Raw genomic sequence first — 103,759 nt, forward strand, 5'->3', positions numbered from 1 at the left:
AGTATTTTCTGGGATGTTATCATTAATGTAATTGAGTGTGTTTTTGTGCTGGTGTCTTGGCCCGTTCTGGACTGATGACTCAAAGCTTTTCATATTCTCTGCCAGAAATCTACTTTTCCATTAAGGAACGACATTTGCCCTCTGTAACTGATCTCCAGGGCATTTCACTTTTATAATGTTTTCTAATCCTGTTAGATATATGCATCATCTTTTATCACACATTCTTACATTTAATCAATACATTCAATTAGAATAAGAAGACACTGTAGGCTGTTACCAATCCAATTAGATCTGTCAGTAAAATAGTTTTGCACCACAGACAAAGTTACACTGTAATTACAATACAATTATTACAAAAAATAAATAATGCAAAATGAGATTAATGCATCATCTGAAAGCTGAATAAATCATCTCTCATTGATGTGTGGTTTGTTAGGAAGATATTTGTCTGAGATACAACTATTTGAGAATCTGGAATCTGAGGGAGCAAAAAAAAGTAAATATTGAGAAAATCAAGTTCTTAGCAATGCATATTACTAATCAAACATTAAGTTTTGATTCATTTATGGTAGGAAATGTACAAAATATCTTCACGTAACATGATCTTTACTTAATATCCTAATGATTTTTGTCCTAAAAGAGAAATGTATAATTGTGACTCATACAATGTATTGTTGTCTATTTCTACAAATATACGTCTGTGACACTGATGCTGCTTCTGTGCTGCAGGACACTGATATGAAATGTGACTAAAAGTCTTAATTAATGAGTGAGTCATTTACACAAATGATTCATTTAAATGGCTGATTCATTCAGCAAAAACGCAGATTAATTTCTTTCAATGAATCGTTAACAGCATGTGATATTGATTATATTATGTAGAAATGTAAGAAAAATCATACAGGCATTTTCTAACTGCATTCTACTAGGACAGTGTGAACAATCAAAATGTGTTCTGGTTTTGATTTTTGTAAAGTGAGTGACAGTGTCGGCTTCTGCATAGTTAAAACAACAATTACGTCATTATTGCAGGCGATGCTCCTGCTCACAGAGGATCAGTGGGGCCCCTGGGGACCCCTAGCATTGTGTGCTGCTTTATCCCTCTGTTTACCGCGGTAGAGAGCAGCAGAGCGTGATGTCACATCTTTGTCTGTCTTTTGAGGGGTCTGGCCGGAGTTCAGCAAGGGGCCACATTCTTGTGCAAATCAGACCACTGTGTGTGTGTGTGTGTGTGCGTGTGTGTGTCATTAACCCATTTAATCCCAAATTTTTCCCATACATGAAAATATCCAAATGATGTGTCATTAATAACCCTTTAAATGTATCAATAATAATAATTATTTTTATTTTTACATTTTTTTATGATTGGTCAAAATTGTGACCGGTGGGATAATGTGTCTATTGAATTAATATATTTATGCAGAAATAAAAAAATATTTTATATCTTAGCCCAGCTATTTTAAATAGTTCGATTAGATTCTAGGGTTATTATTATGCATAAAACTCTTATACAACACTGACAGGAATACAGAGATAAAAGACAAAAAATACAACCATTGGCATATTTCAAAATTGGTACTGTTTTTTAACATATATCATAACATTTTTATATTAGTGCTACTAGTATTACAACTTTTAATTTAGTGCAATATTTTGTCATTCCAACATTTTATGCAGCTTTCACTAACAACAGCATCTGGTTTTATATGTAAAGTTAGATTCACTGTTATCCCAGCGGTCAGTCTAGTGACCATCAACATGTTTACTCACTCTATGACCAGACTCAACAAACTGTCTCGGATGCATATGTACCCCTCGTTCCCTAAAGGAGGGAACAGAGACATTACGTCGACTGACATTATCACCTCTGAGCTTTAAAAGAAAAGGCCAATGGCAAGTGGAATTAGCATGCCAAGCCAATCCTTCGTACATACGGTATATAAGATAGCGGCGTGCATCCACTTATTCAGGTTTGTGCTGAGGAGCCGAGACGCATCCCAGCATTCAGTGCAGTTTGAGGTTGTGGCATGAGGGACTTAACGTACCCACAGTCCTACAACAACACCAAGCAACACCCAGGAGGAGGCAACACTCCGAGTGGAATGAGCCCTCACTCCCAGGGGACACAGCTCACCCTGGGACTGGTACGCCGATGTGGTGGCATCCACCAACCAATGAGCCAACCTCTGTTTGGAGACACCCGACACCTTCTGCTGTCCTCCAAAGCAGACAAAGAGCATGATTCATTAGCTGAAAATGCCTGCGTGAGGTCTGGGTGGACCAGAACAGACCGAGCAACCGCTCCACTCCTCATCCTCCATGATCAGGAGGAGATGGCGGGTGAGTTGGGACAGGAGCATGCACCGCCCTGGTGGTTAATATACTCCACTGTTGCTGTGTTGTCCGTCCAGACGAGTACATGCTTGCAATGGTCGAAAAAAAGTGGACCTAAAGAGTGCCACGGCAGCATGCCCATTATTTTAGGATCCAACCATGCAACCAATAATGAAGTGGCCTCATATGTAACAGGCCGAGTGTGCGTAACTAAAGTTTGCAGCTGCCTTATGGCCCAGGAGCCTCTGAAATAGGACCACTGTCTTGCCCCTGAACAAATTCAGGCAAATCATCACTGACGGTGCACGCTCGTTTATGAGAAGTGTTGCCATGTTGACCGAATCCAGCTCCATATGGAGAAAAGAGATTCTCTGCACAAGGGAGAGCTTGCTCTTCCCAGACAGCTTAGGTGCTGAAGTACCACATCCCTGTACTCGCACAACAGAACTAATATAATTCATCAAGAAGAAGTAAAGGATCTGGATGCCCTTCTCCCATAGTGAAGAGTACTGAAACGCTCACTTTGTACTTATACACTCGACCCTTGAAGGCAAACCAAAGAAACGGTCTGTGTCGAGGCAGAATCCAGGCATAAAAGTTTGCATCCTTCAGGTCAATAGCTGCAGACAAATCCTGATGTCAAACAAAAAAAGAATGCTCTTCTATGTCAATGTCTTGAGTGGAAACCTGTGTAGGGACCGGTTCAAGACTTACAGATCTTGGATTGGCTGTAACTCACCGCTCTTCATGGGTAGGATGAAATGGGGACCATAGAAACTAGAATTCATCTCAGCTGCAGGGACAGGCAATTTGCTGTCCTTCGCAAAGAGGACTGCAGTGGTTGATTGGGACCGATTTGGGGCGAACTGGTGTCATCTTCCGGGAGCTCAATGGTGCTACACTGAAAGGGACCGGACTTCCCTGGGGCTGGCCTGACGGAGCAAAAAAAAAAAAAAAAAAAAAAAAATTGATGGGATTTCAAAGGACCCTTTCCCTAGACGGGGCCCTGGGTAGTCAGGTCCACTTTTCCCCCCACTACCTCGCCCATGCCCGTATGTACGGGTGAGTGGCTTGGCAAGCAAATTCCATTCACCAGTTCTCATTGGCCTTTTCTTCTAAAACTCAGAGGTGATTTAGGCTCCTGAGTGAGACCCCTAATGTCAGTCGACCTAATGTTGAACATGACTGACTGAAAGGGAACTGAATATATGTGAATTCAAATATTAATACCAGACACCTTAAAGATAACATGTACCAAAATATCTTTGTCATATCTTTATGTTAACATACTTGACAAGCCTTTTGTTTTAGAAAATGTCATCATCTTCTCAAGGTGCAAACAGGAATTAAAGCTGCGGTAGGGAACTTTTGACGCTCTAGCGGTTAATAAACAGAACTGCTTGCGTCTTGCGGAAGAACATCGTAGCCGGAACTACTTCTCTCTGTTTATGTCTATGAAGAATCACAAAGGTACTGGGTTACTCCGCCGCGGTTCCCCCGAAGCAATCTAAAATAGTCAGAATTTAAACACTTATTATAGGTGTACCCTAGTGATTCAGGACAAGCCAAAAACACGGTTTGGAAAATGGATTCATGGTGTACTCGCTTATTATATACATTTTTCTACATTTTGAACACAAACAAAGTTACAGACCGCAGCTCTGATTGGTTGATTTCTTACCGGGAGCGATGGAGTTTCTGCAAATGGCAATAGGACACTGGGAGGAGCCAGAGGAGCTTGATTTTTACACAGATTATCTGTCTCATATTCTACTGTCAGGACATAATGACAGGTTTAACAAATATGTAAAAAATATTTTTTTTTACAAAAGTTCCCTACAGCACATTTGAACTGCTCTGGTCATGTGACAATTTGCACTAATCATGTGACACTGCACATATTTAATTAATCCCCTTTATTTTTTTCCATATTTGCAGAAAATGCACTAAAACACCAGTTCATATGGTTTTTGGAGCTTTATCAATGAAAAACTTGTATTTGGTCACTATTGTGACTGGTGGTGTAACCGGTACAGAAAGTGTTTTGTTAAAACATATGTATTGATCGTTATAATTCTCACAAAATTGTTTTACACATGAACCTGATATGATTGCCTAAGTGTGTTGAGTATGCTTCCCCTTTATTGTGGTGATGTCATCATGAGCCTACATAATTTCCTGTTATGTCCCCTCCTCTTCCTCTTGGCATTGTAATTGCATGGAAGAGGTGGGTTATTTTTGGCTCCTGCTAATCCTTATTAATCTTTATTTTAATTGTTGCTTTTATTTCTATATCTTCATTGCAAATTATGTGTATTATGTTATTTTACTTACCTGTGTGGTTATTTTTGTCATTTTGCCCAATTTAAGTTATATTTGTGTCTTTGGCCTAATGTGGAGATGAAAAGCACATGGTAATTAAATCTACGTCACATTTGTTTTATAGAGCAAGATAAGGGTGATTGTACTCAGAGGCTGTTTTTATTTTGTTTTACATCAGATCTCAGAGTAAAACCCAGCGAAACCGCCGCCTGTTGTCCCGTGTCTGCTTTCACAACGCAGAGAAAAGTGATTTTAAAACTGGTGTCGTGAGCCACCGGTTACAGTGGCATCAAATGTGTTAATGTTGGTTGTACTGCAGTTTGAATTGAGTAAGCGTGTGAATGTGTTAAACAGCAGTGAACACTCTTCTGAAAGATGGGAACACACACACACACACACACACACACACACACACATGATGCAGGCGGTGGTTCAGTGTGTTTGAGCTTGTGTCTGTTAATCCACTGGATTCAGAGGAAACTGTAAAGAGCTGAGCTCTGTGTGTGTGTGTGTGTGTGTGTGTGTGTGTGTGTGTGTGTGTGTGTGTGTGTGTGTGTGTGAGAGAGAGAGGGTATCAGAATGGACGAGGCCTCTCTTGTCCACATGCCGGAGGCGTCTTGAGGAGCGTCTAGGATACCGTCTGTAGGAGACTGTGAGACTCTCTGTGTCTCTCTCGTTCTGTTACAGTAATTCTAATGTGTTGCTCTTTAATTACAGCACCATCTTGTTTCTAGTCAGCTTTTATAAAGAGCTGTTCACACAGAACACATTTTTGCATTCCACTGTGCTACTTCTCCAGTGTTTTTGTATGTAAATGTGAATGAAGGATGGGTTTAATGCTAGCATCTTCTGCAGAATCTTGCGCATAAAACGCTGTTCTAGAAATGCTTCAAGTTCTTGACCTTGTGTTTTTTTTGGAGAGAGTTGCACTGGATTATGACATCATCAGTGAATAGACTTTAGATGGACAAATTACTCTGTCATTGTCTTCTTGCATTATTGGCAAACTATTTTCTGCTGGCACTGTAAAGCTGCTTTGACACGATCAGTATTTATAAAGCACTTTGTAAATAAAGGTAGCTTGACCAGACTTTCTCCATTGCACTTCCCACAAAACCAGTCCTAAGTGAACTGGCCTTAAGTCACTTGTATTTTATATGATTCAACATTTTGTCCCTGAAATCCAGTTATAATGCTACTGAAGTTGTTTTCAGAGCTGGAACCTATATTAGATATATATTCATCACACCAGAACTATCAGTCCCTGATGGACTAAAATGAACCCAGGAGTGGTTTGGTTGTGGTCAGACGGATCGATGAACCAAACTCTAGCACAATTCATAATGGGAAATGCGGTATTTAAAGAGATAGTTCATCCAAAAATAAAACATAATTTACTCTCCCTCAAGCCGTTCCAAACCTGTAGGGTTTCCTTTCTTCTGCTGAACACACAAAAAGATTTTGATTTTGAAGAATGCGGATAACTAAATGATTTCTGATTTCCATTGACATAAATAGGGGTTTTTCTTTACTGTGTAAGTCAATGTGGACAAATAACTTTTTTGGGTGAACTATAACTTTAATAAGCTTCAGTGTCTGTTAGTTAACGCACTTAACTCTTGCTCTTTTTCAGAGCAGGTTCATTATGAGGAGGCTGTCGTGATGAATTTAAATTTAAATACAGTTGCTCCTTTACGCTTAAGAAAGGTTAAGGAAAACAGTTTGACACCATGGTATAATGAGCATACTCGCACCCTAAAGAGAGCAGCCCGAAAAATGGAGCGCAGCTGGAGGAAAACAAAACTAGAGGTATTTCGTATTGCTTGGCGGGAAAGTAGCATATCCTACCGAAAAGCATTAAAAACTGCTAGATCTGATTACTTTTCTTCTCTTTTAGAAGAAAACAAACATAACCCCAGGTATTTATTCAATACAGTGGCTAAATTAACGAAAAATAAAGCCTCAACAAGTGTTGACATTTCCCAACACCACAGCAGTAATGACTTTATGAACTACTTTACTTCTAAAATCGATACTATTAGAGATAAAATTGCAACCATTCAGCCGTCAGCTACAGTATCACATCAGACAGTGCACTATAGACCCCCTGAGGAACAGTTCCACTCATTCTCTACTATAGGAGAGGAAGAATTGTATAAACTTGTTAAATCATCTAAACTTACAACATGTATGTTAAACCCTATACCATCTAAGCTCCTAAAAGAGGTGCTTCCAGAAGTCATAGGTCCTCTTCTGACTATTATTAATTCCTCATTGTCATTAGGATATGTCCCCAAAACCTTCAAACTGGCTGTTATTAAGCCTCTCATAAAAAAAGCCACAACTTGACCCCAGAGAACTAGTTAATTATAGACCAATCTCGAATCTCCCTTTTCTGCCCAAGATACTAGAAAAGGTGGTATCCTCACAATTATATTCCTTCTTAGAGAAAAATGGTATATGTGAGGATTTCCAGTCAGGATTTAGACCGTATCATAGTACTGAGACTGCTCTCCTTAGAGTTACAAATGATCTGCTCTTATCATCTGATCGTGGGTGTATCTCTCTATTAGTTTTATTGGATCTTAGTGCTGCGTTTGACACAATTGACCACAACATTCTTTTGCATAAACTTGAACACTTTGTTGGCATCAGTGGAAGTGCATTAGCATGGTTTAAATCGTACTTATATGACCGCCATCAGTTCGTAGCAGTGAATGAAGATGTATCATATCGATCACAAGTGCAGTATGGAGTACCTCAAGGCTCAGTTCTAGGGCCGCTACTCTTCACGCTTTATATGTTACCCTTGGGAGATATCATCAGGAAACATGGTGTTAGCTTTCACTGTTATGCTGATGATACGCAGCTCTATATTTCCTCGCAGCCCGGTGAAACACACCAATTTGAAAAACTAATGGAATGCATAGTCGATATAAAAAATTGGATGACGAGTAATTTCTTACTGCTAAATTCAGAAAAAACAGAGGTGTTAATCATAGGGCCTAAAAACTCTACTTGTAATAACCTAGAACACCGTCTAAAGACTTAATGGTTGCTCTGTCAATTCTTCGTCATCAGTTAGGAACCTAGGTGTGCTATTTGATCGCAATCTTTCCTTAGAAAGCCACGTTTCTAGCATTTGTAAAACTGCATTTTTCCATCTCAAAAATATATCTAAATTACGGCCTATGCTCTCAATGTCAAATGCAGAAATGTTAATCCATGCATTTATGACTTCAAGGTTAGATTATTGTAATGCTTTATTGGGTGGTTGTTCTGCACGCTTAGTAAACAAACTACAGCTAGTCCAAAATGCAGCAGCAAGAGTTCTTACTAGAACCAGGAAGTATGACCATATTAGCCCGGTCCTGTCCACACTGCACTGGCTCCCTATCAAACATCGTATAGATTTTAAAATATTGCTTATTACTTATAAAGCCCTGAATGGTTTAGCACCTCAGTATTTGAATGAGCTCCTTTTACATTATACTCCTCTACGTCCGCTACGTTCTCAAAACTCAGGCAATTTGATAATACCTAGAATATCAAAATCAACTGCGGGCGGCAGATCCTTTTCCTATTTGGCGCCTAAACTCTGGAATAACCTACCTAACATTGTTCGGGAGGCAGACACACTCTTGCAGTTTAAATCTAGATTAAAGACCCATCTCTTTAACCTGGCATACACATAACATACTAATATGCTTTTAATATCCAAATCCGTTAAAGGATTTTTAGGCTGCATTAATTAGGTAAACTGGAACCGGAACACTTCACATAACACCGTACTTTCTACATCATTAGAAGAATGGCATCTACGCTAATATTTGTCTGTTTCTCTCTTGTTCCGAGGTCACCGTGGCCACCAGATCCAGTCTGTGTCCAGATCAGAGGGTCACTGCAGTCACCCGGATCCAGTACGTATCCAGACCAGATGGTGGATCAGCACCTAGAAAGGACCTCTACTGACCTGAAAGACAGCGGAGACCAGGACAACTAGAGCCCAGATACAGATCCCCTGTAAAGACCTTGTCTCAGAGGAGCACCAGGACAAGACCACAGGAAACGGATGATTCTTCTGCACAATCTGACTTTGCTGCAGTCTGGAATTGAACTACTGGTTTCGTCTGGTCAGAGGAGAACTGACCCCCAACTGAGCCTGGTTTCTCCCAAGGTTTTTTTCTCCATTCTGTCACCAATGGAGTTTCGGTTCCTTGCCGCTGTCGCCTCTGGCTTGCTTAGTTGGGGTCACTTCATCTACAGCGATATCGTTGACTTGATTGCAAATTAAAACAGACACTATTTCAACTGAACAGAGATGACATCAATGAATTCAATGATGAACTGCCTTTAACTATCATTTTGCATTATTGAGACACTGTTTTCCAAATGAATGTTGTTCAGTGCTTTGGCGCAATGTATTTTGTTTAAAGCACTATATAAATAAAGGTGATTGATTGATTGATTGATGAAACACTGTAATGATTTCAGTTCCTGTTGGAGAAGGCATCATCCGTGTGTCACTCTTCATCACTGCTCCCTGGGAACAAGATCTTCTCAGTTCAGCTGCTTCGCCTGCGGTGATGCTCTGAGCGGGAGATCCTTCCCAAAATCACATCAGAAATGGAAGCTTTGCACTTCTCATCTCTGGCCCGCGACAGAGATTTGATGAAGAGGGGTTTTGTTGTTGTTGCTCTGTTCTAACCATCAGTCTTTATACTCCAGATCACAGTCTGTAACCGCAACAAAACCGTTCCTCTGAAGAACTGCTGTGTGAATGTGGGATAAACTGAGTTTAACTCGTACCGAAGGCCTCAAATCCTCTAACCCAGATGAAGATTCCTGCTGTTTCTTCCTTTCTGTGTTGCTTTTCATCATCAGCTTTCAGGCAAATGTGCTTCTCTCATCAGCGGCGCCCGCTGAGCTCCATCAATTATTAAAGCGCATCTGAATCTTTCTGGAGCTGTTTACCTGTTTATGCAGCCAGAAACGTGCGTCTTATATAATTCGACCCATCAGGGACGTTCGGCAGTCTGTGGATCTATTCTTAGCTCTGTGTGGTCCATAAATGAATCTTCAATGTGATATCTGTCCTGTACTTCATCTGGAGGATGGAGAATATCTGCTCATGATCACACATTAACCCTGGAAAGCCTGACGTATGAGACAGTTCAGACCAAACACAAAACAAAACTTTGCACATGTGTTCATGGACTTCTGTAGCTTCTGGAAACAAACACTCCTCAAAAACTGGTGTCATGAGCGAGCCGTGTGTGTGTTTGGACCGAGCGTGTGAAGTGATGTTGTTTCTGGAAGATTCACGCTCACCTTCAGACCGGATTCATCTGAACTTCAGACATCGTGTGTGTTTCCTCCTGAGGATGCTCTCATCACAGTCCAGAGGAGAAACAGACGAGTCTTATTAGAGCCAGCGCTTCGTCAGCCGCTCGTATGCTAATGACAGACGTGTGTTTTAATGAGGCCACAGCACTGCATTATGGGATCATCTGAAGTTTGGCTAACGAGTCCTGTTCTCCTGTCAGTCACTGAACTGTTTAACCCTTTCCTGCTGCTCACTGGGATGGTGTTAGTTTTAGTGTTTTCAATGAAACGAATGTGCTTTTAGTTCAGTAGTGGTTTTAATTTAATATGTTGTATTTTTAGGGGATTTTATGGTACTAAAATATATTTATGGAATACTTGTGATCCATTTATTACCTATTAACCAAATTTAAACATAGCCCTGAAAATGAAATATCCGTCGTAAATCTTATATTTGGTTTCTTTTTAAAGAAGACCTTTGGCAGATTATTGCTGAAGTGAAAGTTAAAGCTCGCTGAAAAGAAGTTAAAAAGTAAAATAAATAAAAGTTGTAGAAGTTTATGTATATTTTAATGGAATATATTCATTTTCCGAAACATTTTTTATACTCTAAAACTGCATGAAAATCAAAACAAATTATGTTCCAAATTTGAGGTTGATATCGCAAAAGAATTGGTTTGGTCACAGTACAGTATCCACTTAATTAAATTTGCTTCCTAATTGTTTCCAGTGCATTATTTTTGACAATGGTGACAATTTTCGAAGGAACACTCAACCTTTTCGAATCATGTCCATTATTTTTGTGTGTGCGCATGTGTTCACACAGCAAGGGCCAAAACATTTGCAAGGTCTTGTGCTATTCCGATGATTTAAAAAACTTAAAAACTTAAACATTTTCATTTAAAAATGACCAACGAGCAGCAGAGGGTTAATTTAGATTGAAACACAGCTGTTAGACACTCAATATGTTAAGAGCATTGAATGACAATTCAGTTTGTGAATTATAGAAATACCTCATTAGGTAAAACATGCTTAAATACAAAATCGAGTAGTTAGTGCAGTTCTTCTGTAAGTCACATCAATATTAACTCATGTCAGTTGTGCTTTTCTCCAGATGTTTTTCTCCTGGTTTGACGTGAACATGATGAAACTGAGCATGTGCGGCCGTTAAATGAGAAGCAGACGGTCAGGGGTCGAGCTGTGATGTGGCGAGGCTCGAGTCATCAACGAGTCACTCTTAAAAGAGTCGTATAAAGATCTTTCTGTGTTTTAATGAGACGACCACAATGCATCTGTGCTTTCCACTTTGATGGGAGCGCTGGTATTTGAGCCTTAATTTCTCTGAGAAACGTTATTTAGCATCAAAGATTAGTGTGTCGCCTCATGGTCTTCAGAAGGAGATCTGAGTCTGAAAATGAAGCTGATTTCAAGGGTTTTGTCTCACCATTGTGGTTTTTCACCATTTTAATCACCATTTTCATCGCTTTTTTAAAATCAGGAAATATGAAAACTGATATTATAAAAATAAAATCAGATTAAAAATATGACAAATAAAATATTAAATATAACTAGAATTAAAAGTTAGTGAACTAACTTTGATGTTGGCTTGGCCATCTTGGCCATGGAGCAAAAGAGCCAAAGTACTTGTGTGCCCAACATTGAGTTGCCCCGCTGCAAAATTAATACACATAATAATGCCATAAAAAAATACACCTGCAACAGTCTTTTTCCATGCTCCCTTGCTGTTTTCTTTTTTTAATAAAAAGCCTGGGCTATGATAACAGCTATGACAGGGTTGTCTAGCTGGATGTGAAATAAGTCATGCCTATTTTTCTCGTGTATGTATTTCACAGTCCTGCCACCGTTGCGTTGTGGGCAACGACACACAAGATTACTGAAACAATGCATTTTAAATCAAGGAGATCATAAGGGGTCCAAGCACAATGGTTTGTATAGATGATGCAGTTACACACTGTTTAAAATTGTTTAATTTGTACTGTATGTTCATTCTATTTATTTATTTGTGCTATTTACATAATGTTTACTTTTTTTAAGTTTGTTTTTGTTCATGTAAAATAGCACTGCATAGTCTTCACTGTAAGATAAAATACACAATCAAACCAAAATGTATTCAGACACCTTCAACATTTCTCACATAATCACAGTTTATTTGCTGTAGTTTAGAAACTGGTAATAATATATGACAATAACTCAGAACAAATTCATCTTGATAATTTCGGATAACTTTGATAAAAAGATATGTAATGGAATCAACCAAAACTTCAGACTGTCAGTATGACAATATTTACACAACTATCAATACTTTGTTGAACAGTTACCAAGCAAGAAATGCTTAATTTGGTTCAGTCTGTGGTGTGAAAAGGTTGCATTAACAATTAAAGAAAGAAACACTTAAGCAAAACATGGGCAGGTCCTTAATTATTATTTTTTTAAATCAATTTCACTGGTAGCCTACTGTATGAAGAATTAGTGGGTATAATATTTCACAGATCACTATTTTGCCATACTCACTTACATAAATGAACTAGTGGCCTGCACCCACTAGTAAAACAATTCTATCTTATTTTTGGATTGACTTTGGATAAATTCTTGTACTACAAGGTAATTCAGTCAAGAGCAGTGAGTGATTTACTTTCATTTTCATACATTAAAGACTCTGACAGCAGAGCTAGTAAATTAGGCGCGGTCCCTTTAAGAGACAAACGCATCCATTATGATGATACACATCCGATTTTTTTTTTGTGCAAATCTTTACTTTCACTTAAGACATAACCACATACTTATTCGAACACACTTTCCAACACGGGTATTTCGACATATTTTGTATGTATTTGTTGTCGGTACAAAAGCAAGAAGACTTTGAGACGCGTCTCTTCTTGCTCCCTGAACAACACCGCGCTGCTGAATTGAGCTCTTTTGCTTTTCGCTCTTTTTTCTGTTTATTTAAACTGAGATTTGAATTTGTTCGTTCAGGTCCAGGAGGAAGTGAACGTCCTGAACGACAGCTCTGTTCAGTGTTGCTGTCCCTGTCCGCGATACGCGCGGCTCTCTCTCGTGCACACGCGCCATCAGCTGCTCAGTCCAGTTTCCCGCAGCGCGGGGCTGAAGCCAACTTGATGTGTTGAATGCTCGGAGCACGTTATAAAACGTATTCTTAAAATACACATTTCTGTTTTAATAAATGGTCATATTAAATCATAGCATAACACATAAGTAGGTACAAAAATAATCAGTGATGCATGCGACCCTTTTGGTCTCAGTGTAGCTCCCTGCTTTACCATGTTATGCAACGCTGAGCAATTGCTGCGACGTTAAGCCTGACAGAGAAATCTCACAAGCACATATAAACACTCATTTTCATATGTGTAATATATTCTTCTAATTGTTTTGTGCCGTTTCGCTGCAGTGTTTTAATGTGAAAGGCTGTAAATGTGTACTTCAAGTGTTCAGACAAATACATCGCGAGCTCATCTGTGACGTTCAGCATGATGATTCAGTAAGAAACCAGCTAAGACCAGCGTGACAGTGGCCAAAACTACTTTAAAACCATATAATATATTATTCTAATTGTTTTGTGCCGTTTCGCTGCAGTGTTTTAATGCGAAAGGCTGTAAATTCTCTGTGGACTTCAAGTGTTCAGAGAAATACATCGCCAGCTCGCGGACATTTGGCTGCCGCGAATATATCATGTTATTACTTTAAACAGTTCAGAAACATCTGAATTTAGCTCTTGGTGTGTTCTAACGTGTGGATTGCGTGCAATCGCCGTTTTAAAAGGTCTTAAATTAGAATGAATTCGCTCGTTGTGAGCTCCGTGGAGACAGACTGGGCTGAGCAGCAGTATTTTTAACCAGTTTAAAAGTGAAACGAAACCCGACTCCGCCCCTAAATGTCATTGCAACTGTAGGGGCGCAATTTTTCTCAGACAATGTAAGTCTATGGGTAATGAATTTTGACATTTAAAAATTAATAAAAAAAAAACTTTAAGTCTGATCACTCTGAAAAGATATAGCAACCAGCACCGCTCTATCCCGCAGGTGTCTGCCGAGTTTGGGGCTTGTGGCTTTAAAGCCCTAGGAGGAGTAGCGTTTAGAATTTCTGTCAGAAAAATAATAATAAGAAAAAAAAGAAGAAGTTTAAATAGCATAACAGTATGTTGGCTTGTTGCCAAGCCAACATAATTAATTGTTCACTAGTAGGTTTGCAAAGGGGTGGAACATATCCGGAAGACTTTCTAGAATTTTGGGAAACTTTCTGATAATTCGGGAAATAAGTTTCCAGAAATTCCATAAAATGTACTTTTTAAGTAAATCTTAATTCACGTTACTTGTACAGTAAATTAATCTTGATTCAAGAATGTTCAGATGTTTATACTAGAACACAAGACACAAACACTGAGTAAGAGAAGGATGTTTTTCAGTCTGGAAATGTCTCGCCCCTTTCCCAATCCGGATCACTATGAACGTGAATGAAGACAGTAAACACATCTTAAAAGCAGTTATTTATCGACTCATCAGAAGGAGACTCATATGAATGGATGGTGAACTGGTTTCGGACGTCTGGTCATATTTCCGCAGTTTTCCCAGCAGTGTCTGGAGGAGGAGAGGCCTCCATCCGTCTGAGGTGAAGTCTCGGAGCGAGCGCGGGACAATCGTGGCGTTCTCTACTGTACAGCGGCGCAGTGGGACGAGCGTGTGAAAATCCGCTTTGGCCCTGCTCCATTCATCCTGCTTTAGGGACACAAGAACCTCAATAGAACAATGAGGCTTTTTCCCCTCAACGGCTCGCAAACAAAACAGCCGCGTGAATCCAGGGCGCTCTGACAGTCACATCAACCTGACGCTCTCTGCTCTTATTGAACCAAAACAGAGGATGTGGTTTATTCTAATACAGGAAGCATGGTCTGTCCGGCTCGCCGCATCTTTACTAAACAAATGAGAGAGAGACGAGAGCCTTTCCCTCAACACCCGCTCCAACTCATGCAGGAAAACACCTCCAGAGAAGATTCAGTGCTTTCACTGCAAAACGATCATTCTCTTATTGTCTTGTTTTCCAGGACAAATACCTACAAATTCTTGAATCAAGATGAATTTACTTGACAAGATAAGATATTATGTGTTGTTTCTGTAAAAAAGAGAATGTAGCAGGTGATAATGAGTCATTCTAATAAGAATCTGGTAAAACAGTTCAGGATATAGATGTTTGCTTGCCAGCCCTCAAACAACACAACTACCAAACTTTGCTGTAAGTTTGATCGCGACATATAATCATTGCAGTGAATAGAGTTCACGGTCTGTTTGACTACGTTATGAAATAACTGCATGAATTTGACTGTACATTTCTGCCATATGGACATCAACTACTACGAAATATAATGTAGAATCTTTAAAATAGAAACTTTCATTTTCTGTAAAGCTGCTGTATCGTGAATTGAATTGTTCCAGTTTCTGACTTGAATGGAGTTTAGATCAGTTTGAATGGAGCGGAGGAGTTTGAATCATGTGATTCAGTGATTCAGTGATTCAGTGATTCAGTGATTCAGTGATTCAGTGATTCAGTGAGTCTATTCTGCACTCGACTCTCTCCTCGTTCAGTTGTGTTTGAGTCTCTTCAGCTTCATTCTGTCTGTCTGGAGTCTTTCAGTTTCAGTTTTAATTTGAGCGACACTACTGTAGGCTAATATTTCCAGCTGGAGATGCTGTTGTCTCACAGACGTATTCTTATGTGTTTTTGTATTTTTATTTGTTGTTTGTGTCTAAATGCAGCAACCAAATTGTGTTCGGGATATTAAATTGGGTCATTCTCATGCAAAAGACTCCCGGCCTTGATTTTGATCTTTTTATGTTTAGTGAAAGAAATGCACGAATGAAGAAACCAATCCAAAATATTAAATGTCATTGGTAAATGTCATGATGAATATTTACAGAGCAGTGCCACTGAAAATGTGCAATTTAATAATTTACTCCTGAAGCTGCATTGAGATCCCAGTATCTCTAGAAATTAATCATACAGGGCTTTAAAAATGGAAATATCAAAAGATAAGTTTGTTGAGGATCAAAATCTAAAAGGATATGAAGATATCTTTAACACTTCTTGAGTTTCAGCCATGCAAACTATGGAAAAACAAACACGAAAAGTGCTTATTTCCCATTTGTGAATGGTCACCATTGGCCAATAATGCAACACAGATTACTAAAGTCAGCAGATTTCACTAATAGAGATGCCAATCTCTGTGTGAGGAGAACGCCATGATGCTGCCGTCTTTCGGAGGTCACTGTATGCTCCTGTAAACCTGCTCTCAGTCTCAGGTGATTGTCATTTTGACACCGTCTGCAAAACCATGTATGTTTGCCTTTCTTCTAACAAAATCAGAAGCTTGAGCTGGGGAAGTTTCTGAAATGTGGTTGTTTTGACAGGGAATGACACAACAATCAGATCCGCCGTTTGATCGTATATTTCATCTTAATCTGCCATATGCTGAGCATTTCATCATAAAGAGCTTTAGAGTTAAAAATACTCAGCGAGGCTTTATAGATGCGCTGCTGCTTCTCAGCTGTTTTACGTTTGTGGTGAACGTGTTTGCATCTGATCTGGAGAGATCTGTTGTGCTGAAGCTGAGTTTTTACAGTATTTTACCGTCTTGATGTTTGGAGTTTCACTGAGGACAGTGATGGAGATGCAGACTGTGTCTGTGTGAAGCGCTTTTCTGTGTCCATCAATGTTTCATTTCAAAACACTTTTGTTTGCTGTGTGTGTGTATGTGTGTGTGTGTGTGTGTGTGTGTACAGTATGTGTGTGTGTGAGTACAGTATGTGTGTGTGTGTGTGTGTGTGTGTGTGTGTGTGTACAGTATGTGTGTGTGTGTGTGTGTGTGTGTGTGTGTGTGTGTGTGTGTGTGTGTGTGTGTGTGTGTGTGTACAGTATGTGTGTGTGTGTGTGTGCAGTATGTGTGTGTGTGAGTACAGTATGTGTGTGTGTGTATGTGTGTGTGTGTGTGTGTGTACAGTATGTGTGTGTGTGTGTGTGTGTGTGTGTGTGTGTGTGTGTGTGTACAGTATGTGTGTGTGTGTGTGTGCAGTATGTGTGTGTGTGAGTACAGTATGTGTGTGTGTGTATGTGTGTGTGTGTGTGTGTGTACAGTATGTGTGTGTGTGTGTGTGTGTGTGTGTGTGTGTGTGTCCTCACAGTCAGTGATCGTCCCCGGAGCTGTGATTTCTACCGTCAGGTCTAAAAGCACGCAGGAGCCGTTAGCGTTAGCCTAGATACGTCAAAACACTTACTGAAACTGAGGCTGGAATTAACCCTTGATTCCTGACACACATTCACTTCCATCCCATGTGAATGAATACACTCACACACACACACACACACACACACACTAGCTATCATCAGACTAGCGTTCTCTTTCTCTGTCGTGTATTCCCCATCTCCAGCGGCTCTGCTAAAGATAACGTTTCCCCTTTTACTCTTAATTATGGATGATAATGTTGAGTTTAATTAATGTCCTCTCCGTTAATGTGTTCTGACGGGTTCCTGCTCGCAGAGAGATGTTTCTACAGCGCTTTATACAGTACAGATCGATTCAAAGCAGCTTCACAGAGACAAACAGGAAAATAATCATCTCAAATTCATCAATTATGAATCTAACTGAATTTTAGCTGTAAAGCAGCTCTACAGAAGATAAGTCATTATTCAGATTCAGTTGTTTGATTCCTGATTCGAAATTTGATTCTTAACCATCAATCAGAGAACAATCATGTCATAATTCAGCTCAATTTGGATTATATTCAGTTCATTAATAGTCAATGTTACACAGTTTCTTTAATTATAAAACAACAAATTCAAAATTAAATGAAGCAATTCTACAGAAGACAAAGTGTCAATTTAGCTCAGTTCAGATTCAGTTCAGTTAATGTGAATAAATTATTATTAAATTATTAAATTATTAATTTAAGATTCAATTTCAGCTATAAACAGTTCTCCAGAAGACAATTGAATCATTAGTCAGATCAATTCAGTTCAATAACCACTGATGTTTCAAAGTTTAACTATAAAACAGATTCAATTGTTCGCTTTTTAATTTAAAATTCAAATCTTAACTATAAATCAACTCAATCAGAAAACAGTCACGTTATAATTCAGCTCAAGCTGGATTAAGTTCATTAACACTTAATGCTGCAACATCAAAGGTCCCGTTTTTCTTGCTTTTTTGAAGCTTTGATTGTGTTTACAATGTGCAATATAACATGTGTTCATGTTTCGCGTGTAAAAACACACAGTATTTTTCACACAATTCACCTATCTGTATACCGCTGTTATCACTGTCATAAAAACGGGCTGATGACTTCCTTGTTCTATAAAGCCCCTCCTTCAAAAGTACGTAACAAGTTCTGATTGGGCCAGCGGTTCCTGTGTTGTGATTCGACAGCAGCTGAGCGCACGCTGCCCTCCTGGAAACGTGATTGGGCTAGAACGCACGAGCTGGAGATGTGCTTATAATCACAGGAGCGTTTTTACTGATGAGATGTTCATGAAAATCACATTCGTTTTTTTGCACAGCCCTAACATCTAGTTAACAAGACCTTTGTGTAGTAAGTTACAGAAACTGTTAAACGCACCAACTTAAATAATAAAATACACTTACCGGTTGTGGTCCATAAACAACGCCTTCTCCAGACAAAGAGGGAACTGCTCCATCTTTCAGGAATAATCTTTGTGTGAATCCGGCATTAAACTGATTGAGATTGTGGAAGCTGTCCTCAGCAAAATGTGCTGCACATAGTTTTACATGTGGATTATAATTTTCGGGAACAGAGTTAAACATAAATTGTAACCAGTAATCTTCAAGTACAGCGTCGCTGGGAAGCCCAAACAAAGGTGATTGCACTCAGAGATGAAAATAACAGCGTTTCGACGACATGTCGAACACAAACACAGCTCTTCCTCTTCTCCGTCGGAGAGCAACAAAGCCAGGCCCCCTTTTTGTGTATTCATGTGGCCGGAGGTTAGTCAAAAAACTGTTTTAGTGACGTCATTACGACAGGAACTAGAGGGATGTAGTCCCAACGGGTCGTTTGATGAAGGCGAATTCTGTTAAATAAAATATCTCGCTTGGCATTGAACTTTGAGCTTTAGAATTTTACAGATATTATATATACTCTAACAACAACAACAACATTACACTTACTAAAGTTTAAAACATGGGATCACGAAGAACGGGACCTTTAATCAATTATAAAACAAATTAAATTCTTCAATTCTTAATTCAGAATATGAAGCAGCTCCAAACAACATTGGTTTCACAGACAGGGTTTAGACTAAGCCAGGATCAGGTTTTAGTTAAATTAGGACATTTAAGTAATTTTATCAACATGTCTTAGAGTAAAACATTAGTGATGTGCATCTTGAGACAAAACAAAGGCACTGATATATTTTAAGATCAGTGCAAGTTACTTTCAGTTAAAACAGCTCAGACTTCCACTTTAGACTCAAGCCTTGTCTGTGAAACCAGGAGAAAGAGTCATAATTCAGATTCAGATTCAGTTCAGTGTCAAATGTTGTAATGTGAATTCAATTCTTTGTTCAGCCGTATCAGCTCTTCACATCACTTCAGTTCTAGTTTAGTTCTCATAGTGTCAGATCGATCACATTTCTTGTAGTAATACACATTTCTTCTTTATTTTTGGCTGTGGATTCGTCCGGGAGTGAACGCTGATCTCCTGAGTGTTGTTGATATTTTATGGATATGATCATGAAACTTTCACGTGTGCACTCAGTGAATCTACAGGACACACGTGTGCTAATAATTGATGAGGTGCTTTTACTTCCTTGATTTCAGTCTTAAAACTGAACCCGTTCAGATGCTGACCGCTCTGTGTGTGTCTTACATGATTCAGACGCTCTGCTATCCCATGATTCCTCCGCTGACGTCTGTGGCTGTTTCTGGATGTGTGTGTGATCCAGACTGAAGCTGTGGAGTGTGAAGTGTTAATGAACTGAAGCTCGTCACACGTCTGATGAGGATTCATTAAAGATGCTTTAGCTCTGAAGCGTCTGGATTTAGGACTTCATTGCCTACTAAATATAAAATATAAAGAATACATATATAAAAAGAATATATATGTTATAAACTAAATTATAAGCATCGTTTAATAGGAAAACTGATCAGTATAAGGTGAGTTTGTGATTAAAACATGAAACAAATACCTGTCCATGGTCCTTTAAAGACTTGAGCTCTGTTTGTTTCTATAAAGGTCCTCTAATACTAGCTTTCTCTATTCTTTTTTCTGTTTGTTTTATTTTTATCTATATAATAATTAATAAAACCTTGCTATGTGTACTGTGTTAAACTGAGACTTCGCTGGTGTATATCATTGCTCGTGTTCGTTTGATTCTATTGTCCTCATTTGTAAGTCATTTCAGATAAAAGCATCTGCTAAATTTAAATGTAATAAAAATGAAGTTAATTCAAAATACTTCATTGGCAGATATTTGTTTCTTGTTTAAAGCATAAACTCACTTTATTTTGATCAGTTTCTCAGAAAACAAGACTTAATACTTGTTACTTAATACTTAGTACTTAATACTTTAATAAAAAAATTAATTTTGCATCGACAGTTTGTTTGTTTCTCAGCAGTCGATCCGTACACAAGTACAAGCATCTAATGTGTCCTGATTCAAGGATGTTTAGATATTTGTGCTGGAAAACAACACAGACAACACAGAACCACAGAGCAAGATATTCATTTTTAGCAGTGCATGCCTCATGAATGTAATCTCTTATTCTGCTCTGATTTAAGCTTTTATCTGTGTATGGGGAGAGTGTTGCTGGACTGCGGTCTGCTGCTGGTGGAGACTCGTCGGTCAGTCGAAGCTCCTGTGTCTTGTCTCGAGGTGCGCTGGTTCTGTCCGCCGCAGGGAAACGTGTGACGCACAGATCACTGAACAGATGGCGAGAGGCTCGGAGCTGAGACTCCAGCAGAGAAACACAGAACACAGAGTTCAGGAGGAACGAGCCGATCACAGCCGTCTGGAGCCAACACAGAGCTATCTCCATCACGGGATACAGATGTGAGAGGATGCCCCCGAACACACACACACATACAGACACACACACACACACACACACACACACACACTCACACACACACACACACACACACACACAACACTCACACACACACACACACACACAAATGGACTACAAGCTGACTACAAACACCACGGGAGACAGGAAGTGACATAAAAGTCTAAGAACATGTAATAAAAACAAGAAAGAGCTGATTTGTGAAGAGAGCGATCACGTTGATTTTCTGAAACCAAAATAAAAATAAACATCTCATAAAGGGTTAATGTATAGTGTCATTATTTGTGTGTTTAGTTTTGAGATCTGTGTAGAAACGAAGCAACAGAAACAAACATCGCATGGTTTACGAGTCTCAGTCTAAACCCGCAGTGTCCTTGATGAATATCAGCTGAACGAGGGATTTAGTGAATCAACACTAAGTGGAATTATTAAAGACCATTATTTAGACTCAATCGATGAGAAATCTTATAAATCTGCCCTGTTTTTTAAAAACGTTTCTCAATAATCGCTCTTTTCCAGTGAATGAAATCACACATTCTCTGAAAACAAACCTTGAAATCTCAAGCAGCATTTATCTCAGCTGGAGAACAAGATTAATTAATAACGGATCTGTGTGATTATATCAGTGAAGTTCTCATCAGGTTTGGATGAATCCTAATAAACCTCCGGAGGAAACACGGTTCCTCAAATCCTGAACACATGAACAGATGAGCACTAAACGGATTAAAGCAATAAATCACCCAAAAATCAGGACTGAGTCATTATTTATTCCCCCTCATGTGGATCCAGACCATGCTGTTCGTTTCTGTGGGGAACTCGAGGGTTTTAGGCTGAGGTCACTGGGAGGGAGATTTTTAGCAAATGAAGACCGAATGAAGACAGACACAGATCTTTGTGTGAAACCGGATCCGAGAGACAGATGGAGAAAACGTGCGGCCGCGGGATTTTCCGCATGGATCCATTGGCACCTGGATTTGGGAAACAGGATTAGCGGGTGTGTAATTATGGCTGCTGTAGGGTGTGTGTGTGTGTGTGTGTGTGTGTGAACGCTTGCTCAGCTTCAAAGTATTCATGAATTCTGCCCTAATTTTAGAGTTTTTGGCTGTGCTGAGATATGAAGGAGGATCTTCTGCTGGAGAACCTGTGATCCTTTCATCGTAGTCAGGTGTTTTAACAAAAATACAGCTACTAACACTGGATTCTTAATACTGTAGGGTTAGGTTTAGTGTTGGGGTAAGTGTACACAGATATAAAGCCTCACACTACATTAATATCACGCTGGAAGCAAAACCAGACAGGGATGCACCAAAGACTAGATAAATACAAAGACGCTTCACTCCAGTACGTATGAATGGGAGAAACGGCAATGCACAATCTGGGGGAATAGTCCCGCCTTCTAAATGAAAGAGCCAATCACTGATCAGGAAAGCCATTGCATCACTGCAGCAGCCGTTAGAAGCTATGACCGATGTGCATGTGCAGTCATAACTGGCTGGTCAATACACTTTTAATAAGAAAACATCACCTAACAAGTCAGTTATTTTATATCTGAAGTAGCCATGTCTTAAGCATTCAAATCTGCTTATTAAAAAGTTACATTCATATTTACATTACAGTAGCGAACATCAGATGAACTTGAAAAAACATCGGACGGATGAAATCCTCAGCATATGTATTACAACGGACAAAGTGTGCATTCTGAAATCTAAATAAAAACTGAAGCTTTGTACACATATAGCTCTACCTTCATTTGTTATTCACTGTTTGTGTCATTTTGTAAAAGTGTTTTAACTGGTCCAGTATTCACTGGTTTGGTCCTGAGACAGATTCGAGCGTGGACTTATTAAACCTGCAGGATGTTTTAATGGTGCAAAGACCTCTTAGATGCTAAAAGATCAATGCAAATTAGATTTCTCATGTCATGACCCTTTAATGCATTGATGATGCCCGCTCAGTGCTGACGGATCAGGGCTGTGGAGATCTTCATCTCAGTCTGTTATCTGATGCTACAATCCCATCTGCAAGCACTCTGAGGTCATAAACTTGCTAAAACAATAGCGGGCGAGCACACGCCGGGTTCATGTGAATGCGCCTCTTGATGCTCTCTGCAGATGCGACTCGAGGGCAAGAGCAGCGTAAACCAAAAGAGAAAAGAGAAAGAACCGAGTGGAGAGCCAAACAGAAAGAGCCAGTGTTTGTGAAGAACGGAGGACGAGCTGTTTGCTCCAAGACACTGGAGACGTCTTCATCTGAACACTGAGATCACTGAGGAGCTTCACAATGACCCTTCAGCTCTCTCTCTCTCTCTCTCTCACACACACACACACACACACACACACACACACACACACACACACACACACACACACACTCACACACACACACACACACACACACACACACACACACAAACACACACACACACACACACACACACACCCCATCTGAACACACTCATGATTGTTATTCACTGACACTGCCTTAACTGGATGATGATCTTCTCAAGGTGAGGGAACATCTGTGTGTGTGTGTGTGTGTGTGTGTACCTCCCTGCATTGTCAGCATGATCATGAAAGTGGGTGGGACTGTATGCAAATCATGTCACAGCTGTGGGACACCTGGGATGGAGGGGGAGGAGCTCTCTCATTATAGATGAAGCTGCTGCTGCTCTTTTTTTAGCTTCACTAACCTACATACATCAGAACACACACACACACACACACACACACACACACACCAGCTGTGACATCACTTCCTCCAACTAACCTCTCCAGGGATCCTCAGACAATCACGTATGAGTGTCTGACCTCTGACCTTTGTGTCAGGTGAGACTTTCACTGAAATCAAATGCTAAGCACTATATGAACATTTATATACATGTGTCCTGCAGCACAGAAGCAGTCATCAGTGTCACAGACGTATATTTGTAGAAATACACAACAATATACTGTACGAGTCACAATTATACATTAGGATATTAAGTAAAGATCATGTTCATGAAGATATTTTATAAGTTTCCTACTGTAAATATATAAAAACTACATTTTTGATTAGTAATATGCATTGCTAAGAACTTCATCTGAACAACTTTAAACATGATTTTCTCAATATTTAGATTTTTTTGCTCCCTCAGATTTTCAAATAGTTGTATCTCAGACAAATATTGTCCTCCGAACAAACCACACATCACTGAAAGATTATTAATTCAGCTTTCAGAAGATGTATAAATCTCAATTCCACGTAATGGACCCTTCTGACTGGTTTTGTGCTCCTGGGTCTCATACGTACACGTCTATACGACGACAGCATTAATGCTTTTGAACGGGAACAGTAATGTAAGTGATCTTGTAAATGTGTTAATTAAGCTCAGTAATCAAGTATGCAGTCATTAGGCCGCGTCCTCTCATGTTCACTGAGGAATCACTCAATCTGAAGTGCTGCTGTTAACAGGATTCATCAGGAAATCATTTCCTCGGAGACAGAAAATCCATCTGACCTTCAGCTCGGGCTGAAATGAGCTCTTAAGAGGAGCGAGGCCTTCCTCAGAGCACCTGATCCCTGCGGATCTGAGACACACACAGCATCTGATCAATCTGAGCCTCACACACCAGACAGATCTCAGCCTTGGTTTGATCAGATAATAATAATGCACATTTAAATAGTAGATTAAAAAGTATTTATATGTTTATCTGCATGTCATGTGATCATTAACTGAAATAAGAGTCACATGAACGTGAACTTGTTGATAAATTATCAAAATATTAGCTTGAAATCTCAGGGCAACTTAAAAAAAAAATATATATATTTATATAAAATATATATATATAAAAATAAAGGGTTTAACAAACCTAGGCTATAATAACATTGTAAGAACATTATTTTAAAATAAAAAAAATAATAATAAAAAAATTGTGATAAAAATGTTATTTAAAGGGCACAAAAAGGTTTCTTATTTACTTTATTTTGACCCAAAATATAATGTAATTAGTACATTTATTTTAATATTCTGAGAACATTAAAATGCACAGCTTACTTTTTGTGATTATAAAGTTATTTAAAGGTTACAAAAGGTTTCTTAATTATTCTCATAACTTTATTTGAACATGTATTTTGAATATTCTAAGAATATTTAAATGTTCAGTTTTTGTGTTGTAATTAGAAGGCTATATAAAGAACAAACATCATCGAAAGGATATTCAGAAAATGATTCAAGAATATTTTCTCTCCTCTTTGAGAATGATAGATTTCAGTTATAAGTGCGTTCCATAAGCATTACTTTAAGAATGTTATTTAACAGTTATATAACATCAAAATGTTCTCTGTTAGCTGGGACAGACGGATAAAACATTGTTTTTTTTTGCAGAAGAGATGATGCATTCTGGGTTCGAACACGGCGGACTCAGAGCGAGCTTCCTTCAGGAGACAAGGTCACGACCTTCAGCAGAAAACTCCCAACAAACTGTGCTGCCTGTGACAGATGATCTGCTTTCTGAAACACGACTGAGAGCTCAGAAACACGTTCACACAGGCTCACTGGGTCTCGCTTTGTTGTGGTTGGAGGGATTTGAGCAGCTCGTATCACTTCAGCAAACTCATGCTTCTCAAGCAGCTTCACGCTCTTTATGCCTCAGAGTTTTACAAGCCGAGGCAAAGTAGAGCGTCTCGTTTTGATCCCGGTGCCAGCAGCTTTATCCCCGCTTACACCCCTCCATCGCCACGGTCCAGGGATTTACTCCACGCCGGAGGTCTGAACATCACATGGTCTGGAAAACTGCTCATTTCAGATGTAAACATGGCGTCCATTAACAGGCCAGTCTGGTGCTGACCTACATCACTGTATGATTGAGTTACAGTCAGAGTCTCATGGAAGTGTGTGATAAACTACTGACTCCATCAACACTTTCACTCTTACACAAGACACATTACAGACCTCCACACACTTCCACAGCTGATTGATTACCTTAATTGCAATTGTATATATATATATATATATATATATATATATATATATATATATATATATATATATATATATTAATTGTATGTTTAAATATGGAAAAATAAGGCATTATCTTATCAAATATTGCTGTAGCTCAAATATTAGATTGTGATGCAAGCAAAGGCAGGGTCATTGGTTCGAGGGAATGTATTTACTGATGAAATGTATACCTTGAATACAATGAGTCACAATTATACATTTCTCTTTTATGACCAAAATCATTAGGATATTAAGTGAAGATCATGTTCCATGAAGATATTTTGTAAATGTACTACTGTAAATATATTATTAAACCATACAAACAAACCAATAACAAACCATACATCAATTTAAAGTGCATTTATTTAGCATTATGACGTATAGATAATAATTTAGAAAAATAGAACCTTGTGACTGATTTTTATGGTCCATATTTGAATGCTCTTATAGACATATTCCAATCAGGTTTTAGGTCTCTTCATCGTACAGAATCCACCCTTCTTAATGTTTACAATGATATTCTATTGGCAGTTGATTCAGGAAAGGTAGTTATTCTTATTTTACTTGATCTCACTTCACTTCTCACGCGCTTCTTTTGATACCGTTGGTCATGGTATTTTATTGCAGCGTTCGGAAGTTGTTGGTATTAAGGGTACTGCTCTAGGATGGCTTCAATCATAATTAAAAGATAGATCTTTCTTGGTTTGTCTTGGAGATATCTGTTCTACATCAGCTAAATTACATAGTGGTGTGCCACAGGGGTCTATACTTGGGCCTATTTTATATTCATTGTATATGGGCCCTTTGGGCCCAATTTTTCATAAATATAATAGTATGTATCATTAATATGCAGATGACACAGTTATATATCCCAATCGATCCTCAGTGTTTAGGTTAGATAAGAGCCTGGTTGGCAAGCAATTTTCTTCATCTTAATACTAATAAGACTGAGCGTGTTGTTTTTGGACCTTCTTCTGCTTCCAAGGAAATGATAAGTAGGTTGGCTGCTATGAAGATAAGTGTTTCAGATCATGTCAAGAATTTTGGTGTTATAATGGATTCAGCCTTAGCTTGAGATAAACAGGTTACTAGTGTTGTGCCTTTTATCAACTCAGAATCATTTGTAAACTGAAAACATTTCTCTTTTTCAAGGATCTGGAGACTATTATGTGTGCCTTTGTGTCATCACACATCGATTACTGTAATACTGTTTATACACTGTAGGTATTTCACAGGGTCAGTTATCTCGTCTTCAATTAATACAAAATACTGCAGCCAGACTTTCGACTTTCACATCAGAAGATTCTTCATGTTCCCAAAAGGAGATTAAAGTCAAAGGGTGATACGGCTTTCCTCGATTATGGAACCCTCTCCTAATGTACATGAAATATTCCCCATCAGTGGATGCTTTTAAGTCTAGATTGAAATCGTACCTTTTGTGCTAATGGTTTTAGAAATAACTAGAGGGAACAGGTTTTACATTTTAATGTTGAATCTTGTTTGTGAGACTGTATGTAATGTTGCTGGAAAGGTCACTTTGGTCAACTGCAGTTGTTTTAAATATGCTATAGAATTTTTTGTTTTATTGTATTGTGTTTTATTAATGCAGATGTAGATTTTGCAATAATTTGCATACATTACCAGCACATAAATGTCTGAAGATTACATAAAGCCAGGTTCAAAACTTTTTGATTTTGTTGACAGTTAAAGGTTTTTTCCAAAGGGAATTTTGGGTTTAACTTTTTATCACTCCATAAACCAGAAAATACTGCCAAGAAAAAAAAAGACAGAAAAAAATTGTTGCATAATCATTTGTGAATTAAATGTGAACAGACCTTCAGAATATAGAGAGGAATAAAACAGTGTAGTTTGGTGTTTGTAAGAAATCATTAAAGATATGTATTGGGATTTAAATCTACAGACACAAATAGATAGAAGTGCAAGAAAATAAACAGTTTTGGATGTTTTCTCTCCACTAGTCTGAAACAAACATTTTATGAAAAGCCAAACATACCCAAATCTCAAAACTGATCGTTGCATAAAAACACAATGTTTTGCCTGTAGCGTCCATGTGGGACATGTATCTAAAATCTGACTTTTATTGCAATGAAAATCTGAACAGGGATTGCAGTGAAACACCTTGAGAGTGAAATGTCACGGGTTATGAATGTGATTTATTACGAGGCACCGACTCCTCCTCTCGCTGGTAGGGTTCAAAGAGAAGTAAATGTGATTTATTCAGGATCTTCTGAGGTTTGACTCCAGCTTTAGTTATCCACTCACAGCTGACGTCAATTAAACGGCTGCTTTATTCAACTATACGAGTGAAATGGTCATTAGCAGATATCAGATTCAGGATTTCTGTCTGTGAATCAGCGGCGTTCGCTCAGATCTGCATCACAAGTGTAAACAGCTGAGTTCTGGAGGTCAAAGCCTTTGTGTGGATCTCCGCTGATTCAGTCTCTGTTTACAGAACACAAAGTGGGTAGTTAGTAACTAAGTTCACTAACAGTGAGGACAAGAGCCTTGAGCAAACAGAGCATGTTGAGACAGAGACACAGGACACCTGAGACCTTCTGTGATCATGTCTGAAGACGGGCGTCTGGAAGGGCCACACAGGGCTCCAGAGCGATTCTTATCGTTGTGTTTATTCATGGTTAGAGATCCTCAACAATCGAGTCTTTGCTGCGGAGATGCCAAACCCTCATGTGACGACGCTTACCTAAAGCACTCATCATAGCGTGAACACATCCGTCTCACGTTTCACAAAAAACACAAGCTCTGCGACAAGAATCTGAAATGTTTTTATTACTTTTTTCCATTTATTAAAGAGAATTTCTTTACAACATACATTTAGCCGTGAATCAGATGTGGGAGAGGGCCGGTGATGAAACCATATCATACAAGAGAACAAACTCCACTTCCAAAGTCTAGAAAGGCACCAGCTCGGAAACCTCGAGCTCCGTTCGCTTCGGCCGGAGCGGATCGATTCGGAGGATCGGGTGAAGTCAACATCTACAAAGCCAAAACTAGTTCCTGGACGTCAAGTTCAATAAAACGTGTGTCAAAATAGTTAAATAACAATCCCTCATATTACATCACAACCATAGAGCTAGAAAATTATATTAATCGGAATCTGTCACAAACATTAATCTGTTTCCTAATATTATCAGAGTGCATATCTACACAGGAGCCAGCCTGTATTCACTGCCTAAAAACTGTGTTTGATCGTATACATTAGAAAGTTTGTGTGTGTTTGGGAGAAACGTATATCTGATTGGTTCGTGTGTTTTTCTCTTATTGCCTTGAAGCAGCCCGATCCACAGATACACAAGTCATCTACACACAGTGTTAAACATCATCTTGACTTGGTGAAAAGTAAAAAAAGACAAGGGAAAACAAAATGAAACATTCTTCCAGCACGACGAGAGGGCCGACTCTGACGAATCATTGGCACAATCAGAAATCAAGCACAAAGCCATCTGTGGTTAGCATAGGGACCAGAGTCGACAACGACAACACCTACATTCTTCAATTACGTGTTTTTTTTGTTTCTTTTTTTATAATCAAACGAGGGAAACAAACGTCATCATAAGAACTACAACAGTTAACAGCTAACAAATGCTTCACTACTCAGGGGTGTAAGGCACAAATTTACAGGTGGAAGGAGAAAAACAGACTTGTTTGGACATGAACGAGAAGAAACCGTACGTCTGAAAGCGTCTCAAGAGCGGCTAGAATGGCACTCGGATGGACTTTCTATGAAGAGGTGAGATTCAGGAGTTCCTGTCTGGGCTGTAAGCTCTACCCACAAGCCCCTCTGGCACGGCTCGAGAAATATTCCTTCCATACGGAGGCTTCCGGAGTCGTCTCTGACTTCGCTTAGCAACTTCCGAAGAGTTAGTGGACAGAAGTACTGGCTCCAGTTTAATGACTTTAAATAGATTAATTCAAACTAAAATGATCATTCCCGTCTCAGTCGAGCCTAAAAGAGACGTTCTCTCTGCAAAAGCACTTTATTAAAAAATAAATACAACCCGCTATTAGTATTAACAGTCACATGTTATTTAGTCGACATTTTCAGTAGACGTGTTGAACTCTTGCGCGAAGGCAGAACTCGATTGCTTTGTCCAGTAACAGTAACGCTGAGACAGGTGGCGGCTTTTCACAGTTTTCATTGTAAACTCCAGCTTCTATTCCCGGCTGAACTCGCTGTGCATCCAAGTGCTTGATAACCACGGCGTCTCTCTAAATTCTGCGCCTGTCTCCGGTGTGCTTTTGGCAACAATGCGGCCACCTTCCCAGCCGGAGTTCCTCCTTTCCGGGAACAGAGATGCATCAGCCTGAGCTGGACATGTATATACATAACAAACAAAAGAAAAGTGAGTTGCATTTCCTGTACACAGCTGTACAAAGCAGACGCACTTTCACGTTCCCCATCATCCCGCAGCAATCGATTATGTGCAGGAGTCTCCAGACTTGGCTTTTGTGGTAAGGGACACCAGATTGGGTTTAGGAGGAACGTCAGGCTTGAGATGCCTGGAGAGAGAGCCATACGAGCTCAGGCTGGGATGGCGCGACAGACCGAGGATCGGCGGCGGGGAGGTGATGTGCATGGAGTCCACGCGCTGCGGAGCGGGCGGAGGAGGCGTCTCCACACGGAAACTGTGGTTCCTGGACATGTGGGATGAGTTGGATGAGTTGGTGTTGTGCTGTTTCTTGAGGCCCGAGCTCATGGGATAGCCGCGGCCGTACACAGACGAATGCATGTCCAGCCTCTTGCCCATCTGAGGAACCATGGTTCCCAGAGACGCCTCTCGCTGGGGGACTCTTGGAGGCGCTCTCTCACCATCTGCCAAGCTCGGGCTCTTGAGGGACTTGTATTCCAGCGTGGCGGCCTGGTCATCGGTGAGCTCTCCGCGGTGCGGTTGCTCTACATACTCATGTTGGTGTTGGGGCAGAGGCAGCACCACCACGCTGGGGATGTGACCCGGAGACGCCCGCAGCGGCAGGTCCGTCGGGATGACCACAGATCCCATGGAGGACAAGTCTTTGGTGCAGGCGTTGATCAGGTTCTGGTTGCGTTCCCATTCGCGGCTGCCTCGGCTGGGTTTGCGGCGCGGCTGCATGGGCGTGGATTCGGGCGTGGGCAGACCGGTCAGATCCAAGTGCTGGTCAGCTTTGATAAGCATCTTTCCGTTGGCCAAGCGGCCGTTGTGCATGAGCGGGGTCAGAATGGCCTCCGGTCGTCCGTCCTTGGCTTGCGTCTCGAATAGCCCCGTCAGCTTGGTGACGCTGTTCATGGATCCCCGTCGGGACTGGACCGAGTCCTTGTCTTTGCGGCCGGGCAGCTCGAAGTCCCTTCGCCGGTGGTCACACACACAGTACACCACGACGCCGGAGAAGATGGCACCCATGACGAAGGCGAGGATGACGGCGATGGCCAGGAGTGTGATGGGAACCATCTGATCACGATCTCGGTGGTACGTCTCACGGATCACTCCTGCAAACAGAGTTTCATAATGTGTTATTATTGAACAGTTTACAAAGTTCATCTACAATGCAAAACTATGGCCGTTCACACAAAATGCATTTTCCCATTTCGTTGCAATGCTTTTCCATCATTTTTTCCCATGCAAACATGCACTAGATGGCTAGGGTGATCATACAGGACATTTTTACAGACACATTTTTGCCAGATTACTATATTGCCTAAAATAACCAGGTTTCGGCTGCGCAGATCAATCATTATTCTGCGTAGATCCCACCTTCTCATGCGCCATGATTGGTCAGTTATGTACAATGGCTGCACGTTATTGCTCGATCATTACCTTTAGCAAGAAGGAAAACAGACCCAACTTAAGAGTCGGGATGCAAATGCCTCTAAGTGCCGTCTGATATTTTCTTCTAAAATGAGCATTTCTCTTGAACTCCAGTTTATTTTGAGTTATTTCATTTTAATGTCAGTGAAAATAACTTGTTTACTGGCATTAAAGTGAAACTACTGAACTTACACATAGGAACCTGATTAAAAAACGCTAATTTTAGAAGAATATTTAGAATGGTACTTAGGGGCTTTTGCATCTGAACTCCTCAAATTCAGAGATTTTTCCCCCATACCAGTCATTTTACAAAGCAAAACATGTTCTGTGTGAGTCATCCTTTGATGCATGCTTAAAATCAGGACTGCTGGATTAATCTGCAATACAGTTGAGATAAAACTACCGTCTTGATATCGAAAGGAGACAAATGCATTCATTTAAACTCATGGATGAAGCTGCACTATTGTATTGAGAAATGCTAAATAATGTTAGCACATCAGCGTAGATGTCTTAATCTATTCAATAGCCTAGGAATTAAGTTACATTCCCAAATTCTCAGCAGATCGGCCTTTTACAATACACACAGGTGCTGCTATATTTCCACAGAGGCAAATAAATCCAATGTTTTACAGTTGTTGCAAACTCATAAAAGCTAATCCATTAGATGAGGCAGGAGTGCGGTTCATTGGGGAGCCTGGACACACACACACACACACACACTCACACGGCTAGCGTAGGTCGAGATTTTAGAGATGTTTAATGCACTCGAAGTCTTGTATCATTTTGAATATCCATGGCTCTTATGTGGGCTTTACAAAACGCTCCAGATCTTCTGAAGGAGTCTCTCTCTAAGATGACAAAACGCCGTCACGCGTCTGATCTGAGGGGCGCTTCTCTCTTTTAACTTCACTCTCATTGTTCCTCTCAGGAGACGTTCTTCCTCACAGTCTGTTTGATGTTTCATGCGTCTACTGTACGATACCCTTGAGAAATGACACGGCTCTACCGGATTCCTTTTCATGTCTTTTTTCATGAGAAGGACCACAATGTGTTCAGTATATAGAGCTGTTAGCACAACCAATTTATATGTGACCCTGGACCACAGAACCAGTCATAAGCGTAAATATTCTGAAATTAAGATTTAAACTTCATAAATATTTGAATAAAATAGCTTTCTATTGATGTGTGGTTTGTTAGGAGGACAATATTTGAAAATCTGGAATCTGAGGGAGCAAAAAAATATAAATATTGAGGAAATCATCTTTAAAGTTGTTCAGATGAAGTTCTTAGCAATGCATATTACTAATCAAACATTTAGATTTGAGATATTTACGGTAGGAGATTTACTTAATATCTTTATGGAACATGATCTTTACTTAATATCCTAATGATTTTTATCATAAAAGAGAAATGTATAATTGTGACTCGTACAGTATATTGTTGTGTATTTCTCCAAATATACGTCTGTGACACTGATGACTGCTTCTGTGCTGCAGGGACACATGTGGTTTATTCAAGTGCATCTAGAGACACGTGACGTGATGGTCAGAGCTGGACTGGTTTGGCTGAAGATCCAGCACAGATGAAGACTCTTCTACATCTCCTGAAGGTTAAAAGCTCTTGAACTGAGGGCGAGGAGAGCACCGCCAGCACTCAGAAAACCTTTGAAGATTCTTTCTGTCCTTAATGCACTGTTACTCAACTTCAAAGAACCATAAAAAGGATGAAACCAGGAAAAACAGGAGGGCTACAGATGGACCCTTTCCACAAAGAGTTTCAGGGTTGAGTTTAATCTCATGATGACATACACTGGATTTGGACATGTCTGAAATATTGCATTAACTGATATGACACAGGATATTATTCAGCATTATCATTAGTAAGGTTAAAATGGCAACTATTATAGTGACTAAAAAACGAATCAATAGTGTGGATGAACAACAGACTCCATCTGAGGATGTCCTCATGATCAGGGTTGCCATGTCCGTGGTTTTAATGCAGAACTGGGCTTCTTTTATACAGCTGTCATGGGTTGTGTTTCTAGTCTGTAGGTTAAAGCAAAAACATTCGCTATTTTTTATGATTTGTTTTTGGTTAGCCAAGAAAGTTTCCTTAACATTCCCATTAGAAAGTTTCCTTAACATTCCCAGAACATTAGTTTTTGGTTCTTGGAAACATATTCTAACATTAATCTAACGTTGTCCTGACATTAGATTTTTGATTCCCCAAAAAATTACCAAACGGGATTTAAAAACTAATGTAAGGGGAACATTCTGTGTTCGCTGAGAGTTGGGAAGGTTACTTTGGAAATCTAAAAGAAATCTAACAGATTACAGATTACAAGTTACAATATTTACTGATTACATTTGATTACTTTTCTACAGAATGTTTTCAATTGTTAATAATATTGTTTAATCTTACAGTAAAACTCAACACTGATTAATCTCAGACTTTCATAATCCTTCATCACTTGAATTAAGATTATAATAATTAATTTTAAAGCACAGCCACCAAATAATATCAGACTTTAGTGCCTTTTTGCTGTACTTTGAGATTATTTTGAGGTTAAATACTGAGTTAAAATCATAACAATAAATATTTAAATAGCTATAATTTATTTTTTTAAATGAAATTATGTAATTCTGTTACATGTAACAAGTTACTCCACAACACTGTAAACAGCAGAAGTGAACAGATCCAGCAGATCCACATGGATTCTTCATTTCTTCACAGACAGACAGACACTCTATCTTCAACACCAGATCTGACCTTTATGTTGAACGTGTTTATGCTTCTTCTTTACAATAAAAGACACTTGCTGTGATCCCCTGTATCTCACAGACATTTGTAAGTGTCCAAATACTATTAAAATAGAATGAACAATCCATTCAGATGCAGAAGCGCTCTGTTTTTAATGGCTGTTTTCCTCACAGGGTGCTCGGAGCGGATCGTCAGCAGAACAAAGCTCACGCAGGCATTACACATCTGAATTTCATGAGACGTCACTCCTGACAATTAGACGTGTTAGAGCTTCACCGGCACAATCCTGCAGCCGAGCGCATTTAAATAAGACCATTCCTGCGTGAGACTGAGACGCGTGACGTCTCACACACACACACACACACACACACACAGACACACACACTCTCTCTCTCACACACACACACACACACACACACAGCTGCTGCCCTTATCTGTAAAGCCACTGAACGATTGTTTAAAGAGGAACCCATTAAATCTGTTAATCAGCTGAATGTCTGAAATTCCGAGCGTTTCCTTGAACCGAATCCTTGAGCATTGAAGCATCAGAAGCAGCTGCTCACTGACTGTGTGTTCATCCTCAGCACAGCACACGGCATGAGCTCGTGTTCAAGATCATTCACTACATCTCACCTTTTACCATCTAGATGAGATGATTTAAGGTCTCAGGAGACGCTGTGATGAGATTACAGTGGTGTGTGCAAATATCATTATGTAATATATATCTCTTCAGAATGAATGTATTTCTAGTTACCGCAGCCAATTAAACGTCCCGAGGAATGAGTGAATAATACACAATCTTTAACATTGAAATAGTACTAGTATTCTTCCACCTGTTTAACTCAGAAACACTGCTTTCCTCACGACTGTGTCTGACAGAGTAAATGAGCAGCAGTACCAGGGTAAACAGTGTTTTTGCAGCTGATTATGTGTGGATCAGGCCGTGGGTGTTTCAAAAGGCTTTGTCTCCAGATTGAGGTCAGTGTATAGAGGACTTACATCTGCATCTTATTCACCGCCGCAGCTATATAGACTCTATTCATTAATGTGACGAGCAACCGCTGACGGGTGTTCAACACACACACACACACACACACACGCAGAGACACACACACACACACACACAAACACACACACATGCACACACTTACACACAACCTAAATAACAACAAAATTTAAAATACAATAAAATAGAATTTATAAAACATTTTAACAGTAATAATTTAATAGGACAAAAACGATTTAAAGGTCCCGTTTTTCTTGCTTTTTGGAAGCTTTGATTGTGTTTACAGTGTGCAGTATGACGTGTTCATGTTTCGCGTGTAAAATAACACAATTTGCCTATCTGTATACCGCTGTTTTCACTGTCACAAAAACGGGCTGATGACTTCCTTGTTCTATAAAGCCCCTCCTTCAAAAGTACGTAACAAGTTCTGATTGGGCCAGCGGTTCCTGTGTTGTGATTCGACAGCAGCTGAGCGCACGCTGCCCTCCTGGAAACGTGATTGGGCTAGAACACACGAGCTGGAGATGTGCTTATAATCACAGGAGCGTTTTTACTGATGAGATGTGCATGAAAATCACATTCGTTTTTTTGCACAGCCCTAACATCTAGTTAACAAGACCTTTGTGTAGTAAGTTACAGAAACTGTTAAACGCACCAACTTAAATAATAAAATACACTTACCAGTTATGGTCCATAAACAACGCCTTCTCCAGACAAAGAGGGAACTGCTCCATCTTTCAGGAATAATCTTTGTCCGAATCCGGCATTAAACTGATTGAGATTGAGGAAGCTGTCCTCAGCAAAATGTGCTTCACATAGTTTTACATGTGGATTATAATATTCAGGAACCGAGTTAAACTTAAATTGTAACCATTAATCTCAAAGTACAGCATCCAAACAAAGATGATTGGGCTCCGAGATGAAAATAACAGTGTTTCAACGACATGGCGACAAACACAAATGCAACTCTTCCTCTTCTCCGTCGGAGCGTAACAAGACCACACCCCCTTTTTGTGTATTCATGTGGCCGGAGGTTAGTCAAAAAACTGTTTTAGTGACGTCATTACTGCAGGAACTAGAGGGATGTAGTCCCAACGGGTCGTTTGATGAAGGCGAATTCTGTTAAATAAAATATCTCGCTTGGCATTGAACTTTGAGCTTTAGAATTTTACAGATATTATATATACTCTAACAACAACAACAATGTTACACACTTACTAAAGTTTAAAACATGGGATCACGAAGAACGGGACCTTTAAATGACAAAAGCATATTAAACTTATATTAAATAAAAACTGAAAATATACAAATAAAAACTAGGTTCAATAGTATAAAGTGTATAAAACAACAGCAGCACAAACACACATGTACGTTTTACTGAAGTAATCGTGGTTTATGCTGATATATGAGTATAAACTGGAAGACTCGTGTGAATCATGTGAATCATGTAATAACTGATTCACTCTCTGACAGTCCAGCTGCACAAAAGAACGAATGCAAATGTCCTTCGTGTGTTTGACTGCATCTGATTAGTGTTCAGCCGCCTGCTGACATCACATCAACACTGTGTACTGCTCTGTGTGTGTGTGTGTGTGTGTGTGTGCAGGAACAAAAACCCCAGAGACGCTCCTGTGTGTGTGTGTGAGAGCGAGAGAGTCTGTAATTGACCTATAAATTATAGGCACAGAGGAGGATGGGGCGAGCGAGAGCCACAGGTCTGCAGAGAGTGAGAGAGAGAGAGAGAGAGAGAGAGAGACGCATCTACTGGTTGAGCGGGAGGAGGGCGAGACACTAGATTAAGGTTAGTCAAACGCTGTGGCTACAGAAAAGGTTCAGCCTTGGAACGATCCATCGGGAGAATGAAGGTCCTGTGGAATCACAATGGCAGCAGATGGAGGAGGAGGGAGGATAAACACACACACACACACACACAGCTTCTAATGTACTGTGAACACCAGCACAACCTGACATCTTCACCCAAAACATCAGTAAATCAAGAGACCACAGAGAACTGAGAGAAAAAATATAGACACTGTTTTGGATAAAGAAATGAAGTCTATTTACGATATTCAATACTACTACTATCATGTAGAAAATCTGTACTGTTTAAATAATTGTTTCACATTAATGTTATTTAATAATATGTAAAATTTATATCTTATTAATAAAATGTTGATTTTGAATTACAGTAATGTAATAATGAATATACTTTCACATGCATTTATGTAATTTAAGAATTTATTGCAGTCTTTTCAGAACCAAATCTGAATCAACATCGATCTGAACACTACTGTCTTCTCCAGAGCTGAAACTCTCGTATTTAATGAAGTTTCCGTCCCTGATTGTTATTTTCTACTCTATCTCTGTGAAATCTGTTTTGTATAAAGTGCTATAGAAATACAGTAGACTTGAATATTTGTTGTTGATGTAGTGGTGAATTATGTTCACAGCACATCTGACCATCACAGGAGGGAGGGAGGGGGAGGAGCCTGCATGAGTATGTATGAGGGGGAAGAGCCTGTGTTAGTATTAATGAGGGGGAGGAGCTGGTGTGAGTATTAATGAGGGTGAGGAGCCTGTGCGTGTATTCATGATGGAGAGAAGCCTGTGCGAGTATTAATGAGGGGGAGGAGTCTATGTGTGTATTAATGAGGGGGCGGAGCCTGCATGAGTATTCATGAGGGGGAGGAGCCTGCATGAGTATGTATGAGGGGGAGGAGCCTGCGCAAGTATTCATGAGGGGGAGGAGCCGGTGTTAGTATTAATGAGGGGGAGGATTTGGAGTGAGTATTAATGAGGGGGTGGAGTTTGTGTGTGTTTTCATGAGGGGTAGGAGCCTGCATGAGTAGTCATGAGGGGGAGGGGTCTGCATGAGTATTCATGAGGGGGAGGAGTCTGTGTGTGTATTCATGAGGGGGAGGATTTGGTGTGAGTATTATTGAAGGGGTGGAGTCTGTGTGTGTATTCATGAGGGGGAGGAGCCTGCATGAGTATTCATGATGGGGAGGGGTCTGCAGGATTATTCATGAGGGGGAGGAGCCTGCGGGAGTATTCGTGAGGGGGAGGAGTCTGTGTGTGTATTCATGAGGGAGAGAGGTCTGCATGAGTATTCATGAGGGGGAGGAGTCTGTGTGTGTATTTATGGGGGGAGGGGTCTGCATGAGTATTCATGAGATTGGTAATATGTTAAGCAGAAAGGAAATATCTGAAGAGCGTTTGCCACAATAGTCTGAAAAAACCAAAAGTAGTGAACAGAAAAGCCATGCATTATAAAGCAAACAATATAATCACACAGATCCAGCAGAACTCAGAGCAACCCATAATCAATCATAAATGAACAAAGCCTTTGAGAAGAAGCTGATGTGATGTGTGAGGCTGGGTTCAGTACCGCTGTAAACGCTGTAACCCAGGCTCAGACGTCAGCAGTGATGTGTTTCTGCCATTGTGTGTTGAACACGTGAGCTGCTTCCAGCGCTGATGTCTGTCAGGAGATTAAACGCTTCGTTACTGATAATCAATGTGTGCTAAAGAGCTCAGCGCATCGATCAGATAAACGCTGCAATCGTTCTGTCGTTCAAGTTTATACTGTACGCGGAATGATGTCAAATACAGGCTAACTAGAGTTAACTAAAACTGTAGAAAACTATACTGTCACTTAAAATAAAGTGTATAGTTATGCTCATGAGACTGATGCTGTGATTTAGAGTAAAATACAACATATTACCTATATCTCCAACAGAAACTCAATGTCAAGATCATGAATTTGATTCTCTTTGGATAAAAGCATGATCTGTCAGATGCATCCTTGTAAAGATGTCATTTGACTCTGAATCTGACTCTGAATCTGAATCTGAATCTAACTCTGAATCCGACTCTGAATCCAAATCTGACTCTGAATCTGACTCTGAATCTGACTCTGAATCTGACTCTGAATCCGACTCTGAATCCGAATCTGACTCTGACTCTGAATCTGAATCCCGACTCTGAATCCGAATCTGAATCCGAATCTGACTCCGAATCCGAATCTGACTCTGAATCTGAATCCGACTCTGACTCTGACTCTGAATCTGACTCTGACTCTGAATCTGAATCTGACTCTGAATCTGACTGTGCGAGGGTTTGGCGTGTGTCTGCAGACGCTGGAAGCAGCTGGTTTCCTCCACAGGTTGATCGTTCCCAGGCTTACCGGCGCTCTCCTGCTGCGTCTCGGAGGGAGTGGACACATGCGGGTCACTCAGATCGCCCCGCGGCTCAGACTCTTTCGGCTTGACCCTGCGACCCCGGAGCAGAGGGCCCCCGGCGGAGAGAGGAGGGACAGTGGTGAGGAGTCCTGCTGGAGCACAGCACACATCAACATCTGTCTCACACACAACACACACACCTCGTATCTCACATCATCTCTGTTCCACCTCCACTGATTGATTTATTTGCTGATTATGTGTGTAACTAGACGAGTAATTTACAATAAGCTGCTCATAATCACAGAAAAAACTCCATGATGTTAGACTCGTGTATGACCTGAAGATGAACTACACTCTTAAAAGTGCTTAAAAAGTTCTTCACAGCGATGCCATAGAAGAACTATTTTTGGTTCCACAAAGAACCATCTCTGTCTTACCTGTTTATAATCTGAAGAACCTTCTTCCACCACACAGAAGCTTTTGTGAAACAGATGTTAAAGGTTCTTTATGGAACCATTTAGACACAACAGGTTCTTCTATGGCATGGTGAAGCACCTTCATTTTTATTAAGAGCGCATTAGCTCAAACGTTCACATGAAATTAAACCAAATGCTGCAATGATTATCAAGACGAATCCAACCCAAATCAATCTGACCTAATTTATGATATATAATTGTATTCTATATATATTATGTAAACAATATTATTTAGATTAATAAATTGTTATTAAAAGATTTTAAATTTTTTTTTAATAACAACAAATTGTTTCTTGAAACAAAACAAAACAAAATAAATTGATTTATCTATACACATAAAAAAAACACAATTAATATTAATATTAATATTTTTACAGTACACACACACACACACATACACACACACAATATTTGGTCATGTTGAGCATTAACTGGCATATTTTGGACATGTGAATATGTTGTTAAACTCTTGAAGTCTTCTAGGTCAGAGGGGTTTGGCTGAAGAAGTTTGTGAACCGCTGGACTAGTTTAACTCAGTTTAATCCACAGATAAACCTTCTCTGTGCCGGTGGCCGTTGTTTATCGTCTCCCAGCCGCAGTCATTAACATGATTTATTTAAGAAACGCCACGGGCCGCGAGATTAGTGTGACAGCTCTATTTTATAATTCATTTTCCACAGCCAGAGGAAGAGCCGGCGAGGAAGATGACACACATACGAGAGGAAATCAGCTCCCAGCAGCCAGCGTCCTTTAACTAGCGAAACAGAGCGAGAAGCCAGCCGTCCAGACGGAGGAATATGTGCTTATAAAGCTAAACGGACACACGTATGAGAGGTTTATGAAGGAAAAGGAAACATCAAACACATTCACACACAGAATAAATGAAGTACTGGAGCGACAGACACACAGATGCTAATGAAGCTCAGGAGAAGATGGTTAATATCACTAATAAACAGCAGCGCATGTGATATGTAGGTCACAATCACTGCTTCAGCCAATCAGATTCACTCTGGCTGCCGGGGGAGGCCTGCCAATCATGTGTGTGTGTGTGTGTGTGTGTTTAGCCTGATTGTATTTCATGAATAATTTCTGCTGGTCTTGGGAGAAGCCCTAAATGTTTATTCCCTGTAAACAGTCATTTGCATTCGACTGTTTCTAACCCACAATCCTTTGCTCTACGAAGCGCAGAGATCCTTCCAATTAGTGAATGAAAGGTCAGAGCGACTCTAACTACATCTACACACAGCAAACACTGGAGACACTGACCGCGTGCAGCATTCTGGGTAATATCGCTCACACCCTGCTGCCTGCGCTGATGCTCTACAAGAAAACGAGTCAGAGACATGAAACGGAGTCAGATAACCACGAGAGAGACGAGAGAAGAAGAGCTTTACTCACCATTGAGAGCCACGAACGCATCTGGAGACAAATGAAAAGGTGTTAATTGGTTGAAATGTAATTGTTTCTCTCTCTCTCTCTCTCTCACACACACACACATCATTTATTACTGAATTAAACTAACAACACATTTAAGACTGCAGCAGCAGAAGATTTAACAGCATCATACCCAAGCTCAGAAATAACTCGAGTGTGTCTGAAGACGACTGAAGACTCGTTCACACCAGTGCTGATAACATAACCACAAATATGAAGATTTACCAAACGAAACTACACGTCCACATGACAACTACAATCCTTCTCTTAATCAGTGTTTGTGTCTTCTTTTCTAGTATAAATATATAAACCTTCTTGAATTAAGATGCATTCACTGTACAAGTAACATGACTTGAGATATTAAGTAATCCCAATGGGGTAAAAAAATTAATCTTAATTCAAAGGTTAAACAAGAAAATGTTTTGCCCCCTTGGCAAATATTTAGCTTTTGTTTTTAAATAAATACTTTTACAGAAAAACAAGACATAATATCTTAAGGAAAAACACTAATAGCTGAAACTAACTAAATCTGTGTGCGGAACTGTTTTACTCCAATGTGAAATTCGAGATTGCATAAATTCATTTTAGAATGACAAAACTTCGCCAAAGATACGGCACTTAAACAATATAATTGAAATCACTGACAGCCAATCAGAATCCATTCTGCTGTACAGAGCTTGAGCATTTAAAGGGACAGACGATAAAACTGCAGTGTCATTGGGATAAACAAATGTAAAAAACTCAGAATATCAAGTCCAGGCTACAACAATAATGATAACGACAGTGTTGTTTTGTTGTTCAAGGATGTAAACTCGCATGAGCAACTTGAAAATGGAGAAGGGATACAGCTGCGGCTACTAGGCATCCCCACATAAATAAAGCATAATTAATCACAATGTATGACAATAATTACTGTTTTTGCATTATTGTAAGGGGTAGGTTTAGGGTTGGGGTAGGTGTAGAAGCTGTATCCCTTTTAGCCACAACCTTGAACATGAGTTAAATCTGTTAGCAAAACCCAAATTAATCCATTCTTATTATCATAGGAATTATTGGAATCAATTTTCAGCTGATGAATAATTAAAACATTGACAGCCAATCAGAATCCATCCTGCTTTACAGAGCACAAGCATCTAATATAGTCGTCGCTGCAGTTCCTGGTGTGAACGAGTCCTCTTGTCAAGTGCAGAAGTGTGTGTGTGAGTGCAGCTGTGTGTGTGTGTGTGTGTGTGAGTGTGAGTGAGTGCAGCTGTGTCTGTGTGTGTGTGTGTAAGTGTGAGTGTGTGTGTGAGTGTGTGTGTGTGTGTGAGTGCAGCTGTATCTGATGAGCATCCAGCGCTCAGTAAACGGGTTCTGCTTACTTTGGCAGTCACCGAGTCCATCTGTGTTGCCCTGTTCCACGTCCTGTTCGAATGGCCATCTGTGCGCACACACACACACACACACACACACACACACACACACACACACGCAGTGAGCAAGTCACTTCAACACCTCTATTTCACACTCAATGACTTCAATCTCAACTACATTTTCAAATAATATTAATACATTTTTGAGTGAATCATTGTGTCATTCAAACAATATCATGAGAAAATGAAGCAGAAAACAGGATTGTAAATGTGATGTGAATATTTATAAAAACATCAGTTTCACTGATGCTGGTTGGATTGTGATAAAGAGCGGCCCGTTATCATTCAGACTGTCCAATTTAAAACCAGACGGATGGCTGCCCTACTTCTTTCTCAGGGTCCATTTCATAAAAAGCTTTTTCTGAAACGATGGGGAAAGCATCAAGTCGAAAGCCTTTGAATTGCAGACACAGATCGTATCCCATAATCCTTCACTTTACAGAAATTGCACAAACCGATCTCACATAAGCTTTGTACGGCTCGCTTTCTGAAGTGGAAATCTCAATCAGAACAGAAATCATAATAACAGCGTATAAAATGTACGCTGATGAGCTCACATTACGTCGGCAGCGGAAACATGCAGTGTGTTCAATATGCTATATTAATAAATAGATGAGTTATGGAGGCTTTCTATGGTCAAACACTCTTTTCCAGATGAGAAACTCGAGCAGCTCAAACCACAATGCGAGGAAAGACTGACATCAGTGCTTGGCACGCACAATCTATAATTACAGACTGAAAATGAGCTGCTTACTTTGTGTCCGATGAGATTTCTTTACAGGCGCCCTCTGACACCCAGCCACAGTACGGGTCCCTGGAGGCGATACAGGACCTGAGAGAGACACACATTAACACACACAGGGGTTAATGTGGAAAAATCCAGCGGTCTGTATGAACAGCTTAAATAGAGAGAAAGAATACGCACTTTTTGCACTTTCCATGACGTTCACAGCGGGACAGCGGGACTTTGACCACACATGAGGTGAAGGCCACAAACAAAGAGTGACTCCTGCTGTCGATCTGCATGCTGATGATGCGCTTGTCCTCCACGCCATCAATGCTGCACCTGAACACCACAGATTCACATCAGATTCACTCCAGATCATTCAACAGATTCACATAAGGTTAAGTCAGATCATGTCAGATCATTCAACATATTCACGTCAGATAACTCGACAGATTCACACCAGATCACTTGACAGATTCACACCAGATCACTCGACAGATTCACACCAGATCACTCTTCAGATTCACACCAGATCACTCGACAGATTCACACCAGATCACTCTTCAGATTCACACCAGATCACTTGACAGATTCACACCAGATCACTCGACAGATTCACACCAGATCACTCTTCAGATTCACACCAGATCACTCTTCAGATTCACACCAGATCACTCTTCAGATTCACACCAGATCACTCATAAGAGTCACACTAGATCGCATCAGATCATAACAGATTCATACCAGATCACACATAAGATTCAAACTAGATCACTCATCAGATTCACACCAGATCACTCTTCAGATTCACAATAGATCACTCGACAGATTCACACTAGATCACTTGATTCACACCAGATCACTAATAAGACTCACACCAGATTACTCGACAGATTCACACCAGATCACTCTTCAGATTCACACTAGATCACTTGATTCACACTAGATCACTCTTCAGATTCACACTAGATCACTTGATTCACACCAGATCACTAATAAGACTAATAAGACACCAGATCGCATCAGATCAGAGTTATGCTAAAAACTTAAGCTTGTTACTATTCACAAATGTATATTTATGATCATTGTTAAAAAACAATGCAAGCATCTCCCCAATATTCAAGCAATAATCCAGTATATTGGTTTGTAGATGGTAAATCACAGTACTGTGGTACTGCTGTGTTGCTTTAATAAAAAATATTTTTAACTTTGCTTACTAATCCAGTTCTCTTGCAAACCTGGCATTATGCATTACACATATTGTTAGCTCTTAGACAAATTGCTTTGCTCCTCTTTTGTTAATCACTTTGGATAAAAGCATCTTCTAAATGCTAAAATGCTAATAAAGCAGATAAACATTTTAGCGAAGAGGTTAAATGCAGCATCAGTGTCCTCAAAAAGCCTGGTGGGCAGCGCTTGCCTGTTTATTCCACTGTGAGGTGGCCATCAGACTCTCTGTTTACTTTAATCATTCAGTGAGGCCTGGCGGTCCAAACCAGCAGCGCTCTTTAATTTACTAACCACACGCTGTAACCTGATAAACGGGTGTAAATGACAGAGCGGCTCGTCCTAATGGAATACACACTTCTCTGGGTTGTAGACGCTCAGCTCCTCCAGAAACAGGCTGTCGTTCAGGAAACCGCTCCGCATCTTGGCCAGGAACTTCAGCACGATTCCTCGCTCCGATCCCAGGAAAACTACGGTGTGGTTGCGATGAGGGCCGGCGGCGTTATCCACGGCTATACGTGTCAGACGATATCTGCCAGAGACACAGAATACAGGTTACAATGCAGTCTTAATTATATTCATGAAAACTATGACTATGAACAAAGACTAGACTGACATTACTAAACACTGTTACTATCAACATATATTATCTTAAACTAAAAACAAGCCTAAATGTATTAATTTTCTTCAACAAAAAATAGAAAAAGTGTAGAAAAAACATCTCAACTTCCATGTTTTCATGATTGTCTTATGTGATTTATCAAATGACACAAATAATGATCTGTAATCACCTTTATAATTTTGAGGAGAATAATTGTGATTATCAGTTCGACCATTATGCAGAAGAACTAAAATGTCTAAAACTAGACTGAAATTCCCAGACTATTAGTCAACTAAACCTTGAATATACAAAAAACTGCCCAAGTTGAGTAAATATGACCCTGGACAACAAAACCAATCATATGGGGCAGTTTTGAAGAAAAAATATACATTTTCAAATTGAGATACATCCTCTGAAAGCTAAATTGATGCACTTTCCATTATTATATGGTTTGTTAGGATAGGACAATATTTGGCTGAGATTAAAATAATTAAAAATCTGGAATCTGAGGGTGCAAAAAACATTAACATTCTTAGCAATGTATATTACTAATCAAAAATTAAGTTTTGATATATTTAGAGTAGGAAATTTGATATTCTAATCTTCTATCTTCTATAAATATATTATTGTTGACTATAGCTACAAATCTACCTGTGCTATACTTATGACTGCTTCTGTGCTCCGGGGAAACATATATAATGAAAACTAAAAAGGACATTCAACACAGGACTAAGATTAAAAACGACGAACAAAATGAACTCTATTACAATGAAATTTCCATTGATTTTCAGACTCGTCTCTCGCTTAAAGAATTAAAGCGTTATCTGGCAACCGCCATTCCAATTAGCAGCTCATCTCAGTGTTAATCAAATGTATGTATAATTTCCAAATCCGTATGCAAATACATTTTCAGAGTGATTAAAACTGGCAAGATGGAAATTAGACGACAAATAAATTATACATGTTTTTTCATCTTTCCAAATCTGTGGAGTCTTTGAAGCCGAGAGAAACGGATACAGGCGCTTTTTCAATAACTCTGTTTTACTGGGGCAAATTAACACAAACCCAAATGAACAGAAACTTATCAGACTGAAAGCAGACGTCGTTTCAAAGAGCCCCGTTCTGCTAGAACAGATAATTCTCCCATAATCCACTTCATTATAGGAAGACAGACGGCAGTCTTTCACTGTGCTTTTGCTTTTTATAGAGAAACATCATCTTTCCTTCGGGGTCGAGCTGATATAATATAATGATTCATGAAATATCTCCAGATGAATCACTCAGGCTTCATGTCTGAATCTCATGCAAATGACTCGATTCATTCACCAAAGTGAGCAGCGCTTATGAAGATGGGCACCAATCCATATTTGCATGACAATGATCTCCATGCATAATTCACGTCTTAGAAAGACCTCTGACCGCCTCGACTCACCGAACCATCGTCTTGAGGAACCACGGCCGATTGGCGATGGAAGGAGCGGCTTCGTCCATCAGCGGGTGAAGCTTGATGAAGTTCAGCGTTTCATCCGGGAACTCGTTGGACACTTTGTATTTCTCTCCAGAGGAAGCTCCAGCACAGACGCCTGGCCTGAAGACCACAGAGGAACATCACACATCTCTATCTACTGCATCAGTAATATGAACATCTCAATGCTACAATCACAACAACAAGCTTAAATCACTGAAATGAATATGCTGCCTTGAACTGAACGGTAAAGAATCTCAGCTGCCTGCGATAAATATGCTGAAGGAAGGAAGGTTTATGGTTCTGCGCTGCTGCTGAATGGGAAATATATTGCTTTATTCCCACCACAGAGGAAACAGAATTACATTGAGACGCGGTTGGCACAGTCGCTCTCATTAACACTTGACCTCGTTTCACACAAACACATAATTTTATGTTAATCAGCGCAGGCGATAGTCCCGCCGTTCGTGACACAAAGATGAGCCATATGGAAGCAGATCTCCGCTCGGTGAGAACGATCCTGTGAGATGATTTAATCAGCGGCTGCATCTGGAGAACCAGGTTATGTGCTCGCAAACACTTGTGCGTACATAACACGGACAAATACATTTAAATAAAATAAATATAATCTAAAATAAAATGATATAAGCATTAAATTAAAACTGTATATTTAGTAGTTAATTATTAATTTTTAATCATTTTAATGATTTTAAGACTATACATGAATGCATGCATTAGTGTTGATTATCCCTGGACAACATTTGAAGTGGATCAAAACCTTTCATCAAAGATGTCCTGAAACTTACGACAACTTTGACCTGAGCAGTGCATAAACGACTGAGAGAGAAACACAACGGAGGTGTGTGGGATGGATACCTGGGTCTGGGCACCTTCTCCTCTGGGACGGGGGTCCAGGTGGAATCGGGAGACTTCTGCTCTTTGAAGCGTCCGGTGAAGGCCGCCGCGATCTCCTCCATGTCGTACGCACAGACGGCCGATCCCGGGATACTGCAACACACGGACACACGCTTTCAGCAAAATAACAGAACTGTGAATCACTCCGACTCGGACACGAGCGGCACACAAGGACGGATTGTGAATCTGAGGCAGACAGAAGCTCTGACTAACAGGGTCACTGTGTGTCGCCTTCACATCAACATGAGTTCATTCACAGGAATCTGATAAACCAGCTCTTATCTGCTGTTATCTGTTCTAGAGCTGTCGAAATGGCTGAAGAAATACATATGAATTCTGACAGCCCTTTATCTGTACCTGTTGTAGGGCGTGGAGAAGGTGGCCATGACCACGTCTCGGCCGCTGATGTGGAGGACGTCGGTGACGGCCTGCAGGATGTTGAAGTAGAAGTGTGAGTCTCCAGGGATGGAGCAGTTGAGCCGTGTCTTCAGGAAGGACGTCCACTGTTTCTCCAGCACTCGCTGAGATCCGCCGCGGTCGTTCTTACACACACGAGCCACTCGTGGAAACACCACCTGATCAGACACACACGTTACACACGTCCTACACACACGTCACGCTCTCAGAAGCCCAGAAACGCTTCAGGAGAATCAAACTGAAACTGTATTTCTGTCCCTGATAGAGTTTGGGTTTCTTGTTCCTGTCACCATTAGTCGAGAGAGATAAAAATGGACATGTACTGGACATGACTGCCTAAATATACATATATATCCAAGCTTGTGAGTCAAAATCAAATTATAAAATGAGTCAGTAATAGTGTTGATCTGAATGCATTGCCACGATCAGATGAGAAAACATGATCTAAACTGATCTGAATAATGACTCTGTTGTCTTTTACAGAACTGCTCTGCAGCTGAAATCAGTTTAGTTTGGAAACTGATGAATTTGACAGTTTCTGAACTGATCTGATTTGATGAAGTTTGAATCATTGATTCTGTACTGTGTAAAGCGCTATAGAAACGAATGTGACTTGACATGTCCGTCTGCTGACAGCTGGTTCTGCTGTAATTGGAGCCGCTGGTGTGGAGTACGAGGGTAATTACAGTAATCTGGCAGGTCGGTCGTACAGTAACCGGAGAGACTCATATTCACTGGAGACGCTCAGGCTGTAATTACTCCGCACTGAATCGGAGCGCTGAAGCCTCTCAAATCTCACGTCTTCTGTCTTTGAACTCACAACAATGAGCCTTTGTCATGCACTCGTCTGTTTGCTCACAGCACTCACAGACCAGGAAGTGGATTCTGGACCTAAAGCTATTTAGGGCTCGTCGTTGAGATAGCAGACAATGTTTGTGTTATTTTTAGTGCATGCGTCCTGACGGGCCGCGCCTGAGATCTCCTAAAAACCCTCTCATACTTCATACGCCCACTTCCTGTCACTTCCTGTCTGAAGCAGCAAAACATGCTAGATGTTTTCCCATACCTTCCCCATGCTGTTGTACTCCATGGCGATTTCCCGAAAGAAGAAGTAGATGAAGTCGCCGTAATCGATGGCCTGCACGAAATACGGCTCTGAAATCAACAAGAGCGACTGTGAGCTCAAACATCAAAACATGAATTCAAATCATAGCATACTGTGATGAGCTTGTCTCCGTGATGTCTGTCAGTCGTTAGACACGATTAACGTCTGCAGTGTAGAGGGGAATGCACTACGCAGATAACTTTTTCAAAGTCACTAGTAAAGTTACTCTTTCAGATATTTATCTCCTGTTACTTTGTTTCCATGTGTTGAGTGACAGCTCTGCTGTTGCCATGGTGACAGAGATCAGGAGTCAGTGCAGTGTTGTGTGTGAACATGATCTCACTGTAGTTCTAGTGTTTACTCCTCTCACTGCACAAAAACAGGTTCAGTGTTCCTCAACAAATACCATTAATGTATTTAATTCAATTTTATTAACCAACATCACCTTCGATGATCCAATACTAAGCAAATACTACACATTTGTGTTTAATTTTTTAGTTGTTGCTGAATATTGTTGAATTTTCTTCTCCTGCGTCATATTCTTCATGTGATTAGTTTGAGCGGCGCCCTCTACTGTACAGACCTGATACGGTTTCACTTCACTTTCAGTGTGAAAAGGCTTGTAAAAAGAGGAACTGGGCAAGCCCTGCCCAGATTTAAAAAGTAACTCAAAAGTAACGTATCGCATTACTTTCCATAAAAAGTAACTTAAATTAACATAATTAGTAAATTTTTAGGGAGTAACAATATTGTAAATCATTACTTTTAAAAGTAACTTTCCACAACACTGTCAAAGTACAATCAGCTCACCTTTCAGCCATTTGGAGTCGTGTTTGACCGTCCGGAGGGTCGCACTGTCGCCCAGACTGCGATAGATCACCGCATCGATGGCCAGGAAGTCTGTGACGGTGGCCGAGTACAACTTCCCATCTACAGCAGAAGACAACAGCGTTTAAACACATCACAATCCATCCAACAACCTCTCAACTACAGATACATACATTTATATGAATATAACCGAGGCGTTCGATAAATTAAATTAAAATATTTTATACATACTTGATCTCTAGTTATCATTTTGAATTAAAATATTTATAATTAATTCCCTGCTGTAAACATGGCGAAAAATACTGTTGGTTGGTTAATAATTAAGCAGATAAACGTTAATTTTAAAATACATATTTTTCAAAAAGGCAGATCTAAACAAAAATGATTGTAAGGAAATTGCCTATAAAGTTTAATGTCACATTAAAATTAATTCTAAACCATGGGCTACATTTAATTGTTGATATTACACCAATGCACTGTAATATCTAATAATGTAATAAAAAATATAAGAATAAATATATTTTTAATTCACTACATTCCCGACCCTATTGGAATCTTTCTTTTTTTATTAGTAGGCAAATGTTCCTGAATTTACTTTCCTAGATTTTCTGAAAATCTTTTTGTAGGATTTGCTCAGAAGCAATTTTCAATTAGAAATTGCACAAACAATTACAAGGCAACATTAAATTAAACATGTCATTTTGAAGTAGAAAAACTGAAATAGTATTTTCTTGTTAAACATGCTCCAAAAATCAGTTTTTAACATCTAAACAGCACATTTAAAGCATATAATGGCGTTATTTTAGCCGCACGAGTGCTGGGAAGGCAGAAGGTTCTCTGGAAGGTTTTACGGCCGCTAATGGAGGAATGAGTCATGCGGGTTTTCCATCTTCAGGGTTATTTTTGCTGCTGTATTTCGGGGCGGGACTCCCAGAGGCGCTCTCTAACCGCAGCACAATAGTTTCATGTGTTTCCAGAGCCGCCGCACACCAGTCGCTGCCAGCAAACGCTCTTCCCAGAAACAGGGTTAGGACTCGTATTCCCAGCATGCTTCTGACAGACGTTCATTATGGAAGTGTTTCAGACTGTTTGTCTTACCGGCAAACAGGGCCACGTTGGCGTGTTTGGCATCATACGGGCAGCGCGCCATTCCGCTGATCTCATCTCCCACCGCATCCAGACTGTCCATCTGCAGGAATGAAGGGAGAGGTCAGAGGTCAAACCCACCCTAGCCTTCAGCGTCTGAGACTTTCACACACTTAACAGTCTTGTTTTTAAAGCTCTTCCTCTCTGAGGCCGCTTGTTTCGCTGGCTATTTCTATCTTGGCGAATCTGAAGACGAGCGCTCACAATTAACATTCCTCCCAAAATACACTGAAACAAACACGGATCAGGAATGTTATGGTATTCCCGCTCCACAGCATGACAGTGAGGAAGAGCAAACCAGGAATCTCAGCGATTAATAAACCTGTGACAGAGTCGGTATCTGTGATTATACCACACAGATCACAGGATCAAATACAGCGTTTACTTTGACCTCAGACAATAGATCTTTCCCTTTCTTTGAACAAAACTAATTCTAGAAAATGCCGGATTCGATCTTATTCCTACAACAATAAAACAAACTCACTTTAATTAAACAGAAAACTTTTATTAACACAAATCAAATGGGTGATGTATGGAGCCACACATGACAAAGATATATTGAGAATTACTTGCTAATATTCGACTCGTTCCCTCGTTTGATTAAATCATGGCCTCACTGTACTAATTCATTCCCCCTTTTGATTTAATTAGAGTAAGGGAATGATTTATACAATATAAAATGAATGCAACATCTACACAAACGAACAGAAACATCCTCTCAACTACAGGATATGACACGCTGTTCTTTAAAAAAAGACTAAAACACTGTAGATTGGTCAGCAGATACAGAAGCACAAACATTAGGACATTTATGCAGCCTGGACCAGCACAGAACCAGTGTAAACCAGTCTAGACCAGCACAGAACCAGTCTGGACCAGACCATAAAGCCGTCAGGATGAAAGCATGCGCTCCGATCCTCTTCGGGATAGTGACGGTCGCTCGTTCCGCCCGGCAACAGCTGATGTAACGGACACCAGCCGTAAATCCAGCAGCTCGGAGCCTGGCCGCAGATGGTTCTCAGGAGGAGGCCGCGGATCACAGCACTCGTTCAGGAGAACATTTGTACGCTGATGATTAAAGTGGGACGACTTTGGCCCTCAACAGACGCTGTTTTCAGAGCCGTGGACAGTAGAGCGGACACAACGCCGCTCGAGGGCTTCCAAACACCAAGTGTCCGCGGGGGAAATCTGTGAGCGTCTAGTGCTGCTCCTGGCAAACGTGCTTCAGCATCTCTGTGCTGGACCGAGCCAGTTATTAGACAGCGACGGCTGGCAGAAGATCTTCTGCTCGTTCTGTGTTTCACCGACTGCAGAGCAGCAGATGATGGGATCAAATCGAGCACAAACACTGAATGAAACTAAACCAGCCTTTCTCGATCTCCCTCACAAACACACTGCTGATCTCAGAGCTGAAGAGTGTGGACTGTTCCTAACACGGTTCACCAGTCACTGGTCAGAAAACACATCCCAATCTGACCCTGACACAGGGATCCTGCACGATTAAGAGTTCACGGCAAGCTCTAAATCCCTAGTGTTGGGGTAAGTTTAAAGCTGCTAAACCATTAGTAACATATTAGTAAACATATAGTATGTAAACAAACGTTTATTTTGAATCGATTAATAGCAACGAATCGTTTTGCAGCCCTAGGCAAGTTTATTTTAAAAGTAATGGTTTACAATGTTGCGTTACCTCATTCCTAATTGCGTTACTTTTTATAGAAAGTAATACATCACACGTTACTTTTGTGTTACTTTTTGTCACCTGGGTTTGCTTGGGTTTTTTCGTGACTTGTTTTTTTTAAAGAAAGTAGAATTAAAATGAACTAAAATTTGAAAAAAAGAAAGGTTTTAAGAAAACTTTAAAAGTTAAAACAAAATTAATTAATTAAAAGAAAAGCAAAAATATAGAAAATTATAGGTAATTTATATGTAAAAATAATTAATGCAATGTAATAATATAGCTACAAGCTTTAAGCACATGCTGAAACAAATATAATGAACTATTTCGCAAGCCTGTAATCACCTAAATCAATGATTAAAAAGAGCATTTTTGGCATTTTGGCAGATAATTTACTATAAAAAGATTTGTATTTTTTTACTTTTATAACTATTATAATGCCACCTACAGCCCGATCTCTTTAGATGTTAGCATGCGTGTTTAGATCAGCTAGTTTGGTGAAGTTTTGAGTTAAACATCGTAGACAAGGTTCTGATGGTGTTTTATTTGCTCTCTCTCCATCTGTCTTCGCAGAAACGTCTCTGATCTTTCCAGCAAAATAACTCAGCTTTCAGACTTTCCTGAAGACACTTCAGATTTATTCTGGCATTACAAGTGAAAAACACATCTTCAGCTTTCTGATGAGCCGAGTCAGTGTTTCGCTCTCTACAATACTCAACCTAGGTACTTTTGATACTCGTTTGTTTTTCTTTTTGATGTGTTCTCTTCTAAATAATAACCTGGATTTAATAATAACTAAAGCAAAAGAAGGACATCCCACAGCGGTCATGTTCATGTTAACTCTCAATCACTCACACACTCTTATCAATCTCTGACGCTTTCATTCTGTCGTCTGAGTATCAAATGTGCAGCCGGGCTGAGGTCAGAGGTCAGAGGTCAGAGGTCACGCTCACCTTGTAGGTCCGGCAGGACGGGTTGAAGGCGTTGGTTCCGCAGACGAACAGAGAGTCGTCGCTCTGCTGAAGCAGGACCTTGATGAAGTTATGGCACTCGTCCTGGAACGAGACGAGAACTTATTACATCATATCTGCTGAATGAGACCCAACGCTTGTTTCTTACTAATTCTGGCTGCTGATTCCAAAAATAGAGTCTGTTTTGCTGGAGCATGCCACACTTTCTCACTAAATATTATGCCTTTCATAGCGTTTGTGCTTTTACAAGCATTTGTGCTGTGAACTAGTCTTTTATTCTCAGCAGAAAAACACCACGGACACATGATTTCTGTCTGCTTCTGAGCCAGATCATAACTGTTTGTTCAATTCTCAGCCTATTATCACATGCATGACATCGTTTTATTATTAGTCCTGATTTCAAGGTCAGAATTATGTCCAGAGACAGATGAAAATGCAAATATGAGCCAGATGTTTTCTGCTTTTACTGCATCCAAACAGAGACAATATAATAGATAATGTTGAGAAAAAGCGTATTAATCCTAAACGTCTTCGTAATTGTTTCTTTGTATTAAATAGATTATTTAAACATTTATCTAAGTTAAGTTCAATGATGCATTTTGTACAAATATTTGTCATTTGGCTTTTTTTTATTTTCTTAAGTGCTTTAAAGCTGATATATGTAAACTTTAATGCACTTTTTTTTAATGTTGCTTAAAACTATACATAATTGATATTTTTGAACTCCCCATCTTTAAATGTCCTAATATTAGGCCTTTCTCTGCAGATCGGCAGATACAGAAGCAGATCCGTGTGATGCGTGACATCATCACTCAGCCATGACATCATCGCTCCTCTGTGACATCATCATACCTTGTGCTTTCCCTTCATCCTGCAGGTGTCCACATCGGCCTGTCTGGACTTCCACGTCAGCTTCTGTCGACAGCAAATCAATGTCAGATCGATAGATTACAGCTCTCTGTCACGGCTGATGATTAAACTACACGCCGCTCGATCGATCCTCATCAATCAGCCGGTCTCACACACACACACACACACACACACACACGTGACAGCGGCTCCTGATGGGATAAAGCTCTTAGAGAGATAGAGACGCTTGCTTCGTTTGCTGCCAGGTAATTAAGAGCAGCACAGAAGTCTATGCTCAGACTCACCTTACTGAAGAAGATCTCCTCGGTGTCGGCCGTCTCGATGTCCACCGTGTAAATGTGATCCCTGTGAAGACATTCACACTTTCATTCGTCTTCAGCTCCAATATCAGAGACTTTCCACTTTAGTAATCACTATTACAGCATCAGGAACATTGATCAACGACGAGGAATAGTCCCAACACTGCAGCCTTCTTCATGTGGGACGTCTACATTAAACACTGCATTATGAGCCGTTTTGTTCATGTGGATCATATCTGATTGGTTACAATCTACAGATTCTGATCGAAGCAGTTTTTTAAAGAAAAACAAAAAACAGATTTGAATAGAAATAGGCGTTTCAGAAAGCAGATGAACGAAGGTTTGTTAAGAGACTTTGAATCGTGGCTAGACAAAGGCAATTATTAAAAACATTTTAGCTATTTGAAATCTGAAATCGATTAAAAATAAAACCAGGTGAATGAAAATTAGAAATGTTGTAACTAACGTAAACAAGTTTGAACAGAAACCCTGAAGTTAAAGGAAACACACAAACTCAACTAAAACAAAAAGACTACAAATAAAATACAAATTCAAATAAAAGTTCATTTTAAATATTAACAACAGTATACAAATAACACTGTGCAAAAGTTGTAAAAAAAAAAAAAAAAGGTATATACACATAAATACAAAATATAAACTAAATGACATGGTATTAACAAATTTATGGAAGAACATTGAATTTTCCAGAAAGCCATTAGTTGATGAACTGCTCAGATTCAATAAACTCTAGTGAAGCTTCTCGTGTTCTGCTCATTTCTTCTGATTCCAGCTGCTGAGTTGGTGTTTATATCTGTGTAAGACTCTCTTCCTGCAAACAGAACGTGTTTTGAATCTGATCCAGCGTTCAGACTTCAGATTAATTCAATCGCATCTTCCTCGCTCCCTCAATCTAATAGAAAAGCCATTTGTGAAATGAATGCTGTCGCTCCGTTGATCTCAAGACCAATGAAACTCCTCAAACGTTATGAGAAACCCAGTAATTAATCACAGAGTGTGTGTGTGTGTGTGTGTGTGTGTGTGTGTGTGTGTGTGTGTGTGTGTGTGTGTGCGTGTGTGTGTGTGTGTGTGAGGGACAGAAACACTCCTTCAAGCCTCCAGCATTATTAATCAGATCAGCTCAATTAATCAGAGTTCCCCAGCGATTGTGTTTCTGATGGAGTCACAGGTACGGTGTCGCTCGCTCTCGTTAGTCTGATTCCATCCGAGCGTGTAATTACTGCTCATCTCAGTGAGACGGATGAACTTCTTTTATTCCAGATCTGAAACTCCTCAAAGCTCAGATCTCGGAGACGAATTAATGTTCAACACAACTTTTCAAAAGACAAAATTAAGTATTTGAACATTTGATAATTAAGTTCCATTGTTCAAATGTGTCATTAAGAGATTCATGCAACCTGCAGGGGAATAAATTATAAATTAATTAATTAATCAATCAATATGCATAGTGAAAAAATCAGGTCTAGAAACGGCAAGATATTGAATTAAACACAAAATAAACTGAAATTGTGTTTTCTTGTAAAACGCACTCTAATAATCTGTTTTATGAAGAAAGAAAACAGCAGAAACACAGAATCATGTTAATATCAGCTCCAGAACACCAGCGAGACTGAATCTGTGCAGAACTGATGTGTGTAATACTCCAGGAGGACAGTAAAGGGTTAATAATGCATGTTCTCACTTCAGTTCACGATCCACAATAAAACCACTGGCTCTGAAGACAAGCTTAAGGAAAGTTTTAGTATAAACAGTAGTAAAAGAGTTGGAACTTCACCATGAAACACAAATATATATATAATTCTCCTTTAACTGAAGATTGAGTGTTTACTATCGTCCTTCTGCATTACTGACACTATGCTCCTGTTTAATACGGTAAAGTGCTTCGACTCAATCTGTATTGTTAAAAGCACTCTATAAATAAAGACTTTATCTGATCAGATAAAAGCTCCAGATTTCTGTTTCTCCGAAGGAAAGACAGTGAACAATCCATCAGATCTGCTAAACATGAACTAAACACACACGGCGGTCTGGTGTGATGTGTTTTACTGAGAGCAGGTCTGATGTGTTTGTGCCGGTCGTCCAGGGCTCAACAGAGGCTCTTTGTGCGCAGGAATGTGCTTCTCATGCGTCCATCTGGTGGCCTTTTGTCAAACTCTCTCACTCTGTGTTCACAGAGAAAGGAGCTCATTAGTATGCGTCTCACACCTGTCAATCCTCCGCCGAAGCTCCGCCCTCCGTCACACACGAGGCCTCAGAGGCGGAGTCTCTCAGCTGTTCTGGGTTTCTCTGTTCTCATGACGGGGGGGTTTGGGTTGTTAAGGGACGCCTCGGCCGCAGCCTGAGGAATGTGGACAATGTCCCATGAGCACCTCACTGTGTGTGTGTGTGTGTGTGTGTGCGCGCTTCACATCACACTCTAGCTGTGTTTACAAAGACTCGAACTGTGCAAAACTGGAATACTGCATAAAACATTTGTGAACCAAGTATCGTTTCCATCCAGCGTGTCAAACAGAACAAGATCAGCTGGATGTAAGGATCTTTCAGGATTGTTAGACCGTTTTCTGCAGACGTGAGACCGATCTTATCAATAGTTGGAAGATCAAAACCAGTCATTTTCGAGTTCTACTACTAATCTGACATCTCTGCTGATCTGTGGAGCTACCAAACCTCACATTCATTTAGAAAGTCAGCATACTCCAATGACACAGCCATAAAAATGACATGCATTAACTTTAGAAATGTCAAACTTTTTAACCTATCTCAAGAACAGAAGCCTTTGATGTGATTTTCTAATAACGTCTCTTAGATTGTCGTCCCAGTTTAATGTTGATGATAGTTTTATGCACATGCTGGAATTTATTCAGCAAATGTGTTTCCATCGTATTTGCACAGATAAAAAGTTTATCCTAGTCAGATGTGTGCATTAGTTTTTTTTTACGCTCATTTTTAGGAATAATGCACATCTTGGCGTTTCAATCCAGTGTTCTTTTTTATGCAAAATTCCAAAATGCAAAATTCCAAAGACAGCAAGTGAGAATCTTCAGCTCTAGATCTGATCTCCTGAATCCACAGATATCAGAGTCTGAGACTCTTCACACAGCATCTATGTGGATAAACTGGATCATTTATCAATGCATTCAGTGCAAACAAACAAACAACAAAACTCAGCGAACCTACTTTGTGCATTACTTGATATAAGCCTTCATGGTTTAACACAGAAATATAGTAGAAATATAATAGTTTTTGAAGAAAAAACTAAAATCCTGAACCAAGTATTCAGAAATGAGAGTTAATCATTCTTTTTTCTGTATTCATATTAGAGCAATTTAACTGCATTTCTTTGTAACTGGCTTTGAAAAGTTGTGTCCAGTCTCTAAGAAACATTAGATGATTAATGTTTGAAGACTGGTTTATGCAGATCAGGACTTTCCTTCCTCTTTCTCTCTATTCTGCTGGGTTTTCATCACTACATTTGTGTTGAGCAGCATTGAGGTTTCAAGAAACAAAACAAACTGAAGGAAAACTCCAAAGAAAACAGAGGTGCTGAGTCTTTTACAGAGGTGTTGAGTCACATCAGTCACTGCAAGCCTAAATAAAGCCACAAAACAACAGAAAGCCCGGAGGAGCCTGGAGCTGGAAACATGCATCTTTCTACACGGCAGAGAAGAGAAGAACAGATCTAGTGTGTGAAGTGAGCACCAGAACAACACTGATCCACCGCTACAGCTTTCAAACCTCTCGTAATCAGAGATCTGACCGGTGGAGGGTTGAGTGGGCGGAGCCTCGAGCCATCAATCAATCAGAGCTCCAGCATTTTCATTAGTGGAGAATGAGAGGAGGCGGAGCCTACAGCAATCAATCAATCAGAGTGTGATCAGGTGTATCTGTGGCTGAAGAACACGCCAGTGTCTATCACCAGAGCATTCACATACACACTTAAACAGATAAACACTGCTTTCAGAAAATTATTTCCTTTGTGAAAACATAAACCAGGGTTTTTTGCAGCATTCATGAAGGTAAATTTAACACTTTTTAAGACACTTCATTAAATTAAACAATAAATAAATGAAAGGAAACACAATACATGTTCTATAAGAAACACATTTCCTTCTAACCCGTGTTAATTTATACCAGAGATACTATTACAGTTTTTATTTTTTTTTAATGTTTTATTAATTTTCATATTTTTTTTGTTTTTATATTATGTTTTAATTAAAATTTTAGTTAAAAGAAATTTTGCTGTGCACTTATTTTCTTTCTTATTTTCTATAAATCTCTATATCCTTTTATTTCAGTACTGAAAAGAAATGTTTAAGTTTATTTTATTTCAGGTTTATGGTTTTAGTTTTTTTAATATTACATATCTTCATCTTTATCATCAAGGATGTTTGGAAAAACAAGACAGAAATACTGATGAAGATATTCATGCTTTGCAGTTCATGCTCAATTTTACGCCACCACTTTATGATTTTAAGATTTTCTGCTCTGATTTCAGGACTTTCTTCACAGAAGGGCAAATTAAGAGACCCAGATAAAGGTCAAAGGTGAACTGACCTGGCGGCCACATAGAGAGTGCGGTTCATGAGGACGATCAGCTGGACGTCCAGTTTGTGCCGCTGTGTGTTGTTTCGTCCCGGTTTGTGTCCCACGAACGCTGGATATTGTTTGGTGTCTGACGGAGAAGGAAGAGGAACACAAACCTTATACACAGAGGAATAAAGCTGTTAAGTTTGTAGTTTGTAAGAGAAAGAACTCTTTACAGATATGAAAGATCCAAATGAGATGAAGTGCAATAAAATAAACTCTTAAATGTGTGTTTTGGACTCTTCTGAAATGATAAGGATGCTAAACTGACCTCAAAACTGACCAGTGCATGAAAACACGCTGCTTTAGTCTGTAGTGTCTTGCTTTAATTCATTATCAGCTTCTTATTAACTTGGGAAACTCTGTACCAGATTTAGAACATAACAGCCGATCGTGTTTCATGACGGAGAGGAAAATGAAAGCCTTTCGAATACAAAACAAGAAGCTGCTGTTTTAAGAGGAAATACATGGACCCAGGAGGCGTTAAGTGCGACTGTGTGTGTGTTTGTAAGTCTTTCATCCTGACAGAAACACAAAAGAGGATCTCTCAAGTCTCGACTCATCTACAGTCTCTCAGGACACCAGAATCTCGTTTCCCAGAGCCGCCGAGAGGAGAAGATGGCGGGACGAGAACAAGTGAGACGCAGTTACTCACAGTTGCTGTGTGAAATACTGATTGGCTCGGTGTCTTCTGGGAAAGCGGCTCCGGCCGTCTGCAGCAGCGTGAAATACAGCAACAAGGCCTGCGACCGCATGATTGAGTCCTGCCGCTGCGCTCGGTCTCTTCTGAACTCCAGCCTGCACACACACACACACACACACAATCAGCAGATCGCTTTAAATGGCTTAGCAGAACATGCGTCACACATCGATCGAGCCGCTGAGCATCATGGGTAAACTAAGAGAACTGCTGACAAGAACCTTAGCGATGGGACTGATGTACACGCTGACCTCTGACCTCGCATGCTCTCAGGGACGCATGAGTTTCCTTGTGCAACAAATGACCCACAAATCATTGCAGATCAGAGACGGATGCTGTTGCAAGGGAAGCTCAGAGCGATCAAACCTCACGCTCATGCATCGGTCCGACTCTTTGATTCGCAGCGATTATTCAAGCTACACTTCATTGGTTTCAAACAAGATCCAGGATCCATCAACACAAACTTCTCTTCTTAAGTAAGAGAGTCATGTTTGCAGTGAACACTGATATAATCCATCACACAACACATTACACACAGTGTGATTAATTAAAGCGACGCTTGACGAGCTGTGCTGTAACTGAGATGCCAGTAAAGAAGAGATGACACTTGTGTTAATAAACTAAAGCTGCTTAACATCATACTGACCAGCACAAACAAATGAAAGAGCGGATGACAAGCTCCTCGTTTCTGTGAGCCGCTCAAAGTCAGGTTTTACTAGAAAAGGGCCGAACGCAGCGGCTGGTTCATCTGCTCTTCATCACACACCGATGAATAAATAACTCACGCTGCTTTCAGCACACAAACAAGAGAAGACACACATCTACATATCAGACCAACACCAGCGGCGGCACGAGGGATCAACACAACAGAGGAAAACACTGCTGAAATTGATATTTATACATCATCTGAGTGCACAACATTTGTCTGAGATAAAAAAATCGAAATATTGAGAAAATCATCTTTAAAGTTGTTCAAATGAAGTTCTCAGCAATGCATATTACTAATCAAACATGAACTTTTGATATATTTATGCTAAGAAATGTACAAAATATCTTAAGTCCTTTGCCGATCTTTCTAAATCAGAAGCTTAATAAGAAGAATAAGAAGAAGCTTAAGAGCTCAGTTAGTAGTCTAGAATGTCACTGAATTTGGTAATTTTGGGATTAATGAAACAAAAGTAGACGTGTACGATTAATCAAATTCAAATCTGATTTGAGCTGGTGTTTGTGACTGAAATATAAACACAAACCAGCATAATACAAACCAGTTTAACTAAACTAACACATGATTACTATATTACTATAAATGAGAATTAATATTCAGTAATAAAACATAACATTCTCACAACTTCCGCTAATTATTATTTTTTTAAAGTTAGGACAAAACGTTTTTAAGTAATGTTTATGGAACATTTTTATTACTTTATGGTTTGATACACGTTCTCACACTGTTTAGAGAAAACCTTCTTTGATCAAAATCTTCTGAACGCTCTCATGATGTTATTTGTATTCCATCAACGTTCTAAGAAACATTTTTTGTAACCTTTAAATAACATTCTAATCATTAAAGAAAACTGGACGGTTTAATATTCTTGCAAAATTCAAAATACACTTTATATTTTTGATGAAAATAAAGTTTGCTGAATGTTGTAATAAACTTTTTTGTAAACTTTAAATAACATTATAATCATAGCAAGAAAACTGGACATTTAAATGCTTTAGAAACATCCCAAAACACTGTTCCTACAACATGTTTACAACCTAAATGTGTGTATGCTCTACAGTAGATCAGCACTGGATTGACCATCAGATGACAGAAACAACACAACTATAAATCCTGTTCATAAACACAGTGACAGCGATACGAGCACACGACAGGAACGACGGCTTCATGATCCTGTTACACCTGCAACTCAAACTCAAATCATGATCAGAATGAATGAACTGTGTTTCAGACAAACATAAATGCACTGAAGCAGCTTTAACCCACACTCAAACTCTCTGTGAATCTCTAGTTTTCGGAAGAGAAACGCAAACACCACGCTCCTGTGTGGCATCTGCTCCATCAAAACCACACTTTGAGTAGAGACACGCAGATAACCCGAGCCGAACTGAGCTTCCTTACAGCTGCTCTTAATTGGATCTGATGCTTTATAGACTCGTTCTCAGTCACTCACCCTCATCTGAGTTAAACATTACTAATCAGCAGAGACGAGACCCTACCTGAACCCACGCTTACAGACATTCACAGAGAAAACACCCAACAATCAGGAGAATACAATGCAAATCACGAGAATACATCAAATCAAATCAAAGTTTATTTTATAGAGCACTTGGCAACAAGCATACCCAAATTGAAAAAAATTAACACAAAGCGAAAAAATTAACAGATATTAACAAATCTAGGCCCTAACCTCCTCAAGACAGACCAACAGTGGTGCTATAGAGTTTGCATCTTTTTGTTTCAAAGGGAGATAAAGTTGTGTGTTGTCTGCATAACAATGAAATAAGATGCCATATTTCCTAAAAATGAACCCTAACAGTAGTAAATAAATGAAAATAAGATAGGTCCAAGAATGGAGCCCTGAGGGACACCACACAAGAGAGATGCAGAGGATGTCACTAAATCCCCAATGAGACTGAGAAACTTCTGTCAGACAAATAAGATCTAACCCACACACACACACGCACGCACACACACACACACACGCACACACACGCGCACACACACACACACACACACACACACACACGCACACACACACACACACGCACACACACACACACGCACACACACACACACACACACACACACACGCACACACACACACACACACACACACACACACACAGACTCGAAACAGCAGTCAACACACAATCATATCAGTGTTACTATCGTTAACTAAAACCAAAACCATGAAAAAAATTTAAAAAAACATTTTCATTACTTGGAATGAAACATTAACTTAAAATAACATAGAAAAAGCTAAATTTTTCATTCAGTTTAATATTATATACTTAACTAAAACCAAAAAAGAATATATATATATAATAACTTTACAATGTTTTCTTTGACTTCAGCTTGTTGCTAAAGCATAATTTCTCATTTTCACTGAATGTAGCTGTGAAACACTAAAATAACTGCAAATGGACTAAAAGTTGCTGATGCAGAAACATCACTGCTTCACACAGGAGCATCGTTCTCATGTTTCTCTTTCTCCCGAGAGATTTCCCGCAGCGACGGCTGTTCAATATCTCATTTCTGGAGCTGTGTCATGCAATTTTTCTAATGGAGATTTCTCATTAATTGAGCGTCTGGCCTCATAGATCACAGGTCTGTGCTTCTCAAAGGTTGAGCTCAGCGTCTCACTGCGAGGCCAAACAGCAATGCGGGAGAAAAACATCTCAATTGAATTGTAGGGTTACGTGATCCGCATGCAGCATTACGGAGCAGATCCACTCCTTCATTAGAGCCGGTAATTTAATTTTACACTTAGAATAATTGGTGCTAATTTGGAGCGCTCATGAGGAGAATATAGAAAGTGACGTATAGAGACGGTGGGACTGAGAGACAAAACAACAAAAGCAGCAATCATTATTCAGGACAGAGGAAAATGAAGTCACTTTACTGCTCACAACCACATTATACGTGCTCGTCTTTTAAAGTGCTTTAGAGAGAACATCAATATACACATATTAAAGTCAAGTTAGAATCATTTCAGAACCAAAAGATCCCTCAGGAGGAATAAAGCACAAATACAGGACACATCACCTGATCTGATGAGAAAAGATCGAGCTTGAGTTGAGATGTCAATCTCTAGATCCAGAGCTTCATTACAGAGCTAAAAACACCAATACATCAATGTGAAGTTTAACTGTATAGTATATATATATTAAGGCCATTTTTTTAGGGACAATAAATGCCACCAAACCAAACAGATAAACTCATCTACTTACTAGATGTCTTCAGAGTTTATAATTGCGCTCTTGCAAACTAGAGCTGAATTTTTCTGCAAAGGTATTTAGAAAGTGAATTTGTTTTGCATTTACAGTATGTTGAACTTCATGTGAACAGAACTTTCTTTAACCAGATGTTAATAAAGAGATAGCTACGTTTAGCTTTTTATTTCTGCTGTAGACTTCACATTCAATAAGGTTGTGCTTGTTTTTGAGGATTATCATGATGAACAAAACATGTACGTATCATATATTTCTGTCGGTCACAGAGCTTATTTTAATCCACTGGAGAAATCCTTCAAGGAAACCGGAGTCATGCTCGACTTATCACTGCAGCAACGTTTTGTTTTATTGAAGAATAACCGTGGTTAATTCACTTAATATACTGATGCTTCCAGAATCTGTTAATAAAGAGTTAGCAGCTCTGAGTTCAGGCTGATGTGTGTGCAGATGATATGTGTTGGAGGTTCATCTGCTGGATGGGGTTTAACACAAAGAGACTCAAAGCTGTCAGCAACATCTCAGCGGCGAGGATTACGTTCCTTTCAGATAAAACCCTCCGCCGCTGCAAAATAAACAGCAGCGCTAAAGCAGCTTACGCTCCTGATGCCACAAATTGCATTCTGATATGGCAAAGTGGATGTTTTGACGTTAAAATGGCCCTGGAGGATTCCTGACGGAGGAGATGAGCCTCCAATCATCTGAAGGCCTGGAGAGTTTGTGTGAGACGAACAAAGAGGAGTTATCACATCAGCCACAGGAGAACCAGCTTTAGAAACCAACATCACACACACACACACACACTCACACTCACACACACACACACTCACACACACAAACACACACACACACACACACACACACACACACACACACACACACACACACACACACACACACACACACACACACACACACATAGGTGTAATGGTTTTTATTCTGTAGAAACTGTATATTCTATGGTCCTTCACCAACCCTACACCTAACCCTAACCCTCACAGGAAACTTTGTGCATTTTTACTTTCTGAAAAAAAACTCATTCTGTATGATTTATAAGTGTTTTGAAAAATGGGGACATGGGTTATGTCCTCATAAGTCTCCCTCTCCTTGTAATACCTGTGTATTGTCTTGCAGTTATACTTTAAGTACTGTTTACTAAACTGCTAATAATGAACTTTAATTGTGTAGAAGTGGAGCTTTATTAATTAAAGATATACTGAGTATATATTACTGTGCTAAAGTGGAACTATTATTGTGAGTATACTTCAGGTATGATATTTAGCATTTAAAGTCCAATATTATTAAAAGATCATACGATCCTCATCAAGAGTGACATTAAAACACATTTTAGACTTAATATTAAGAAAGTATTACGCCAAGTAAAGTTTGAGTTGTCTGTCAGTAACTATGTTAATATATTTATATGAAATATGTGTTTTTATTGTATTATTTATTATCAAGATCGCAATTAAATTTATACAAAGCTACAAGGGAAATAATAACAGAAATAAATTATTATTGTTTATTAAAATACACTTCTCATGAGTAATACTACCACTAATAATAATAATAATAATAATAATAATAATAATAATAATAATTTTAAGGAATATCAACCTAAACAATTTTTCCTTCATGTTGTAATTTATACAGATATTTTGTGCAGCATCTTATTTGACCAAAAATAAATAAAAAAATAATCCTAACAATAATAATGAAATGTTTGTTGTAAAACAACTGAAAACAAATTACATTTGAACAATTCAATTAATCTTTCAAAGTTTATTAGCTCATTTTATTGATGATAAATTTGAATTAAATCATAAAACACAGAATCCAGTAACAATAAAATGTAAAACACAGAATTTAGGGGGAAATAAAAGAGATTTTATGGAGCCCTAAATTAAACACTAGATACTCTGTGAAGTTTATTTGTGAACAAACAAGTGATGTTCACATTCATTCTCAAGGGCTAACATGACAAAATATGGTGATAAATATCCATATCATACGATATTGAAAAAAATATAGTGATAATATTTTTGCTAGTATTGCCTAGCCCTGGTTTCAGTGACAGAACTCATGAAAATGATAATGTAAAAACACACAAAAGAGCAATTTAAGACCAATCCATCTCAATCCAGTGACACCAAGTCAATGTGAGACAAACATGAATTTAATTCCAGGAATAAATGGTTTTTCCCAGCGGATTAAATGAGCCACACACACATCCTCCACATATTCTCATCTCATTCAGACGCTTGTGACCGCGTCATTTATCATCGTTGACCGAACGGGTCACAGTCTCTGTCTCGCACAGACGCAGACGTAATATCTGTGAAGATACGAAGCAGGGCTACTATCAATAATCAAAACATTAGCTGAATTAAAATAGAATAGAAATAAACAGGAACTTATTTTATTTCAGCTAAATGACAAGGCAACATTTCTTTCTCTTTTTGTGTTTTGTTTAACTTAAAAAAACTAAAATAAAAATTAATAAAAAAACTATACAGACATATTTAAAGAAAAAAGAAATAGAAATGAAAGGATTGTTATAAATAACTATATCTAAAATCATAAAAAAAATGTAACTTGAAATAAGAGCATTTTTAACTAAAATAAAATGTATAAAAAAGTTACAAACTTTAAACATTAAAAATAAAAATATGAAATATCCCAGTTAGAGTGAACGTCTTGAGTTTGATTTGTCTTGACTTTTTGAGTTGAACTCTAAAACAGATTTTCTCTTACTTGCCATTATTTCTAAACATGTAGGATATGTTTAAGACAATATTCACCTTCATATATTCACAATATTCGTGTCCAGCCCAGGTGATAAAAAGTAACATAAAGCATTTCTTTCATACAAAATAACGTAATTAGTTACTTGTTACTTTTTTAGAGAGTAACACAATATTTGCACTGTATTACTTTTAAAAGTAACTTCCCTCAGTCAGGACACTGCATGAGCGATAAATATCTGAAGATGTTACAAAAACACTGACAACACTACTAACTTTATTTTCACCCAGAATATAATGTTATTTGAACGTCTATTTTTAATTTTCCAAGAACATTCAAATGCCATGTTTTCTTTAAAGGTTACAAAAAAAATTATTTTCAACCAAAATGTTTATCTGTAATATTATTTTTGTTAACGTTTTCTCTCAACATTGAGAATGTTCATCAAGTACAAATAACATCATAACATCATATTCAAAGAGAAGGTTTTCCCTCAACATTATGAGAACGAATATCTAATATTAGTATAAGAACGTTCCAGAAACGTTATTTTAAGAATGTTTTGTCGTAACATTTAAATAACTTTAAAAAATTGTGAGAATGTTCCCTGTTCGCTGTAGCACAGGTATATCTGTAGAAATACACAACAATATATCGTATGAGTCACAATTATACATTTCTCTTTCACGCCAAAAATCATTAGGATATTAAGTAAAGATCATGTTCATGAAGATATTTAGTGATTTTCCTACCGTAAATATTTATTGCTAAGAACTTCATCTGAACAACTTTAAAGATGATTTTCTCAATATTTCGGTTTCTACTCTGTTTAAAGTGAGCAGTGAGCATCTGAGGGATCTGAGGGAAGCATGCTGTGTTCTTATAAATAAGATGATGAGCGTTTAACGGATGTTTGATGTTAGAACCGGAGCACGAGACGCTGTGTGTTTGTGCTGCTGAGACTGAAGCAGGAAGCACATCAGGACACACAGGAAGTCCAGACAGCGGCGGTCACGAACAATGAAGTGTGTGAACGCTGGAGGTCAATCCCAGACAGCGAACGCAGCAGATTAGCGTCTCTATCTCTGAGGGAACAGACGCCCCTCCAGCGCGGCTCCTTTATTTCTCTCAGCCGGATTAAAACACTCCATTAGGAGCAGGAACCAGTCGCTCGCTCTAAAAGCGTCAGCGTTCCTGTTGAATTCGTTCCTCACATCCCACACCACTCCTCCACAACACACACATCCATTCACACACACGCTTACTAAACCAGTTATAAATACGAACCCATCCATGATACTGACAGAAGGCCACCTGCTGCTCTTCATTTGACTGTTTTCTATTCTTTCTGTATAACTCTATTGTTAGATAGACACAAGAACAGCTTTGTCCCTCAGGATCTGTAAAAACTGATCCAAACTTTCATCTGTAAACAGCACATGTACACATTCACACTTCTGTTTTAGACCTCATTTAGATCTCTAAAACTGAATGTTTTGGTTTAGAAATATTTATAAGGTTTTGTATTCTATATGATTTCTGAACATATAGGATATGTTTAAGACAATATTTATTCCATGCATCTTATATGCAAAGATATTTAACAAGTGATGAAGGTCAGACCTCGCTTTAAGCAGATGGTAAATTGTAGTTAGGTCTTAAGTTGACTGGTTATAGATTCAGATGTTGTTTGCCTTATCACTGAGCACAGAGAAGTTTCTCACAAACTCTTTCGTGAGGAGAGTAAATGATGGCAGAATGCAGAGATCAATCCTGAACACCTGAAGCGCTCCTCGTTCCTCGTCCCGGAGCCGAATAAAGCCGCTCTTCACACACGGATGGGTATGTGGGTCAGGACACGGGGTGATTTGTGGTCAGTAATGGGGTGTCTTTGTCTGTGTCTCTCTGGGAGCCTCTTTCTCAACGGCCTGCTCACGTGACCCACACTGACGCCTTTGTCCAAAACCTATTGAAAACCAGTCTGAGCCAGGACCACCAATTAGCGGAGCCCCATGGGGTCACACGGCCCCCTCAGACAACTCCCAGCATGCACTGCAGGAGGAGATCCAGCTTATCTGTCAAACGCTCCTCCGTAAGACGAGCCGTGTGACCGCGAGCGAGAGGAAGGAGAAGGTGACGCCAGCGCTCACATAATCACGTGTGATTGTCTTACACATCCACCTCCGTCATCCAGAGCACTAGATGAGATTAGCGGAGGATTCGGCCCTCGAACAGCCTCTCAAACACACAGACAACACGCTAGCAACACGCTAGCAACACGCTAGCATGCTGGGAACGCCACTCGGTCACACACTCACAACCTACAGCAGATAAAACAAGTAACAAGTAGAGGAACTATTTCAGTTACTTTTCTACATTTCTAACAAATGTTTTCAACCTATAATCATTTTCAGAGCTTTTAAGCTCAACACTGATAACAGTCAGACTTTAGAATCGTTCGTCAGTTGAATTAAGATTATAAGATTATAAAGAAATAATTTTATAAATTAAATTAAATGTAACTTTTTACTTTAAGATTGTTCTGGTCAAATAAAAAAGGTTAAATACAGATTTAAAACCATAACAAGAAACACTGGCATCTTACAGAGCATTGAGAAAAACTGTTAATCTTAGAAAATAAAGCATGATAATCATAAACGCTACAGAGCTAAAGCACATCAACTTCGTGCCGATATCATACCTTCAATGAAAGAGTAATATTATTAACAATAAATGTTCATTCTAAATCTAATGTAATCATTTCCAACAGGAAATAGCTCTTATGTCGAGCTTTCTGTAAACAGGCCAATCAATCGCAGGAATCCCACACAATCACACCTGACAAACTTTAATGTAATACAGCTGATCCTCCTCGTGACCTTTGACCTGCTTTAGCATGTGGGAATGTTGCTGGGAGACATGCAGCTATTCAGCAGCTGATGGAAACATCCATTAAACGGATGTATGTTCCTGCTGCTGCTGTTTAATGAAGCCCCTGAATAATTGCACCATGATTCTTCTTTAGCTTTAGGGCTCATTTAATTCTGGACCAGTGTGGTTGGGTCTCTCTCACTTCTGTATATTTAACCCAAATAAGAGGAAACGTTTCAGTCAGGCAAGCTTCTGAAGGTCTTGCATTTGATTATTACAAGGTCTGAAGATGAGAAACCAGACAGACGCCACTTCCTGTGGCCTCGCGGGTCAAATGTTGTGTCTACACACACACACACACACACACACACACACACACATTTACTCAGCTATCTAAATGGGCACATTACATAGACATCAGTTGGTTTATATATAACTACTGCTATAAATTATAAATACTGTAACTTAACCCAGCTAACACATAAATTATAATAATGAGACAGGATACAGATTTCCTGAGTTTTTAATACTTAATACTGTAATAAAATGGTAAGAATTTGAAATCTGAGACTTTGTTTCATATCAGAACTAACTAAGCACAAGTGCTACAATGTTGCGTTCATTAACTGAATTGCTATAATTTTGTAAAAATTTGAATTGATTGAAATCAAGAAATCTATATTTTTTTAATAAACATTAAAATCTAATTATATTTGGGGTAAAAAAAAATTATAGAATGTTGTAAGAAATGTCTTTGTAACCTTTAAATAACTTTATAATCATGACAAGAAAACTGGACATTTCAAAACAATATTCCCACAATGTTTTTATAAACTATAAACTCAAATTAACATTATTTACAATTTACAACATTATTTACATTATGTACTGTTTCCACAAATGAAGACAAGTTTTGGTCAGGTTTATCTCATTTGTGGATAAACACACATCTCTAATCTACATTTACGAAAGCATACGACCAAGTAATTCAGTTTAGCATCAAACGTTTAGTGCTGGAATCCAGATTCTCACAGCCTTTATTAATTCACACTGTACGTGATCTACAGACACAGATGAGACGCAGATATTGAACTCTTCTGACGATCATGTTTTCCTCGTCTCTGTGCAATCGCAGTGATTGTTCCTCACACACCATGCATTGCTACATGGGAAGTTCCACATGAATCGTGCTCTTGTTAACCGTTTAACCATTAAACAGTGGCTTCACATTAACTAGCAGCGGCAGTGAAGCGAACAGCCCGCGCAGTAATGAAGCTCTCCGCTCGTTTGATGAGGCTCAATTAAGCCTGGTTTATTTGACACACTGACACATTCCACACGGACGACTGGACGATGAACGACTGCTTTCATTACAGTAACCTGGGAATAAATACACAGAGCATTTAACTCATAAAAACTGTGGAGTCCTACAGATGAACGCCTGCGAGAAGAAGCAGAAACTGAGTTTCTGAAGAACCCACCGGATGGTTCTTGATGAAATTAGGATCTTTACAGAGGAAGCAGGTTCTGAAAGGGAACCAAAATGGTACTTTTTATTGCAAACCCCTTTAGAAACTTTAATTTGTTGGAGTGAGTCATTAGACTGATTCAGATTGTGGGTTCATTACAGTGAATCATTTAGAGAGTCGTTTGTTCATGAGTCAGACTCCACTGCTCAAACTGTTCAAAATAAATCTTCTTTTTCGTTCTTTTATAAGATCTGGACTCCGTCACATGGATCCGTGTGTTCATGTGAGTCGCTGTAGATGATCATCACTTCACACATTACGTCCTGAGAGCTCACAGCAGCATGCACTGAACACCACAGAAACTCCCTGAAATCAATCCCTGAATCAGACACCTCCATCGAACCCAACACACGTGTCCGAGCGCCATCTGATCTGCTCACGAAGCTCAATGACTGACTTCCAGCAGATCCGGAGCATCAGATAAACCACGCGACAGACTCGTTGTGTTCCTCAGGCTTGTGCAGCGTTCACCGATGAAGAATCAACATGCTTTAATTCACAACCTTGGATCTGATTAAGACCGGACACACAGGAAGCCAATGTAAAAACATTAAAAAGTTAATTTATTAAATATGATGAAAATTATATAACCTAAATAATATTTTATACAGGTAATCAGTCGGTATTGAGGATCTTTAAACCTTTAAGGCATTTACATTTTTAGTAATCACTTTGAAATAAGTCTGTCAAGTAAGCGTTAGGGACAATACTTTGCTTTTCTTGTTAAAAATGTGAAATTAGAGTAGCATGAACTTCAGTTTATTTTAATTCTGCTTCCTTATATTTAAATTCTGTATTCTGTTTCCTAACTCAATTCAAATTCAGGAAGCGAACTGATTTAAGTGCCATTGACCTGAGATTCGAGTAGAAACGCTAGGTACTGTTCTTACAGCTGTGAATGTGTTACTGAAGAGCTGATATTAGATTTTCTGGTTTTAAGTTGGCATAAAACAAAAGACATTGAAAAATTGAAAGCGTGGCTCTCAAATGTATATGCAAATGAAAATTAGCTCAATGGGCGGAGCTTACGAGCACTAAATGATTGGAGAAGATCCAGTTATGACATCAAGGTCAGAACATTCTGAAAAAACGAAAAATGCTTGGATGAATCATTCATAATCAGATCAATAACACGCAGGTTTAGTTTCATTTCATGCCAACTTTAAACCATTAATTCTGAGATTATAAACAGATGCCTTGTTCTGTAACATAAAACCAAGTCGACTAGTTAAAACAATCCTTGTGTGGATATAAAAGAGCAAACTCGGTGACACAACACACAACCTCCACTGTGTCCATTTACAAACAACTGACACGCTTGTCCAAACCATTCTTGAGCAGCGCAGCGATGAATGAAGGCATTGTGTCGCTCACATTCCAGAGTCACGCCGTCTTATCATGAAGCGCTGTTTGTTTGAGCTCGTGAAGACGGCCGATCAAACACAGGTGTGCCACGGCTCTATATGTAGGTCAGCTGTTGGTGTGTATATCTGGAGACTGTTGCTGCAACCCTTAAAATTAGCCTGCAACAGCACAAGATGGACGACCGGCTGTTTGCTGACGCTGAGATTCTACAAGCAGCTACCGTTCAGTCTTTCTGTGAACCATCTGATGATTGTGAGGTAGAAACAGCAGCACAGAGACACGTCTGTGATGAAAGAGCTCATGGGAGGCACATGTGGAACAGATCTTTTGTGAGGTGATAAGTGCTCCAGCGTCGCTCCTGATGGACGGGTCCGAGCCCAACACTGCGAGCCTGGTGGTCACAAAACACCACATGGATGCAGTATGTTCCTGTATGTACTGCATTGAGTCTCAATCACTGCCTCCGTGTGTTTACATGCTCGTGGAACGGCAGGAAAAGCTTCATCACAAAGCCAACAAGAATAACAAAACATACGCAAACAAATCAGTGCGATTATGAGCAGTGCGACGCCGGCCGCTAATCCACAGATAAACCCTTCAGATGAGAATCAGCCTGAGGAACCGAAACATGCTCCAGGAACCTCATCAAGACCTCATTTCTATCAGAATGCCTTAAAAAATATATATTTTTTCAATTATGCAAACATTGTGGGGATATTACTTTTAATGTTCTCTGAATGTCTAATTAGAACTATTTAAAATAACCTTAGATGAACATCCAAATGAATCATTTCCGAAAAGAAACTTCAGTATCGTTTCAAGAACATTATTAAAGACCAGAACTACCCAGCTAACAAAAATACGTTCTAAGAATGTGTTGCCAGTTTGTATATGTTTAATCACAACGTTATCATTGCAGTTAGTGTTTGATAACGAGTCATTTGTAATTAACTAAATGATTTTTACTGTACATTTCTGCCATAGTCACCACTAATATCCCACTCCTAAATGTAATGTAGAAACTTCATCATTTCTGTAAAGCTGCTTTACAACAATTGGTATCGTGGAAAGCGCATTACAAATAAACAAAAAAAAATTGTTTACAAAAAAATTTTCTTGATTATATAAATGTTATTGAACACTGCATTTGATCATTTTCCAAATATTATGATAATTTTCCCTTTAATGTTCTCTGAATGTCCTAAGACAATTAGTAACATTTTAAAAATGTTAGAAACAGTTCAAAAATAAAAAATAATGTATAAATATTGTTTTGTGCTAATATTTTGAGACAATTATAAAAAATAAAAACCATAAGTCCATCTGAATATTAAAAACATCCAGTTTAAAAAAAAATTATGTTTCTTTTCCCTGTTTATATGAACGTTAAGGGAACATTTTATTTTGCAAACATTATCAGAACGTTACTTTTGAATGTTTAAGTGTTCTGAAACTAGTAACATCTAAACAACATTGACCAACATCCAACTCCAAAAAACAGTCCATGTATAGATAGTTTTTGTGTTTATGTTTTAAGAACATTATTAAAGACCAGATAACTCCACACACAACAAAATATGTTCTAAGAATATTGAGCATTAAGTTATGAACACATTATTTCTGAATGTTCTCTGTTAGATGGGAACGCTCCTTTAACTCTAGATGATCTAGAATCTGTGCTCGTAATGATCTAGACTCTGAATGCTGTTCTTCAAAGTGCTCGTGGACGTTATATGGATGATGTTTTAATTGCAGCCTCTCACAGAAGCTCCTCCTGCGGCTCAGAGATCGTCTCATGAACTTCAAAGCCTCGGATTCAATCGTGTGTTCGTAGTTCAGAAGCTCAGGTCAGTAAATCACAGCCCAGTGACAAACGTCTCCATTCAGAGAGTTGAGAATATCTCATGATTAAAGCGTCTCACTCTCTAAAAATAACCACAGCGAGGTGAGGATCTCAAATCTTCATTTACTCGCCCTCATGTTGATCCAAACCTGTATGACTGCACAAAAGAAGATATTCTGAAGAACGTTGCAGTGTTTTTCCATATGATGAAAGTCAGTGTTTGGTTTCTAAGGCTCTTTATAATATTTTCTTCTGAGTTTCACTCAAGAAAGAAAGTGGTACAGGTTTGGAACGACACGAGAGAGAATAAATGAATTATCATCACAACTGTTACAGAATCCAGAGTAAAGCAGCACAAACATGTTTGTTCAGAGATTAAAACGATCCTTCAACCATACCGTTAACACGAAGGAGTTTCCTGCATTGATTTTTCTGCTGTTTTTCCTGTATTTTGTGTTAGTTTTAGGGTTAACTCTTTTATTATATCGTATTATGTTCAAATTCTGCATACAAAATGTATGTTTACCAAAAAACCCAGATAGATTGTATGATAAAATTGTATTCATCACCTGTTTTTTCAACTTTTCTTTTACAAAAAACATGAACATTTTATGTTCCTAAATAGTAAATCTAAAAAGAAAATGTCACAATAAATATCATAGGTTAACCAGGTTAATTTGAACCACAATATAATACAGGGTTAAGGAAATGTCTAGCAGGAAAATACCAGTACCTTCTCAAGGTTTTTTCTTTCTTTTTTTTTTTTCTTTCTTAAAATGCAGGACAAGTGTGACGAGCAATAATCAGACTATCAGTGTGTGTCTGTACATTATTGTACATTATTAACACCGGCCTGGGGACGAGACACATGCACTGTCCCTCTCTCTCTCTCTCTCACGCCGCTGGAAACCACACACACACACACACACACACACACACACACACAATCATCAGAAGGACAGCACAAACTCCCAGAACCTGTGAGAACACCCAAACTGTCAGGATCAGTGTGTGATTATTCAGCTCATCCTTCGATCATCAGACTCATGATTACAGGACAAACACTTACAGAAACACTTCCTTACAAACAACACGACTGAAAGAAGAAAAACACCAAACACATCCAGCCTGACCAATCTGATTTCTGTACCTCTGCTCTTAAACTTGACCTGCTTTTGAATCTCTATTTTTATTTCTGTAGCAGTTTATAGTGATACAAAGTAAACCTGTAATAATGAACAGGTGCATAGCAGCAGCAATCATTTTCAATGTAAAATGTAAATGTTTGCAATTGAGATCTCTTTACTATCAGCATGCAGATATTTTTATCAATGTGGATGAGCACAAATTCTCGATAAATCAGGTGACTTATAAAAATGTTAATAACATCTACAAACATAAAAACTAGGAGTGATTTTAAAAGAGCAAAGGATTTTTCTCAGTAAAGTTCCTTATAGGCGCTTTAACAATCAAACTCAAAAAACCTGAAAACCCAAAGCAGAATTTGACAATGTTGTTTTTCCATCATCTAAAAAGACAGAAACATGGATTTTCCTTCTTCAAACGTGCAATAATCCACTTAAATGTTCCTATTACTCAGTAATGTGGCCACCCAGAGCCAGGCTCATGCATTAAACATGATCATGTGAATCATAGATGAGTTATCGACAGTATTTCTGAGTCTGTGATCTACGCTGCGCTCCTTTAACATAATTGAGAGCAATTCATTGGCTGTCATCAATAATTCAGTCTGAGTGAACCCTGCTTCTACTGAGAGAATGTAAATACACGCCGGAGCGATTGAGGCTCGCTGGTGTGACAAACAGCCATCAGTCACGCTCAATGCTGCTCTCATTGGCTTTGTGCAGAAGAGCACATCAGATGCCCTCCTTACAATCCCATCAAAACACTGAAATCACCTCATAATTCACTGCTTCATCAGCTGACGACGTCTTCTGTTTGCTACAGCAATGCACTTCAATTCAAGCGCTTTTTACAATGCATATAATTAGCAACTTCACAGAAAACAAGTGTTTCTTCAGAGTAGTGGGTAAGAAAAGCTGTATGCATGCTTCATTCATTCATTCAAAGTCATGCCCATATTGCATAAATGTACAGTTTATGTCACTTATTAATTTAAGCAGAAACAATGAATACATGATTTGATCTTGATTGCAATATAAGGAAAATGTGTCAGTTTTGTGTTGATTCAGAGCTGGCATCCGAGTCCTTCTAGCAGAGAAGCTTTCAATCTTTTATATTCACTTATTTCCACAAACATGATCTTTTTAATTCACCACGAAAAGAATAAAAACACGTTCCCTGCTATCTAATCTTTTCCTGAAATTGAACTTGATTGCTAACCTTAACAAAAAGATCTGCAATAATAGAAACGTGATTAAATCTGAATGAATGCACGGGTGAACGAGGATGAAATCATGCTGGGTTTTTTTCACAGAAAATGAATTGGAGGATCCATCAGAAACAAATTATTGCACTGTATGTGAATTATAATTAGTGGTCTGTCTTGCTGATATATTGGCTGATTTTGGTAATGATCAACATTTTTCTGTTTGGACAATATGTCAGAGGTGGGGAAATCTTTATTTTATTTTACAGATTTGCTTTTTTTAATTTCATTTTCAAATTATATAATTTAGTAAATATTAAGTCAATATATATTTACTTTCAGAAATTGTTATGTTTTTGTTTTATTTACCAGTGTGATGATATCTCTATATACCACTGTTCTTATTAAGATATCGGCCATCAAAATATCAATATCAGTCAACCACCGATCTGAATCCAGATCAACGTAAAATCAGCTGATCTTCAGACACAGTCTTCAGTGTTTCTACATCAGCTGAAGAGAGGACTGAAGCGCAGTTATTCACGGACACTGATGCTCAGCGGCTGAGGAAGAACCACAGCGTTTCAAGATAAAACACCTCAAATAATGCACCTCAACACAAAGCCATGTGAATTCAGAGGCTGATAGTCGTGGAATCTTGGCTCGGTCGAGACGTGTGGCCGCCTGCCATCTCACAGGGAGAAAAACACTCCACCAACAGCAGACAATGAGATTAACAAACACTGGTTTATTCTGAGCCTCCGAACCCAAGCGCTGACCGCTGAGACGTCCTGCCCAAACAGATGCCGTTTCATTGTTACCAAGAAGTCTGTCGGATTGTGTTAATTTAGGAATAAAGTGGTAGAAACGGCTGAAACGGACACACCCTACATGACCCCCGGGGTCAAAGGAGAGCGACCGGCTTCACAAACCTCCGGATGAGGTTTCACACTGATGCTCTTCAGTATCAGAGAACAGCACAGGTCTGCATTCACTGAGTGTAATGTGACCGAGACCTAAACCTGTTAGAGACACTGGAGATACAGTCATACTCAACACTAAGAACAATACTAACTTAGAAGCAAATGACCGAATCACATTATTTCCATCACATTGTGTTTATATTTGTCCGTGCATTCAGAAAATACACGAAAACTGCAAACAATCTCACATTTATTCCGTTGCATTGACATCTCAGCCGCTTATTACTGATGAGTGCAATTATTTAAATCAGTAAAACACGGAGATGTTGTTTGTTCTCCGTCACACCCTCATTTTCAACACTCACATTCAGCTGATGAATGAGTTTTTAAGCGCTCATTAGAGAAGTTTAGCGGAGTGACGTCACCAGCCCTCCGCGCGGCAGATCAAAGTAACGCGGCACAGAAAGAAACAATATATCGTTCTAAACATCATCTTCATCATCATCATTGTCATAAACGGAGCGCGATCGTATGGAAGAGCGGCTCTCGCTCAACTTCAAGCGCTATTGTCATGTACGTACCGCGTGCGACAGCTTCTTCACATCGATAGATCCATGAGAAATCCCGATCACTGATCGATCGATCCGCGGAAACAGCAGAGAAACGGCGGAGCGAACAATGAGCGGCGCATTCAGCTACACGCGCGAGCGGCTGCTCATCCTATTAGAGATGAAGCTTAACTGAGCTGAGCTCACACACACACACACACACACACACACACACACAGCAGCTGTCACACACACATGCAGGGAGGAGCCTCATACCTCAGAGCTTTTGTTTCTTCGGAGCTGCTGTCAGACGCGCATCTTCACCATCACTATTACACAGTGTGTGTGTGTGTGTGTATGTTTACTTCATAATTAAGGCAAAACATGCACGTGGAGTCACTCAGAATTAAGCTTTATACAGACTCAACAAACTCACACTGTTATTTCTGCAAGTACCTTTTATGCTATTATTGAATTTCCTAATATTATTTACAAATAATATTATTGATATATACAGTATATATTATTTATTATATTTTTTGTTTTATATTGCATTATAAATCAGTTTAAATCTAGATTAAAGACCCATCTCTTTAACCTGGCATACACATAACATACTAAAATGCTTTAATATCCAAATCCGTTAAAGGATTTTTAGGCTGCATTAATTAGGTAAACCGGAACCGGGAACACATCCCATAACACCCGATGTACTTGCTACATCATTAGAAGAATGGCATCTACGCTAATATTAGTCTGTTTCTCTCTTGTTCCGAGGTCACCGTAGCCACCAGATCCAGTCTGTGTCCAGATCAGAGGGTCACTGCAGTCACCCGGATCCAGTACGTATCCAGACCAGATGGTGGATCAGCACCTAGAAAGGACCTCTACTGCCCTGAAAGACAGCGGAGACCAGGACAACTAGAGCCCAGATACAGATCCCCTGTAAAGACCTTGTCTCAGAGGAGCACCAGGACAAGACCACAGGAAACAGATGATTCTTCTGCACAATCTGACTTTGCTGCAGCCTGGAATTGAACTACTGGTTTCGTCTGGTCAGAGGAGAACTGACCCCCAACTGAGCCTGGTTTCTCCCAAGGTTTTTTTCTCCATTCTGTCACCGATGGAGTTTCGGTTCCTTGCCGCTGTCGCCTCTGGCTTGCTTAGTTGGGGTCACTTCATCTACAGCGATATCATTGACTTGATTGCAAATAAATGCACAGACACTATTTAAACTGAACAGAGATGACATCACTGAATTCAATGATGAACTGCCTTTAACTATCATTTTGCATTATTGACACTGTTTTCCTAATGAATGTTGTTCAGTTGCTTTGACGCAATATATTTTGTTTAAAGCGCTATATAAATAAAGGTGACTTGACTTGATGCTAGAGGTCAGAGGAGAATGAGCGACTGATTCAAGCTGATAGAAGAGCAACTTTTACTGAAATAACCACTCGTTACAACAGAGGTATGCAGCAAAGCATTTGTGAAGCCACAACACGCTCAACCTTGAGACAGATGGGCTACAACAGCAGAAGACCCCACCGGGTACCACTCATCTCCACTACAAATAGGAAAAAGAGGCTACAATTTGCACGAGCTCACCAAAATTGGACAGTTGAAGACTGGAAAAATGTTGCCTGGTCTGATGAGTCTCTGATGATTTTCTGTTGAGACATTCAGATGGTAGAGTCAGAATTTGGCGTAAACAGAATGAGAACATGGATCCATCAGGCCTTGTTACCACTGTGCAGGCCGGTGGTGGTGTAATGGTGTGGGGGATGTTTTCTTGGCACGCTTTAGGCCCCTTAATACCAATTGGGCATTGTTTAAATGCCACGGCATACCTGAGTCGCCACTCTTCCAGCACAAGTTTGATGGCCAGTAACTCACCTAGGTTCCTAACCGATGAAGAAGAATTGACAGAGCAACCATCAAGTCTTAGACAGTGTTCTAGGTTATTACAAGCAGAGTTTTTAGGTCCTATAATTAACACCTCTGTTTTTTCAGAACTTAGCAGTAAGAAATTACTCATCATCCAGTTTTTTATATTGACTATCCATTAGTTTTTCAAATTGGTGTGTTTCACCGGGCTGCGAGGAAATATAGAGCTGCGTATCATCAGCATAACAGTGAAAGCTAACACCATGTTTCCTGATGATATCTCCCAAGGGTAACATATAAAGCGTGAAGAGTAGCGGCCCTAGTACTGAGCCTTGAGGTACTCCATACTGCACTTGTGATCGATATGATACATCTTCATTCACTGCTACGAACTGATGGCGGTCATATAAGTACCATATTAAACCATGCTAATGCACTTCCACTGATGCCAAGAACGGTTAGATGTTGGGAGATGTGCAGCGCCTTTTGTAGAAAGCTCTCCAAACTTGTCTTGATAGATGGACATTTGTTGTCTGATTGAGGGGTTTAGACCATGTCGGAACTCTGATAAGAGGGAAGTTTTGTTCCATCCGCTGCTCACCGCTAGGGTACGGAATCAAACTGTATAGTCATGGATGGACAAACCCGCTTGCCGTAGCCGGAAGAGCTCATTGTGCATGGAGACTGCCGAGGTAGAAGTGCCAAACACCTCATAGAAATGTTTAACAAAAGCATCCAGGGAGCGCACTAAGAGACTGCGCAATTTCCAAAGAGCTCCAGCCCGCTGCAGTGCCCTTCTAGAAAGTAGACACATGATAAATGCAATCTTCATTTTCACAAACTAATGGAGTTGTATTTCAATGTGTAATGAGCACTGGAGTAAAAAAACGCTGCAGGTGGCCGCCTCACCGGAGTAGGTCAAAGGTTTGGTCATGGGATATGCACATTATATCTTACTTAACATATTAATATTGTGTCAATATACACAATTACACACAATCACATTTTATAGAAGTGTTGGGTAGCTTCTGAATTCATCCCTGTTTGGATCCCAAGGAATGAATGGTGCTAAGATAAAGGCTCGTATAGTGGCGCTCCAGTGCTTGAGTGCAGACACTGAGATGGGAGAGGTACGTATCAACTCATCTAAGTTGAGGGAAGAACATAGTGGAATATGGAAAGATGGTGGCATTTTCCTTTAATAATGAATTGATATACACAAATAAATATGTGTATGTTTATGGAATAGTCATACCTTATAGTATATTAATATATACTAATATTGCATCAATACACAGCATTATAATTATTCATATTAAATTTAATATAAAACCTATATATTAATATTTATACACTAATATTGCATCAATATGCAAAATTTCAATTGTGTATATTGGTGGAATATACATACTCTATTCACTATTATGCATTAACCTATATTAATATTGCATCAATACATACAATTATACACAATCATATTTTATAGCCTATATTAATATCAGTGCATCAAAATAAAATTGATTTATATAGACAGAATATTCATATATTTACCCCATGTTATAATATATACTAATATTTCATCAATACACATAATTAGAGTAGTGCATAATGGAATATTCACATCGAAAGTTATATAATATATTAATATTGTATTAATATACACAAATGTATCTTATCTTCATATCTTATAGTCTATATGAATAAATTATATAGTAATATTGCATCGATATACATACAATATACATTAGAATTCTGCATATTAAATTGAATATTCTTACCATAAAACCTATATATTCATATTTTTAATATTAAAATGCACAATTAAAATTATGCATACTGATGGAACATTTACATTTTATAGACTATATATTAATATTGCATCATTATACTCAACAACAACAAAAAATCTTATAACCTATTAAAATATATTGCATATTGCATCAATTAAAATAAAATAAAAATAAAAAGTGACTAGAAATCATATTATACTATCATACCAATGAAGCAGCCTACATTAAAATGTAATTGAGAGAGTGTGTGTTTGTGTGTGTGTGTGTGTGTGTGTGTGTGTGTGTGTGTGTGTGTGTGTGTGTGCGTGTGTGTGGGGGGGGTGGGGGGTGAAGTGAGACGCTCAGGGCCTCACGCTCTTTATTTGTGAGAATCAGTGCTCCGGTGGTCCCGTCATCATCCTGCACACTGTGACCCCTGAAACAAACCTCCATTCACACACATCCACACTTCCACTCGCTCTGAATCACGAGAGGCTCACAGGCACACAGCTCTATATAACGGTGTGTTGCACACTGTGTTTATATGCTACAGCGCCGTGTTACTGTACTGCATCATTACTCCGTCAGTCAGGCCACATATATCTACATCCAGTAATTAGAGGGTGTAGCGCTGCTTACATAATGACAGGTCATTTCACAAAGCCTGAATCATGAGATACCATATCAAGCATAAAGATGAAGACCAAACCTAAAGCACATTAACATTCTACCTTTGACATGATGTGGTGAAACTACTCAGAATCTGCTGTTCATTCACAACAACAACAAAAAAAGAAAAAAAAAACTATAATTTGATTAAAAACAGGTGCAAAAAACTCAAATTCAATCAAAGGCTTAAAAAGTGATTCAGTTTAAGTCACAGCTTTTATACAGTACAATGAACTGCTGATGTTAGGATTGAATCTGAAACAGTTGAATATCTCAGCATCTCACTGTTTGCTGTTTAATTCATGTAACTGCACTTATGTGTGTTTTATTTGCATCTAGATAACACTCATGTGATATTTGATATTCCCAGTGTTTGCATTTCCATGCAGCTTTATAAACGAATGATAAACAGTACAGAGGCTGATTCTCACCACAGCCTGTGCAAAACAAACACGACTCAAGCCAGACATTACAGAATAATAATAATATATTCTCTTTCAGCTTTCCCACTGGCTCCTGCTTTATTAGATCCGTCAGATGTTTAAACTAAAGCCAGGAGCACTTTGAGGTTTTTTACATTCACTGAATCATATTAATGATTTTGTCCAGCAACAGGTAATTCTTCTATCCACAAAAAAAAAAACGTCTGCGATTCTTTCTTCTTTTGCGCATTCTTTCACCGCAGCAATATAAAAATTATTTCAGAGGCTTGTTAGGTGTCATTCAGTCCAGTTTCAGTCTTTTTACGATAAAAAAAATGTTTTATGATCAATTAACTAGCTTATTTAATATTACAATAAATTGTCATTAAAAGTGTAATAATAAAGCTGATATAATATAAAGTTGGGAAATAAGAATGTCATTTTTTTATTTTCCAAATGAAGTACATTTCCTTCAAATTGATGGAAGTTACACTTGACAAGCTTTGTGCAATTATGAAGCACACAATGTGGGCGGCAGTGACGTCTTCAGCGTTGAGGGGAAACGCCACTGTTTTTCCATATTCCACTATGTTCTTTCCTCAACTTAGACGAGTTGATACGTACCAGGGGACCCGTCTCCCGTCTGTAGCGCCACTATACTAGCGTTTAGCTTAGCATCCTTAGGATCCAAAAAGGGATGAATTTAGAAGCTACCAAACCCTAACCCTAACCCTAAGGAATGAATGGTGCTAAGCTAAAGGCTAGCATAGTGGTGCTACAGCGCTTGAGTGCACGCACTGGGACAGAAGAGGAATGTATCAACTCGTCTAATTTGAGGAAAGAACATAGTGGAATAAGGAAAAACAGTGGCATTTTCCTTTAAGCTAGTGCGAAAATAAACGTTTTTAATAAAAAAATAGGTAATTTTTGGTCATGATTCATGTAGATCGGATTAGTTAGTTCATACATCAGTACAAAAAAGTGCTAAAATTGTTAATTTGTTAGTGGTTTTTAAATGTTATAAAACTGATTTTATAATGTCTAAATATAAATCCAAAGTAGAACACCTGAAAAGGACTGTATTAGGGAGTGAAAACCGGCCAATAAGTGATCCTATGCTGACATTTCCTGGTTAAAGTGTGAATATCATGTCATTACAGTGTTTTACAAGTGACAGAAATCTCGCATTTAAGCATGGCACATTTTCCATTGATTATCTCCATTAATAATAATAATTAAATATATATATATTTAGTATTTTTAGTTTAAGTTAATTTTACATATACTGATCTAATTTAATATTTATTCATACAGAAAAATAATTTTTAGACAAATCTAATGTATTCCATTAAAGTGTGTGTGTGTATATATATATAATAATAACAATTATAATAATAATTATTAATAAACATTTATATATACAAATAGACTACACACAGTGTGGCCAAAATGATTAGAACACTAGTATTTTCGCCAGCTAAAATAGATTTGAAGTCAGTTATTTCTATCTTTTTCTATACAGAACAAACTGAGATACACTAAATCCAAAAGAACTGTTTCTCCAAGACGCTTCAAGAAACCTTCCTGCAAAGCTACAGTACTGTGAAAAATGTTAGGCACATGTGTAGTAAGTTGCATAAAAGAGAGGCAAATGGAGTAGTTTGGCCTGCTTTTCAGCAGAACTGCATCAAGCCATGAATAAGTCAAACTATTCTGACTCGAGGGCTGTAATAGACAGAGACAGTTGAGGAACCGTGGGCTCAGGCCATCTTTGGGGAGCAACGGTGCGTCTGCTGAAATAATGAGAGCTGATGAGGCGCTGGAGCCCTAAACACAGGTTTGGATGGCTCTGTGGCTCTGAAAGGTTAGATGTAGGTAAAGCTGCTGGTATAGTGACAAGCACTCACAGCGTCTGCTGAATAAATCATCGCGCCAGCGCTGGCACACCATAGAGCTCATCAATTTTTCAGACGTGCATCACAGTTACTTACTGGCTATGCATGCAAGTATGAGCAAGTCCAACATTATCTGACTATTCAGAGCTCACATTTCTTATTCATCATATCCTGTTCTGTGCTCGCTGACCTTCAGTCGGGTCAGTTGAAGAATCCAGCATTAACCCATCTTTATTTACACACCAGAGCCAGCAGACTCCTACATACGCGTCTCGCCAGTCTGAGAAGCAGGAGCGCAGGCGAGTCCCGTCGTGTCTCAGAGATGTTGACGAACACTGAGAACAGGTCAGTCTCTCTTCAGACACACCGTGACATCTCCATCGAGTCTGGAGGACTGTGAGTCCCATTGTGTTTGTGCACAAGCATTTCACGTCTGATTTCTTCTCTGAAACACATGCTTTCTGAGCCCAATCTGAGCACATCATTTACTGCCATACATGTTCAGAAATAAGGCACAAAAGCCGGCACTGAGGCGGCACCTTCTCAAAAGGTATGCTTTTATGCACTGATATGGACACTTTAGGTACAAAGGAAGGTGTGCCTTTTCAAAGCTTTTATGCCCTTTTTCCTGAGAGTGTATCACATGAATAAAACAAGATGTGCATGAAAGCAGTGTTTTCATTCCTTAAAAGTGAAGCATGAAAATTTTATACTTTTCATAAAAAATATTCATAATATTAGAAGTATACTGAATTAAATTTGGTGTAGAAGCTATTTTTACTCAGAAATGTTTAGTCAATTTTACAAAAAAAGCAAGTAAGAAATGTTGATGTACATAGAAACCTGAAATAGTGTTTTCTTGTAAAACTCACTCTAATAATCTGCAACTTCACAGATTTTTTAGTTTTTTATTGATCTTTTTAAAGCACATCCTTCATTTTAAATCTTTTCTAATCTCAGTTTAACAAACAGAGTGAGAGAAAACACTTTCCTGTGTTTAGGAAACCTGTTTGGAAACAGTGTGAAAAGTATCTGACTCATCTACAAACGACTCTCCAACTTATTCCTTGTAATGAATCAGTCAAAAGACATACTATTAGATAAAATGGATAATAATAGCAATTTGTAATATTAAAAAAAGAGTGAAATATAGCCCAACTGAATTATTATTTTTTTTCATTCACACTATTAAACTGACTTCACTGCGTCCACAGCACAGCGTTCCTCATAATCTGAGTGCTGCTCAAATGTTAAGTGTGTAAATATATTCACCTCTCCTCATTAAACAAACGAGCTTTGTTTCAGCGGCTGGAGAACTGATTCATGCAGATGGAACGTGTGAAGAGATTGAACTCATTCAAGGATGAATATAGCTCATAAATAAGCAAAGCATCAGACGTGAGGGACCTAGATACATAAAACCCAGCGTAATCAAAACCCAGCGAGTCACGAGTTTGAGCCCAGCTACAGGAAACATTCTGCTAAGATTCTCTCAGTGTTCATAAAATGTTTGTTTAAAGTTATCTGGCCTTTAATAATGGTCTCGGATGTTAATTATACATCATATATACATATCATTAATTTACATATATATATATGTCTAATGTTTTTTTTAAATGCTGCTTGTTTTAAAACGTTCAAAAAACATTCAAAAGTAACATTCCCATTAAATCTGCATAATGATACAATTCCTTTGATAACCAAGAATATCCATATATAAAACATATTAAAAACTGGACTTATCATTGAGATTATAGTTTTATTGATATTTTGAATCAGCGTTAAATTTTAGTTAAAGCTTACATTTTTAGTTTTATTTTATATTGTACTTTTTATTTCAAGTAATGATTTTTTTTTCTTTTCATTTTTTATAATCTTTTAGTTTTAGCATTTTACATTTTAATTCGAATTTTAAAGTTATAGCAATTTTGTCATTTTTAGTATTTATTGTTTTAAATGTCTTAGTTTTTAAATATTATACTATTTCAGTTAACATGCATTATTTTCAAGTAAAAAAATAACAAAATCTTACTTGGTTTTACCTTAAAAATAATCAAATATTAATTTCAGTTTTAGATATTTGAGTACAAGTTTGACTAAATTAAAATACGAATGCATTCCTTGCTGAAATAAGCTAGTGTTTAATTACATTATATTTAAAGAATAAAAATTGTTATTGTTTGTTTGTTTAATTTTTAGTTTTAGTTAACTATAAGAGCCCTGCTCCAGAAATACTGTTTTCATAAGGTAAGGAGAACATGGCAGACGGTTCTGCAGAAGAACAGGTGATGGACAGATAATGAGGAGGAAGAGCGCTCTGACCTCCTCATCCTCTGCTGGAAAGCTCTTCAGGAAGAGGGGGTAGTTAATGGGATGGGATATCCGGATCCTCCCTGTTTTTCCTTCCAGAGCTATTGTTCCCACAGCCTCACTCACCTTTGGAGGACGAGCTGTTCTTCTGCCAAACGACGCAGGAGATATGAGACAGAAACCCCTGCATGATCTGACACACACACACACACACACACACTGAGAGCTGGTGCTCTGCCAACATTAGCCTAAGATCTGAGATTGCTCCACCAGCGCTCTCTCCCAGAGATGTTCAAAGATCTGCACTTTAAAGGCTGCAGATGGCGTGTTCGCACAACATGCGCTGGCCTACGCTTTTTCCTCTCTCTGCTTGTTTTTCCTCCTCGAGTATGATTTATGTGTCATTACGTATGATTGTGGTTTGCTCCAGTGCGTCTGAATCCTACAGAGCAGAGTGGAAATGATTTTCCTCCATCAGACATCAGAGAGCGGCCCGGTTTAGAGCTCAAGCCGCTGGACCTGCAGGCCTGTAATTACAGCCGACTGGAGTCATACAATAACATCACAGAAACACTTCAGACCAACCTCACGTCTCAGAGACACAGCAGCATTTATATATCAGGATCCCCAATCATTTTCCATCATGAATGTTTGTGAAGTCATCCATCAGCGCTTCACTGCTGCCTCCTGCTGTCCTCCAACAGCACAACACACTCCTCAAACACAGCTGCTTCCATCTGCATCACAGAAACACAATCAGCTTGTATTGCCAGGTACTGTATGTTCACACACACCAGGAGTTTGTTTTCATGACAGAAGCTCCACAGTGAAACAGAACGACAGTGACAGAACAGAACAATAAATTGGGAATAACAATATACAAAGTGACAATTAAATGCAAATTCAAATGTACTGTAAACTAAGTATGTGTGTTATATAAATCAGTGTGTAAGTATACATATAGGCTATTATATATATATATACCTGTATATATTAGAGTGGAAAAGGGTTATTAGCAGTGTTGAGGAGTTACCTGTAACAGAATGACATAATTTAATTACAAAGTGAATGGAATTGGAATCAGAGTTATTGAAAAAAGTGTAATTAAACTACAGTTACTTATAAAAATGTTAAAGATTACAAAGAAGGTCTGAATATTTTCACACACATGCAGATTTGATAGATTTATTTCCTGAATCACCAATGTTTAAGGAGTTTAGGACACATGCTTTTTCTCTCTTTGGGTTTATGTATGCTTTATTTTTAAGATGAACTTTTAAAATCAGTATTTAACCTCCGAATGATCTCCAAGTAAAAAGAAGTGATTTTGTGGTGTCTGTGCTTTAAAATCCAGTTATTAGAATCTTAACTGATGAAGGATAGTGAAAGTCTGAGAGTAATCAGTGCTATACTGTAAGGTTAAACCTGCCTGCTTTACATGTTTCAGCATTATTAACAGTTGAAAACATTTGTTACAAACTTAGAAAAGTAATCAAATTTAATCAGTTGCATTACTTTAATAAAAAAATTGAAATAGATACTTGTTGCATTTTAAATTGGGTAATTTGTGAGTCTGTAACCTATTACTTTTCCAGAGTAACTTGCTTAACACTGGTTATTAGATTATTCAAATGTTCTTCAGACTAAGAAAACTGATTACTGAAAGCTTCTTTGAGGAACCTTAAATGGTTCTTCGATGGCATCATTGTGAAAAACCCTTTTATTTCCGAAACAATCAGTGGATGTCTGTTGGATTTGAATGTGATTTGTTCATCTGTTTTTCTATCATTATGATTTCTGATTCTTATATGTTAAAGATAAAAATATTGCATGATGTTATATATTTTGAAAATATACATAATGTTTTGGGGTAATATATTGCATTACACTGAATAATGCACAACTTTCATATATTGACAAATTGTCATTTTATATGCTTTTACAAGCACTGGTCTCCCAAATATGGAAATTTAGTATTTAATATATATTTTCCAGTATTTTCACATATATGAATAGAATATGGCCATGTTGACCTTGATTTGCTTACACACACATGCCATTTTATATTTCTATGAACGCAATATAATATTCACTCAGGAGCAAAAGTACATCTTTAATGAGTCTCTGACCTACTTGAGCTGAACATTTACAGCAAAAGCAGCATTAAAGCATCTTCATCTTATTGTGGATGACATGTCAGCTGGTGTTTTATTGATGTGAAGTCTGTCCGTCTCATTCATTTCCTCCCATTTCCTCTCTGCCAAAGCCTCACTCACTATATATTGAATATCATCAGACGCAGTGCACAATGTCAGGCCATATGAATTATTAAAAGACACAGAAGCTGACCAGAGGGTGGTTCAGGACAGAGATTCACCTGAGAAAGGGCACATCTGATGATGAAACTCTTCTTACTAAAGTAGATTGAATACGTTTCATATTAATACCGTAAATATCTGAGAAGTTAAATAAATACACTAAAAAATGAAATATGTTAACATTATATGCTCTCTTTAGCCCCTTTCACACTGCCATTCCGGCAAATACACGGGTAAAGTGTTCCGGTGTTGTGCCCAATTTCGACCCCCTGCCGAATTATTACCCCCCTTGTTTAAATCGCTACCTGATTGCCTAATCCTAACCCCACCCCCACATCTACTTCTAAACCTTCCAATACTAAGGGGGTAATAATTCGGCAGGGGGTAGCTAGATTTTGCACTTTCACACTGTCAGTTATTACCGGGGATATGTGCATGCTTTCATCACAACCTGTAAAGATCCCGTAAGGACACATGACATCAGGGCGTGATGTGTAATGTTCTAGTCCAGAGGTTAGGCACGTTATACTTTCACTGAAGCAAGCGAATTATCTCAGCTTCAGCGCAGAAAAGTGAGGAACTAACTGATCTCTACTTCATTACAGTTTGCACATATTCTTTCATTGCAAAAGTTGATCTTCCTTCAAAACAGCAGGTAAATGAGTCGCGCAATAACTTGCATCATCACTTCAACATGGCATTAGATCTGGCTTTTGTTCACACAGCGCTCATCCCAGGTTGAAAGGCAATGTTACTAGGTCCCCGACCCAGGTTCAATGCCGGAATCAATCCCAGGACGTGTTTGCTTACACACAGAAGGCGACCAGGCAATGTTCCGGCAATTTGCCGGGTCCGACGTGCAGTGTGAAAGGGGCTCTAGTTATTGATGAGAACTGATTCAAACTTAAATTCCATTCATTAGCAAAAAACAAATCGAAAGAGCCATTCATTTTTCAAACCCTGACATCCCTTGTAGGTTAATGATCAGATCATTGGATTCAGATCGGGACTTCAAAGGCAAGCACAAATCATTTGAAGTGGATCATGAACTGATGAAGAATTTGATCCACTTCAAATGTTGCTAGATCAGGACTTCAGAGCGCATATCGCAAATCATCTGAGATCGGGACTTCAAAGCGAGTTCACAAACATTTGATTCAGATCGGGACTCCGAAGCGCGTTTCGGGAATCATTTGAAATCAGGACTTCGGAGTGAGTTTGCAAAACATTTGATTCAGATCGGGACTCACATTCGCATTTCGCGGATCACTCCCACCCAGCAATAACTCGTTGAAAAGACATCAAAAAGACGTCATTGGAAGACTTCGTTAAAATGTCCATCTTAATTCTAAAGCCTTACATTTAATTTCAAGAATAAATTAATTATTAGGCTAGGTTAAAATTCACACCGCGCATGATTTCTGATGATGCAGTTATGAATCTTTTATAGAATGCGGTTGTCACGCCCGTAAATAACCGTACGTGTGTATATGACCGTATTAAGGACTCATACAGGACTGAAAACCGTTTTCTGTTGCTGTGTGAACTGGCCTTTGTTTCGTTGTTTAGTGTTCATGGTCATTGTCTATTCTGAATGGTTTGCACACCACTGTGAATTCCATTAAACTCACTCAAAGTAATATCAGCGTATACCGGTCACACAGGTGTACAGCGCTGTTGACTGAAATGCTTTTTTTGAGCCTTGGCCTATATATTTATTAAACAATGCCAGGTTTATTATAAATAAACTATAGCAAAGGTGAAATGCAGAAAAGAAAAATAATTTAGAGATTATATAAAAAAGAAAGAATAATAACAACAGAAATTAAAGTTTTATGTTTACTAACTGAGTGAAAAAGTGTGAAAGTGAAAGTGAAGTGACATTCAGCCAAGTATGGTGACCCATACTCAGAATTTGTGCTCTGCATTTAACCCATCCGAAATGCACACACACAGAGCAGTGAGCACACACCCGGAGCAGTGTTCATCATTTATGCTGCGGCGCCCGGGGAGCAGTTGGGGGTTCGATGCCTTGCTCAAGGGCTCCTCAGTCGTGGTATTGAAGGTGGAGAGAGAACTGTACATGCACTCCCCCCACCCACAATTCCGTCCGGCCCGAGACTAGAACCCACAACCCTTCGATTGCCAGTCCGACTCTCTAACCATTGGGCCAAAACTTCCCTAATGCTCTTACAGTGTGGACATCAAAATAACTAACGTAACAGGCAAACGCACACAGGGCCGTGCACAGACCTTTTGAGGGGCATGTGCTGAAACTGAAAAAGGGCACCCCCCTCCCTTTTTTTATATCAATTATATATATTCTCTTTTTTAGCTATTCTGTTTGGTTTTATAAGCTTATTTGTATTATTTGGTTAACATTATTAGGGCCCGAGCACCGATGGTGTGAGGACCCTCTTGTATCTGCTTTGTTTTTTATTAGGGCCCGAGCACCGATGGTGTGAGGACCCTCTTGGAATTGCTCCGTTTATTAGGGCCCGAGCACCGATGGTGTGAGGACCCTCTTGGAATTGCTCCGTTTATTATTATTATTATTAGGGCTCAAGCCTGGAGGGCGAGAGCCCTATTGTTTTCCTTAGGATTATTTGTTATTATTATTAGGGCTCAAGCCTGGAGGGCGAGAGCCCTATTGTTTTCCTTAGGATTATTTGTTATTATTATTATTATTATTATTTTTCTTCAAGGTTTTGGGGGCTTTTGGGGCCCTTAACATGCTCAAAAACTCTTGAAAATTGGCACACACCTTGGAACCTGCGGCCATTAGGGCCGGGCAGAGTCTGATACACGGGCGTGGCACAGGGGCTCTACAGCGCCCCCTGTAGTACTGAGGGCCATATATCATTCATACTTGCACGTATACATATGAAACTTGGTACATATATATAACTCATCAAACCAAACAACTTTCACACTGCATGTCATAAGCTCCGCCCAACAGGAAGTTGGCTATTTAGGGTTTTATGAAAAACACATGCTCTGGAATTTGATATACTCCTCTGAGGAACTCCACCCGTTCACCACCAAACTCGGTGAACACGATCTCAAGACATTGGGGATGCTAAATTGCGAAGAGATTTTTGATATCTCGAACGGTTTGCCCGTGGCGAGGCATTGAAATTATGGCGAGAAATGAGAAACAGGAAATGTCTAATAACATCCACATACATTTCCTGAATTTGATCAAACTTAATTGGTTTGTTCATTGTATGATACCGATCATATATATGTGACTATTAGGAGTCAAAGTTATAGCGCCACCAACTGGCAGCAGGAAGTGAATCATTTTCAAAACGCTTTGAATTCAGCATCTTATTTTTACTTGATTTGCTTCAAACTTCATCAGAATAATGACAAAACACGGCCGAAGAAAATCTGTTGTGGGGATATTTATATCTAATATAGTGTTGCTATGGCAACGTGTCAAACTTGAATGTTCTGTTCTGGTGATTTTTAGGCAGATAACTAGCTCAGATTTACATGAAACTCAAAACACATATCAGTATTAGTGATAGCTAGACAATGGCAAAAGCTTTTAAAAGGGCGTGAAGGAGGCACTCTATAGCGCCACCTTTTGTCAAAAGTGGGGGGGTTAGTTTTAGCTACAGACACCAAACTTGGTACATAAATTGTTCTTTTCAAGACGGACAACTTTCTAATTCACAGTCATCAGCTACGACCAACAGGAAGTCGGCTATTTTGATTTGAATGTGTATTTTTGAGATTTTACAGTTGTGAATTAATGCATACTCCTCACAGGGGAAGTACACTATACACACCAAACTTTGTCAACATGAAGAAAAAACATGGAGGAACTTAAATTGCGAACGGATTTTGGTTAGCTTGAACGGTTTTGTCGTGGTGATTTTTTGAAATGACAGTAAAAAGGGAAACATTAATTGTCTTGTATGTTTAAATTGCAGCTTCCAAACACTTCAAAGCATTTTTTCATACTAAGATCAAATCATTCTGAGGAAATATGCATAGTTTCACGACTTTACAACACTGTATGGATAACAGAAAATTAAAAAACTGTCAGACTTCTCAACTGACATGATCTCACTCTGGCCACTCTGTCTGTGTGAGGAAAGGGAGGGGGAGAGGGAGGGGGAGTGTGAGGGGGTTGGTGACTGTGAATGTTTGGTGACTGACAGTGTGTGTGGATTGTAGGGAGGGGCTGTCTGGCAGAGAGAGAGAGAGAGAGAGAGAGAGAGAGAGAGACCTAATCATCCCTTTAATAATCAGGAAAAAAAAAATCTGTATTTTAAATTGTTATTGTTTTTGTTGTTGCTAATGGTGGTGTTTTTTCCTTTCATTACAGGTTAAGAAATCTCTTAGGCCTTATCCTTTTCTGACAGTTTTAGGGATTTAAAAACATCCTAAGAATCCTTATTTGTGCTGCAAATAATAATTTCAAACTCATTTGATACTGACCTATGACAACCTGTGACGTGACATGACATTTATTAATCTCATGGATGTAACAGTAAAACTCTTCAACTGACAGATAAAGCTGCAATGCAAGCAAAACTATTTCACAAATGCTTATAGGTCATTAAAATCATTACAAAACACTAATAAATTATTTAAGGATTTGGTAACACTGTAAAATAATGTCTAATTTGTTAACATTAGTAAATGCATTGGTAACACTTTATAATAACTGCACTCATTAGCTAAGCATTAGTAAATAGTTCATGATTATAAAGCCATTTCCCTTAATAATAGTCATTATTAAGCAGTAATACATCTATAAATAAATTGTTCTTGGTTTAAAAGCACATATATTACAAAATAGATTAAAGTCTCAGTTGTCTTATAAAATAAATGAATAAACACAACCCAGCTTGATTCAGAATTCAGAAATATTTATTTCAAGATGCAATAAAAGGAAACTGTACACTTGAATAGCTTTTGAGCGATTCTTGAAGGATTAGCATCACCTTCTCTTGTACGATGGTTTGAGGAATATATCTTCCAGATAGTACTGCCGCTCCCTATATGCAGAGTATGCAGTCTTCGTAGGGCACCAACTCCCAGAGGGGGCACCATCCCAGTTGCTCAAAAAAAAAAAAAAAAACATGCGCCATTCTCCAATATGTGCTTGCGACCGCTCACACCTCATGTTTGCGGCTGAATGTTCGTAATTGATGGATAGACATCTATGCCTGGGTATAGCACATCAGCAATCCGGCACAGAGAAAAAAAACTAAAGAAAAAAAAAACAGGCATAAAGTTGTCTTGACATTGGACATTCGAGAGTCTCAAATTTAGGGCCGGTCTCTAAAGTTACATGTGATATTGTTATACACTTTTCTAACGTCAGTAGCATTTGAAGAGAAAGACTTGCAGTCACAAAACAATTGTAATGTGTTCATATAGGTGTCAGCTACAATGCACACCTTATAAATTTTTTATAAATATAAAAATAAAGTATTACTAAAGTTATATATATATATTGTTCTGTGTATGTGATTTCAAAGTCTAGATTGGTCAGATTAACCCTTTAACTGCCGCATCCCTTAAAACTTGATTGTCAGAGGGTTATTGTAAATGCTTATGCCCGCTGTGCACAGTTTTCCCGATGCCACCGGGGTGGCGTTGCACTGATGGCTTGAGCCCGACATTGCTGCTTGCAGCTATATTTATTATTATTATTTATTATTATTATTTTTCTTCAAGGTTTCGGGGGCTTTTGGGGCCCTTAACATGCTTAAAAAGTCTTGAAAATTGGCACACACATTGGAACCTGCGGCCATTAGGGCCGGGCAGAGACTGATACACGGGCGTGGCACAGGGGCTCTACAGCGCCCCCTGGAATATGGAGGGCCATATATCATACATACTTGCACATAGACGTACGAAACTCGGTACACATATAGAACTCATCAATACAAACAACTTTCGTATTGCATATCATAGGCTCTGCCCAACAGGAAGTTGTCTATTTGGGGTTTATTATTCATATTTGTTGTCAAATTTGTGGGGGCTTTTGGGGTCCTTAACATACTCAAAAACTCTTGAAAGTTTGCGCACACTTTGGAATCTGTGGCCTTAAGGAGCCTGCAGAGGCTGGGACACGGGCGTGGCACAGGGGCTCTACAGCGCCCCCTGGAACACAGTCATAAATGTTGATGTATAGCTCACACATACTTACACGTATTAATATGAAACTCAGTACACATATAGATCTCATCGTGCCGAACAACTTGCGTATTGCATGTCATAGGCTCCGCCCAACAGGAAGTCAGCTATTTAGAGTTATGTAAAAAGCGCATGCTCTGGAATTTGAAATACTTGTCATAGGTTTTTTACTCGATTGCCGCCAAACTCGGTCAACATGATCTCAAGACACTGGGGATGAAAAATTGCCAGGGGATTTTTGATATCTCAAACGGTTTGCTCGTGGCGAGGCGTTGAAATTATGGCGAGAAATGAGAAACAGGAAGTGTCTAATACCATCCACATACATTTCCTGATTTTAATCAAACTTCATCAGATTATTCTTTGTATGATGTCGATCGCATATATGTGACTATTAGGAGTCAAAGTTATAGCGCCACCAACTGGCAGCAGGAAGTGTGTCATTTTCAAAATGCTTTGTATTCAGCATCTTATTTTTACTCGATTTGCTTCAAACTTCATCAGAATAATGTTAAAACACAGCCTATATTAATCTGCTAGGGGGATATTGATATCTAAAAATATTGTTGCCGTGGCAACATGTCAAACTTGAATACTTCTCAGGTGATTTTAAGGCATATAACATGCTTAGAATTTCATGAAATTCAGAACACATATCAGTATTTATGATAACTAGACACTGGCAAAAGTTCATAAGAGGGCGTGGAAGAGGCACTCTATAGCGCCACCTTTTGTCAAAAGTGGGGGGGTTAGTTTTAGCTACAGACACCAAACTTGGTACAAAAATTGTTCTTATCAAGACGGACAACTTTCTAATTCACAGTCATCAGCTACGATCAACAGGAAGTCAGCTATTTTGATTTGAATGTGGATTTTTTTTTTACATTTAGCTGTGAATTAATGCATACTGCTCAGAGGAGAGTAACACTATACACACCAAACTTTGTCTACATGATGCCAAAACATTTTAAACAACTTAAATTGCCAAAGGATTTTGGATAGCTTGAACGGTTTTGTCGTGGTGATTTTTTTAAATGACAGTAAAAATGGAATTATTAATTGTCCTGCATTTTTAAATTCCAAACACTTCAAAACCTTTTTTCATACAAAAAAAAAAGTCATTCTGAGTAAATATGGATAGTTTCACGACTTTACAACACTGTATGGATAACAGAAAATTAAAAAACTGTCAGACATCTCATCTCACTCTGTCCCTCTGTTTGAGTATTATGTGCTGAGACTTACATTGTCTGAGAGAAAATGCGCCCCTACAGGTTCAATTCCTTAAAGGGAAATTCGACTGAAAGGGAGGAGACTCTCTTTTAGTTTCATTTTTAAATCGGTTAAAATACAAAATAATACTTGGATTTAATTCACACTGACAAGCTAAACCAACATATATGATTATTACCGGGTCAGGGCTCATTAATAATTGATGTGTGGTCAGTGATACGTGAGAAACACGAGAGATGAATCACGCTCTGAGCAGGAGCGTGTGGAATGATGAGCTCAGAAAAACGAGTTTATTTTTGTTTTATAGCTTTAACAAATAAAATATTAAAGCGATATCACACAATTCACCAATTAGAACACACCAAGAGCTAAATTCAGATGTTTTTGAACTGTTTGTGTGAAAATGAAATATTTGCAGCTGCCTATCTGAAATCACCGCTCCGATCAGCGCGCACAGTGTCACAAGTTCAAAACTAACGAATTTATTCTTGTTTAAGAGCTTTTTAAAATAAATTATTGCCATAAATGCACACAAGACATCCATTATAACATAACACGAGCTAAATATAGGTGTTTGTGACCCGTTTAAGTGTGCAAGACTATTTGAAAGCGCGACTGGCAGAGTAACATATCTCTCTCGAGCTGCAGGATTCTGCCTTTCGTCGTAAGAACGAACACATCAAAGACAAGATTATTTCAAAATACATAATAGCTTGGCTAATATAAACGAAAACAGCCACGTGAACATAAACTTTTGAGAAATAAATCTGAAGTGGATCTACTGGATTTTAATATTAAGTGACCGCAGCTGCTTCTGTCTTCAATTTTAATCTATATAAAAAATTTAACTCATTCATCTTGGCTGCTTGTTTAATGTGTGTACGTATTTATTTATTATTTTGCTCTAACAAGACTTAATCTATATTTAATTAAATCAATTACATTTTATTTTACAATTAATTTGTCCATTTCTGCATCTAAACGCCTAAAAACCTAAAACATGCTCTATTATACTATTGTTAGCAATTTCTTTATCATCCAATTTATCTGGTGTACACGCTTTTATTTTCATAATAAACTTGTTTGTTAGATTATACAGTTACAGTGGTCTATAATAAATATTAACAGGTTTTATTCAAGCTGTTTAGAATGAATGTAGTAGGCTAATTTTTTGAAATGTCAATCCAAAAAAATAAAAATAAATAAATAAATAAAAAACATTGGAAAACAATAACTGTTGTACTTTTTTATACATTTTGTATAATTTCATAGTTTATGCATTATAATAATTATAAAAACAAATAAATTTAGCCACTCACATAGAAATCTTAGGCCTTATCCTTTTCTGACAGTTTTCTGACCTTATTTTTGCTGCAAATAATAATTTCAAATTAATTTGATACTGACCTCTGACATCCTGTGACATGATATTTATTTGAATTTACATAATCTCATGGATGTAACAGTAAATCTGTTCAGCTCACAGATCAAGACTAAGCTGTAATGCAAGCAGAACTTTCACAAATGCTTGTAGGTCAATAAAATCATTACAAAACATTTACAAATCATTTAAGGGATTTGATAACACTGTAAAATAATGTCTAATTTGTTAACATTAGCAAATGCATTGATAACACTTTATAATAACTGCACCCATTAGTAAATAGTCAGTTCATTCTTTATAAAGCCTTGTCCCAATATTAATAGTCAGTAGTAAGCAGTTTATAAATACAGCTATAAATAGCTTGTTCTTGGTTTATAAGCACATTTATTAAAAAGGAGAGTAAAGGGTCAGTTATCTTCCTATGAAAAATAAATAAAATAAAAATAAACAAACAACAACACAGATTGATACAGAACTCAGAAATGTTATTGTGGATTTATGATAAAATCAGCCTGTAAATGAATTAATTCTCCTCCAAGAAGACACAAGTAGTTCACACCAAACTGTTTTAACATGAAGCCATATACTGAAGATGTTAAATTTCAAATGGGTTTAGGATACCTTAAATGGTGTGGCCATAGCGATTTATTAAAGTAACATAAAAAAAATACAATAGTTATTTTACTATATCTTTAAAATGTTTAATTCCAACTATTCATAATTTTTTATATACGTAGAAGTCATCATTTGAAGGAAGCACAGTAAGTTTCATAGCTTTATCATTTTCAAGAGCCAGCATAAAATTAAAACTATCATAACTTATAAATCAAGCTGGCAATTCTTAGTACCAATAATGGCCACCAGATGGAGCTATAGGATTACTTTTAAATAATTATTGTAGAAACAAGTATGATTTAAATCATTTATAGAAATCTTTCAAAGAAAAATAATATGAATTTTATGTATTTTACTGATAAAATGACCCTCACTTAATTAGAAAAACAAGCTGAAGTATTGTGAACCGTATATTAAGAATAATTCTTTATAGGCTTTATGGACAGATACGTTTTCAGAGACTCTTGAAGGATCAGCACCACATCCTCTTTTACCACTGTTTAAAGAATTTATCTTACAGAACAGGTGCGAATGAATTTTGGATAGCTTGAATGGTTTGTCGTGGTGATTTTTTTTTAAATAACAGTAAAAAAGTAACCAGTAAATGTATTTTATTTTTTTAAAGTGCAGCTTATAAATGCTTCAAAAAAATGTACACATAGAAGACAAGTCATTCTGAGGAAATATGCATAGTTTCATGACTATACAACACTATATGGATGATAGACAATTAAAAAACTATCATACATCTGATGTCACTCTGTCCCTCTGTCACTGTGGGTAATGTGTGTGTGTGTGTGTGTGTGTTAAATGAATTAGGTGTGAAACTATCAGGGAGCATTTAGTCTCCAGCGCCAACATTTTACAGAACTGCCACTTTCCTGGAGTCTCAGAATTACAATGTGTCAGGTTCTGAGAGATCTAAGATTCCAAAAAATGATTGAATTAGAATACCATGAAGTATTGTGAAATACTATATATTAAGACTTTATATATAGGCTTTATGAACAGATTAGAGTGACTCGTGAAGGACCAGCAGCACCTCCTCTTGTCCGATGGTTTGAGGAATATATCTTCCAGAATCCGGGATTAAGATTTAGGAGCTCATTTTTATTCCACCTCCTTTCCTGAAAGTCTTGCAGAATTGACTAAAAATTAATCTTCACATTAATTCCTAATTATTTTGCAATTCTTTTTGTCAGTTCTTCTTGACCTGTTTTTTTCTTCTTCTTTTCTGACCTCATGACCCAGTCAGCATTTTTGTACAATGGTCAAGTCTTAACTTATCCATTTCTGTATTGCATGTGTGTTTGATATTTATCATGGGTATTTCATAATTTTCGACTTTACAGTTTGAGTTAAAACTCTTTTTTAGCGCATTTCATCTGTAAAAGAAAACATGCCTAATAATTCTGCACACATGAATATAAGGAGTTTTTTCTCTTCCAGCTTTCCTGGACTATTGTATAGCACTCATAAATGATTAAATGAAAAATAATGGTAGTTATTAAGATTGATATGGTTTGGAATTGGTCAAATGTGCTTGGAAAAAAAATCACAATAAAACAATGTTTTAATGTTTAATTTTGGAATATGAACTGACATGAATGAATGTTATATAAATATTATTCATATTAACATAATGTTTATAAATGAAATCTTATTGTAAAGTGTTACTAAAGTTAAATGTACATTGTTCTGTGAATGTGATTTTAAAGTCTAGATGATTCGGATTAACCCTTTATCTGGCGTATCCTTTAAAACCTCACTGCCAGAGGGATATTGTGAATGCATGTGCCCGCTGGGCACAGTTTACCTGATGCCACCGGGGGTGGCGATGGCATTGGTGGCTTGAGCCCGCCATCGCTGCTTGCAGCTATATTTAGGGCTCAAGCCTGGAGGGCGAGAGCCCTATTGTTTCCTTAGGATTATTTGTTATTATTATTATTATTATTATTATTATTATTATTTATTATTATTATTTTTCTTCAAGGTTTCGGGGGCTTTTGGGGCCCTTAACATGCTTAAAAAGTCTTGAAAATTGGCACACACATTGGAACCTGCGGCCATTAGGGCCGGGCAGAGACTGATACACGGGCGTGGCACAGGGGCTCTACAGCGCCCCCTGGAATATGGAGGGCCATATATCATACATATTTGCACATAGACATACGAAACTCGGTACACATATAGAACTCATCAATACAAACAACTTTCGTATTGCATATCATAGGCTCCGCCCAACAGGAAGTTGGCTATTTGGGGTTTATTATTCATATTTGTCGTCAAAGTTGTGGGGGCTTTTGGGGTCCTTAACATACTCAAAAACTCTTGAAAATTTGCGCACACTTTGGAATCTGTGGCCTGAAGGAGCCTGCAGAGGTTGGGACCTGGGCGTGGCACAGGGGCTCTACAGCGCCCCCTGGAACACAGTCATAAATGTTGATGTATAGCTCACACATACTTGCACGTATTAATATGAAACTCAGTACACATATAGATCTCATCGTGCTGAACAACTTTCGTATTGCATATCATAGGCTCCGCCCAACAGGAAGTCAGCTATTTAGAGTTATGTAAAAAGCGCATGCTCTGGAATTTGAAATACTTGTCATAGGTTTTTTACTCGATTGCCGCCAAACTCGGTCAACATGATCTCAAGACATTGGGGATGAAAAATTGCAAGGGGATTTTTGATATCTCAAACGGTTTGCTCGTGGCGAGGCTTTGAAATTATGGCGAGAAATGAGAAACAGGAAGTGTCTAATACCATCCACATACATTTCCTAATTTTAATCAAACTTCATCAGATTATTCATTGTATGATGTCGATCGCATATATGTGACTATTAGGAGTCAAAGTTATAGCGCCACCAAGTGGCAGCAGGAAGTGTGTCATTTTCAAAATGCTTTGAATTCAGCATCTTATTTTTACTCGATTTGCTTCAAACTTCATCAGAATAATGTTAAAACACAGCCGATATAAATCTGCTGGGGGGATATTGATATCTAAAAATATTGTTGCCGTGGCAACATGTCAAACTGGAATACTTCTCAGGTGATTTTGAGGCATATAACATGCTTAGAATTTCATCAAACTCAGAACACATATCAGTATTAGTGACAGCTAGACACTGGCAAAATTTCATAAGAGGGCGTGGAAGAGGCACTCTATAGCGCCACCTTTTGTCAAAAGTGGGGGGGTTAGTTTTAGCTACAGACACCAAACTCAGTACAAAAATTGTTCTTATCAAGACGGACAACTTTCTAATTCACAGTCATCAGCTACGACCAACAGGAAGTCGGCTATTTTGATTTGAATGTGGATTGTTTTTTACATTTCGCTGTGAATTAATGCATACTGCTCAGAGGAGAGTAACACTATAAACACCAAACTTGGTGTACATGTTGAAAAAACATTGAGGAACTTAAATTGTGAATGGGTTTTGGATAGCTTGGATGGTTTTGTCGTGGGGATTTTTTTAAATGACAATAAAGATGGAATTATTAATTTTCCTGCATTTTTAAATTCCAAACACTTCAAAACCTTTTTTCATAAAGAAAAAAAGTTATTCTGAGTAAATATGCATAGTTTCATGACTTTACAACACTGTATGGATAACAGAAAATTAAAAAACTGTCAGACATCTCATCTCACTCTGTCCATCTGTTTGAGTGTGTGTGCTTAGACTTCCATTGTCTGAGAGAAATAGCGCCCCTACAGGTGCAGTTACCGGAATTAAAAAGGGAGGAGACTGTCTTTTGGTTTCGATTTTAAATCGGTTTAAAATACAAATAAATACTTGGATTTAATTCACACTGACAAGCTAAACCAACATATATGATTATTATAAGGTCAGGGCTCATTAATAATTGATGTGTGGTCAGTGATACGTGAGAAACACGAGAGATGAATCACCGCTCTGAGCAAGAGCGTGTGGAATGATGAGCTCAGAAAAAAACGAGTTTATTCTTGTTTTATAGCTATTAAAAATAAAGTATTGCAGCGATATCACACAATTCACCAATTAGAGCACACCAAGAGCTAAATTAAGATGTTTTTGAACTGTTTGTGTGAAAATGAAATATTCGCGGCTGCCTATATGAAATCACTGCCTCCGATCAGCGCGCACAGTGTCACAAGTTCAAAACAAACGAATTTATTCTTGTTTAAGAGCTTTTCAAAATAAATTATTGCCATAAATGCACACAATACATCCATTATAACACTACACGAGCTAAATGCAGGTGTT

General features: G+C 38.6%; 1 protein-coding gene and 1 long non-coding RNA gene across 8 annotated transcripts; one reads left to right on the forward strand and one right to left on the reverse strand.

Annotated features, from left to right (window-relative positions):
* Nucleotides 1–21,706: 21,706 nt before the first annotated feature.
* Nucleotides 21,707–23,009, forward strand: LOC113106709 (uncharacterized). Its single transcript, XR_003292552.1, has 3 exons — nt 21,707–22,082; nt 22,182–22,253; nt 22,705–23,009. It is a non-coding gene; the product is annotated as an uncharacterized LOC113106709 (long non-coding RNA).
* A 4,868-nt stretch (nt 23,010–27,877) lies between these two features.
* LOC113106918 (semaphorin-6A-like) lies at nt 27,878–79,200 on the reverse strand. Of its 7 annotated transcripts, none has more exons than XM_026268964.1 (20): nt 78,873–79,065; nt 60,664–60,806; nt 59,979–60,096; nt 55,392–55,452; nt 55,090–55,152; nt 54,220–54,321; nt 51,541–51,631; nt 50,425–50,544; nt 49,576–49,664; nt 48,450–48,667; nt 48,054–48,185; nt 47,145–47,300; nt 45,470–45,643; nt 44,083–44,223; nt 43,912–43,989; nt 43,107–43,165; nt 41,710–41,730; nt 41,578–41,631; nt 39,841–39,987; nt 27,878–28,529 (listed from the first exon to the last, which is right to left on the reverse strand). In XM_026268964.1, the coding sequence occupies exons 2-20, from the start codon at nt 60,761–60,763 to the stop codon at nt 28,453–28,455; spliced, it is 2,001 nt and encodes a 666-aa protein (XP_026124749.1). In that variant the 5' UTR covers nt 60,764–60,806; nt 78,873–79,065; the 3' UTR covers nt 27,878–28,452. The 7 variants fall into 7 exon arrangements, with proteins under 7 accessions (XP_026124749.1, XP_026124744.1, XP_026124745.1 ...); XM_026268959.1 differs by lacking the exons at nt 27,878–28,529; nt 78,873–79,065 and adding exons at nt 28,851–31,569; nt 79,116–79,200; XM_026268960.1 differs by lacking the exon at nt 27,878–28,529 and adding an exon at nt 28,851–31,569 and having other exon boundaries at nt 39,841–39,984; nt 78,873–79,064.
* Between the last annotated feature and the right edge of the window lie 24,559 nt (nt 79,201–103,759).

Source organism: Carassius auratus, chromosome 8 (genome assembly GCF_003368295.1).
Source record: "Carassius auratus strain Wakin chromosome 8, ASM336829v1, whole genome shotgun sequence".
NCBI classification, from domain to species: domain Eukaryota; kingdom Metazoa; phylum Chordata; class Actinopteri; order Cypriniformes; family Cyprinidae; genus Carassius; species Carassius auratus.

What these genes read in the sequence shown, in the direction of transcription:
- LOC113106918 (XM_026268959.1), bottom strand. Translation starts at nt 60,763, where the DNA reads ATGCGGTCGCAGGCCTTGTTGCTGTATTTCACGCTGCTGCAGACGGCC. An exon ending in CAGTATTTCACACAGCAACT is followed by an intron (nt 60,097 to 60,663) that starts GTGAGTAACTGC and finishes CTTCTCCGTCAG; the next exon opens with ACACCAAACAATATCCAGCG. An exon ending in GGATGAAGGGAAAGCACAAG is followed by an intron (nt 54,322 to 55,089) that starts GTATGATGATGT and finishes GTCTCGTTCCAG; the next exon opens with GACGAGTGCCATAACTTCAT.